Source organism: Phalacrocorax carbo, chromosome 11, assembly GCF_963921805.1.
Source record: "Phalacrocorax carbo chromosome 11, bPhaCar2.1, whole genome shotgun sequence".
Classification (NCBI taxonomy): domain Eukaryota; kingdom Metazoa; phylum Chordata; class Aves; order Suliformes; family Phalacrocoracidae; genus Phalacrocorax; species Phalacrocorax carbo.
In genome coordinates this window covers 8783833-8907460 of record NC_087523.1, presented here as the reverse complement: position 1 = coordinate 8907460, position 123628 = coordinate 8783833, and the positions used below count along the sequence as shown (strand labels likewise).

General features: G+C 44.8%; 4 protein-coding genes and 1 non-coding gene across 9 annotated transcripts; 2 read left to right on the top strand and 3 right to left on the bottom strand.

Moving 5' to 3' along the window:
- The first annotated feature begins 10726 nt into the window (after nucleotides 1–10726).
- On the top strand, nucleotides 10727–17610 carry CD40LG (CD40 ligand). The gene is made up of 6 exons (XM_009511508.2): nucleotides 10727–11089; nucleotides 12863–13000; nucleotides 14216–14261; nucleotides 14565–14621; nucleotides 14917–14979; nucleotides 16972–17610. Exons 1-6 carry the CDS (start codon nucleotides 10934–10936, stop codon nucleotides 17340–17342), a joined length of 831 nt encoding a protein of 276 aa, XP_009509803.1. The 5' UTR covers nucleotides 10727–10933; the 3' UTR covers nucleotides 17343–17610.
- A 4520-nt stretch (nucleotides 17611–22130) lies between these two features.
- ARHGEF6 (Rac/Cdc42 guanine nucleotide exchange factor 6) lies at nucleotides 22131–62967 on the bottom strand. Of its 3 annotated transcripts, XM_064462931.1 has the most exons (22): nucleotides 62577–62967; nucleotides 61427–61510; nucleotides 53250–53334; nucleotides 48280–48407; nucleotides 47662–47863; nucleotides 44945–45015; nucleotides 43422–43516; nucleotides 41768–41863; nucleotides 40782–40904; nucleotides 39389–39527; nucleotides 37482–37541; nucleotides 35176–35322; nucleotides 34221–34307; nucleotides 33162–33240; nucleotides 32252–32385; nucleotides 31830–31955; nucleotides 28922–28942; nucleotides 28037–28130; nucleotides 26956–27045; nucleotides 26064–26163; nucleotides 25110–25164; nucleotides 22131–24472 (listed from the first exon to the last, which is right to left on the bottom strand). In XM_064462931.1, the coding sequence occupies exons 1-22, from the start codon at nucleotides 62739–62741 to the stop codon at nucleotides 24332–24334; spliced, it is 2322 nt and encodes a 773-aa protein (XP_064319001.1). In that variant the 5' UTR covers nucleotides 62742–62967; the 3' UTR covers nucleotides 22131–24331. The 3 variants fall into 3 exon arrangements, with proteins under 3 accessions (XP_064319001.1, XP_064319002.1, XP_064319003.1); XM_064462932.1 differs by lacking the exon at nucleotides 28922–28942 and having other exon boundaries at nucleotides 62577–62961; XM_064462933.1 differs by lacking the exons at nucleotides 61427–61510; nucleotides 62577–62967 and adding an exon at nucleotides 56438–56556.
- Nucleotides 62968–70969: 8002 nt separating this feature from the next.
- RBMX (RNA binding motif protein X-linked) lies at nucleotides 70970–81557 on the bottom strand. Of its 2 annotated transcripts, none has more exons than XM_064462937.1 (9): nucleotides 81421–81557; nucleotides 79920–80046; nucleotides 79614–79720; nucleotides 73980–74151; nucleotides 72766–72882; nucleotides 72285–72399; nucleotides 72039–72164; nucleotides 71859–71947; nucleotides 70970–71356 (listed from the first exon to the last, which is right to left on the bottom strand). In XM_064462937.1, the coding sequence occupies exons 2-9, from the start codon at nucleotides 80026–80028 to the stop codon at nucleotides 71049–71051; spliced, it is 1143 nt and encodes a 380-aa protein (XP_064319007.1). In that variant the 5' UTR covers nucleotides 80029–80046; nucleotides 81421–81557; the 3' UTR covers nucleotides 70970–71048. The 2 variants fall into 2 exon arrangements, with proteins under 2 accessions (XP_064319007.1, XP_064319006.1); XM_064462936.1 differs by having other exon boundaries at nucleotides 71859–71962; nucleotides 81421–81556.
- LOC135315438 (small nucleolar RNA SNORD61) lies at nucleotides 79791–79863 on the bottom strand. Its single transcript, XR_010374901.1, has one exon. It is a non-coding gene; the product is annotated as a small nucleolar RNA SNORD61 (small nucleolar RNA).
- A 4772-nt stretch (nucleotides 81558–86329) lies between the features above and the next one.
- On the top strand, nucleotides 86330–118806 carry LOC104050958 (transmembrane 9 superfamily member 2). Of its 2 annotated transcripts, XM_064462934.1 has the most exons (17): nucleotides 86331–86565; nucleotides 87108–87175; nucleotides 88509–88602; nucleotides 90320–90447; nucleotides 90664–90793; nucleotides 93044–93171; nucleotides 95618–95729; nucleotides 98222–98301; nucleotides 99252–99360; nucleotides 102956–103088; nucleotides 104625–104744; nucleotides 104923–104980; nucleotides 107364–107523; nucleotides 108129–108280; nucleotides 109823–109934; nucleotides 110356–110527; nucleotides 118194–118806. In XM_064462934.1, exons 1-17 carry the CDS (start codon nucleotides 86449–86451, stop codon nucleotides 118259–118261), a joined length of 1941 nt encoding a protein of 646 aa, XP_064319004.1. In that variant the 5' UTR covers nucleotides 86331–86448; the 3' UTR covers nucleotides 118262–118806. The 2 variants fall into 2 exon arrangements, with proteins under 2 accessions (XP_064319005.1, XP_064319004.1); XM_064462935.1 differs by lacking the exons at nucleotides 98222–98301; nucleotides 99252–99360 and having other exon boundaries at nucleotides 86330–86565.
- The last annotated feature ends 4822 nt before the right edge of the window (nucleotides 118807–123628 follow it).

Below are 123628 nucleotides of genomic sequence, written 5' to 3'. Positions count from 1 at the left end.
GTAGTGACTCGGCTCAGTTCTTTGAGAATTAGGGTGAATTCACCCGTCAGGGAGCCAGGAAGGGCAGTGATGCTCCTCAGGAACCGCATTGCAGAGCGGGAAGTGAATGGGGCTGCGGGAGGGCTGGGACCTGGTGATGGGTTGACCTTGGCTGGCTGCCAGACACCCACCCAGCCGCTCTCTCACACCCCCTCCTCAACAAGACAAGGGGAGAAGATAAGATGAAAAAGCTCATGGGCTGATGTAAGGACAGGCAGATCAGATCACTCACCAGTTACCACCACAGGCAAAACAGGCTCAACTTGGGAAAAAAAGGGATCTGCTAATCCTGCAGCCTCACCTTGAGACAGAACCCACTCTGAAATAATATTGCTGTGAAGATTAGAGCTGACTTAGTGATTTTTCTCCGTATCCACTGAATATATTTGGCTGTTTCCATCTCTGGATCTTTACTCTTCACACCAACAGTGATGATTCATTTTACCAGTGATGAAATTGAGACCAGTTGACTTATCTAAGGTATCACAAGCAACTAGTCACAGGCAGCAAGAAAAAGCCAGTGCCCTGCCTTCCAGATCTTTCCACCTATATGCCCAGGTGGTGAAGACTAACAGGATCCACATCCCGGCCAGTTCCTGGCCTGCCGCAGGGTGTAGGGAAGCTGATGCTAGGGAACCGGCTAGGATGTGCTCTGGGTTTGTTTTCGTTTCCCTTAAACCACTTAGCCCTGGTTCCAGTACGGTTCCGCCAACTTACTGTCACCAGGCTGACAACACTCAATACTTACGTGGGTAGATTTTCTTGTGGCTCAGCAAAATGGTGATAATTTCTTGACAGCTGCACATTCTTCTTCCCCTCCCTGAAAATTGGGGGAAAAAGGTCCTTTTTCTGTCCTTATGGTTAGTGCCCAAATGGCACTTTCCACACCCAAGTGGTGTTTTCCTTGAACAGGGTGTCTGGGGTTTTTCTTTCACTGTGTTTTGCAGCAAGCGGCCATTTCAGCATGCAAACCGCTCTGATTACATCATGTCTGTGTGGTAGTTCCCTCCAGGTGTGCAGGGCTTTTTTAGGCCAAAGGTTTTCCTCTTTAAAAGAAATGCTGCTTTTATGCTGAAAGGGAATTACAACTTCTGGGTTTTGGTGACTCGTTTTGGTAAGAGAGAAGCGTATCCCCCACCCTGGGCTTATGACGAGCTGCTCTGGAAAGAAGAAGGTGTATCTTGAGCAGAATCTGGGTATCCCCCCGGCCAGCTTCCATCAGCTGACATGGTGGAGATGTGGGGATGTGCTGCCTGGGACACTCGCTGAGCCCAGGCTCAGCAGGAGAGCTGAAATCCCATGGCTCTGCAATTTGATGTCAGGATCTATCCCCTGAACCCATGACCTAACCTAACAGCTAACACGTGAGGCACATAGCTCTGGGTCTGATTTATTATGCATGAGATATGTTTGGAGGAGCCTTTTGCAGATGAAGCTTGTTTCTTTGGTGTGACTTGATCGTGGGGGAGCTGCAAGTGGATAATCATCTTCATTTTAGTTTTTTAGCCACATCCCCTCCTAAGTCAGAGTGCTTGAACAAGCCATGTTTTTCTGTAGCTCTGCAGGAACTTTGTCCACACCTTATGGGAAACCTCTGGGAAGGCTGAAGACCAGCTGAGACACTCAGCACTCTTCCCAGGGGGTTTCCAGCCACCAGCCCATCACAGCCTGAGCATGGTGGAACAGGAGCCAGAGCAGAGCTCCCACATCACGCAGCAGCCATGTGAGAGGGGCCGGGGCTGGGGCCAGGGCCGGGGCTCCCAGCATGGCAGTCGTTCTGCGGGAGCTGCCTGGGTGTGCGCCTGGCCCCTGTGGTAAATGTGAGATGAGCTGAGGTCTCTCAGCCCTCTGCAAATAGGCTGCAGGCTGCAAGCTCCAAGAAGCATCATGTGTCTGCCAGTAAGAGTGACTTGTACCTAGAAACTGCAGCGGATTTGCTCCCAGTGTCCGTGGGATACAGGAGCCGGGGCTGCAACTTCTGCCATCATGTTCCTGGAAGGATGTGAGATGCCCTGCTTGCGTGTTGGGCCTATGATTCACCCAGGCTGGCACCACTTCTTGGAAATGCCTCTCCTCTGGCCTGAAAATGGCAGAGGGGAATGATGAAGCTGGCATATCCAATGTTGTATCACCACCAGGCGCTAAGCGTGGCCACATCTGTTGACCTCATTACTCATTTTCAAGCATGCTGCACCCTTTGCAGAAAGGATGCTTAGCATAGACAGCTCAGCAGGGTGTTTGGACACCTGCATCCCTCTGGGCAGTGACCAAAAAGAATTCAAAGCAGGCCTTCCTGCTGACAAGTGTGTCTGGCTGCGATGAAAATGGTGTGCCAGTAGGCAGGAGTGCTCGAGCTGCAGCACAGCCTTTCGCCACTGGTACCTGTGTTGAAAAGGAACCATCTCCCTTGGGAAATAAAGTATTGGTGGAACACCTCATCTACACAGCAACCGTGGTTTTAGCTTTCTCACTGATTAGAAGGAGAAACATTTTAAAGACACTCATGTTGATCCTTCTGGTAGCACCATCCCGCTCCATCTGGTGCCCCCCCCCAGTGCACTGCAGGGAGAGGCAGTTCCTGGCGTCCGTGATGCAAGCTTTATATTTGTCATCATGCTGCCACCATTTTCCTCTGCAGAAGCCCCCTGAGCTGCTGGGACTGCTGGTGTGGAGGTGAGAGTTTGGGGCTGAGGCCATGGTGCTCCCAGCAGCACGATGCACTGACCCTCCAGCCACCTCCAGCTGTAGAGGTCCTGCACACGTGGTGCACGCCAGGACTCCGCTGTGGAGGAAACCAAAAGAGAAAATTAATTCCTGCTGTGTTTAAACACTCCCACTTATCACACACAGCCACCTCTGCACTGCTTAGGCGTGAACTTAGTAACGCACAAGCTGGGGCTGGGGTGCTGGTGATATCCTTGTCCTTATGGCTGGGTGTCTTCCCTGGTCTCTGCAGCCAAAGCTCCTTTGCTTTGCAGCACTGGAAAGAGGGAGCTGCCTCAGTGGCCAGAATTTAGTCCAGGAGGTACCTTCCCACACTGGCGGGATGGTTTCCATAGCACCAGGGTTGTCTTTCTTCTATTTCCACTTCTGCATGCGTGAGTTCCTTCTAATTTTACTAGTGAGGTGATGCTGAGTTGATCTTGCTCAGGTTTCTGTGCACAGGCAGTGGTTCCTACAAAAGAGGTGCTGTCCATCCTTGCCTGGGGGTTGTCCATGACACTGTGGTGGTCGGTGAAACCAGGCAAGTGGGGTCAGAGCTCAGCCCGGACCTGGGCTTTGCACTGCTTCTGGTCATGGCATGGGGGCTGCCAGGCTGGCTGGGGGCTGTCACTTGCTCTTCCCCACCGTGGCTGCCAGCGCGTTGGCTGGTCACACACTAAGCCAGACGTGGGCTCTGTGCTGGCCCTGCTCCCATGGACTGTGGGGTAAGCGGAGGTGGCTGGACCTCGAGGAGACACATGCCAGCCACGGGGGGCTGCTTCCTCAGCTGTGCAAAGGAAAACCTGCATCTGAGGTCTGTTCAGACAGAGATATTCCTGAAACATCAGTGCTTTATGGAAGTTGGACATGCTCTCTTCTTCAGGCAGGGCTTGTCCCTGGCCTGAGCACTAAGAACATTGTTATGTTGGCAGCAGGTTTTGCAGGTTTAGTTTGCTCTCCTCTCGACAAAGCCCTTTGCTCTGCAGCCTGAGGACTAGCCTGAGCCATGCCCATATCCCCGGGGCACAGGGCAGCCGGGCTGCATGTGTGCTTGGCTGCAGGGCTCCTCTGGCATCACCTGTGGCATCACGTCCAAACATGGAGGCCCTTTGTTTTTAGCAACAACTTTCCGGGTGGCTGTGTGCGGCAGGGATGGAGGGATGGATGGGACAGGGAGGGGAGCCTGAGAAGTCAGTAGATGGCAGAGTTGTTTTAGCATCTGCTCTCTGATGTGTCTCTTGCAGGCTCACAGGGATTTTATGATGGATTTGTTATCAAAGCTCATATCAGTGGCCCAAATCTCGGGCCATTGCAGCCTGGCCTAGGACCAAGCTGGGGCTGGGGCTGCCGCAAAACAGCTGGTGGGGGGCAAGCGTTCACACCATCATGCTGCAGCAGCAGCAGGGCTGGCACTGTGCAGGGAGAGGGCTCCTCACGACGCCTACGTCGGCTCAGAGCATCACGGCTTACGGCGCTGAGAAAAAAGGGCTGTGGGTTACCATTGCAGTATCTATTGCATGCCATTGAAGGCAATGCTGCTCTGCCTTTGCATTGCTTTGCAAGAGATTCAAGATCTGTTTTGCTGCCTCCGACCATGTGTGCATCGTCTTGGTTGGGCTCTCAGACTGAGCGTTACTAGAGAGCGTGGCTGCACGTGGATTTCCACCTGAGCACAGATCCCTCCTGCCCTGAGGCGCTGCTTTCTCCATGGGGATGGTTAGTCTCAGGCAGGGGCTGAGGATTTTCTCCCCAGAGCGCTCAGGTCAGAGCAGTGCTCCTTGTCTGCCCCTCACCCCTTTGGCTGCTCACCCTTGCTGGCCGATCTATCACCAGCAGGGTCACTCTCTCTTGCTCACCTTGGGGCCGTGCATGATCCCAGGGATGCCAGTGATCCTGAGGGATAAGCACAGCCTCTCTGGGGATTCAAAGGTCAGCAGGGGGAGAGAGAAGAAATGACAGTGAAGGCTGAAAGGGGATGCAGTGAAGAGCCCCGGAGGTGATTCTCACAGTGGTGAAGAAAGCTCTGTGATGAGAGTCTTATGGAAGTTGATGTATGTAAGGTTTTGAAAAAGATGAGTAATTTGCATCAATATTGCCTTGGCAGGGGGATTGTGGTTTAATGCAGGAGAGAAAGGCAGAAGATTAAATTAGTGACTGCCAAATCAAGTCTAGCAGATTGCCCGTCTCTTGGCAATTTCCAATCAGGATCCCGATGATTTGCTGCAAGATGTGTCAGTGCCACGCAGCCCCGGTGGGATAACCAGGCACAGCTAGCCCGGGGCTCAGCCAGCGCAGGGGCTCACTGCAAACCTCCAGCTGTGGAGGGAAACGCTGTGCAGGACAGCAGCTCACCTGGGTTGTGTCTCACTCACCTCCTATGACAGAATCCACCCAAAATCCTTGGGGTCCCATCCATCCCAGTGCTGCATATGGCATCACCTCCTGAACTTGGTCAAGAGCTGTGAAACCCTCCTTAGGGCACAAAGCAAACCCTGACTTACGGCCGTGTCCCACCTGGGGACCCTCGCAGGGTGGTGGGAGCCAAGGGATGGGTGGCTGTACCATGGCAAGGCTGGGTTTGGCCCCATGGAGCCCAGCAAGTGCTTGGATCTGGCTGCAGTAGCGGCTGCTGGGTGCTCAGCCCCACAGGGTGGGGAGGAATGGCAGGATCCCCCCACTCCTCCCGAGGCTTTTGTTTTGTTCGCAAAGTCCCACACGGATTCAGAAGATGTGGTCCTGGCTGCCTTTCGGTCCCGTCTCAACGGGGTGGGCGGGGGAGGAAGGGGCGATGCAAACGTGATGCCGGGACCCTCCCCACCCACCCCATCGCACTGTGCCGTGGGAGGCAGCCGCTGGCATTGGCAGCCCCGCAGCCTCCCGCAGGTTTTGCTTTTCCCTGCTCCTACCCTCTCCTTTCACAACATGAAAGGGCAGAATCTCGCCCAGGCGTTTCACTGCGGCTTTGATGGTTGCAGGCCCCCGCACCCTGTGCCGGGGAGAGCTGCTTTCAGCACCCGGCTGAGTGCGGGGGGATGCATGGGATGCTCCCGCGCCCTTCCGCTGTGACTCAGGCAGCAGGGGCTTGTTTGGCAGGGCTGGGGCCACGGAGGTCCCAGCACCAGGCTCTATTTTTAGGAAGCCAGGATAACTAGATGCAGTCATGAGAGCAAGAAGTTTCTAGTGCGATTTGTGGTTTCACAGCTTTGGTAAGGCTCAGCACCAGCAGTTTAGAGGCTGGGTGCTCTCCGTGGCTCAGCACAGCAAGGCTGGTATTGCTGCCCAGATGTGCAGCCCAGATGTGGCACAAGAGCCACATGCCCTTCGCGGCCCTCCATCCTCTGTGGGGTCACTGGGGCTTGTTTCTCTGACTTTCCCTGCTCTCCACACAGCTCGATCCCCTTGGCAAAGGCCAGCTCAGGGTGTGTCTGGTACAGCAGGGCAGGGAGGTGAGGAGGGGTGGAGGGAAGGGGGCACAGGGGACAATGGCCCTCAGAGCAGGGTGGCTCAGTGGGACAGCAGCAACCCAGTGCCATCCCCTACAGCTTTCCCATTGCTCTTTGCTGCTCTGGAGGGTGGCAGAGAAAGGGCAGATGTTGCCTCACATCTCTGGGGAAAATGCAGTGGAGATGGCACACTACACCCTGCTCTGATCTACCTGCTGAGCAGCGGGAGCCTGGAGCAGCTCATGTTCATGTCTGCTGGAGCTTGGAACTTTTGCTGACCTCTGCATGAGTGCCTCCATAGCTGAGGGCCATGACGAATGAGGGGGCTGCAGCCTGCCATTACCGCCATAGTGGCTATAACCACCATCTTCTGCTCTTTTCTTCCACAGAGAGAGGTGACCGTAACAAGCCTCAACACCTTCGACTATCCCTGAGGCTTCTTCTTGCTGCTCCAGACTCCAAGAGCTTTCTCTCATTCATACCAAGGTGAAAAATGAACAAACCGCAATGCAACTTTTCCTTCTACAGATGCTGGTGAAGTTTTCTGTGGTGTTCTGGCTATGTCTGTTCCTTCTTCCTCTCCAGTGATGGGGTTGTCCTGGAGACACGAGAGCTCAGAGGATGCAGGAGAGGGAAAAGCCTAAAGAAGTGATAAAGCAAATATGGTGGAAAAGCTCAAATTCCCCTTCTGCCCATGGCCCTGTGCTGAAGAGACTAATTTAGGTTTCTCTCATAGGTTCCCTTCTGCATCCCTCCCACGGCATTGCAGACAAACTCCTTTTGTGACTCAGAATAAAATCTTCTTTTTGAATGTCTTGTCCTTAGTACTGCAGAGCACCCAGCTTTGGTTAATTGTCAAGAGCATGTGGGGTGAGCAGCACATTTTAAAGAACTAGTCATGAAACCACAGCGGGCACCCAAAAAAAACGAAAAAAAAAATCAATCTCTTCTTATCAGCTTTCACCTCGCTGTCTTCAGAAATGCTCCCAGCCTTTGCCAGATCACCGGGGCAGGCAACCGGATATTTTCTCGGTAAACAAAACTCTGAGTGCTGAGTGCAAGTGGAGACAATTTGCTGATCAGCGGAAATACCGCAACTAGGTCAATAGGAATGCAAGTGATGGATCACATTTTCCCATCGTCTCACCCGGAGGTTTTCTAGCTGGAGGAACTGTGCCAGTTTGGGCTCACAAGTGGGTAGTTACGGTTATGTTCAGACGGTTTGGGGGGTGAAAGTAAGCCCTGTTGGTTTCTTGGTGGTGGGCTCATCACCAGGTGAAGGTGTGACTTCACTTTCCCTGGGGTTATCCCATGCAGGCAGACTCTTCCCTCAGGTGTTGGGTCCTCTCTCTGTTGCCCATCGTCCCTCTGGACCATGCCCCTCTTTCCCCAAGGCTGTGTCCCCTCTCTGCTGTGGTGCCCCATGTTCCTACAGCAGCTAAGTGGTCAAGGATGTGCAACCATGCCACTCCCTGGCCCTGGCATGAGGCAATGTGGGTTTTGAGGGTTTTGAGTCTTCCTCCTCATCCCTAGCATCTATGTGAAGCAGCGGGGCAGCAACAGAGTGTGTCCCCAAGGACCACTGGCACAGCACAGCCTGCGGCAGCTCTGTCCTCCAGGCTGCCTGGCTCTGAACAGTAATGGTGATGGGACGGCCCAGCGGGGCCCTACCTTCCCCAGAGCTTGGTCGGCACCTCCTGGTAGAACTGGTCCTACCAGCACTGACTCCTGGCTCGAGCTGGAGCAGCTGCAGGACCTGGTGCTGTGGGGTGGAGGAGGCAGCTCCCCAGGGCTTGCCGGGGTGGTGAGGGGCTGGATTGCTGACATGGAGCAACGGTTTCCTGAAGAGGAGCTGCCAGCCTGCCCTCCCTGCTGATGAACCTCTGCCAGGTTTCCCGCTGTCATATTTTCCACCCAGTTTCTCCCGTCAGGGTGCTGGTGACTAGTAACTCTCAGTTTCCTGGTTTGCAGCACAAGTCAGCCAAGTCTCTGGTGATGTTTTGTGCTGGATACCCAAACCCGGAGCCTTTCCCCATCCTCCTCACCGAACCTGGCAGCCCCTCGGAGGCTGCCGCTGGCTCCAGCCTCCCCAGCAAGGTGCATGCAATGGGGCCAGCGATGCACTCAGTGTTTCCGGCATTACCTACAGGTTCTTCTCATTTCGGCGAAACAGTGACATGTGGCTATCCAGAAACGGCTTTGAGAAGGTTTCGTCTGCCGAGGACAGCCAGGGCTCAGGAATAGCTGTGCAAAACCTTGCTTGCTACTCTCTGCAATGCTCATTGCTGTGGTTTCACACATTATGGGCTGCCTCTCAGTCCCGACACTCAGGATTCGGGGAAAGTAGTAAGTGATGACTTCTCATGTCATTTTTCTTCTCATGTAGAGATTTCCCCCAAATGTGAGTGATAAACTCAGAGGAAACTCTGAAGAGCCTTGGAAAATGCCTGTGAGTGCCCTGGGGCTGAGGCTTTGGGGAGTGGGCACTGATCCCCGCAATGGCCTCGTAGCCCTCAGCTCTGCGGGGTGTCCCTGGGGACGCTCACCATGAAATGGTTTTTGCCTGTGACAAGCTCACAGGGGTGTGGCAGGGATGGTGTGTAGGAGCTCGGTGTCAGATGAGACCCCTGTGAGGAGACCAGGGATGGCCTTTCCAAAGATAATTACAATTTTAAGATAAAAAGGAGTAAATCCAGTGGCTTAGCAGCCCCCACAGGCTGTGTGCAAGCTTGGTCCCATGCATAGCAGGGCTGCAAGCCCAAGGTACTGAGTCCAAAGCCCTGCTGAGGCCAATGGGACCCCCTTTTGCCAGCTAATTCAGTGCACTCCCAGCATTGTTTGGGTCACCCAGCTCCTGCCAGGAGGATGCTCCTGTGGGGGCTGGGAAGCTTTCAGCAAGCTGGAGAGCAAGGCAGTCCTTGGATGGCAAGGGTGCACGGGCAGCCCTCAGGGCATGGGCATCCAGGAGCAGGGACCCCAGGGGCCACTGACTCCTCTAGAAGGTGAAAGTGTCACTGAGGGGCTGGGCCCGTTGCTGGCAGCCCCATCCCAATGCTCCCCTCATCACAAAGGGGACAGTCCTGGCACAGCAAGGGGTCACACAGCTCCAAAGTACCAGCCAGGGCCTCGGCCCCAGGCTGTCCTCTGCTCAGCCACTGAACTGCTGTCCACGAAGACCCTGGTACTGTCCCACACTTGTGATTTGGATGCTATTTTTAGGAACGCGGTGACGTGCCAAGGTCAAACACTGACTTGGTTGCAGACATGTTTGTGCTTTGTTAACAGCTTTTGCACTTGCAGCTGAGAGTGCTCTAACCACACAGGACAGGATGCGAGAGAGTGGGTAGACAGCAAAAGCAAACGCCGGAGTCCATCCTGCAGCGCTCTAAGCAGCCCCGACAAGGCGCTGTGTACCCTCCTCTCCTGGGCTGCTGGAGACCAGCACCACGATAAGCGCCCCACTGCTTTTAGCAGGATCTGACCCTTTATTTGCTGCGTGCACATCTGATAAGAGGATTGCCTTTAGCATGCTGCTTTCAAAACAACTTTACATGATGGTTTGATGACTGCCTTCAAACCAGAGCCCCAGTGCTCCTTGCAGTACGGCCTTGCAGCCCTCCTCCTCTGCACCCCAATAGAAACATAGATTTATCCTCTTTACATGGAAAAAAGGAGTTCTGTTGATTGTTGTAGGCAGTGAGGACCTCTCTGCATTTACCCTGAATTATTGTATCGGTGGTGCATGGCTGCACAAGTGTTGGATGCCTGAAGAGCTCTGAGACAGGGCAGGGAAGGCTCAGGGGCAGGACCTCTGCAGAACCTGCTGCTGCTCCAGAGGTGTGGGGACATGCACAGGTTGCCCAAAGTTGCATGGAGGCGATGCTGGAAGGTCAGCAGCTGGCAGGAGTGCTCAGCACCCCCAGCAGCCTTTCTCATGCTTAGATATATAGATATAGGTAACATGGCTAAGTGGGGACAGGGTCTGAGCATGTTTCTTCCCTTGGGTGCAGGAAGAGCACCTCATTGGGGTACTGACAAAGTTGCTTAAAACTTGACTCTCCAAGCACCAAGGCCTGAAATCCTGCTGACTCTTGAGAAGCATGAAAGCTGTGCCCATGCTGGTGTCCCAATGCCTGTAGAGATGGTCATAAGGATAATCCAGCCTACCCAGGCAGAAACTTCACCCATGGGGAGCATGAGGGAAGACCAGAAACCAGCACAACCCACCTGCCTCAGCCAAGCATCCTAGCTGCAAAATGATCCTTCCCATGAAGGAAACAGAAGGCAAAACCCCTCTCTTCTCCTTTTGGGAAAGAGCCAACTTTCTGAGTGCTTCCTAGCCCCTGGTAGCCCACACTGCAGTTCAGCAGCTCTGTCCTGGGTTTCACAGTCTTCATTTCTTTGAAGATGACTTGCCATGAAACTTTCATCCACAGCAGGAAAAAACACTGAGGCATAGTCTGGAGTGTTTTGAAGGTAAATATGAATATATGGAATAAGAGCATCTCTCTCTGTTTCTGGTAGAACAGTAGGAAAAAGCATGGAAGTGCACAGGAGAAGAAAGCCTAAGCAACCTTTTTTTGTTGTGGGAGACAATAGTGAACAAACCTACCCACTACGAAGAGATTTTTCCAGGAAGTGTAGGTTGCTGCAACCTGTATCCCTTGAGCAGCGGGTGCTCGCACAACAGTTCTCATGCTACTTGCAAGCAGCACATTTGAAGGAGCCCCAGCAAACGTGCACGGAGGATGAACGGACCCTACAGCCCTGAGACACCCCGACCCATGAGCAGCACCTCACCCAGCACGATGAAAATGTTCATGGGCTTCCTCGCTGTATTTATTGTAGCACAGACGATTGGGACTGTACTCTTCTGTTTGTATCTTCACATGAAGATGGATAAGGTAAGTGTAGAAAGTAAAGTGTCTCTGCTGGACTGCTAACATGATTTGTCTTCAGCCATGGCAAGATGTGCTCACCAAAAGGATGAACACGGTAGAAGATGATGCTGGCCACTGTATGGATGCGGGAATGGCATTTATTACACCTATGTTCTCATTTCTGCTTTTATTTGCCACTGAGATATACACCAAGGAAGAGATCTGTTACCTTCATTAACAAAACAAGAATGGATTAATCCAGAAGAGCTGTAATAGCAAATCTGTCTGCCGATGGCCAGTCTGGGGAGAGGAGAGTGTGGCTTAAAGACACAAATGGCTATTTTAGGGTCATTGGTGGTTTTCTGGTGCCGCAGCACTTGGCAGCGCTGTGATGCTAAACGCAAGGATGAGGGGTCCAGAAATGACGTTTTATTAGTGTTTGCATGTATGAATTTTACCAACATCTCACTTCAGATGATGTCTTTCTGTTCAGGGAAGAAAAGAGTGGATCTTAGTACTTTGTCTTTTTTTGAGGAGACACAGTATCAGTGATTTTGTCCCATACTTGGGACAATATTTACCAAAAAATTACAAACTATAAAGCTGGTTTTGAGGTTGCATGACTGCAGCTGCACTGCACGATGCTTAAAATCACCAATCTAAAGCTACTTTCATCCAAACCAGAAAAGAGTACCAGCTAAAGAAATGTGTCTAAAACTCAGAATGAGTCGTCCTTACCAGATACAACGATAAGATCGTCATTACTGATTTCTAAACGTGTTGTCTCAACTTAAATTGAAATTCTGATCTTCAAGGGTAGAGGGCAAACCCTGAGCTAAAGGGTCTTAAAAGTCAGGGGGATAGAGGGGGACTTTGCCGCACAGAGGCTGCAGCCTGGGGTGAAGGGGCGAGTAGAGGGTCCCCAGCAGAGTGAAATGCGCCCGCACGGGGCTGTAGCAGAGGATCAGAGGCAGCCAAAAGGCAGTCACGGGTGGCAGGAGGATTTCAGATGCCTTGAGAGCTCACAGCAGGGCTCCAAACCCAACCGTCTGCATCCCAGCACTGCCTGCGACTGAGCGCTCTGCCAGGCTGTGCGTCCTCATGTCCGACTGCACCTCTCTTTACTGTTTAGCCAAATGTAATGTTTTTACAAAAAAAAAAGGTGTAATTTCAAAAATCAGTATTTTTTTAAATATATCTATACGTTCTTTTATTAGCTTTCTGATTTTTTTTAGCCTGAATCTCTTGGCAGAATTCAGCCCTAACACACAAGTCCTTTTGGTCTCTTGGCAGCTCTTTCAGTCGATAAGCTAGCTGAAAAAATGAAATGCCACCCCGCACAGGCAGGGCAGCGCAGGGCTGAGCGAGCATCCTGGCTGCCTGCTGGGGCAGCAGCAGTGAGCCCTGAGCCACTTGCTGAGATTTCTGTGCTGCTGTCTATAAATGCAGGTGGATGGATATTTGCCACGTGCCTTTTGGAAAAGGCAGAATGGGTCATTTAACCTGATTATCATGTTGATAGAAAATGAGAAGAGGCTCCTGAGCAATCCTCCTCTCATCCAGCGTTGCCAAGCAGGGTCAGCCCCGTGGGTGCGATTCCCGGCAGATGTGGGTACAGATGCTGTGCTGGGTGGCTGTGGAAGTGGTTGGTACCCACAGTGGGTCTGCCCTGATTATCCCCATGCTGGACAGCAAACACTGAGCTCTCCAGGCTGCGATACAGCATAGCTCTGCTGCTTGTGGTCCAGCTTTCTCAGTAGCATCCCACTCACCCTTTCTTCTCTCCCGCCTTGGCAGATGGAAGAGGTGTTGAGCTTAAATGAAGATTACATCTTCCTGAGGAAAGTGCAGAAATGTCAGACAGCAGAAGGTCAGAAGTCAACATTATTGGACTGTGAAAAGATTTTAAAGGGCTTCCAGGACCTCCAGTGCAAGGTACACTGCTGTTAGGCGGATAAAGACCCTTCTGAAGGTGGAGTGGGGCTCCCAGGCACACACACAGTTTCACCCAAAGCTTTTTTTAAAACCATGGGTGCCCTTTACCTTGAGGCTGCGTAGTACACACCCTTTTTTACACTATATTCTTTCTCCACTACATTTTTCCACTATATTGACATCAGCAAAAAATCTCATCCTTTTTTTTTTCTCAGAATGGTGTTGGTCAGAGCATGCCCAGCTGCGGCATGCTGAGGGATTTGCAGCAGGAGGGACAGAGCCGCAGCCGCCCTGGGTCTGCACTTTGATCCTGGTCTAAAAAATGTTGACTTTCTGCAAGTCTGGCACCTTGCTCAGATTCTGTGCCAAGTGCCTGTGAGGACGCTCGCAGCCGCCTGCTGCTGGGAGCACCTTTACACCCACTTTGCCCAGGTGTCGATGACGGTGCAAGGCTCAGGCCGGGCAGCATGGCTCCTGCCATCTGCCGAGGAGGAAGACGATGCTGTGCAAATGCCACCCTGTGGGCTCAGGGACGGCACCTCCAGCTGGTCAGCTCCTCACATTTGGGTGCAAAAGAGCCATTCTGCACTGTGATGTCCTCCCAGAGTGCCTGAGGGCTGCCCTGCCATGGATGAGGTGCTCGCAGCCCCCTCAGCCATTGAATTCGCTGTTTAAGTGGGGCTGTGCTGGCCAGAGCAGGCAGGAGAGGGGCATTTCTTCCTCATTGTCAGTGCCCAATGGCATCAAATGCCTCAGCTAAACTTTCAGGTTTGCATCAGTACCCAAATGACAACAGAAAATTGTGTCTGCTCAGCAGTCCTGAAAACCCCATCTTGTTGGGACAGGGATGGGCCCAGCTTGCTACAACTGGGCTTTCTGACATGGTTTTAAAAGAAAAGGAGATGGGTTTTTGTTTCTTTTTTTTTTTTTTTCTCCAAATAATCTTTCCCCATCACATCATTTTAATTGCATAAAACTAAGATCATAAACCCTACAAACCCCCTTCTGCAAACAGCCAGTCAGCCCATGGCTGTATGTGATGCTGGGGAAGGTGTTGGAGAGGCTCTGTGGTTTTGGGTACCCTCTGCCAAGAGCTGTCAGGGCCAAGCAGCACCAACCTGCGTGATGCCCAGAGCATCCTTTACACAGAGGCTTTCAAAATTGTTGATTTGTACATCTTTAAAAAAAAAAAGTATGTTTTTTGTGTTCTTTCAGGATGGAGGAGCCAGTAAAGGGCAGCCCCAGTTTGAAATGCAGAGAGGTGAGTTTCCTGGTGCTGCCAGCACACACATCGCTTGCTGGGGCAGGAGGAGTAGCTTGGCTGGGGAAGGGGCTTCCTTCACCCTGCAACAGCCCGCTGGTTCCCCAGGGCATGGCATGGAGGCAGGGGACAGGGTCAGGGTTTGGAGCATCCCCATGGGGTAGGACTGTGCGTGGCATGGGGCTGGCAGATCGGGGCACTGGGCATGGTTGTCTCACCAGGGCAGGTGGCTCTGGGTGCTATGTTACCTGAAGTCCGTGAAAATTAATCCAAAATTAAACCTGTGGCTTTTTTGCATTGCAGGCCATGCACACCATGAATATCCCCATTTGATGCACAACAATGAGACATCTGTGGAAGGTAAGGGGTGGGCACATTGAGGTCCTGTTCCTGCGGTGGGCAAGGTGGCACGGTCTCCTCTGCAGGCTTTATCCATCAGAGGGTCCCCCTCAAAGGCGACTGAGTGTCGTTGCTGAGCAGAGGCCTCCTAACTCAAATCTGGGGACTTTGGAGACAGTGCCTCTGAACTGGATTTGACCCACAGAGAAATACCAAGGGTGGGAGGTGCCATGGCCTCTGCAGAGGAGCTGTGCTGCCCGGGGAGGGGGGCAGTGGGTACCAAGGCATCAGTAACACTGTCCTTTCCAAATTGCAGCAGAGAAGAGGCAGCCGATTGCAGCCCACCTGGCAGGTCAGAGGAGCAACAAGACAGTCTCAGGTAAGACAGACCCACTTGACACTGCCTTGGCCAGGGAGCCAGCAAGGCATGGCACTGTGCATCCCCCAGCGGGGCCTTGCAATCCTGCCCCGTGTCTGTGTAGGGCCAGGGACCGGGACAATACAACTCCAGGATGAGACCGTGCCCCCAGACCACAGCGAACCTCCCAGTGGGCACGTCACCACGTGTGCCTGTGCCGCATGGGGTTCACGCATCCCATGCCGGCTGTCCTCAGTAGCCTTATATATGCCTTCCTAGAAATGTACCTCAATGGCTTAATCTTTATGGTGCTTTTTATGAAGGGAAAACTATTTCCCTTTGTATCTAAGTAAACCAATCTCTCACTTCTCTTTTGGACTCAAAACACAATGCTTTTGTTCTCCTGGCCGTGTCCTGCTGGGGCGGCTGCTGCAGGAGGGCTCTGCTGGCATAGTGTATCTGCCAATCTAATGATGTTCTCACCTGTAGTGGTCCTGGCAGCCATATAGGCTGGCTGATACTTTGCATTCACAACATAGATAGCTCCAAACTGATCCTAGCAAGCTGCACTTATTCACAGCCATGGCCACATTAGGTTTGCGAAATGCCTGTGAGTCCGTTCGCATTTGTGCATCCCTCTGCACAGACCACGCTGCTCTCGCGGCTCCGTCCCCCAGCATAGCCTCAGCTAATGGATGTCCTGCAAGAGCAAGGATTACTGAAGCAAGTGAGAGCTTGCAAGGTCAATTTCAATCTAGCAAGGATTTCACAATCTGAGCATGTGTGATTTAATTCTGGAGTAACTGCCAGTAATCGGCAACTGCTCTTTCCATCTCTGACGCAGCATTTCACCCAGAGCTCAGTCTACCTGTGGAAAGCTTAGTGTTAGATAAGATCAAAGAAGCGAGAAGCTTGCTGCACTTTAAAACTCCCTGCTTAAGCATTTGTTGAGCCTATACAGCAGGGTGAAATTGCCCAGAGAGCAGCAGCTGCCTGGAGCTCAGCTCCGTGCCTCAGCAGTTGGGCACAGAGGAAACGTCCCTGTGGGATGCACAGGCAGGGACCGCAGGCTGTGTGGCTCCCCCAGCACCACACGTGCTGCCCCACTGTGGGGACTGGGACCCTGGGCTGGGACAGTCGAACGCGTTATTGCCCATGGAGCTGGGTTGCTCATCCCTAATGCTCTCGCAAGTGTCTCTGTAGGCTGGGGAAGGTGGAAGTCATAGCTGAGCTCAACCCCTATGGCCGTGGTTTGCTGGTCTCTGTATTGACTTATCTGTACCAACGCCAGCAGAAGTGTGTGCTCATGAGCTACTCCCGTGACACCGATAGTGCCCCAACAGCCATGCCAGTAGCAGGTCTATGTGAGCAGTGGTGCTGGTTGTGGGAGGCAGCACTTGCCATGTAAAACCCTTCCAGCTCTGCTCCCTGTCAAGGACCAAACCTCTGGGACAATTATTTTTGCACTTCCTTGGTGAAGTCTCACCTTGTCCAGAGGCCAAGTGGAGGAGGGACTTTGGAGGAAAGGCAGCACCTAGTTTGGAAAAACTATGTGCCCTGTGATGGGTGCCTCTGAAGATAGGAGCTGCAGTGTGTTTTGACATTGTTCTGAGGGCTCGGAGGCTGTGCCACTGAAAGCTGTGGAGATAGCAGTCCTACAGGGGCCGGCACGGGGGTGTTTGGCCTGTAGTAACAACTGTGCGCAATCCTCCACCCTAATAATTTCCACTTGGTTGGGTGAAGGAAGCAAAATGCTCCTCCGCTTGCATAATCTATTCAAGAGTGTCAACGCCAGTGACCAGAAACATGGGTTAAACGTGTCCTGGCTGCGGGGAAGGGAACCCTGCTTCTCTGGGCTAGGGATGGTGTCCTGGGGTGGTCAGGACCCACCCCCACACCCCACAGCAGACACAGGCTGTGATGCCAAATGTCTGTGGGGTGTTCCCCCAAAATCAGCCTGCCAAACTGGATGTCTCCTTCTCCCAGCTCATCTGCATTGCTTTCCTCCTACAGTGCTAGAGTGGAAGACAACGATGTATGGCCCCATGAACAACAAATTGATATCCTACCAGGAGGGGAAACTGAAGGTGAAGGAAGCAGGGCTCTACTACATCTACTCTCAAGTCAGCTTCTGCACCAAGGCAGCGACTTCGGCACCCTTCACGCTCTATATTTATTTGTATCTCCCCATGGAAGAGGACCGGCTCTTGCTGAGGGGACTAGACACACACAGCACCTCTACACCTTTCTGTGACCTCCAGTCCATCCGGGAGGGAGGCGTCTTCAAGCTCCGGGAAGGCGACATGATCTTTGTCAACGTGACAGACTCAACGCGAGTGAACTACAGCCATGGCAGCACCTACTTTGGCATCTTCAAGCTGTAGTGAGGAGGGGGCTGCCCCAAGGTGGGGCCCAACCCGACTTTGTTGAGTGAAGTGGCTTTCCCTGTTTCCCGTATTTATGTTCCTCTGCCTCTTTGGTTGTATATTTTGTTATTTATTAATGGGGGCCAAGGGGCCCTGAGAACACAAGTGGAACAAAGTTTGAAGCTGTAGTTGTTCGCACTTTGCTTTTTTCTTTCATTGCCAATGGTTTGGTACATGCTGGTGTTGTGTGTCTGGGTCCACCATGCTCTGTGTGCCTGGCAGGGTGGATGTCCCCGTTATGTCACAAGAGCTTTATTTAGCAAACTCTACCATCAACGTTTCTTTCCTAACAACGTAGGATGGCTCAGGGCACTCCAGACAAGCTAGGTTCATACATATCTCCCATACCGATCTGCTTACAAAACATAAATGGAAAAACATTAAAAGGCTTAGGAACGTCTCCTCTAAAGGGATCAATCAGCCAAGCGTTGTCCTTACGTGTTAGCTGCTGGTGATGCATCGTTGCCACCCTAACTGTCTGCTTTCTCTTGAGAACCCCCTTTTTTCCACCCATGCCTATCTATGAAACTCAACCAGCCTTCTTGCTTAGGGTGATGCTGCCTTGGCCAGGTTCACGGTCGGTGACAATTGCCCTGCATCAGAGGGAAGATCAGTGGCCATGGAGGGGCTGTGGATTTCAAGCCAGAGTGTGGGTAAGGCACCAGCGGTGCTCTGCTCTTGGTTGCCCAAATCCACTTGCCAGACTGTCCTCCTCTCACCTCTGCAGGTAGAGGACCCTCTGCCTGTGGACCGTTTCACCCCCCTGTGGATAGGGAGTTGGCCACCACCACCAAATTTGGACCTGCCTCCTCTCCTGAGACCCTTCCTACCCTAGAACGAGGACCAGGAAAGCACAGGGGTGGCAGCACCAGCTGTTTCTTCCCAGGTGCTCCAACATGCATGTGCAGAGCATCTTCTGGCTGTCCTCAGTGAGGACATGCCCACAGAGGCACTTTTCCAGGAGCATCAGGAGAGGAGAACTGTGCAGACGGGCAGGATGCCCTCTTGGGCAAAGGGTACCTGAGTGACACTGAACATTGGGGTCTCCCCAAAGCTGTTCTCCAGCTTGGCCTGCAGGGAAGGTGAGCTAAGCAACAGCAGGGCACAAGGATGTTGATACAGCATTTTTTAAAAGCATCTAAAGATGCCAAAGGTGGCAAGCTTGGAGCAATTTGTTATAGAGGTCACACTTGTTGGAGTGCAAAAGTGTGGCAATACTCCTGGAAGCCAACAGGTTTGCAAGTGGAAGAGCTTTCAGATTTGGGCAGTCCTTAGGGTTTGCTTGGCTGGAGGCTGCAGGTCTGGCCCTAACACAGTGCCCGAGTGCCATCACTGCTGGGATGGACAGGACAGTCTGCACAGCTCCTTATGGTGCTAGGTGCCTGGCATGGCCCCCTCCCAAGGTCAGTAGAGGAGAGATCACAGCCAGTGTAGTTTGGTTATAATTTAATACGTATTTGTTGGCTGTTCTCCAAAACTGCCTAACTTCATTAGGGAATGGACCACTCTTGTCTGACACCATGTATAAAAAGTATTTAACTAAAACCTTCTTATATTCATGAACAGAGAGGGACTATGGGCCAAGGGATGGCGCATGGCCATAGCTGTGTTTTGCAGGATATTTCAGTGTTCATGGTTCCCCCTTCCCAACTGTGGAGTTCTGTCCACTGTCACCCTACAACTAATATATCTTCTGAATTAAGAGATAGGGTGCTTTGTATGCTTTGCAGACTGCCTAGCCTTTTCAGCCCCAGGCTGGGATTTCCCGGGGTCCTGCCTGGGGTCAGGGGACCAAGAGGGCAGCAGGGTCCACAGTGGGAACAGCCAGTCCCAAAAGCCTCCAGGGACAGCCATCCCACCCCGTTCTTTGGGGCATGTTGGGGTGCCAGGTCTGGGCATCACCAGGGGCATTTTGGCTGGAAGAAGGAGCAGGGACACACACACCCCCACACACCCCGCCCTGGGAGGCTCCCAGCACAGCTGTGGAGCAGAGGGGTGGGGTCTAATTTATGGGGTTTTAGGACACCTGGCTGGAAGAGGTTTAGTCTTGCCTGCCCTAAGGGCATGGAGCCTGCCAGGATGTCTCTGCTCGGTGGGATGGATGCTGTGCACGGAGGGAGTCTGTGGCCACTGCACACGTGGCAGCAGGGGCTGGGTGGCCACTTCCAGCCGTGGTGTGGGTCTGACCGTATCCCTGCCACTGCCAAAATCCAGCCAGCCCCTGCAGGCTGGGCCCATGGAGGCAGTGCTGGCGTGGCTGGAGACCCCAGACTTCCATGGGGAAGTGGAAGTGCCTGGCTGTGGCGGGAGTGCGGGTGGGAGCCACGGGAGAAACAAAAGCTGATGCCAAGTAACATGGTCTGAGAAAGGGGGAAAAGCCAGCTGGGAGGGAGTGGATAGGAAGTGTAGGGGGGAGCACATGTGTGGCCACTTCTGGGTGCCCAAAACCTTGTGGAGCAGCAATGAGGGAAAAACGCGATCAGCGCATGTCCCTCACACACACAGCCCCCTGCAGCCCACCAGCTTTGGTTGCTGGAAGCACCTGCCAGAGGGTTTGGGCCAGGCCGCAATCCCCAGCCCAAACCACTGAGAGGGGACCTGCAAGCTGCAAATCCATGGAGAAATAGATTTTCATGCATGGTTGGGGGAAACAATTAAAGAGGGGAAAAGGAAACAACAAACAAACAAAAGGCATAAAACAGCTCAATAAATTCTGCAGCAAGAGCAGCAGATGCAAACTGCCACTTCCCCTGCCCGTGGTGCTGCCTTTCCCAGGGCTTTTGTTTCTTGCCTCTGTTTCTTTGCTTGCCAAAAATAGCCCGTGGGATTCAGACATGAGGTAGCGCGTGGGAGGGGAGGAGATGCAATTGCTACCATCCAGCTGTGGCCTTCTCCTGAACGGCTTTGCTCTCCTCCCTGGCCCCTGCCCAGTGCCGCGGCAAGCGCAGGTTTCCTCTCCCCGCGGAAAGTTTGAAGGTTGTCAATACATTGATTTTTCCCTTGACGTGGGGCCTCCCTGTCACTTCTTGGGCTGTGAATTTTATGGTGTCTGAACTGATTTTTTTTATCTCCTTACTGAGTAAAGAAGGGAGAAGGGGATGTCAGGATGATGAGTACATGGGGGACATCAGCAGGACTGGCACAGGGTGGGTCATGGATGAGCAGCAGCAGGAGCAAGCAGTGCCATGGTCATCTGCTGGGAAAGGTGCTTGCATGGCTCAAGACACACTGAACTCACTGGCAAATGTATATTTCTTTTAGTTTTGTATATGAAATGAGATTTTGGTTTGTTGATTTTATCAAAAAAAATGTTGTGATGCTGGTTTCAAAGCAGGGTCTCGCCAGCTTGTGCTGCTGAGCTCAGGGCTGCCAGACAGCAGGAGCATGAGAACAGCTGTCTACGTGCTGCGTGGCTGTGCACGGTGGCTGCTCGGGCGACAAGCCTGCCCTCGCACCTCTGTGCGCTACTTCGGACTTGCTTTTTATCCCTGTCCCCAGTTCAGCACTGTGTGCCTGGCTGCCAGCCTTGCCTTGGTACCCCTCGCTTGGTGCCCGCCCTTTCCTCTCCTCAGGGCAGGGACCTCATCGGCAGGTTCTCCAGCTCTTTCTAGGAGCTGCCACCACCTCTTCTAGGAAGCCAAACCCGTTGCAGGAACCCCTGCCTGGGGGCAAGGGAGACTTCTCCTTCTGGTTTGGGCTTGGGGGTACTTGTGCCATGGAGCAGTGCTGCACTGGGGCAGTTGGCAGGAGCAGCCCCCTGCAGACGGGCACCTCCAGGGCATCCCCAGCTGCGGCAGTGCTTTGGGCTGTGCAGGTTAAGCTGGGGGGTGGGTGGGTTCTGATTTTTCACACTGATGGTCATTTGGAGCCATTTGGAGGATGTGGTGCTTCCTGTGTTGGAGCTGGGTCGTGCAAGGGGGCTGTTTGGGATCTGGTGTAAGACAAGAGTCCCTGTATTTAGTGGGAGAGCAGGAAGGAGGGTCTCTGGTTAAGGCCTGGATCTGGCTTCATGGGTACCCAGGTGTAGAGATGCTCCCTCCAAAATGAGCCTGGGGAACACCTCCTCCTTGCCCTTCCACCCAGTGCAGGCTCTGGATGCAGCTCTGCAATAATTGCCCGAAACACCACTTGTGCCTGAGGCCAGTGTTTCTCTTCTGCTTGCTCTTTTTCCCTCTCTGACTGCTGTGTTTGGGGAGGTAGAGCAGGGTCTGGTCCTCATGCCCTTGAACTTCCCACTTTGGCTGTGGACTGAGAGTATGGCTTGTCTCTACCAAAGAGTTAAAAATACCAGCATGCAGGAGAGATCTTGTCCAAGTGGTAGACCAAAGGAAATCCTGTCACCACACCTAATCTCCAGAAAAAAAAAAAAAACACAAGCTAACTAAAAAAAAAAATCTCAAACAGGCAGGAAGTCACTTATCTACAGCAACCCACCAGTGCAGTGCAGAGCAGCTAGTTCTCCATGAAGCATCCTTGTGAGCAGAGTGCAAGTGGGGCTTGAGGGATGGAAATGCATCTCCTTCCCCTGGGAGCAGGTGCCATCACTGTTGCAGATCTGGGTGATGGTGGGAGCAACAGCTCAAGTGCCCAGCATCATCATTTTTACCAGTATCCCTGCCAGCATCAAGTAAATCAAAGGGTGGATGATGCAGCCATGGGCATTTTGAGCAAACCAGGGATGCCCAAAGCAAGCCCTGGCTTTGGTTTCATGGCAGAAACAAAGGAAGCAGCACTGAGAGCTAAGAAGCAATTTTTATCTTCCTTTATTTGTTGAAAATGTCAATTAAAAAACTGTTGAAAATAAAAACATGTTAGAAAAGTTGAACTTGCATAAGTAGTTACAGTAAATAAACCTACATGACAAAGACAAACTGGAAGGCAGCTGACACAACATCCATCTAAAGACAGACTCACTAGAACCTATTTACAAAGCACTGTAAACAAAGTAAATATGGAAACATTGCTGTCCAACCGGCATGGCTTCTTTTCCTTTTATTTTATTTTCTTGTCTTTTTTGGCTTCTAGCTCTTGACAAATGCTTGATCCAGCATGTCCCAGTGTGCCCTCCATCACATTACATCTTACAAACATGCATATGTACACAGCACAGGTTTCAACTAAACTGGGGGGGAGCAGGGAAATATTTTCACCCTCTCCTAGGAGCGTAAACGGCCCTCGGTTTGCTTCCTTGCACTGGCTGCACATCGTGAGCCTGGTCCCCAGCCCGCCTGTGGGCAGGCAGCACCAGACACCGCAGGGCTGCCTGGGGACAGCATCCCAGAACAGCAGTGCGAGCTGCTCAGCACGCAGCAAAGGTGGTTATCCTGGAAAATGATTAGCTGGCACAGAGGGCTTGACTGCTAACCAAACTGCTCACCTGCGTGCCTGGGCGGGGATGCAGAGAGCTGCCGTCCGGCGGGGACGCTCTGGAGATGGCAAGTGTAGCCAGAGCAAAGAAGACCTCTGTTTTGTCCTAGAAACAGCTTAGACTTAAAGAGGGGGTTTTTTTACACACCTTGTGCTGTTTTTGAGTCTAGCTCTCCCCAAACACCATTTGCTATGTGCTGGCTAAATTTTAATTGCAAGGGGGGAGTTGTAATTATTGCCTGTATTATGTCCTTCATGACCAAGGTAATGGTATGACTGTACTGAGCTGCGGTGTGTCTGCACACCCGGGGACCATGCTGCCCTGTGATATACATAAGGCTTACCATTAACAGAATGTTACTTTTATAACGCTGCTAAGGAAGGAACAAAAACATCACTTCTAAACTAGGGTATAACACCAAATGAGATGAAGATAGCCGATACATATGCATGTTGCCTGTGTGCTGTGTTCGAGGAGCTGCGCAGGGATCTGGAAGGGTGTTGCACATCCTTGCCCTAGGAGCATCCCAGCTCTTGCCAAAGCATAAATAGTTTTCCTATCCCAAGAGAAAGTTCCTTTTTCATAGCAGAAAGCCCCTTTGGGGCAACGGGGGAGAAGTGGCCGTTGGCTACGTTCCCAGCCTTTGGCAAGGAGAGATGGAGAGCCTCGTGGGCAGAAGGGAGCAGGGAACCAACACATTTGGGGGTTGTTTTTGTTGTCAAGCAGTGTTTACATTTCATACAGAGAAAAGCATGTCCTGCAAGGGGAAGCACAGCAAAACTATAAACTCATACAATAGCTGGACACTCAATGTGAAAACAAAGCAGGGGGTAGGACTTATTGGTCATGCATAAGAAAAGGGATGGGGGGCAGAACAGCAGTTACCTGTTGTGCTAATCACGAGCTGTTAGGAGGCAGTACTGTGCAACATACCTTCCCATGCACTCTGACAGGTGCTCCAGATCTGACTTCCCCAAGGAGTTCAAATGTCTTCATGTTAATTGCACATTTTAATCAGTATCAAGGCCACACGGGAACCACAGTATTGCTGGGCTCTAGTTCGCTACAGTCAACTAATGGGGAAAAAGAAAGTGAATGGGAAAAGCTTCCCCAGTTGTGATTATCTGAAAAGAGGAGCATGGTGCTTTTTGGTTTCTGCTCAATGCCACCTCAGTAATGTTTTCATTCAATAAATAGGTACCGGTGCTTTTGAAAAGAATGAAAGCATTAAAAAGTGCTTAAGCTTCCTCTAGGAAACTGCTGCCAAACCCTTTGGTGAGCGGCAATCATTAGCAGAGTTTGTATTTGCTCCCAGTAGCAGGTACGATGAGGTATTAGTTGCTGCAGATGAATTGTGAATCATGGACCGCTTGCTTACTGGTTTAGTTGTGATCGACTGTTTCTGGTTTATTTCCTTACTGAATGGAAGAAAAACTATTTTTTTTCTCTATGACTTTTTTTTTTGTAACAAAATTCCCAAACCCAACAAAATAAGGAGCAAGAAGAGGCAAAGGATCCAGTTCTGCTTCCCAAAAAACACCTGAGGTCACACACCACTGCCAGCAGCTTTTCCCCAAATTCAGGCGATCAGGGATGACTTGCGCCCCGTGTCCTCCCTGCCACACTCGTCTGTCTGCTTCAGCAGCCTTCTAACCAGCTTCTCCAAGTCCCTCCTGGATTTAAGCTCTTCCTCCAAACACTGTTTCATCCTTTTGTTCTCCTGCAAGGCGGAAAATAAAGGAATAAGGACGCAGTTAATGCCCACGCACTTCACACAATGAGGTCCTTCCATGCCCTGACTGTCGGGTGGCTTGGAGGGGATGCCATGGACATCTAACAGGTCACTACCGGCTTGTGAGGATGAATAACATGGGTTACTTGTGGTCCAATCCACTCAAGCAGAACCTTACCACCTTACAGACCTGCACAAAAGTCCCAGTGACTTTGAGCAGGCAGAACCATCCTCCTGGAAACCTAATTTTAGCCTGGGTTGGAGGACCCTGTTCTCCTGGGGTGGTCTCTCCCACCTCCAGCCTTGGGGCTGGACGGAGGGGGATGTATTTCTTCCAAGTCTAGAAGAATCGATACCCACCAGACCCCTATAAAATGAATAGTCAAGTTGAAAGAGCGGGGAAGTTTTATGTTACAACAAAGACCAAATACTCCTTCCCTCCTGCTGGTTCTGGTGCTCAAGCGGCTGCATGGCGAGCTGATTCAGGGAGCTAAACCAGAAGAAAACTAATGCTGATTTGGGGAGCTGAAGGATTGCACCGGCATCGGCAAGACTTTTCCTGGGCACCAACCGGTCAAAGACAACAACCCACTGCAGCCAGCGGAAACAAAACCACTCAAATTACCTGCTTCAGTTCTTTGACTTCATCTTTCAGTGCATAAACTGTGTCAACAAGGCTCCTGCAAAAAGAAATAAAAAAAAAAAAAAAAAAGAAATAAAGAGAGCTGGAGTGCAGCAGAAGAGCAGCAGCATAGGAGCTTTCACGAGGGAGGCACTGATGGGGAAGGTGCTTCCAGCTTCTGCTTTCCATCAGGTTGCAGCTATTGCTGCTGCCCATGAAGGGACTCTGGAAACAGAGCCCAAAATCAAAAGCTCAAAAAAAAAAATCTGAAAACTCAAGAAAAATAATGTAAAGATAGCAGAACAAGGTATCAACAAAGGCCTGTGGCTTTGGCTTCCTTGTTTACTCCACTGCGATAAATAACAATGACATTAAAACTGGAAATGCCTGAGCATCTTTTGTAAAACAGCCTTGATTCTTTGAGGTTATGCTGCAAAAAAACCCAAGCATTAAAGGAATTCCCTGTCTGGGTTAGAAAAGGAGCAGATCAGCACAGTCACCTAGATGCTGAAGCTCTGTAACAGGCTGGGAGCACGCACAGACAGCATCACCCGGCTGCCAGGCAGGCTCCCGAGGGGCAGCAGCAGCCCAGTATGTCAGTAGTTTGGAAGAAAAAAAAAAAAAAAAAAGCCATTTGTCTGGTTCTGTCCTCCCCGTCCCCATTGGCTACATCCAGATAAGCTCTGGGACTTGATAAACTGGCTCCTGGGACCAGCACACAGACTTCCAGAGGGTTACAGCCATGTCAGAGCAGCTGGGAAGGTGGCTCTGCTCTTAAAAAGGGACGAAATAGCGAAATAGCAACTGAAATAGCCCAGTGGTTCTCGCCAGGACCCGCAGCAGTCGCTGACACCAGCCCTGCTCCTCTGCAGAGATGCAGTAGGAGAGAGCGTTAGTTTTTAATGTCCTTCTGAAAAGCAACAGGGGAATCTGCAAGTGGAGAGCAGCTGTGCTTACTTTTCCTCTGTGACAGTCTGGCCGTTGCTTCGTGTTTCCTCTATGATGATTTTCTCTTCCTCAGGAAGAAGGACTTGGGGGATGGAGTCTTTACGGGAGCCTGTGCACAAGAATTACTCATCAGGAAGAAAAAGGGACACTATCTCTGATGCCCACACTGCTCTGGAGACAGCATCCCTGGTTCTCCCTGCTCCTCTGCAAGCCCGGGGCAGGCTGGGGACGCAGGGGCTGGAGCAGCCACCAGCTCTCTGCCTCGGTTAGATATGGACTTGTAAGCACCGTTACCCTGGAGCTGAAGCAGCAAGTGGAAAGTTTTCAAGAGTGCTCATTGCATCTAAAGCTACATCATGACTTATAAATGAAATAACTTGATCAGGATCAAGAGCTCTCAGAAGAAACATGGTCTCCCGTTTTTAAATGTACTATTATTTGATAGTTCGGTGATTTGACATCTCACCAGCAATGATAAATAGTTATACTTCCAGAGTTGAAGATGTTAAATAGGTTCTTATGAAGCAGCTTGTTCTTAAACACGCAGCTGATTGAGAGATAATATTCATGCTTCCTTTCGAAAGCTATATGCAACCTGAGATTACCATCAGGTTTTCAGTGCTGACAGCCACAGGCACTAACTAGGTTTGCTTAATTCCTAACAACTGCTGGTGAAATGGCTGTGTCTCATCTGCCCTCCTACCTGCTTCATTCTCTGTGTTTAGAAGAAAAACAATGGCAACTAAACCACTAGGCAGATGAAGCTCCCTTATCTTGAAGATTGAACACCACAGTTTCCTAGCATGAGTCTTGCTATATGATGCAACCATCTGTTTTTTCCCAGAGGGGTTATCAGTGTTACAGGCAGAGTAAGAACCGAATAGTCTGGTTGTGTGCCCACCTGAGCTGAGAGCTTGCTGGAAGCCTGCCCCAGTACAGTATGCCTCGATCACCTTCAGGATCTGAGCATCTTCTTCCAGCGCAGCCGTACCTGTAAAACATTGCAGGCAACAGCTATCACAAAAAGCAAAGGGCTTTGGCTTCACCTCCCCCAACTTTTGCTTCCAAGTCCCGTAAGAGAGGTGCATGTTGTTTCCTTGACTGACACTGTCTCTGGGACTTTGCCTAATTTCCCTTTTGAGGTTCTTTATATTTTCTGGCCTTTGTAACATCCTGTGGCATTGAGCACCATGATTAAATGGTATGAAAATGCACTTCCAGCTGCTCATCTCAGCAAAACTCAGGGTGTGATGTCTGACTTTGGGTGCAGGGAGCACCCAAAGGTGATGGGAAGGCAGAGCAGCCCTGCTAGGAGGGGTCTGGCACAGCTGCATCAGAGCAGGACTTGGAAACATGAAGGCTTCATTTCCAGCCCCAGCAGCTCAGTGCTGTCTTCTCGAGGGGGACAACTGACCTTCAGGCTGGACATCATAGCATCTCATTGCTGGGTGACAATGGCCTTTGACGTAAAACCCCCACGGAGCGTCCCGCGTGGACTTCAGGGAGCTGTCAGGACATCCCTCTGTGCGGGTGAACACCCACAGGGATGGGGTCTTGTTTTGTTCCCTGGTCCTGCATGGAAACTGTTCCAGGACTTGCTGGCATGGCCAGGTGAGGGCTTGTCCCAGCTCCCAGATATATTTTGTTGACCACTGATGTGGAGTCTTACGGCAGCTTTTAACTACTTCAAAGTAGTTCCCTGGCTTCATAGCCAGGACAAGACCGCCCACAACCACATGATCTTGTGCTAGCAGTCACCAGGAGGGTGGTAGCATGCCTAGTAGTGGTAACTGGGAGGGGATCTGGCAGAGGCTGAGGACCAGCGTGCTTCCAGAAGCCTCCTCTGCTCAGCAGCACATAGGCTTGCTCACAATGTGAGCATCCTGTCGCATCCTGCACCGTAAGAAAGGTTGCTCTCAAAGGCCTGTTGGAGATCACTCTGTACACAGAAACCCCCACAAAGAGAAAAATACAACGCTTACTTTTCCGAATAACAAATTCTTCATCAGATGGTTTTCTCTCAGTTTTCCTTTTCGGAAGAAACTTCTTCATCGTTTTGGGACTTTTGCTGGAATCCTATAGAGAAACAGACTCTTGTGTTTAACCAGAACCAAAGGCAGCTCGAACAGTGGAGCCGCGCAGCTGAATGCAGCTACCCATGTTACACACAACACATTAGAGAACTACAAAGCAGACAATGAGGAAGTCGGGAAAAATGATGCTTTTTGCCTTTCCCATGCGCTGGTTGTGGCCCACTGGTCCCTGGAACAGCAGTGGGAATTGCACCTGCAGGTCTGGACAAGCTCCTTTAGGGAATTCAACCCTTGGCTAAGATCCTTTAGCCAAAGAATTCAAACACACTCACAGCACTTTTAGTCTGCTTATCAGCTCTGTGGTCTTTGTTAGAAAATCCTATAATATTGTTTGTTTCCTTGACTTAATTTGATTTTTAATATAAAAGAGTTGGCAAATTACATTGTTTCCAAACAATTTGTTTGAGAGTATAAATCCCCCCCACACATACACAGAGAACAAACAAATACACACAAAGTTAGTGTTTGCTATGACTCCACAAGCAAGAAACACAAGCTTTTATCTCCTTCACAGAGCTACAAGTCTTGCTGATTTGGAGAGAATTAGTGTATTAGCAGGTTACATGCAATATGGATTCTAAGCAGGAGAAGAGGCATGCCAGGAAGTTGAAGTACCAAATCCTTCTTGAGAGTTATCTCAGAATACATTTGCCAGTTGCCACTGACTCTCACAATAAATTATCGACACAGGGTCATGCAAGCACAAGAAGCTTGAACAGGAACAAGCATTCTCTGCCACGACAAGCTAAGCCAAAGAGATGTATCTACCCTTACCTTTAAGATATAAGACATCCTCTACAATGAATATGCAAAGAAAGAGAAGATGAGTGTGAGAGACTGATGATTTTATTGATCAAGTCTATTAAATCCACAATTCTAAAACACATTTAAATGTTAGTCTTGCGATTAATGTGGCATACCCTCCATACTGGTTTTAGAGCACTATCGACATGCAAAGGAGCACGGTGTCATGCAGAACTGAAAAAATTACATGTGAAACACATGGTGAGTGGGCATTAATACACTCTAAACACATCAAAATAGAGAACATGCCTCCTTGGTTAGTAGTAGGTTTCTGTAGATGTTGGTTGTCTAAAATGGTGCTTAAAAATGCAGGACCCATAGGTGCTAGCCAACGCTGCAGCCGCCCTGCGCGCCTGGCTCAGTCCGAGCCCTGGGGAGCAGCCTGGGGTCTGGCCCCGTGCTCAACACCAGTCCTGCAGTCTTCAAGCAGCCCAGCCAGGACGATGGGATGCTCTGCCCATCCTGGTGACAATCTCCCAGGACTGCATCTTCTCGGAGGGGACCTGCCATCCTCACTGGAGACCCGACTGCATCAGGCATCAGCGCAGCAGCATCTCCCTGCTCCGCTGGCAGGACAGGGAGCTCCCTGCACACCCCATGGAGGGTCCCATCCCTGGGATGCCCAGCACAGGGAGCCACACGGCTCTCCTGCAGGTCTGGCCAGCAGAGTCCTGCATCCCAATGTTATAAACCCTTCACCTAATGCAAAGCAGGCCACTTAAACAAACAAAAAAAAAGTTGAAGAAATCATCTGTAATTCTTTTTCACTTTGCTAACCTGAATCCGGACACACCGCTTTACCCATAGCACCTGCTCTGTCATGTCAAATGATTACTGGAAACAGAACAGGGAAAATGACCCAATTTCAATGGAAATAACAAGAGTGCTGTGCGGTACGCAAGCAGGTTCTGGGGTTTCCTGAGCACAGCTAGGTATGAGGAAATGCACAAGACTGTGCCATCCCGTCCTACACTACTAGAAGCCGATTAAAGTGACACTGGATGTCTGAAAATCTCTAATCTTTTAATCAAACTCCCCCACTCCCGTCCCTGCAAATAACCTTTGCAATTTGTATTCCTTCATTGTATCTTCATTATAGGAAGGTGGCTTGCACTGAGCTGTTAGTATAGTTCACTTTGTGCCCGACTTTAATTTAAAGAATAAAAATTAAAATACAGTGAAATAAGAGATCTGTGTAGTGACTGAGCACCCCGGAGGGAGAGACGAGGCAGATGCGGATCTGCTTGCGCCAACAACTGAACTTACTTCACATTTGTCATCATATGCTCGTGTCCAGGAGTCCCTCCCCTGAGAGGGGGGCTGCCCCCCGGCGCAGGCAGGACTGACTGGGGACCAGGCTGTGCCTGCCCAGCTCTGCTCCGGCTCTGGCGGACCCATTGACCTTTGAGTTCCCGTCAACACCTGGTACAGCCCGTTCTGGTGGAAACCACATTTTTGGTCCTTTGACACCTTGCAGCTGCCATCCCGCCTGCAGCAGCATCCCACCCCTCAGGGCTCCCCGCCCGGCCGGCCTCTGCGGCAAAAACCTTGACTCCTGCTATGCACGGCAGGGGACAACTGAGAAACTGCAAAGGACCGTGGTATTAATGATATCGCTCAATCTGTGGTTTTGGCCTACCTCATAAACAAATATCACCTTGCACTTTCACACAGAAAAATCTCTCCTCCAATTCAAGCCTCGTCCTGTATTTTAATTCACCATGCAAGCAAGAAACAATTTAATCTCTGTTAGGGATTTGGACCATGCAAAGATTAAGGGTCATTTCCAGTCTGCTCTGTTGGTTTTTGAACAATTTAATTCCCGAACTGAAATGCGTTGTTTAACAATTTTTGCGAAATTAAGGTAACAAAATGCCATGAGGCTACCCAAAATCTCGACCTGGAGTAGCGGACCCACAGGCCCCCTGGCTGCTGGGCTCTCCATCCCCGAGTGCTGGGGGGCTGGGAGGGTGCAAGACCCCTCCTTGTCCCTGTCCCTGCTGGGAGCCCGGGCAGCGACACTCCCAGGGCTGCTGTACCAAGAAAGGCGTCTGACTCAGAACCGGAGTGCTCATTCAGTAAGAGGAACGTTACCCGAGTTACTGGTGAGTAATCCCACAAGTTTAACGTGAGGTAGGGAAGGAGAGCACTGCAGTTACAGTGGGGGGTGAGAATCAGAGCTGCGTTGTATTTTGGGTTTCCCCATGCCGCCTCCTACCTCTCAGGCTTGGGGTTTCTGCAGGGGAAGCAATCCCAGGGTAAGGGTGTAAAACGCTCAGGTGGGCAGCGGAGGAGGGCTGAGCCCCACGGCTGCTGCAGAGAGCCCTGCTCCAGCCACCAAAACAGAGGGTGGAAGACACAAGAAATACCAACAGGCCTTCTTCCTCTTCCTCTTGGTGCAGCATTGCTGATTGATCCTGCAGTGCTGCCCTGGCCACTGCTGAGCCGCTGCTACGGCTCCTCTCGATGCAGCACATCCCAGCAGGGAGCCCAGCTCCCACCCACAGCTCAGACCAAGGCAGGAGGAGGAGAAGGGGAGGCAGCTCCATCCACCACAGCACCGATGGGACACACAAGGCTGTGGGACACCCCGCTGTGGGACTGGTGACATCCAGCAGCTGAGGGCTCTGGCCACAGCAGCTGACAGCAAACATCGGGAACGGAGCTGAGCCTGCAAACACATGTGCTCATGCTTCACTTGTAGCACAAAGCCAGCCATGGCAACAAGCATCCGTCGCAGGACTGGGGCAAAGTAATCTCTCTCAGCACCCCCATTAACCTAAGCTTCTGTGCACTCGCTATAGGATAAGAACCCTGGACACAAGCACTAGGGACTGCTATGAAACCACGGTGCTCTGCAGGCACGTGGGATGATTACCTCTTTGTAACTCAGTGCTGCCGACGGTCTGAGCGGAGGAGCAGGACGGAGGCAGCTCAAGCTCCAGGGCTTGAGGATTTTAGGGGGTTCCAGAGGCCCACGGATCTGTCCGGCTGAACTAAATGTCTGAGAAAATAGATGAGAAGCAAATTAAGACTGTTAGCCACCAAACAATGTAGAGAAGCAGAGGGGGATGGACAAGAGTTCACTGTGAACTCGTTTGAGACATTTAGGTTGCAGCAAAAATAGGGGAGGATGCATGTAAAATGGTACAAGCACAACACGGTTACAAGCAAAACTGCAGGATGTGTCTTACAGCTGCACACATTACCTCGGTATCAAGGTGCGCTGCCAAAACAGAGAGATCAGGCAGCGCTGAGGAACCCTAGGCAGCAGAGGGGCTGGGGAGGCGAGACACATACCGAATGAGCGCTCCAGGACTGCGTTTTGGATACGGTGTTGCATGTCCCTTTGGTGAGCCTTTGCAAGTGGTCAAGCCATTCGTGCAAGTCCTGGCTGGTGCTGCAGGACACAGTGATCCGCTCCGTCATGTTCCCTGTGGCAGAGGGTTAAATGTCTTTAGCAAGAGGTAGAGATCCAGGAGGAAACACAGGGTGAGCTCAGCTCGGCACAGCAGCAAACGGCTCCTCAGCTTGCAAAGTCCAGCGGCTGCAAAAGGCCAGTGCACAGATGTGACCCCCGTTGTGCTCCAGGCACCCAGTGCCAGCCAGCATGGGAGCAGCACAGAAAAGCTAAGGGAACTGGTGAGATGAATGTGTCAGGGATTATTTAAGCTTAAAAGTAAGAACACGCAACATTTCCATGATTAACAGGACCCTGACACTAAATACCACCGGCACAAATAGCTGCCCTGCAGCCAAGTCACTGAGCATGACAACCATGTACAGCTACAAGTAATGAGATAAATTGAAGGGGAAAATCGGGAGGAACATTAGGAAAGCTACCTGATGACCAGAGCTCTTAATCTGTCAATAAATGAGGTGCTCACAGCTGCACGGGATGGACCACGGACACAGACAGGGCTTGCATGGCACAGAGCAGTGCTACTGGGGCCAGAACCAGCCCTGGCAGGAGATTTGTCCTATACCTAACACTATGGTCTCCGAAAGCAGCCCAGTGCCAGGGACAGAGCTCAAGGGCACTGGGAGAAGGTCACCTCAACCAGGAGGGAGATGCTTAGGAACTCAGACAAAGCACAGTAAAAAACTAAAAAGAGCATGGTGCAGTGGTGTGGGGAGGAGGAAGACCAGTACCTCCAGTGGCAGCTGCTGTTTGTACTGGGAGGATGTGCCGAGCAGGGACTACACTGACCTGCAATTTCAAACATGTGCTCGTTCCCTTCAGCATCTTCCAGCCTTGTCAGCGTCATTCCTGTCAAAGGCAGCTTTCCCTAGGAGAATTGAGGAGGAGTCAGTGTCTGCATCTGCTTCGCAGCAGGCTCTGTTCTGCTGGTTTCTGCTGATTCCTTTCTCTTTGGGAAACGCCATTAAAAAATAATTTGTGAAGGCTTCAGACTGCAGGAAGAGTCTCCTTTAATGTATGGATCTAGATTTCCCTGCACAACTAGATCAAACGGCCGAGAAGAGGCTCCCATGATAACCGAGTCATCCCTGGCTTATCTGCTGCCCTTTCCCTTCACTAGGTGCAAACCCTTTTTACAACCAAGTCAGGAGGACAAACTTCCCCTGGTTTTTCTGAAAGCCTGCCCCGTCCTTCTGTTTTGCGTGCTGAACTGTCTGCTCACCCTACTCCTGCTGGTGGGTAAAAACTAAAAACCTAGCCAAATCCTTCCCAAATCTTTCCTGTCTCCCTCATCACCCTTGCGTGACACATCAACAGGAGAGCATCCTTTTCCTGGAAGGTATTGATGGTTTCAGGCAACTGGAGAAAAGCCAAGCTCCCAACAGCCTGACTGCAGCCATTCAAGTGGTAAAACACAAGAAATGCAGTGCCTCACGGAGTGGAAATTTTGGACTCTTTACAGTAATGAAGTATTTTCCAGAGATGGCTCAACCCTGAGAGCTGGCTGGCTGGCTGGCCGTGTGGGGCAAAAGCCTACAGCTGGATCAGGACACCTTACACACACACACACAAAATTCTTGAGAACAGCATGTAGGGCAACATGCTGCGAGATTGGTTTTTTTTTTCTAATTTCACAGCATTCACACTTACCAAATGCTGTTAACCAGTTGGCAGGACAAAGGCACCAAGTGTCCTGGCAGGCATGGTAAAACCAAGCCCTGGTTCCCAGCCTGGGGCATTTGCATCACAACAGAGGGTTTAAGGAAGCAGAGGATTTGAATTTGATAGAGCTATCTGATTTCCTTTTTCACACCTAACGCCTTGCAACTTCAAATTAAGTATGTCTACCTGATAGATGAACCCACTCATCCGTGGGCTTGCAGACAGCATCAGCAAAACGTTTGAGAACAACAAGAAATATCGCTCCTCTTTTTCCTGCAGGGGTAAGAATTTACATTAGTCCAGTTTGCAATGCATCACAAGCACTTTCTTCCAGCAAAGCAAACTTGTGGCAGCTGGAATCACAGTCTATGAGACATCACCCCCAAACCAATTATTTTGGATTTTTTTCTTTACAGCATCGCATTTCTGCATTAGTATTTCCTGCATACATTTTCGTCTCCTCCGATCATTTCAGAGTGCCTCAGAAGACCAAGACCTTACGTCCCCCAGCATCTCACATCTCAAACAAGACGCTGGGTTTAGACTCTCCAGGGCTTTGTTTTACAGGTCTTCCTTTCCCAGGGAGAAGTTGCTACAGCAAGGAATTCAGTGCTAACAGGCACTTCCCCACATCAAACATGCAGTATGCATGGCTGTAACACCACTGGTGAAGGTCTGTGGCAAGCACTGGTGCGATGCTTTAGGACCAGTAGCACAGCAATCCTTCCAGTTATTTCCAATGTGCAGTCAGCTCTGGAGTGGGACGTTACAGCAGCCGCTGCGCACAGGACGTGACAAAAGGGTTATGCTAATGCACACTTTCAAGTCACTCTTATTTCTCAGACTAAGTCACAGGGGGGAAGGAGGGAAATTAATGTACTATACAACACTGAGATGATGCTTTTGCTCGAAAAGTGTGTCACCAAAGGCCTGAAACTACGTCCCCGGGGTGTGATGCAGTGCCTGACTGGGAAGATGTGCACATTGCCCAGCTCTTGTCCGGGTAAAATTATTTATCAGCATTATTTGTCAGCACTTCGCTGGCCTGCGGTGAGAGTAGCTGCTGCCTTGCATCGCTGATCCCATGAGCAAGGGGTTATTTGGACACAACGTCTTTAGCCAGGAGGACCACAGCACTCACCTCACTTCCCCCACACTGTACCATAACCTGGGACATGTAGATAATGTTTCCCATCGTTTTTATGTCCTCTCCTTCCCAGCGCTGGATGGATTCAGAAAGGATCTGCAGTTCAAGTTGTTTCCTCTTCCTCAGCTCTTGGCATTGCGACTGGGAATCACAGCAAGGCGCTTCGTTAGCTAAAGGGCAGGCGCAAACCCAAACCATCCCAATGAAGATGGTTTCACCTGCAACGCTCCCACAGCCATGTGGGCTCAGGGCTGGTCATGTCAAGGGATCAGGAAAGCCTGCTTTGGCTCTATTACACAAAGTTTGTTAAAAAAAAAATCCTCACCCTAGCAATTTATGAAGTAATGAATACGTTAAAATGTCAAAGAAATTGCAAACTGCACTGAGCAAACTTTTCCTTCCAAACCAGTCCTACCTCTGAGAGTACAGGGTCACATTTTCCAAACCAAGACAGCCTCAGAATTAAATGTCTCTAATTTTGCTGCTTCTTAGAGAGATTTTGCCCATTCTGCCCAAACAGCAAAAGAGTTATACTTGCTGCAACACAAAGCCCCCACAAATCAGTTGGGTGGACATTTTCTAACCAAAATTTGCAAACCCAAAAGCAGGACTTGGTACAATTCTTCAGTGGTGCAGTAAAGTAGTGCAAAAAGCAGCTTTTGAAGGTGCCGTAATTGAAAAGACTGCACTGATGCTCAGTAGCTGGGGACTGATAGAGCTCCACAGAGCAGCCAGTCCTTCAGCAAGCAGAGGACAATGCTGACTGAGCAACGACAGCCCTGCAAACCCAAGCAAAACTTGCTTTAAGTGACCCCTCTGCCAACGGGGAAAATTGCTGCAAAGCCAAACTCAGGCTCAGTTTTCTCCAGCTGCTTGGTTTTTTCCAAATCCCTGTTTCTGACAGAGATTTTCCTCCTTTCCAGCTCCGTTTCATACAAACCCTTTGACTATCCAGATCTTCAAAGAGAGAGGCTGCATTGGGTCTACTCTGAAAACACACAATTTTGAACCAGACTGGGGGGGGGGGGGGGGGCTTCCTTTGGTTTTACAACTGTCTGGTGCTTTGATGGCTCCCTGGGTGTCCAAATCCGACATTCCCAGGATGTAAATCCATATAAAATCCACAGCAATCCACTGCAGTCTGTGCAGATACGATGCGGCTCCGTGGTCCTGCCCTGCTGTTGCTCAGGAGCATCCCTGGTCCCACCACAGGACCACGCATCTGTTGCAAGGGGCATCTCTGCCTGTCTAACCTCAAATCCGCACTGAACCTTCGTGGTCATAATGTAGTTACATCAAATTGCTCAGCGCCCACGTACACATTTCAAGTAAAACTGTCCATCACTTATGAGCATTCCTGAAGATTAATGACACCTTGTAATTTAACTGAATTATTCCCCCATTATCTACTAGAATAAATGGAAAGGGAGCCGAGTTTCTAAGTAAATGTAACATGATCGCCCTTTCCTGTTTTCTATGAACTTTCTCCTCCCCATCTTTTATCTGCATTGCTAAGCACCGAAAACTTGCATCTGCTGTGCTAAGGAAGGAAGTTGGACCACATCTGGAGTGGTTATAGTGAAAGGTATTCAGTGGCTAAAAAGCGAGAGAGACTACAGCTTTTTTAATAACCGAAAAAAGCTTTGCCAGGTAAAACCTTTGTGCACGTGGATGGCTTTTCCCCCACTTTTTCATCTCATTGCAGTAGGACTTTGAGGGGTGTAGGTAACACAGCTCACAGATATAGGTTATCTCTGACTCATCCCTTCGCTGCCACTTGCTCTGTTCCCTGCCTATTGCCACGGCACCCAGTGCCACAAATCACCTGCAATATGGTCAGAGCTTCCTGCTGCCCGAGGAGGAAACCTCAACAAAACCAGGAGTCGCTCAACGGGTTCAGAGGGATTGAGTCAGGCCCCTGTATTAACCTTTCCTGGCTCATCTGAATGAGCAAGGGGTGGTCTAGTTTCAGGTGGCAAATGATTAGGCTGTGGAAGCAAAAGGAGATGAAAGAAACCCCGCTGCCACCACTACCCACACGTGGCTTTGTGCAGCGGAGCAGAAAGTTGGAGATCCTCCATTTCTGCTGCTGGGACCACGGAGTCAGCATATAACTGCTGAAACATCCAGCCAACGGGGCAGCTCTAGGCTTGAAACTTGAAATTAAGATTCTTTATAACCCATCTTTTCCATTCCAGAAGACCTGTTTTTCTAATGAGGAGACAAATGTCAGGCTTGACTCATTCTTTGTGAAATGCAGCTATGAAATGGAGTGCTCTATTTTAAGAGTTGCCACCTACCACAAGGGACTTGAAGGATGTCACGGCTTTCAAAACATCTTCGTGATCTGCATGCGCCTCCTAGTGAAGGGAGAGAAAAATCCCTCAGCCACCAGCAGCAGGAGCCACCTGCATGGCACCCACTGCCCCAGCACACCCAGGGCAGCAGAGCTCCTGGGGTGCTGAGGGGATGTGGGGGTCTGGCAGCATGGGCTGCAGGAGCAGGCCAAAATCCCCCAGGATTCTTCCTCACCACCCTGTTCCATGTGACATGGTTTAAAGCGGCTATGCAATTCATTGATACCAATTTAATGAGTGTAAAGTGTCCAGAGCAAGAGCAGATATGAGGTGCAGGGTGGATTTCTGGTATCACATTTGGGAATGTGATTCCATCGGCATGCAAGATATTCTGGCCATTGCCCCGTCAGGGGTGCAGTTTCCACGAGCATCAATGGGAACTTCATCTCCAGGTTTAAGGGAGGACATGTCTGAGCAGAGAGCTCTTGGGCCAGGGAAGGGAAAACAGGATGCTGCCCCTTATCTCTGACTGCAGCTGCCTTCTGGCACTCTACCGGAATCTTCTCCTGCACATCTAGGGCCCTATATCATAAGCTCTTCACCATCCAGACCTCATGCCCAGCAAATCCTAAGATGTCTAGGTTGTGATGGAGCTGTCCCTGCGGCTGTCAGAGGCTGCCTGGGATCACTCACCTGGGAATCTGGGATGAGGGCCGAACATATCTGCCCCATCTCCAGCTGTGCAGGGAATGCTATGGTATATATCCACAATGCATACATCTATATTGCATACATAAATACTCTTCCCACAGCATCGCAGCTTAAACCTCAACCCTGCTGATTCATGCAACAAAACCCCCACGCTCAGCTTAGAAACTAAGAGAAATAGCAGATGTGTCCCCTCGAATCCACTTCCGACCCCATACAGCATCCTGCGAAGAGCATGCTGTCTCAGTGTGGGCATGGTGGCTCCAGCCAAGCTCAGCTCAGTCCCTGCAGCTCAGCTAAGCCAGGTGAGAGTGGGACAGGTGAGGTCTGTAGTGTGTCTACGGTGCAGGTTCTTATGCCCTCTCCTATGAAGAAAAACCCCTGGCTCAAGCACAGAGGTTTTAATCCTCTGGCTGGGATGGGGATTTGAATGATTATGGCTAAGCATGCTGAGTAATTAACTGGTAATAAATACTGGAAGAGAGAAAAAGCAAACCCAGTTAAAAATAGCCTGTTACTACTGTTTTTTTGACCTCTTTGCACCACCCCTGAGGTTTGCATCCCCTCAGCAGGAGTGCACCAGCAGGCAAGTAGCAGAGATCTTTACAGTCCCCGGGGGGAGAAATGTTCTAAAGCAGATCTGCCACCCACCAAGGAAGTGTCTGTCCCCCTCGCTGCTCTCCCTGCTCGCAGGCACTTGCCTCTCTGCCCCCGTGTCTGCGCTGGCTGCCAGATCGATGTCTGCCTGTGCAGCTCTGCCTCCACCCGGGAGCACAAGCCTCCGGTGAGGGGTGGGGATGTGCCCGAGAGCTGCAGGAGCGAGCAGCCAGGGATAGGAATCTCATAAAATGATAACAACAACACTGATTTATTACCCACTGTGCAAATAAATACCAGCTGTAGCCTGACCCTGAACTCTGTTTTCACTTGTGCTAGAAATGAGCCATCTTTGAGGAAGGGCTGGGGTGAAGAGCAGGCAATGCCTTCCCACAACATCCCCCAGGCTCCACCGCTTTCCCACTTTTAATCTGAAAGGTAGATAATGTCCCGCAGAGGTGGAACACCTCCTTGGAGGGGTGATAAGTACTTTTAGAAATGTGGTGCTCGAACACCAATGGGCAGAGGTACCTCTTGCAGCCTGGGGGGCAGCTCTTGCAGCATCAAGGGGCGCAGCCTGCCCAGCAGTCCCACATCCCACCTACCTCCATGTGCCGCTCCAGCTCCTGCAGCAGTGTTACATATTTATCCAGCCTCAGGAAGGGTTTGCTGAGACTTGTGGTTAAGATGAGAATGCCTGGGTTGGCCGCACCCTGGCTCTCCATGAACTTCTCCAGCTCATCACTATAAATAGAGACAACAACAAGAAGGTGGGCTTGCCACCACTGAGGGCTGTGTTTTGCTGCCTCCAACGCACTCCTGATGGCCGGGGTTCTGCTCTGAGCTGTGCCTTTCTAAAGGCAGCCCAGCCTCCACTCCAAGCACCCCCTGCGCAAGCCTGGCAGGGCAGGCAGAGAGCTGTGAGCTTCCAGCCAAGCAAGACCCCGCTCCCCTGGGATGCAGGGGCGGGTGCTGCGTGGTGGCAGGTGCTGGTTGCGCACAGCCGCTGGGGTGCCAATGCCAATGCCAGCAGCTGGTCCCTCGGCACAGCGAGGTGGCACAGGGCCAGGCGGCTGGTGGACAGCAGGGCTGCAGATGTGCTGGAGGATGCCGCAGCAATGTGCCACGGCCCTGCTGGGAGCCATGACACCGTTGTGAGCTCATATATCGCTCTGGAAAACGACTTATGCATGTCAGCACATTTGCCAAAGCTGATTCTTTGACTGATTGAAGAAAAGGGGTCAGACTGAGGAACCACATGAATGAGTCATCTACAGGAGCCAGCGTTTTGTTAGGCTGAATTAAAGCTGGATTTCAGCAGGTAACTAAGCATATTGTGAGTTCCCATTACAGGACGGGAAGACTTAAACAGTATGGCCGGGGTCCTGGCTTTCCGATCACTGCAGGGAGGACAGCTAAACTGCATTAGGGATGACACAGTTGTAGCCTTTTGGCTTGGCATGCTCTTTAGCATGACATTATACAAATTCCAGTGTCTACTCAAGTGGGATATATTGAAGGAAGAAGCTATTAAACTGCGTAATTCTGGGTGACTTGATGACCACCCTCCGTTTGCAATGATGTGCCCCACACTGTAGTGCCCCAGGGGAATGTACGCCCATCTGCCGGTGTGTGAGTGCTTCAGCAGTGGGTCTGAGACAGCATCTGGGTCCTGTAGCAAGGAAAAATCACAGGAGATGTTACTGCAAGGGCTGAGGTTGCCTCTGTTTTACCCAAGGTAAGAAAGTCCTGGGAGAGAGAGACAGGATCTGAGACCAGTTCTGAAGACAAGCAGTATGAGTTGTCTCCATGCTGAAACTGAAAGGCTATGTTGGAGAGCCCAAAGCCCCAGCAGCTTTCCCAGCAGCAGGATCCCATGTTATCCCCTTGCGCTATTGTCAAAATACAGGACAAAAGCCATGCCAGGCCAAATATTAATAATAAAAGTAACTTTTAAAAGGAGGAATTTCAGTCTGAATCTCCTCCTTCACCACTCACCTGTGTTGCGTGAGGACATTGACTGCAGACGGGTGGTTAGCACAGTATGTCAGGTACAGGGACCTGAACTGGGGCATCAGGTTCATGAAACAGCCTCCCACGCGCTGCTGGTTCTCAGGGAGCCTATGGACACCAACACACCAGCCACGTTAAGCCTCTTGATCTGCACCCTGCAGTTATGGCATTCTCAGGTACCTGCCCAGGAACCACCCACCGCATGGGGACATTCCCAGGTCACCGCGTAACTGTGGCACCAAGCAAACTACCCACACCTGCCACTTGGGAAGGAGGAATAAGGAGGTCCTCAAGTGGGACTGGCTTTCTGTGGTGCAGACAGTGAGTATCACACCTGTTATCAGCCCAGGACAAGGTGTGACCGAGCCTGTCCTGGCCCACAGCAGAGCTGCAGCTGGGATGCCACAACCCACTGCGGCTGATGAGGATGTGCTGGAAAGCACTGGGCGCAAGGGAGGGGTGGTCTCACTGTTTGGGCAGCCCGTGAATAAGAGAAAGGAGATGGCAAGAGAAAGGGAAGCCACATCATGAATACATTTCCAATATTTTTGCCATCTCTTTTCAGCCCTTCCAAAGGAGAGGCTGGGCTAAGGCTGAAACATGTGTTCCAGCCTCCCGCGGGAAATCATTACCTCTAATAATTTGCTGTGTGCTCCCTGACAATCCCCATCTTCATGCCTGCCAGATCTCCCACCCTGCATGTGTCTGCATCTTTGGTCTAGTGACACTTTCATGTCAGGTCTAGTGACACTCTCATTCAGCAGGTGCCTTAACAGTAGAAATGTCAGAGTTTCCTCTATCTTCCCTCCTGCCAAAACACTACCTGCTGCCATTCTTCAATCCTGCTATTTTCTTCTATATTTAACAAGTCTAAGACAGCAACCAGCAGGAACATTAATGAACATGTCTTTCTATTATTTTTAGCTGCAGTTTAATAGCTTAACACCCTCAGTGCTACGGCACAAGCTTACTTCACAACTTCTTCCAAGGCTTGGTTCAGTGTTTGCTGAAATGCAGAGATTTCTTCCACGTTTCCCAGCAATGATGCAATGTCCACGGCGCTGAGCCTACAAGAGTCAAATCACCAATTAGCATCAAAGAGAGGTTGCTCTCTCAGGAGTATCCCCATGGTATCTGCAAGCAGGCCTTCCAAAAAGACCCAAGAACTTCTCTTTCCCCAAATACACCATCAGACATGGGAAACACAAAATCCACAATCTGTGAGCTACATACCACAGCCTTCTGGAGAAGATGTCTGCTGTCAAGGATTATCTTAATTGGATTATAATCACTTAATCACATTAATCTCAGATGTTTAGCTGTCTAATAGACACAGACAGATGGGATTTCAGCCAGGGGTGGGGAAGGAGGTGTGTGCACAGACACAGAGACAGCTTTGTCTTCAGGGATTCATGCTGGGTTTCCCTATGGGAGGAGCGTCCTACAAAGCAGCCCCTTGTATAGGGGTTGCTTTGTTCCTTGAGCGAGGTTGGTTTTTTCCTAGCCAAAACTAAGGTGTCTGCTTCTGTCATCCTCAGTGTCACTCTCGTACCACCCTCATTTAAGCCATTTGCTTAATGCCAAGGCTGAGAGCATGAGAGATTTTTGCAGCTGAAAATATCCCACGTGAAGATATGGGGAAGGAAGGAGAGATTTAAATACAAAGGCCTTCAGACACCACTCTCCCGTCCCTCTGGACTGGACAATGACTAAACATCTGCCCTCCGCCTGTGATGCCCTGGGGCTGCCTGGTCCTCCTGCAGCGTGCTCAGCTGGAGGGACCCTAGCCCCAAATGCAGCCGCATGGATGGGGTCGCCAAGCTGGCACCGTTTGGAAGAGACGACTGTAAAGCTGAAGCAATAAGCAGGAGGTGAAGTGAACTGCACTGGATCTTTTATGCAGGGTGAAACTATCAATAGGAATCTGCTGAGAGGCACCAGTGCGCTGCCGGTCACTGCCTGGGTAAGGACAGGACGGCATGTGCGGCCTCTGGCACCGCGCTCACCACCACGGATGGAAAACACACGGGCTTACTTCTGCAGGTAGGCCCCGACAAAGTCCCCCAGCCTCCCCAGCATTGCTCAGGCCGTAAGGGATGGCAGCATGCTCTTGCTGGGCACAGGGGTACTTAAAGCCAATGGCTGTGCAGACAGGGAGACAGCAGAGTCACTTCTTGCTCAGCAGCAGTTTGGATTTAGCGAGAGGCAATCTAACTGCAGACAGCACGTGTCACCGCGCGTGAAATGAAGAGATGACTAGGAGATGCCGCTTGGGGCTGAGAAGTCACAACGAGGCAAATTACAAGGGAAGAAGCCATGCAAGGCGTACCGCCGGGAAACATGCACGCCGGGAGAGCCACACATGAGCTTGCAGATGGGTTGTAACAGCCAGCCCTCTACTAGATGGAAATGCCCGTCTCTAACACAGCCGAATGCCTGCATGACCACTGAGGAACAGGAAAGAGCAGAAACCTGTACAATGTGGGTTTTTTTCTGGTACACAGAGAAGCTGTGAGGCTTTACAAGAAGAGCAGTAACAGTCCCTGAACATTCAAAAGCAGGAAAGTAATGAACTATGGTCAATTTTACAGGGTTCTCTCCACCTCAGATGCCCTTATATCTTACTTATCATAAGACTGGAGGGGTCTTAAGTAAGTTCCCAGAAGTGACTGTAGTTCCTTCGCATAATCTCGTTCTGTTTCCAGAATATTTTGCAACACCTAGGGTGAGAGACAGAGCACTGAGCAGATCTTAGTACTAATGACTAGTCAAAGGAACATGACATCGGCTTCCAAGTGTGGAAAAGCATGAAAGTGTATTTTAAGTCCATAAATTACATTTGTTAATACAGAACCCAGAATGCTCAGGAAAGCCCTGGGGGGTCCATTTTCAGGATTTTACTTTGCAAACTGGGGGAAGCCTGGAAAGCAGGTGTTAAGGGCTGCTCCTTCTTCTCTGGCAAAGCATGGAGACAACATCAGTTCAGACCTGAGTTTAGTATTTGACCCCTGAGAGGCTCATGCCTAACCCTGCATGCATAACTGGCTGCCAAGGTAGGCAAACAAACAATTCGTGCATGCATCCTGGGAGCACTGTTTGCACGAAGGCGGACAACAATTTAAATGTAACGGTGGCCAGACCAAGGACGGCTCCCGCGGCAGCTCAAGCCAGGGCACAGCTCACTTTCCACTTGAAGGATGTGCTGAGTTGGGTTTGGTCCTGCTAATCCATCTCAGCAGTCAATTGTCTCCGGCAGCGGGGTAGGCAAACCCACTGCCTGCACACTCCCAGTTACCACTCAAGTCTCTCAGTGTGGATGAGCTTTGGAGACAGTGAGGGTGGTTCCCAACTCTCTGGACATATTGTTTCTGCTTTGCTTTGCTTAAAAGATATTTAGACATGCTGATGAGCACATTTCACCTCCAGCACCGAGAGCCAGGGATGTTCGCATGCAGACATTTTAACTCTCTTACACCGCAGGGCTCACACTAGCCGTGATGCAGCAGGAAGGTACCTGCCCCGCTCTGCCAGACATCATCACTCCAGTAGCAAGATGGTAGAGGTGGTGATGTTTCTCCACCCCTTCTGCAGCCACAGTTCATAGCCTGGCACGCTGACCTGCTCCAAAGCCAAGCCCAGTTAACACGCCAGGCTGTGAGCTGTGGCGCTGCCCCTTCTCCAAGAGCTGCAGCTGCTGGCAGCGGCACAGGGGAGGCAGCTTGAGGTGTAACACCTCCAGCCAAGCCCAAGAAAGGGATCAGGGATCAGAGCCCTAATTTGGCTTGCTTCACACCGTGACATTATCTCCTCATCTTTATCAACAGGAGATAGCTGGCAGTCAATGGCAAGGACTGGACCAGAGACATTGTGCCTTATTGCACAACACTGATCTCAAAGCTGCCACCTCTGCTATGTTATCTCAGTCGCCTACTTTGAGTCTCTCCTCTTGACATCTTGCAGCAACTTCCATTTGTGGTTTATTGTCTCAACAGCCCTGAATCAAGGAAATGGCAACAGCAGCATTTAAATACAGAGTCACATCCCCAATTGTTACAAATTGCTTCAATGGTTTCTAAGGGAAAGAGCCAGTTCAGAGGATTAATAATATGCCACTTATTAAAATGTATGATCAGCACTTTAAAACTTACCACAGGGTAATAATTCTTTGTCAGCTGAGTGCTTTCAAGTCCTTTTAATGCTTTGGGAGAGAGTGGTTTATCTGTACAAAAAGAGAAATCAATAAATTACAGCGCACAGCTCTCGTTATTCCAGCAGGAAAAGTCACTGCCACATCATGTCCAGCAAACCTAACTTCACCCCTGTGAACACAAAACTTCAACTGCAGGATTTGTTTGCCCGCTTCAGAAAAACCAGGAGCAAACCGAACGCGTGCATGACACCGGAGGCAGCCGAGCGGGTGGCACCAGATGCACCGCGCAGCCTCTGCCAACTAACCTACAGGTTTGCTCTGAAATCCCTGGCAGCAGCCCGACGTCTGGCACTGTTTGGAGCTACACTGAGGCTTCACCTGGCCCACAAAATCTGGGTTTTAAAACTGGGTGTCTATCAGAAATGCTGGATACTGCGATTTGTTTCAGGTGATTCACAAGGCACCTGAAGCCAATACTAATCAATATGCTGAATCCTGATCCCCGCAGTCATTTGTGATGCAAAATCCCTTTCTGAAAGAAGGTAGATTTGAAGAAAAAACTCACACAAACCTGGAAGTCAAGTCTCGTCTTCTGCATTTGCTAAACCCCTGTGGATGCCTCCAGTGTGGTAACACATGTGCGCGCACGTACACACACACCTGCGAGCCTCTGCTCCATTTTGCTTTCCCTAGAGGAGCCCGTTCCCCACCAGCAGCACGGCTTTGCCAGCCCTCCCAGCACGGCAGCGGCACCGTTGCCCCTCCGGACTGGGACAGGTCGGCAGCGCAGGGCTCCACCGCCAGCCCTGGCCAGACCGCACACCCCGTACTGAAAAGGCACTGTGCTGTGTGGCGCAGCCAGTCTCTCCTTTCTCCCTGCAATCATGCACAGCAGGCAATTACTTTCATACCAATAGCAGGGGAGAAGCTTGAAATTGATAAATTTAGCCCCTGGAAACCACAGCTTGATGTATTGTCTAATTATTGCCCTTGTAGGGTTTCCTGTCACTTCCAGCCAGGAGCTCTGTGCCTCATTTAAAGGCTCGGGGGAGCTTTGCTCTGCACAGCTATTTATTTCCACCCAAGGGGCAGACTTAGGACACAGTGGAAGTACAGCCACTGCTGAAAAACAACTAACTCCATTTAGAGTGACAAGTCTCACACTTTGGAGGCGAGGAAGGCAGCTCCCACAGGATTGCAGCAAGGGCTCTCCCCGGGCTGCAGCCCTCAGGCAGCAGTGGGTTAGCTGACGGTCTCCACATCCGTCATTTGCAATACAGCCATGTGTCCTGAGCAAGCAGAGACCGCAGAAAGAACCCTCCTCCCATGTGAAATGGGTGCTGGAGAGAGGATCTGGAGGGAAAAGCTCTGCAGACAAAAAAACTGGATGTGCTCCTACATCAGGATCAGTGGGAGACTCATTCTTCGCTTCAGTGAGGTGCCATTATTTCATGCAGCTCCCATCTGATTTTTCCCATGGGACTGATGTTTGCTCTCCTTTTTCAAAAAACATTTCTCTTCTACACTCACTGACTTAATTAGTGATTCCTGGGTTGTGCCAGACAAGCCTTCAGCCTCTGCTGCAACATCCTGCTCCAGCTCAGACATCATTTCCCAGAGGGAAATAGTGGGAGATGAGATATCCTAACAATGATTTTTTCATTTGGAATTAAATAAAAACTGGCTTAATTCTGAACACTCACTCATTAATTTTATTCGTTCCTCCTTTGCTTTTTTTGCTTGCCAAGTGTGGGAGCAAGGATGTGTACAACAGGCGTTGTACCCTTTGCAGCCACTTTGGAAAGTGGTTGCAACCACTGATGTCTTACTGTGTTTAAGGCCAGGGCTGATCCTAAGCTGTAAAACCAGCACTGAGCACACAACAGATCTCTGTCTAGGGTAAGCCCTCAAGGCGCATTAAGGAATTAAAGTTGGATTTTGTAAAAAAACCAAGTTTCCTGTCACACAATGGCCTCGGAAGCACAATAGGGTGAGCTGCTTGAATGGATATGTAACGCTACAGGGCAGTTAGCCAGGGGCATGCTTCATGTCATCACCACCCCACATCTGGTTAAAATCACATCACAGAAAATGTTAAGGACGCTCAAGACAAAGCTCAATAAAGGCAGATGTCATCATATGGATCACCTCCTCCCTGTTTCTTTCTCAGTATCGCAGCAGAAGATGCATCTGGGGGAAAATGTGAAATCAGCCTTCACTATGGACAAAACCAGGGGACCATTCCCTGTGGCCAAATAATTTTTGTTTGTTTCCTCCCTGAGACCGTGAGCATCCATTCCACCACTGCCAGAAATGGCAGGGTGAAACGCAAATGCATTGCCTGAACAAGGTCTCTAACAAAAAGCTAATTCTGTGCTCAGACACCAGAACGACCTGGCAGCTCCCTAGGACAAAGAGGACCCATGCAGCCATCTCTGGCCTCATCCTCCAGCGACATCCCTGCTCCCGCACTGCTGGGGCTTGGGGAGCAATAGAAAAGCACAATGTGCTGGGAAAGAGGGCGAAGCAGCTCTCAAACAACTCATGTGAAAGACTAGGCTTTACCCTTCTGGCCTCGTTCATCACTCCATTAGCCCTGCCGCTTTAAGGACAGAAACGGTCTTTAATAAATAGCAGCAATTTCCCAAAGGCACAAGGATCTACACGGCATTATACTGCTGTCATTCAATCAGCCCTTGAAAGCAATTCGCTTACCGGTGGATTTGATTTCTCTGACGTAGTTGCTGGGGAACCAGCCTGTTTTTCCATTTAAGGTCCCTTCCCACCAGCCCCCTTCTTCAACCCGGGTGACATAAATAATGTCTCCTTTGTTAACGGAGAGTTCGTCCTCATTGGTCTGCTTAAAATTGAACCTGGCCTTTACCACCAGCTGATGACTGCCATTCTCGGTCATCTCCTAAGGAAAGAAACATGGAAAAACATCAGCAAATAGTCCAAAACAGCAGAAGCCACTAGGACAAGCTATTGTTCTGCTTTGTTTTGACAGCTGTTTTTTCAGTATTACTCTTCATAACAGCAATAATGTCTTGCTTTTGTGTAAACACTCCTGCCAGAGGACCACAAGGTCCCTCCCCAGCATTAATTTAGTTTCACAGTGCAATGGAGGGCAGATAAGAATTGCTTTCCTCATCTCACAGAGAGGAGCACCACTGTTCGGAGAAGCCATGAGACTCTCTCCAGCCAGGGCAGCAAAGCCTTGATGGGGATCGGGGCAGAACAAGCCCCTCTGGCATGCTCGACCCAGAGGTACCACTCAATACCCCTCTACCCCACAGCCATCAAACCCTTGATGAGATATTAAATAAAGGATACCACAGGCTTGGACTGCCTCCTTAACACCCTGGCTGACTGCGAAGCCGTGCCGTTGGAGTCAGCGTGAGCACCTCCAGCTGCAGAGCTAAGAGACGATAGATGTGAACATGGCCCTTTTGATGGCTGATCTGGTGAGGCAAAAACAAGATCTGAGTTTTACCCAACTGTCCACCATCCTTCCGCATCACAGCAAAGGAAAGAGTAAAGCCTGTAAAGAAAACAAGAACTGGGTACAGCAGTTGAAGGAGCATCTATCAGAGCAGAAAGCAAGTGCACTGCATCTCCAGTGTGGGTACTCCAAGCCAACACCAAGGATGGTTTTTGCTGGGCTGGGTTAACACTTCCATGATGGAAGAAGTTGAATTGCATCTCAAGGCACTCCTTGGTTATGCCAGCTCTTCAGCCATACATCTGATTGCATTATGGTTTTTAAATCCCCCTTAAAACTGTAGAAAAACAGAATAACACTCAGCCCAATGCTGCCCCACTGGGAATGTTTCTGGGATCTCAGTAAGCGCTGTTGAAGGTGTTTTCAAATTGAAGCTCGCAAGTCAGCACTCCTTGGTCACCTCCACAGCTGCAGCGTGGGCTTCCTCGCCGAGCAGGGAAGAACGCTGAACAGCTGGTCAACACAATCGCTTCTCTATTTAGATAAGTCCTTCTGGGTTCATTATACAGCTGAAAGAGGCTAGGCACAATTTCGATTACTGTTCATGGACCGCTGCCATTAGCCATGTGAGAGAGGGATTCAGACCACGCTGAGGAAGGACACGAGCGTCACCCCCAGGAGACTGGCAGCCCACAAAAAGGCTCAGACCATCCCAGCAGCTCTTGGAGCTGCCTCCTTCACATGCTCAAAGCTCCTCACTTTGCCAACTAGTCTCTGGGCTTGTTCCTGACACCACCTGACTGATGCTGGAAATAATGCTTTGCCACATTCTGTTTTTCACGATTAGTGGTTTGTGTCTATATTAATACCAAAAAACTTGCCAGAGGGTAAAAAGTTTCCTGGTCACAACTGCCCTGTGCTGAGATCAAGTCAGTGGCCTTGCCACCAAGAGCAGTCCCAGGTCCTGCAGGACCTGGCAGCGCTCAGCCCCAGAACTCTGCTTGGATGCTGCAGAGTCGTAAAAACATGGAATTCAAGCCACCCAGTAATTTCCAGTACTTCTCTACTACCGTACCTCATACCGCACTGTGGGACAACACTCAGATCACCTCATTTTCTATGTGTGCTGGTGCTCAACTAAAGCAACAGCAGGTATTATCATTTCAGTAAATGGTGAAGTACTTCTAAGATTCATCTGGTAGCTTCTTTTTAATTTAAGAACATTTCTGCAGTCTAGAGCTGTTGTTTTCCACCTGTGCTGTGGACCTAGCATGCCCATGAACCTCAAAAGGAGGACAGAGAAGAGTGGTCTGCAGGCATCACTGTGCTGGGTGTGCAAGTCCCCTGCAGAATGTCTGGAGTTCTTTGTAAACACTCTAAGAGGAGAGGGTGATCAAGGCATGAAGCGTGCGCAGGAATCAGAAAACACAAACTCTAAGGCTGCTGTTCCCCCATTCTCCTTCAGTCTGAATATCAACATGGAAAAGTCATTCCGAGGGGGAAGTTTGGTGGGAGTTACAGGAACTTAGCTGGGCTTTTATTCTCCCCAGAGGATTTTTGTTTCAATAAAAAAACACCTCATCCTTAGATTGGGCCTGGAGCAACACAAACTCTGAGCTCCTGGAGAACGGACTTGCTTTGTCTTTCTCCAACGCCTTGCACAATGGGGACCAGGTCCATGACTACAACTTCCAGGCGCCACTGCCTTACAAACCCCCAGCCATACCATACCCACGCACCGGGCCGCCCGGTCCATGCTCCAGTGATGGGCAACATTCACGTTAAATCTCGTATGCTGTGGGTGAGTCAGTTTTCTCTCTTGCCCTGCTCGTTACACAACTGCCTGACGACCGCACAGTGAATTCCCAGCTCCCCGGGCTGCAGCAACAGCAAAACCCCTCTGCACGGAAAACCCACTTTGCAAACACAGTATGTTTTTTTTTCTCTGAAACATCCCGATATTTGAGCAGGAGCTGTTTCAGCTGCTCCTGGCGACTCACGGGCCAGGAGGGATGGCCAGCTGCCAGTGTGAGATATTCTTTCCCTGATTCCTTCTAAAAAGGGAGGGCGTAAACTGCGAGTCCAGACTTCTCCGCTTATTCAAGCCATCAGCAACAGTCCCACGGAAATGACTTGGTTACTGTAGATTTTATGCTTCTCCCTGCCCCGCCCAATCTTCCAAAGCTTTTATAAATATCTGCAACAACCTAGAAACAAATGTAAAACTGACTTTGACAGTTTGGCAGGGAAGCGTATCATTTATATTGCATCATGACAGTGTCCTATTTTATGCTTGGTCCAGCACAGAACACTGCTGCCATATGTTGCTTAAACTATGGTTAAAATAGCTGGTTTTTCTGCTCACATTCCTACACTATTTTTGGCAGATGAACCCCGCCTGATCCAGCGCAGCTGGTTTTCCTCCCCTGCCCTCTCTTTCAGTTAAAAGCATCAAGCTCTGTATTGCTGTTATCTGATGGACAGCTGCTGAACTCTGAGTTTATCCTACAAACGATGCCCCTAGTTATTTGCATAACAAGGTCTGTGAAGACACAAGGATTTGGATTTCAAATGGATGCTCAGAAACACATTCCCACGGCATTCCCTCAGCTGTCACCTACTTCCCTTTGCCTCCGACAAGGGTGTCGAGGTGTAGCAGCTCTGCGGGTGTCGGGATGCACAGGCATGCGGAGCACTGGCCACAGCAGGAACGGCAGTAGCCGGTTACCAGGCTTGTCCTGATGTTCCATTCAGCCCTTGGCCTCTGGCGAGACAGACAAACCAGACCATCTGCCGTGGTGGTTTGTAGGACACAGGCCCTTGCTTCTCAGGAACTTGGCCAAGCCACCAAAAAGCAAATGTTTTAGACACGTATTTATTTTACCCTGTACTTTTCCCAAGGGTGCTCTCTGCCTGAGCAGCAAATTACATTGCAGGCATCACACTTTTTAACATTTAAACAGAGAAAGCATATGTTCAAACAGATGTTTGCCATGAAACCAAGAGGATTCCAGCTTCCCTATAGCTCCGTCAGTAACGTGTGATAGAAACTATTCCACAGCAAAGCCCCACCCTGAGCCTCACACAGTGACTGCACAGACTGAGCTGAGACATGGGTGGCTGCAAGAACCAAGCTGGGGCTGTAAATAGGGGACTGCTGTGACAACTCGATGTCCAATCAGCACACACCCCATCACACCCTTCTGGTCCAGCAACAGACAAGCACAGAGGCAGGAGAGTTTCTCACTCTTTTTGCTTTCAGAATAAGGAAGCTAGTGTCCATCATAATGACAGCGTTTGCAACGACTACTCCCAGTCTAGGTCACCTGCATTTTATATCCCCCATCATACTGAACTGCAAGAGCCTCTACATGGGGTCACCGGGTGCTGTCATTTAATGGAGCAGTAGGATGCTGTAAGGAGATGTGCTGATTCTGAATTTCCATCACTGACTTCTAGGGAGCAAGCTGGCGGCAGAGCTGAGTGCTGGCTGCAGAAAGGCGGTCTAAGAACCTGAATTTCTTCAGAGCAGCATTATACACGCATACACACACACGCATGTGTGTGTACACATATATATTGTACGTTACATATTATATGTTGCTGTTTATAATATATACATTATAATACAATATACAATAGTTTATATAAAGTATAAATATAGTATATACTTTATATATGATTTTATAAAGCCTTGCATCAGAATAGAACAAAACAGAGAAAACAGGGAGGAGAGGGTCCAGTCCCAGCAATGAGGCTGTTTCATTGAACACCCGAGCAGCTTCTGTACTAGCAGAAGAGAACGCAAAAGCAAAACTCAGCTGAAAGAGAAATGAAACAACTGAGAACACCACCACAAACCAAATCCAGGCAAAATGCAGTAAGTCAACAGAAAAAGCTTCCCATGAAAGGAAAATTGTGGGTTTGGGGTTTGAATTTTTCTCCTTTTAATCACCTAAAATGTAATCTGTGACAGGGAAACCAAACCCTCCTCCTGGCGCTGGACTTTGGTGAATGTGCAGGACTCTGTCCAAATCTGCTTGCATGATCAGGGGCCATAAACACTTTCCACCCTGCAAACTCTTTCCAGCTCAGGACAGACCTGCTCCTCAGCCCCTCAGCAAAGGTCTGCTCACCCCTCCCCAGAGCACCACGCTGCCATCATCCTCCCTGTTGAACTTCTTTCCCAGTCTATGCAGCTGAATATTAGTTTAGAGCAGCCCATAGGGAACAGCTACATATTTGGGATGGAGACAAGAGGAGCTGATTTTCTCTGCTTCAGCAGCCCGCTCCTGCACCCAGGGAGGCAGGACAAGCCATCAGCTTGATTCCCAAACCCGGGAGCCTATTCCATGGACCCAGGGAGAGGAGAGAGAGAGAAACAATACAATTGACTGAGCATCTGGCAACGATGTTTGTTTCAGTAAAGGTATTATGCAGATGGATCTGTTTTTCTCTTCAGCTTTAAAACACACACTTTAAAATCTGACATTTGCATTTTGGAAGGTACACGTTCATTTACATCAAGGCTCCTTTACAATGACCTAATTTGAGGTCCTTTAGTACTGTCAAAACCAAGCAGAGGTCCCTTAGTGTAAAGCAATAATCAAGCTCTGCAAAGTGCATACAGCAACTCTGCAATGCCACATCTAAACCCAGAGTTGGTAGAAGCATGAAAATTCAATTCCACTGTCCAGCATCAGGCATCAGTGCTGGCAGCACAATTTGCCAAGCCTCCAGAAATCACCATAAACTAGGAATTACTGAAAAAAAAAAACCAAAACAAAAACAAAAACCTCACCCCAACATACATAACGAGACAGAATTAGAAAAGACGACAGAAAAAAAACTTTTTTCTTACCTTCGGTAGCTTTATTTACAGCTGTTAATGTACTCAGGACCTTGGAGAACTGTTCTCCGGCGTACAAATCATGTGGATCAAACACCTGCAAAAGAGGAACTTGGTCAGCTGAGCCCCAAACATCTCACTCTGGCCATCTGAGCAGCCCACGTTGCTAGAGGGTGACAGTGAGGATTAAGTAGCCCTTACGCCTCTGCAGGCGTAGGATATTTATTCAGGGCTGACAAATCCCATTTCCTTTATAGCAAGTGAATTCTTGGGGCACCAGTGGCAGGCGGCATGGGAAGGGCAGGGGGACCCACCAGCATTTCGAGCGTAATGCTGGGGACAGGGAAGGAAGAAATCAGTGCTGCCTGCAGAGAAGGGACTGCTCAGAAAATCACGAAGAAGGTTATTGCTTGCCTTGAGGGAAGTAAAGATTTTGCTGCTATTTTTCTTATCGAAAGCTGAAAAGATTGAGGCTGTACATATATATGTATATATACACACACATATTAACCACAGCAGAAGAAACAAACACACGCAATTTTCTACTATTGCAATATGGTATATATAATCCATTTAAATTTTCTAACAGGAAGCCAAAACCAGTTCTTTTATGTTCAAAAATTCCAGTCTAAAGAATGTTGTGTTGCTAAGTCTCAACGGCAAAACAGATATACATAATTAGCAAGGGCTTATTTTCTGGAATAGAAATACCTGGTCCACCAGGACTGGTAGCCTGGACCTTGTACCCCCAGACCTTCAGAAATCACCACCAGCAGAAAGAGGGGCAATTTGGGTTTCCAAAACACTGCAATCCCCTCTAACGCCTGCGAAATGCCCTCAAGTTCATACAGGCTGTACCAATCGGACCATTAATGAAGCAAAGATAAGCAATACAAAAGCCCCTGTTATTGATACCACCATCTGCTAATCCCCAAATACACGTTGTCTTGCAGATGGAGACCACAGATCCACAAATCCAATGAAGAGGAAAGATGATTTTAAAGCCCTCCTGGCAGACACTATGTACTTACAAACACTTCCAATGCACTAAAGAGTGTATCCTGCTAAATAAGTACACAAGCCTTAATTACCTTTAGGGTAGTACTGCCCTTTAAAATGGCCCTTTCTTGCTTTCCACATATAGCTCCTCAAGTACACTTGGCATATTTCAAATAGGAAGAGGACTGGTCTCTTCCGCAGCCCTGGATGCTCACGGCATCTCTTCCTCTCAACAGACACATCAGTGCAGCAACAACGTCCAACACGGGCAGTACAAAGGCTGCTCTTTGTTGACTCAGCCACTCAATACCGGGAGAAAGGCTTTACCCTAAAGAAATATAATCCACGCTCAGAGGGGGAACAGCCTGCTGTCATTACAAATATTAAAACCAGTAGCTCCACAGCTTCGATCGCACCAGCCACTCTGCATGTTTTGGGGACATCCCCACCTACCTTGGGCTGTTTCCAGGTTTGCTCCTTTGGGCCACACAGACCCCATCCCCTCTGCCAACTGGTGCATGAACTAGTTTTCCTGCCTTGCAATTGCAGCCAGTGCTATCTGAGCATCGCTTCCAGCCCGAAGCAGCGACGTTAGCGTCTCCATGGAAAGGGAGACAGTAACAGAGAGCCCAGGCATGCGCTGACCCTGTCAGCAGCCGCCGGAGGATGCAATGCTACAGTAACACGCCTTCACCCTCCTGCCAAACAGAAGAGGAAAGTAAACAGCGAGACTAGGATGTTTGCGTGCATCTCTCTGGTGTGTCATTTTCTCAGTCATATCCTTTTTCTTCCGCTTCAGTAAGTCCAGAAAAACAAGTCCTGCCTTGAATGAATGGCATATTTCTTTTTTTAAAGCACCAAAGTTGTAAAATACATCCTTGATCCTTCAATGCACAGAATAATGTTGTAAGCTCAGACTCATCAGACTGACAAAGTCCAGAGGAAAATGGTGGTGGAAGGGATATGCAAAAAGTTCTAGCACAAAAGCAAGCGGCAACTTTTAGGACTTTTCTTCACAGAGAAACTGTCTGGAATAGATACTGTGGAATGATGGCTACATGGAAAACTCTTCTGGATCAGCTACTATAATGTAAGTATACCCTACAGCTTGTTCCACAATAAATTCATCATTCAGGAAGTCCTGACTTATAAGCTAAAAGTTACTTTTTCCAGCACAATCCATCCATCATTCCATTCCTAACTCAAAGAGAAGCCGCAAGGCTAGAAGAAAAATAGAGGGGAAAAAGGCTTTTTCGCCCTTAACTCATAGAGGATCTGGTGGATGTACGTAAAACCCCGCTTAAATCTATGGCTGTCATCTGAGGATGAAATGCTTTTCCGACTTTCAGACTGCAGCTCCCCTCGGTGAAACACTCCGGCTGCTCCGTCTGGCATCACACCGGGAGCGAGAAAACCTGCACTGCTGCACCCCAGCCCTCCTGCGAAAGGCAGCGAGAGGGTGAGGAGGGGCCGGTGCTCTCAGGGCAGAAACCAGAAGTGCACCCAGCTTTTCGGGAAGGACGAAGAATCAAACCCAGGTGCAGCTAGCAAGGCACCAGCACCCAAAATCCCAGTACCGGGATGGGAGACGCAGAAAAGTTAGGAGAAGCCGGGTTGCGTTTCGAGCCCGAGCTGTTTTATCCGCACAAACTATTTCCACTTCAGACAGAACCTCGGCAAAGCCCAAAGCTCGGCGCGACCGCGACCCTTCATCCAAACCCGAGGATAAGGGCTGGAGCCAGACCGCCCCCCGACCCCGGCCGCTCCCCACCGGCCGTGCCTCCGCCTCCGGCGGGAGCGGCGGCTCCGCCGGCTCCGCCAAACCCGGCGAGACGGAGACACGCAGGCGGCGGCGAAGCGCCTTTCCGACCGCAGGGCCGGCCCCCTCCGCCGCCTCCCGCTCCCCTCGGCTTCGGTGTCCGCTTCCACACCCCCCGGGCAGCCCCAAAACCAGGTTCGCTTTCTGGGCAGCACCGAGCCGCGCTCCGCCTCCGGCAGGCGCAGCGCGGACACCCGCGGGAGCTGCCCGGCGGGGCTGACACCCGCGGGAGCTGCCCGGCGACACCCCCCGAGGACCGGCCGGGAAACCCGCGGGGACCGCCGGTGACGGCCGCGCCGGGACCCCCCGGCGGCACCGCCGGAGGATGGGGAGGCCGGCGGGCCGGCCCGGTGCCGGTGGCGGCGCGGCGGTCGGTACTCACGGCGGCGGCGGGCGGGCGCGCGGGCAGCCCCGGGGCATGGCGGCGGCGGCGGGCGGTGCTGCGGGGCGGCCGCTGCGGCTCTGACCCGGAGCCGGATCGCGGCGCGGGGAAGGGAAGGGGAAGGGAAGGGGAAGTGACAGGAGGCGCCGCCGCCCCGCTCCGCCCCGCCGCGGGACGCGGGTGGTGCGGCCGCAGCTCCCTCCGCCGGCCGCGAGCGGCAAGGGGAAAGGAGACGGGAAAGGGAAGGGGAAAGGGAAGAAGTAAATCAGGAATGGAGGGGGAAGAGAGAAGGGGAGAGGATAGGAAAGGGGAAGGGATGGGGAGGGGAAAGGGAAAAAGTAAATCAGGAAAGAGGGCTAAGAGGGAAGGGGATAGGAGGGGAGAGAGAAGGGGGAAAAGTAAATCAGGAAAGAGGGGTAAGAGGAAAGGGAAGGGAAAAGATAAAAGGACGGGGAAAAGAAAGAAGGAAAGGAAAAATGAGGGGGAAGGGATAGGAAAAGAAAGGAAAATCCAGGCTATTGAAATGGTAATTACAGATTTTTTGCCCACTGAGAAGAGAAATGCTGCAGAAGGCCCTGCAGATGAGGCACAGTTCAGCTGAGGCAATGAATTCTCCGAGACAGCATGTCCTCGCCGTGTCGAGCACAGCGCCTCTGCTGTGCGTGCCCATCTGTTCGGGGAACACTCTCCTGCAGGGAGCGTGAAAATCCCCTGACACTCCAGTGCCACAGCAGGCTGCAGCACGGAGAGGGATCGAGGCAGTGGCATCCAGGCTGAAGCCCAGCTGTAAGGTCCCAACCCCATGCAGGGACAGAGGGGTGTCAGAGACACCCCACACACCTGCGAGCCAGAGGTCTCTGGGACACTGGGTCACTCTGAATTCAGACATACCCATTCCCCAGTGCTTGCACTGGTCAGTGCTGGGCTGGAGCTTTTGCTTTTGACGTTACCCAGCTAGGAAACCAGGAGGGAAGCCAAAGCAGAGCAGGCTTTGGGAGCATATGGATGAGCAGCCAAGGGGGTGATGATTTTTCATCTGCCTTCCCAAGACCTCCTTCCAAGTACAAACAGATTGGTGAAGGTTGCAAGCACCTCGAACTGCAGAAATAGATTCAGTTCTGCCCACGATGGCAATGACACGCTGCATGCTCTATGATCCTTCTGGACAGTCAGGTTTAATCCAGCTATTGATTTGTCTTGCAGATACCGTTCTTAGTTTACAAAATTGAGTCCCTTGCCAGAAGTGTTGTGGTCATATTAGCATGAAAATGGTGCTGCTGAATGAAGGTATTCTGCTTCTTCAGCAGTAAATGATGCTCAGCTATTCAGTTCCTGTTATTATATAAACAGTGGTGCCAATAGCAAAAGCAAAGACCAATAGTTCCCATTTGCACCCTCACAAACAAGCTATGCCAGGAGCTTTCTACCTGATTTTTCTCTTTCTTCATGATCTTTTCCCTGTATCTTCTAAACTAGACTCCCCCTGGCCACCAGGCCTGAGCCTCTTGCCTTCCACATTCCACCTCAACCTGCTTGCATCCGGCTTAGCAGTCGCTGCCTTAGCAGTACTCACTCACTGGACCAGATCTTGGGTCACATACGCAGCTCAGAGGTTGATGCCACAGCATAAGTGAAGCACAACTAGGTTATCTGCACTGTTCCTCAGTCCAAACCTTCACAGAATCTCCTAAGGACAGTTAAGCTCCAAAGACGTGCCCATGTCCTCTGCCCAGTCCTCTGTCTAAGCAGAGCTGGGCTGATAGACTTTCTTATGACTGGGATCAAATTCTAGCATCGAAAAGCACTTGGGAAATTTTAGACACAGTCTCCTTGTTTCACCTAATTACAGCATTCGTCTAGTTTGAAGAAAGTGTTCTTTCCCCCGCTTGCTTTCTTTTTCAGAACTAACACACCTGTAGCAGCAAATTTTTGCAGGCTTCAGTCCTGGGCTGAAGCTAAGGAAGAATTTAGTTATTTATACCCTGCAATGAGATGGACTCCTCCAGCTCACACCACCAGCCTGTAGAGCCGCTGCAACTTAACGGAGCCATCTCAAAGCCGGAAGGCCACAGTGTCCTTCTCCCTCCCTTCCACTACGTCCAAATCTTTCACTGTTCCTGTAAAATGGGAGAACGTGCTGTTTGCCTTGCTGTGTCTTTCTTCCGCTTCCCAAGATTGAGTTACCAGGACAACAAAGAAGAAGGGTAGGAGGGAAGTGCGTATATGTAGCTCTGCAGGAGTAACCTCTTCACATGCCCTCCCACTGGAGGGGACTGGCAAGCGGTATCCGTTCAGTGGAAGGAGGGACTCGGGTTTCAACCAAATGCTGTTGGAAACCCTACCTTCCACACTGATCCCCTTCCCTGCATTGCTAGCAATGCTCAGTGATGTATTCAGCTCCAAATGGCAGCTATACAAATATCTACAACAGAAACAAAAATTTAAGGCATAGTATGAGGGTAGCCCCAGCTTTGGCAAAGTACGATGAAGCCATGGGATGCTAATGTCATGTATGAAGTTTCTCACGCTTGAGATTTCCCAGGATGAGGCCTTGCGTACGAGCCAGCATCCAGAGTAGAAGTTCTGAGCTCTGAATTTCCTCAGAACATCCTCTTTTGCTCACATCTGCAACAGGAACAGAATCTCTGACCTTAACTTGCACTTGTCAGTCTCAAGACAGAAGTGGCTCATAGCCAGTCCCAGGCTACTTCTTCATATCTAACAAACAAGAGTTCTTTGTGGCACTTGGAGAAGGGCAGAATTTGACAGAACCACTGAACTTTTACCGTCAAATCCGAAGTCTGTGTAAGCAGCAAGATGGCGGTCAGGGAATTCAAACCTATTAAGCCAAGAGCTTTCCTGACATTACTCCTTTCTCAAGCTAGGTTACTGGAGCAGAACACATTTTCCATCCTATGCTCATCTTCCTGAGACATAACACCAGATCACTGGTACTTCCTTGCCAACAGATCCTGGAACCAGAAGGTTCCTTGCCTGTTCTGATGCTCCAAACGGGATTTCAGACTAGATGTGCTGCAGAGAAACCCCCTCTGAAGTGGCCCTTCCCAAGGCAAACTAAGCATCAGACATGAGGGAGGACCACCTACAGGTATGCTTCTTAGAGTCTCTTTGCCAAGAGGGTCCAGGCAGGGCAGCATTTAGAAGGAACAGATGGCAGAGGGCTTTCATGTCTCCTCCAGCTTTGCCTTCAGAGCACTCAGAAAAGCTGGTGATGTAGGAGAAGAGCCAGAGGGAAGCATAAGCACTCTGACTTGTGCCATGTCTTGCCCACCATCTCAGCTGTCCTACCTCACGCATTCCTCTGCCTGAGGCTACAGAGAGGAGCCAGGAAGAAGCAAAATTCCTGTCTTCACTTGGCATTCTAATATGACTTAATATTTTGGAAAAAAAATACGAAGATACAATTTTCATTTCACTGCAAAATTTAAACTTAAGCTTGAGAGATATGAGCTTTTTTTATTCAGCTTTTGAGGTCTCCTTTCTCAGCAACCAAGACAGGGGGAACCACATGCGCACTAGGGAAGTTCCTGAAGGGATCAGATTATTTCAAAGATTAAGGGGGTTACAAATCTGAAGGAAAAGAAGTCAGAAATCTTTTCTTAAATTAAAACCAAGGAAGAAAAAGGCACAGGGAGGATCAGAGCAACACCCAGAGCTGGACACACAATGCTGCTAGTTCCTAGTATCTGAAAGTTGTGGAGCGTGTCTGCAATATCGCAGAATGGGGTTTCAAAACTGTGACATGTTAAGGCACACGTTGAGGAGTGTTCCCTTCTCCTATCTTTTAGCTATTTAAGACTCCTATTTTTTAATATTTTCCACCACAACCAACTAGTTTTCAAATAGCAAAATAAACTCTCTGAAAAAATGGAGGAAATCACATGGTCAGTACCAGAAGACAGGCAACAACTGATGTCTGATGTGATAGGCTGTCGGTGATTCTCTAAGTATCTGCTTTTAAAACTGGGCTGCTGCAGCAGGCTCTGAGAAATGCATTGCTGGGAAACAAGAGGCCAGTGAAACAGGTCTGGAATGAGCAAATTTTCACGCAGGTTAGCTAAAAAGCTCTGAAGAGAAGAAAGGCTCTTTGTTTGTTTAGGCTTTCAAAGGAAAAGTGCAGGAGCAGAGCTACCATGGGCTGGACCTTCCTCACTGTGGTGCATGAATATTCTGGGTAATGCCCAAGGATGCTCTCCCTGCTTCTGGCAGAATTTGTCTTCAGAATATATTTTTTTCCCCCACAATTTTGAGCATATTTTAAACAAGACAGTGATGGCTCTTAGTTACAGGTTTCCTTTTTACTACAGGAATTTAAGTGTGATACAAAAGTCTTTACATTTTAAATCCCTAAGCACTTACTAAAAATTTTGATGGCAAAATTAGCTGAACTCTTTGTTATTCATTTAGACTCTGATCTTGCAAATATGAGCTATGCTTAAGCATAAGAATTAGCATATAGATAGGACCAGGAATAGCCACTGAAAAGGTGTCTTTTGTCTTCTTTAGGATTATTTGTATGTATAAGGATCAATTTCATGCTAGGTGTTTAGCAGAGTCTCACACGACAGTTGCAAGGGGGTGAAAAGTCCTGCAGTATTAAGAACATTTCACCTTCATATTAAAGCAAGGCTAAAACCTGCAATCCCTTCTCTCTAATAATGAAAAAAAAGAGTAAACTGGTCCACACTGCTTAACTCTGTTTAGACAGACCTCCTGTTATTGTTGCACATATTTCTACCTGGCCATTTAGGTTCATCTCAAAAGACGAGAAGGAATCTGTTAAGCTCACTGTCAATACACTCCATTTCCAAATTGTCCAGACAGAATATTAATGCTCTAATTTATATTATTAATACAAAAGATGAGGAATGACTGCCGATTTCACCCCCCTGGTATCTGGCTTCCTTTCAGAAGGCTGATTAAACAAGCATGTTATGACAGTAAAAGAAAGGATCCAGGTTGACTTACCTCCACTTTAAGGAGTGCACAGCCTTTCAAGAACTCTTGAATATTACTGATGCAATCAGCTTCATTTTTAGGCTCCAGGCAGTACTAAAGAAAGAAAATCCACTGAGATCATTGCACTACCTCCCGTATAGCCTCTATTCAGAAGGCCTGCATGAATATTGACATGTGCGTTTTATACTGAATTAGGGAAGCTTCTTAAGGGGGCGGATGGGGGTGGCAGGCAAGCTGTCGAAGCAGGAAGAGCGAGCCACTGGAGGAAGTGATGCACACATTGAAATGGTCGGCATCTTGTTTGAATGTCAGCATATGACAGTGCCCTAAGTGACAGTGGGAAATCGATGAGCTTTAAGAACACGCTGCCCCCAACCATCACATATAACCAAAAGATAAGGAGCTAGCAAAACTGATTTTTGCATAATAGACTCGTCTGTTTTACAGGGTGAAGAACCTGTGGTTTTGTTTTGGTTTTTTCTTTTTTAAAATTAAACAGCTTCTCCTCTGTGTTGCCATTTCCTATCTCTCATTGGACTCCTTCCCTTTTTTTCTCCTGCAGTTACTTATCACACTTTTGGACTGTCTGAATATATGCCTCCTAAAACTGTAATAGGAGGTACTTGCGTGGCTTAAATGGCTTCAGTACCAATGGACTTGCTGGCCTTGGGACAGTTCGAAATGGCCCAGGTGCAAGGCTTATTATTTATTCCTAACCTAATCTGCTTCTCCAGTGTACTTTGTGACTAACAAAGTATTTTACAGTAAGAGTTCTGAAAAAAGTGAATATATTTGCAGTTGTAATTAATTAAAATTACATAAATAGAGACAAACTGCATATCCTTCTATTCAAAACCAAGGTATTTTGATCTCTGGTAGGCCCGGTATTTCCTGCTGCTGAACGAACACACATAACACAGTCAACTGCAACCTTTGGGGTTTTTTTCTGGATGTAGAGACAAAATCAAAGAACTAAAGCTACAATCGTACTTTGCCCTCAATTAGATACAACTCGTAAGTGCAGTGTAAAACATTCATCTCTCCGATACTCCTTGCTGACCTTATTTACCAAAGGAAAACATACCTCAAAATGATCAGGGCAGTATTTTACTGAGCAGCGCTCTGTTTCAGGCTAGGAAAATACATTGTAAAGAATTACCTTTTCTGCAGATCCCGGAAGAAGTCGATTAATGAGTTTACAAAGCACGGTTCCATCTTTCAGAGAAGTTTTCAGGAACTCCTCTGGATCATCTACTATTTTCTTGGGGGAATTTAAGACTCCTAATGAAATAAGCCACGTTACAATTTGTTCTTCTGGGTTCATTGCAGAGAGTTCTGCCGCCAGCGCAGTTCTCCTGTGCAGCAGCTCGCTGGAACCCACATCCGTGATTACATCTTCCTGCTTCTGCTGCTTGCAGAGCTCAAGTATGAAAGTACTTTTTTTTTCTCAGCAGGGAAGCTCACCAAATCTGAAGAACCAGAAGTACTTTCACTCTAAGGTAAAAAACTTTTTTTAATAAAATACTTACTAGCACTGTTACTATAAAGACAGACAGTGGAAGCAGATCTTTAACTCTCATTAACATTTTCAACATTATTAAAAATAGTAGCATTTTATGTGGCTACTTTTTCCACCAAGATCTTACCTAGTGACTTCCTCCTTGTGGCAGCATCTGGTAAACTTGGTCTTAACTTGTGGCTACTGCCCAAAGAACTGTACTGCAAATAATGAGGTATTTGCAAGCCTTAAAATTGAACCTCACACTAAAAATTGGGGGGTAACGTCACACCAAATAAACATTTTTCAAGTTTATGTGGCAAATCTAGTTACCAGAGTTGCCTCCTGTAGTAGTAGTTCTCTGTTTTCAGGATCTAATTTTTGAAAATAAATTCTGATCATGAACTTTATGTAGAAAAATTTTTTTTCAACGATTTTATGAGAGAAGCACACATATAATTCAAAAATGGTTTTTTTTGAAGATGATACTCTCTCAAAACAAACATCTGGATAACTTCAAAAAGTTCATAAATTTCAGTCATCCATAGCTGAGAATGAAGCTTCCCAACTATTTTACTTGTCCCATTAAAATACCCATTTCCACCAGCCCTTCAGGATCCAGTGTATGGAGTAGCATCAGTTTTTCACCCTGCTCTGGGACAGTATTAACCACTACTATTGACCATATCGATTCAGAAAAGTCCTGTCATCTTGCCATTTTCTTCTCCTTTTTAACTGTCCTTTCACCAAACAGATGGAAGATGAAGCAATTCTGTTTATGATGCCAAAGAAGTTGGAGCATCATGGACTGAAGCAATACAACACGAACAAATTATCCTAGAGACCAGAATTTCTCAGTGACAATATTCCGAGCCGATTCCTAACCCTGCTACTTGAAGCAACTGTTTTCAAGACATCAGCACTCAGACTGCTTAGGTTAGTACTTTCAAGGGTAGGGAGGAATAGAACAGCAAAAGGGCAGGTTATATACAATACACACGGCTTTGTCTCCACTTTCCAGGCCTTATGACTGCTACTGGAACCTACCTAAGGATCATTATTAACAGCCACTAGTACAAAATCAGAGTTGCCCTTTTAGGTTAGACAGACTTTTCACCTTTACAAGGAATGGGGGTGAATTCCAGTTCTGCGTTGTGCGGAAATACTAGTAACACATAGCCGCAACCAGTGTGAACGATAAAGCTGGCTGAAGCTACATCACAAAACTCTCTGCCATCTGGTGAAGTACATCTACAACTATCCATATGTGTGCAAAGCATTTCAAATTTATGACTAATTACAAGAACTTCATAGGGCTTGGGTTTTTTTCCTCCAGTTCTCATGAGCACTACTATTTTGTAGAAGTGAGTACTTGCAGTCTCCAGTTTCATAGCTTGCTTTTTCCAAATCTGTAGTAGGCAAGACAACTGGTAATGCTCATTCATCTACTGGGGACAATGATTTGTATATGGAAGACATCCGCTTCAGTCATCTCATCAGAACATACCAGTTTCTGATGTAAAGAGCAAGAGAAGTATTTCAACACAGGGAAAATTACACACCTGCCTCATTAAACTGTTACAAACCTGAACCACCCAGAAGAGTACTTCACCCACTCCCTCCTCCCAAGCAAACTTTTTTGTGTGTATACAGGCAGGTTTAGTTTCATGACTGTTTCACACACAGCCGTCGCAGCCAAGCAGGTGTTCATGGTTGCAGCTACAACTGAACGACACTTGCCACATCTTGAACACTTACCAACTGCTTGAAAGACCGGGAGACATGCACATTCAGAAAGCCCCAAAATTTAAGGCATTTCTGATTAGCCACCTCAAGGCCAACTTTACATCTTCCAGAAAGGACCCATCTAAAGATGTTTCAGCTTGTAGACCCACTGCTACGCTAAAATTCTGTGCCAAACCCAGGGTATGAAGGTGTAGCCACCAAACAAGGAGCAGTTTCTGGTCTGGTCTTCAGAAAAAGACTTCAACTTTAATTGTTTGCTGACAGGGACAGATCAAACAAATTGTCAATCATCTGGTGCAGAGTCAACCTCCACCCCCAAGTTACAAATACACTCTTACTTGCAGCCTGATTTACACCAGTGATGACTATGTAACAGAATATTATTTAAAAAATAAAAAAGGGAGGTGGGGAGGTGGTCTATACCCAATTATCAAAGGACTCTGATGGCATATCCATCATTAACAACATGGTAACATAAGCAAGTTAAACATAGCATTCAGGGGTTCAGAAAACATTCTGGAGTGATTCCCCTCAGAGTCACTCACTTTTATGTAACTTGCTCATTTTTTCAGCACAGAGGGAAAACACCCAATACGAAGAACAATGCTGGAGTATTTTCCTGCTGCAGAATCTACTGCTGCCTTACATTTAAACTAGTGACTTTCAATGATGAAGTCTGAATCGGTAAATAAGCTAATTTACATTGGTGGTACATTCTCAAATAATATTTAGCATTTTAGGCAGGTAACAACCTTCTTTCCTATGATAGCTCATATACTGGCATTAGATTTTAGTAAGGATGATCTGTTTTACCCTAAATAGCAGTACCCAGACTATAAGCTACTGCTGAAAAGGAGTCTCCTAATATTACAGCACATTATTCTTTCTTGCAGAAGATACACTGAGAACACTTTGTAACAATAAACCTCCATTAATATGTAACACTTGTAATCTTTTCTACCATGCAAGTGTTGCTGAGTATCGTATTTTATTTTGATTAAAAAAAAAAAAAAAAAAACAACAAACACAAAAAACCCAAACCCATAATGCTTTTGTTTAACAGCAAATTTATTAGCCCTGGGAAATACTGCGATTCTACCCATTTGCTACATTGAGGCAGACTTACTCCTACAATCCGCAGTCCATAACTCAAGTTTAAAGTGATATTCTTATCCCAAATACCAAAGGCAATTTTAAATCCCTAGACAAGGTATGCATGCTTTTTCTCCTTTAGCTACTCTAAACTGTTAGTTGTTTAAATGAGATCAGTTTATGTCTACCACAGAAGTCATCAATATAAAGTTTTTTAGCCATGACTGTGTAAGTACTTCAGTCAATCTGAAGTTAATTTTCTACATGAAGTACTGGTGCTTCAGGATTCCTCTCATAGGTGGGCACATCAACATACATGAAAGATAAAAATGCATCAAAACCAAGGCAAAGTTTTAAAGAAAGCATCTTGTTGCAACAGATGCAATGCTGTCTAGAGTTTTCCAAGAAGCCAGCATGTACAAGAACACTAATTATTCTGGGCATTTATCACTAGTATCGTCTCAGCACACCAACATGTCCTTCCTCTCATCCAGAAGGCCTGGACAATTTTAAAACTGTTAATGTAAGAATACAGTAAATGTTTTCATCATTTATTGGTGAAGAAGATTTTTTAACAATTTAGTCCTCTGTATTTTAGGATTAAAACTCACTTGTATATAACTTGCTCTTTCAACATGAATGGAAAGCCCCCTATGTAAAGGGCAACCCTGGAATATTTTTCTGCTGCAGGATCTACTGATGCATGTATACCGACTAAACAAACGGCTCACTCTCGACTCTTGGAAGATGTTAGCTATGGCAGACAGCAACTGACTTCCACCAGCCAGGTTTTTTTATATCCAAGAGATTAGTAGTGCTACTTTCAAAGGCAATCCTCCAAAACAAATATGGGGTAACACCACACTCAAAAGCCAAGCTTTATCAGTTGCATTTTGTTATCCTTTGATCTTCCAAAGCATATCCACTGCTGCATTGCCTTCTTCTAGACACAACTGAAAAAAGGAAATGCAAGTTAGTACACTCTCAGAAACCAAGAGACAGACAAAAAATGCTGTATCACCTTCAAGCTGATTAGTTTTATATGCACAATGCATACATTTGATTATATTCAATTTGTCCCAACAGTATGAAAACACATCAACAGCTAACTACAATAATGAAAATGATCCGAGGACTACTTGTATTAACGCACACTTCCTGGACAATACCGTCTCCAGAACAAGTACTAAGTAACGCCTCCGGAATTCCTGTGCATATCCCCCTCCAAACTCCTGTGTACCACAAAATTCCAGTAGCTCTTGGCCATCTCAGCAGGATACTCACAAGTCCTGTAATAAGCTGGTATACACACTGGTACTAATCTGTAAGTAATGATGTGCTATGAATTCAGTAAAACTTGTCATCCAAAAAAGGTGAACAGCTTGCTGAATTAGTACAATTACATCCTTGTATTTTACAAAGTCAGTATTACCTTTCCTGCCATGCAGACAGTTAAGTTCTATTTACTGATCCCTAAACTCACACTGTCACCATGCCTCTTAAGAATTTAGAAATGTTTATACTTTGCAGAGTAGGTTGAGAAAGCATGTTTTTATCTTTAATATCTCTTTTAATTACAACATGGACCACTACCACCAGTAAAAGCAAAACAATTCTAGTGAACTGAGAAAAAAGCACTTAAATTTTTCCAAGAAGCTTTTTTGCTTGCCAAGAGTAATTAACCTTCAGCTTCCCAGCTAATACAGAGAACTGAAGCTAAAGAAAAGCTGAAAACATTCTGACAGTACCTGTATGGTGATTTGGCAAAACCTTTTAACATCACCCAGGATGCTGTATATTAAAGACAGTAGTCCATCTCTTTATTAGAGGATTCACGATCTGGTTCAGCCTCGAAGTATAAACTGAAAATTGACTCCTGCTGATTTTTTGCAGGTTGGTGGGGAAGCAAGGGAGAAGAGCTTACTTGCAGACATATTTCCCTAATCCACTTTGTGCCACACTACTGACAGAGATTTTTGAATGAAACAAGGTCAGGTTTTTTGATCTTTAAAGAGACACCTATAGTTCAAACAGTGTCCTTTCCAGTAGGGTTTGTGATCTAAATATTTCAACAGTCACGCTTACGAGGAACATGAAGATAGAGGTCAGGTAGCAGATTTTTATGAATATGTATTTATAATTTATATGTTTATGCTTCCCACTCAGAACGTAAAATACGCATGACTCTTCTGTATTTTTTACGAACTACAGCCCACTACCCTGAAAAAAACTTGTTTTTCCTTCTTTATCAAGGTAACAGTAGCAATTTATCAGGAGCTTTTACAAAATATTACTGGCATATTCTGACAAAAGCATTGCACAGATGGTTAGTTGCTGTTGCTGAGACTCTAAAAAGAATAAACTATAAAGCAACTGAGAACCTGTCCTTCAGACAAAATGGAACTTCACTGAAATTAGTGGCCATGGGTCAGATGAACAGCACTGTACCAACCACAGCTTTTTCTTTTCAAAGTTGGTTCTCAAAAGCAGTATTTGAAACTAAGAGCAAAATACGTTCCTGCATTTACAAAGTACTTTGAAAACTAATTTTAAAATTACATAAGAAGTACACACACTTCTTATATAAACACTTCCCTTGGAAAAGGGATTTGTCCCTATCTTTCACTCTATCCTAGATTTTAATAATAGATTTTACACACATTAGAAGTTATTTGCCTTTTTTTTCTAAGTAACAATTATTTAGTAGAAAAGTTTCCTGAAAAGCTGTATTAGCATCACAGCCAGTAATACGTTTTTTTTCCCCAGTGAGTTAGCAGAGAAGCAGAAGAGAGTCACTCTTCTATATGAAGTCTCAAGACAGTTGCTCCTACATCTACTTGAAAAATAATCTTAATAGGGTAGGTTTCAAAGTCCTGAACCACAGCAGACCTATAAAGTTTTAAACCATTCTGAAGATGCCTGGAAGTCTGCAATTCAGTTCAAAGACCTCTGCAGAGATTAATTACTAATAAAAGATTTTACTCAGTGTAATCATTAAAATGCACGTTCCACACATTTCACAAAACTGATTAAACATCTGTACTGACATTCATGATTCCAATTCAGATTTTTATGGTGCGGTCTCATGAAGATTCCTAGACTTAAGTACTCTCTGCATCATGATTTAAAGTGCATTTGTAATCATATTTAGTGTTCACCCATACCCAAATTGAACAGATTTCTGCACGTGAGAAGTCTCTCAATATCATTTCTAACTTGGGAGGTTTAAAAAGCTTACCTAAACCTCCTCCTCCAAAATTCAAATCCTAAGTAGAAAATATCATTTACCCTCCAAGGATGTCCACCCAAATCTATAAACACAGAACCACCAGGCATCTTCCTCCCAGCTACTACACTAGCGCAATATTTACCTTACGTATAGGTACAGGCACCACTCACTATCTGCCATCAACACAGATGAACCAGCATTACTTTGGTGGCATCTTCTAGAAGTTATCACCCTGCAATCAAGAGAAGATACAACAAATGGAGAAAAGTACATTTTATGGCCCAAGACAACCTATAGAGCTTCCCCCATTTCAAAAAAGCCACAAGCTTGGGTTTGCAGATTATTCTGTTGCAAGTTTTACTACTTCTCTTTTAAGTGGTGGAGGATTCACTGGCTTGGAATGGACTGGAATGGCTTAGTGATAGGTTGCATGGCTTATGGATTCTCATTCCTTTTCAATGGTGCACTGCCACGTTAAATCCATAAGTTGAACGACAAAATTTACTGAGGACTAAACTGTAGTACAAAGCTTTTGCGTTTGTGCCTTTTTTTTTTTTTTAGTTGGAGGTCTTCATGTCTACTATATTCAAGAGCATCTTTTGAACTTCATGGCTTTACCTGAGTCATAACAACTTGCCACAGGTTCTGCCACATGTACCAGATATCCCTGTAATGCAGTGTCAAAATAAACAGAGTCAGGCATCCAACTAAACGTCAAGTTTGGAATCGCTTGCTTCAAACTCCCAATAGTCGAGCAGATATTTGTCAATCTAAACCAATTCCTGATTTCACATGGCTTTAATTTTAATATAGCATATGCAGCCTCTTTAAGCATCTTCACTGAAAGGTACTGGGCACAAAATACCCCCTCCCAACCCTACTTGGCAACATTCTGTCTACAGTGAGCTGCATTACACCTTTAGTTTCAAAATTGGTGCCATAAATGCTTTTATCCAAGAAGAAATGTTGAATTTGGAGAACTTCTAATGTATTGAAGTATTTCTTTTCCTTTTTTTAAATCTAGACAGCACTTCCACTGCCATAACGTGCAGCTTCTCTTACTGAACTAGAGGAAGGTAACTTGGTTCAATTTTGACTTAGACTGAAAAACTAGTTTGCTTTGCTTACCATCTTTGCTGTTTCACAGGCATTTGATGCTTTAAATCAGCTGTGGAATGCTGAAAGATTCACTTGTTTTTAGGAAGCCATAAGCCTTTGAGAAGTTGGAGAGAAAGACTTCTTTGCTTATCTTATTTTCTCCTTTGGAATCAAAGATGTTCCTTTAAAAGTGAAACACTACAGAGTTGCAAAAATTTGAAACAGTATGAGTAAGCATCTTTTTGCAGCTTCTTTGATGGAATTGCTCAATTTTTTTTATATTTTTACAGTATTCTGTAGCTGACTTACATGTACATGATTTATTTGGAGGGGAGATCTTTTCAAACTCCCCATGAAACAGTAGGAAGGCAGAAAATAGTATTATCCACTTGCTTTTTCGGGTTAAGTGAATGATATCCTCTATTTTTCTTTACACAGGATCTGAAGGCATTCTGTACTGGGAACACCGGGACTTCAAATTCTAGGCAAAACTGAACCTCGTGTAGAATATCCCCACCACCCTCCAAATCACAAGCAATACTTTAAGAATGAGATGCTGAACATGTAGAACAATCCATCTCCATGTTAGATGGTTGGATGTTGTGTGGAAGATCTTAAGAACTGCTTGTTCCATTCATGAGGAAAGTCAGATGGGAAGTGTGGCATTTCAGGGAAACTTTACTTTGAAAATTACAACACTAGTACACAGCTCAAGTTTCATACATTTAACATCTGCTTTTTGAAAGAAATGTTAACAATTTTGAAATGAAATTAAACATTGGTTTAACTTTTCCTCACAAAAGCATAAAAGTCATGGAGGGGAAAACTTAACAGGCAACAATAAAAAAAGGTAAAAACAACTTTTCCTTTTAGTAGTCCTCTGGTAGTAAAGATAGAACAACTTCCACTTTGCTTTTTTTTTTTTTTTGAGAAGTAATCTGTCTTGGTCCAAAAGTTTGAGAGTGTTTTTAGTATCTGCTTCTGCCTCCACCTCTATCAGATCTGCTTCCACCACGGCCGCCACCTCTGGGTGCTCCGCGGCTTGAACTACTGTAAGAATCACGAGGAGGTGGATAGCCCCTTTCCATGGATGGGGGAAGACCCCTGTCTTGTCTTCCAACACGATCACGGCCACTTGAGTAGACATCACTTCTGCTGCTTGAGTAACTTTCTCGGCTTCCATATCCATCTCGTGTGCTGCCGTAATCGTCATATCGACTGCTTCCACCATAAGATGGCGGGGGCCCTCGTGCAGGTGGAGCACTACGTGAGTTACCTGCAGGGTCAACGGTCAGGTAATATGGCAACACCATAAGTTATATATAACAATTTCAATTTGAATTTACAGAATTGCTGTATTAAATGTTTACTGCTACTCTTTTGCATGTTTTGAGATGTTCTTAATATAATCTGCCACGTTAATGGTATTTAAAGTAGCGATTGCATATCAGGCAGTGAGTGGATTTAAAGACTCTGAAGGAATGAAGACGGTGTTTATTCAGGCAGGCTCTTTACTGGGTATTCCAGAACAGCTTGTTATTTTAGAGAAGAAACTCAGCCATATTTTCCAGAGACAGTTGCAATTCTGAACTGTAGACTTTGCTTCTTTAGCTTATAGCTCACTTAACAAGATGATCAAATGATAACCAACAACTGCACTTTCACTGTAATGGGAAAAAAAAGTGTGCCACTTCCCCCTAAAACACGAGCAACCTAGTAGAAGTCAGGTTTTATGACACCTGTACAATTACTACATGATCCTTAAAATGGATTCTTACCATAACTCTCATATGAATCTCTGTAGGAGCCTCCACTTGGATGATCTGAGTAGTCTCTGTCACGTCCACCACCGTATCCATCACGATCACTATAGGAGGAAAGACTACTAAGGCTTAGTATCAATCAGTGGGATCACAGCAAGAAAAAAATGCCAGGGAGAAAAATTCAACAGTAGGTACCTATATCCCCTAGAGGGGTATTCATCACGTGAACTGGAATGACCATAATCACGATACGCGTAGTCTCGTGGAGGTGGTGCATAGTCCCGTGTATCCCTGGAACTGGGATAATCTCTGCTTGAATAACTGCAAAGAACAAAAACTGAAATGTTAGCTATGTCATACCTCAAAAGACCAGTGATCAAAACCCTTCTCTGAACAAAAAGAAAAAAAAAAAACAGGCCAAACTAAATTAGAAAGATTTACCCATCTTTAGTGCTATAGCCATCATCTCTTGGAGACATGTAGACATCTCTTCGAGATGGCATTGGTTCTCTGCGTGGAGGACCACCGTAACTGTCTCTTCCACGTGACACAGGAGCTTAAGAGAAACAGGTGAAATTTTTAAGCTTCATTAGCCTTTAGCCACACAGAAGACTTCAAGGCAAGTATTAGCAGACTGTTTATAGCAATTCAAACATATCTCTATAGACTAGTTTATAATACTTTGCTCTTCTGCTTGTACAGTTTTAAAGCAGCAACAGAAGGAACATACTCAGCATATCACACCAAATTGTTCCAAACAGCTACAAAGTGATATTGGTATGAAGAGAACTGATAGATTAGGAAAACGATACGCTATCCCACAGCGGTTTTCAGCTAGAATCAGTAATTAGCAACATTTTCTGAAGAAAGACTAAAGCGCTACAGCTGACTACGCAAACAAAATGATTAGGAAAGTCCTTACCTCTTCCTCCCATACTACTGCTACGCACTGGTCCTGAAGGTGCAGATCTTTTAGGTGGAGGGCCTCCACTTCGTGGAGGTGGACCTCTCTTCATGGGAAGTGGCCCTCGAGAAGACCCTAGAAGGATAAGCCATCAACCTACTTGTCATTTCTGTGATATTCACCCATGTGTCCCTAAGGCCTGAACTACAATAACCTAAGCACTGTTATTACCACCGCATGATGAACAGTAAACCTCTAAAACCAGACCTCAAAGCCTTCTCTTGTGTTTTGGCCACTACTAGATGCGACTGGCAAACTGAGAGCCCACCAAGTTAACTTTTCCATAGCCTGAATTCCTGTCAAGAACTGTCTTTTATAACTTATCCAAAAGCCACAGTGTGACACAAGGGAGAAAGACAGCTAATACCTGTAACAAGTCACAGCTTAAATGCTCAAGTTACTGTTCTAAGACGACAAGAGCTACCTGGGAAGATGTACTAGAGAAGATCCTACAGAGAGTGAACAGAGGCACTACAGAGTCTGTAGAACCTACTACACAGACTCTTCAAGACAGTTGTTTTCACTATTTCCAGGGTTGTTTTTTTTCCTGCATTACAGCTTTTACTGTTCTACCTCAGGTGCTGCTTGCTTTTTAAGTGACAGTTTTGTTTTGATACTGAAAAGCCTCTGAATAAAAGCTATATCTTAATTAAAGATTATCCAGTATCAAGTAATATACTATCCTTCCACTTCAGAAAGCTTCAACTCAACACGCTACTATTTTATAACAACAAACGAGGCTCAGCTTCCTTAACTGCCAATATGATCTGGAAGGATCAGTCCTAGAATTTAATAAGTTTAGACCTCTTGCTAGTAAGGATGAAAGGCAGTTCCCTTTCCCTGGTGGAAGAGAATCGCTTTTTCAACTCGAATACCAGAAAGCTTCCTTTCTCATGTGCAGGGCAGGAGTTTTGCTTTTCTTTCATAGCCAAAAGTCAAGTGGAGTGTTAGTTGTAGAAGGGAATCTTCATATTTGAAAGCCTTTTCTTAAGGTGTACTTGCCTAATCAAAAATTTTACTAAACTGCCGAGATCATATTTCATCATTTTAATAAAGAACAAGGAGTGCACTATTCGGCTGTTTGACTTTTTTTCCAGTAGGATTATTGTCATCTTCCAATGAGATTGTCTTGTATGTTGTCCAAGTATATAATGAGAGAGGTAAATACATACCCAAGTGACTCCCTCTTGAAGGTGGTCCTCTTGCGCCACTTCCGCCTCTTCCACCTCTAAGGCCCCTGGGAGGACCTCTGCTTCGTGGAGGGGGTGGCGGCCCACGCCTACCACCACTTTCAAAGGATGGCTTGGTTGCTTGTTCCACTTTAATTGCTTTCCCATCTAATGACTAAAGAAGAAGCTGCTTTACTTACTGCTCAGTCATGTCTGTATTTCTTAAATTAAGCCCCTCTTGCTTCACTATTATAGGGCTTCCACTTTTATAAAGTTAGAGCAATTCTAGAACTGATTTCAGTCTTCAGTATTAGTGCCCATGTACTCAGCAGCATGTTGGGCCTAATTTTTAAAGTACTTCATTCTTGTAGTATTGATGGAAAAAAAAATATACAGAGCAGCATCAGAAAGGACTTTCATTGAAAACACAAGTGTCCAATGATTACGGCAGCCCCATGTCATTTATTCTGTAAATGAAACACGATTTATGAACTCCAATTTACTTTCAATTGCCACGGACTTTTGTACCAAACTAGGACTGCACCAGTAGTTACAGGATTAAGCTGAAGGTATCTTAGCTTCAGTTGGGGTTTCTGGCAATGGGGAGGCCGTTTAGTACATTTTCTTGATGTCCTGATAAAACGGTGATCACGGAAGTATTTAGAAGTAATTTCAGCCTCTACAAAGCAGACTGAGTATGATAATTCACCCCTCTTTTCTACCATTTCAAGCTGGGTTTTCCAAAGAGGTGACTGTCACAATTCACTCTATTACTTGCTTTTCCAGAGTGGAGGTGCTTTGTGGTTTGTTTGGGGGTTCTGTTGTGTGGCTCTTTTTTTTTTTTGAGGGGTGGGGGGGGTGGAAGCATTTTCTGGAATATAGACCTGCAATAACAGGAGCTCTGCAGCCAACATGAGCAAGTGGTAAGATATATTGAGTAACTCAATATAATTATCTAATTTCTGTATAATCTTTCAGACACCACACATTTGGTAATTATAGCAGAGCCAAGCTCACAAGCTCTAAAGTTAGGCTACTGTACATCTATTCTGGCAAATATGGTTTATTTGCCTTTTTTAGCAGTTAAAAATTAACTCTGCTATGACAACTAATGAATTGTACATGCAGGAAGTGTTATTTATTGCACTTTTCTGCAATGAATGAACAAGAACATGACTGCTAGTAATAGCTTACTCTGAACTGCTGATAGTTGTTTACTGAGGTACTGAATATTTTTTGTTCTCTACTGAAATCATCCACTTTAGTAGCTCATGTACTCTGCCACCATACATAGCTGTAGCTACTGTTTGAAAAAACCTATGAATATATCCACAGGTCCCACTTGATCCACTGTGAGACAAAAATACTAGCAAAACCATACTGGTCTTGGCTTTGACTTAAAGTATTTTGCTTATGGAAGGTTCCTCAAAAAGCCTTTTGGCATGACAAGCTGAAACATTCCAGGAGCGAGCATTAGCACCTCTTATCACTGGAACTTCTCAGTTTGTATCATATTATTTTGCCATCATCACTCATCTGTCTCAGTCATTCTTCTCAAAAGAGGAAGAGTGGGCTTGAAGCCTTAAGTTTTGCCATCACAACCACTGCTGTCCTCAGTTTCACAGCAGGTTCCTGACAGCTTATTTCATGTTTGGAAACCAAACACCATCCCCTTCTGCTAGCATCAATTCTGAAAACCTGGATGCTAGGTCCAGGTTCCTCTTTTATGTAGGAGGTAAAATTTTCATTATAATTTATCCTCCTATTTTCTTTTGCCTTGCACTTACGCATCTTTCTTAGGCAAAAGATAGGTTTCTTTTGAAACTGCTTTACGCAAGCAGCCCTGGAAAGCCATGCCAAAGTTCCAAAAAGACCTTTCATTAGGTCCAAGATGATTTTTCTTTTTTTTTTGTTAACCAGGAGAAGGTGATTTGTCAAAAGTTTGTCCTGTTTTAAGGCAGAGAGGACAACTTCATTTTATAGGTTCTTAGGTCAAAGAAGAAAGGTCTCACCTCATTGAACAGATAAAACTCAGACAAGCCATTTCAGAATTCAGAATTTTTTCCAATGAGCCCAAAGCACCAGCTGTCAAAGCAAACACTCATTTGCTGGTGTTTAACCCTGATTCTGAGTGTTACAGTAGCATTTTTAGTATGGTATGGGCACCATGAAGTGCAGTCACTTTGGTGCTAAAAAGCAGGAATGAGTCATTTAAGGTTAATAATAGATTGGCAATCACAAAAACTCCTATAAGTGGAATGAACAATCTATACAGCTTTGTAAGGTGAGCCAGGAAACCTTAACCAAACAGAACTAGAGAACTGTCCTGCGAACTGTTCCATGTTCCAACAGAAAATATTAAAAGAATTTGAAGTTTTGGGAGTGGGGCAGAAGTAACACATTCCAAAGAAACTGTTACAGAAACTTGCATGAAACTGCAGCCTAACACCACACAGGGCTTTCCTCTCCAATGGATTACTTTAGTGTTGATGCTGCTGTGATTCCACCACTTTTGCATGTTTCTTGATGGCACATCAAGTGGGCTTCCTTTCACCAAATATATTCAAGTACTGAAGGTCATTTCTTATTACGCTGAGCTTCTATGTAGCTTATCTCTTCACCAAAAGAACTGTAAACACTTTCTGTTGATTAGAGGAAGACAACCTTCTGTGGCACTGAGCACAGTTCAGAATGTTGTTTGTATTTGCTTCCAACCTCTTAAGACAGTCCAGCTGGCTTGGCAGGTATACACTGGAATTAAATCTTTGGCTTGTACGAGATGTTTCCTCCAAGGTCACATTCTCTCTTTAATTATCCATTTATCCTCAGGACTTAAAAGCAAAAGATCATGAGAACAGCCTACTGCAGTGCCCACTACAGACTTCGGAGTATTCACACTTGTGTCCAGGTAAGCATATACATTTCAAGACATCAGTATGTAGATTTGACTGCCATGCAGTTAAGGTTCTTTTTAAAGAGGATTAATAATTGCTATAAAGTACTTCTAACATTTCTTCAGCACTGCTCAGACATGCTAACATTGATCCAATTCTGCAGAGAAAGTAATTTAAATGAAAAATCTCCACCCCTGCTCCAAAACCATTACCTCCTGACCTCTTTCTGCAGGACTGAAATTAATCTTCAAGAAGCAAGCTCAGACTAGTCTATGCTTGTCCCATTTTGCAATGAAATATCATTAATCCCCTTTACTTCCCCCCCCCCCCCCCCCCCCCGAAATGAACAAAGCCTTAAACATCCGTTTTTCATGAATATTTGCAAAGCAAAAAATCAAATCCAAATTTACTCTTGCAGAATCTATCCAAGTCGGCCTCTTCTACTGGCTGCAACTTTGAATTCCTTTGGAATGACGGAATGAGCAACACGCTGGCAATGCAGAACTCTTCCCCCTGGCCAGACAGGTCAACTAACTCCATACAGACTGCTTGAACAATTGCCTGCACAGTGGTTCTGCCGCTTCTTAAGTGGCTGAAATTCTCATGAGCACTCCATCATTTCCAAATGGACATAAAAACTCCAAGTTCTGATTTATTACAATGACCTCTTCCCACAGCATGCCTCAAACCGCTCCTCCTCATATCTAGAATGCAACGCAGTCTTTTTGAGGTACAAGCAGTACTTATTGTCCAGAAGGCCATCTGAAGATGAGGATGAGATACTACCTCACGAACATCTTCCGTATCTTTCATATCCATGGTTGAACCAAGCTAGATCAATACACAACTGGAACTATACACAGCAGCACCTAAAGGTTTGTGTTAAAAAGGTCATTCTACACCAAATCCAGAGTGAGGATGCTCTTTTCGTACACTATTTGCTGCTCAAATTTCAAAGCAGATGAAGCCACCTTTAGTTTTTTTAGTGTTGAAGACAAACCATGAGAACACTGATCCACAAGGCAGTACTTCCTAGCATTTCTTGACGGTGACGCAGATGGTGCATTCCAGAACATGTAGACATTACCTCAGCCGCAAACATTCTGTCTTGCTTAGCTACTTTACTTCAGCATTATTTTCCTGAATGTTTCCAGTGTGACCAAACACATGCCACAACATTCAAAATTCAGAACAGTTGGTGATTATTTTGCGAGGGATTTTCACTTGAAGGCTGCACTCCACAAACACTTAACATTAGTGACTGAACTCTTTCAGCCTGACAATTAGTTGTTCATGGTTGAAGTTACCTCATGTGAGGTTCAGTGTAACGGCTACTTCAGAGGCGATCAGTGTTTAAGAACTGCAGTAGTCTTCAGAACTGTAGCAAACTACACAATGAAGACATAAATTTCATAAAAGAGCACCTTTAAGGATGTTTAGGCTGGCACAGAAAGGACATTACCTGACTTATCACGCTCTGCCCTGACAAAAACTACTAACTTGTTTGAAAAGGAAGCAAGTGTCCAAAGAAAGTAACACTAATTGTCATGAGGTTGTCCTGAAGCAGCCAGAAACTAAGTACACACAGCAGAAAGCCAGCTGTAACACAAACCAAGGAAATTCTACTATTTGTCTTCACTGCGAACGCTACAGCAAGCTCATTTTCTTATTCCTAAAGTCCCAATATTCCTTAGGCTTTACTTACTGACTGCAATGACCGATGCTTTTTTTTATGTCAATGTTTTATGCTAACACAACAAACAGCTCTCAAAATCCCCAAGTGTTAATCAGAATCAGTAGAGGCTTTTTCACCTTACATCAATGGCATTTCAGAGACACTGCTTAGAATAAGGCCAATGAAGTGTAACCTTAACGTGAGTGTTCAGATTAGGGTGAAAGACCAGAGTCTGAAATTCAAGTTAACCAAGAAGACAGCTTTCACTGCCTGAAGAGACAGCACCTCTATGAAGATAAGCAGCTGTTGAACATTAAGTTGCAAACTTGCATCTAGCTTTTCAAACACATGCCAGAACAGACACAGATCATAATAGCCTATGGTCCTTTGACAAGCCATTCTGGTATTTATCTCAGAACTTTGCTCCAAATCCCTAGGTTATTCTTTTTAAGGACATTACATATGCATCAAATTTGTGTTTCCTTTTAGAGTCACATCATTGCATTGTAGGGTGTAAACAAGCAGATTCAATTGCTGGCTAGCTGCAAAGCTATTTCATATTAACTGGCAAGACGCTCCTCGTACACGCCAAGTAGACTGATGATGCAATGCACAAACATAGGAGATTATCTGCAGATTACCAGATAGTGCATCAATGCTCCAGCACAGTAGGGAAGTCACATTAAATCCATGTTAAAGGAACCGTTAACAGTTTTCAGGAGAGCCACTTCCCTGAAGTGTAATTTAAGCAGTACTGCATTCAAATATGACGAAACAAAAACATTACAGAAGACATACAGGAACAAAGAGCTGGCTACTAAAAAGCCCTCCATCACCAATAAAAAAAAGTATGACTGACAGCCACACTTCACTTTTTACTCTCATATCCATAATCAGGAGAAAGTAATTCCAGCTAGAGACATTTTGCCAAAGTTACGACTTGTCTCCAGGATTTTCTAACCCATCTTCTTTCCAACTTTTATTACTTTTTACTTGTATTAATTTACCCTAAAGATTAATACAGCTAGTCAGTAGTAACAGCAACATGTAATTGGTTTTAATTCCTACCTTTCCATTCATATCTCTGGCAGCATCTTTTGCATCTGCTGGAGACTCAAATGTGACAAACGCAAATCCTCTGGACTTGTTGGTTTCACGATCTTTCATCAAAAGGACTGCAGAAATAAAACCGTGTTACCCTTTCCTGTAATTAGGCAGCAACACTTAACCTTTATTTAACCTTTAAAGCTCAGAACTTCTTAGAGGACATGAAAGCACCATCATTTCAGATGATCAACGCCAAAAAAGTCATCACAGCTATGCTGTTGCTTCTCATTTTTCAGTATCTTAAAATAGAAAGGTTTTTCTTTTTACCTTCCACAATGCGTCCATATTTGCCAAATACAGCCTCGAGGGCTTTTTCGTTTGTCTCTGTGTTCAGGCCCCCAATGAACAGTTTCCCAGGACGATCTGCTTCAACCATCTTGATTCTGCAAATGACCTATTAAAACCACATGGTTGTTATTAACAAAATGTCACACTGCAACAGAGACTTCCATACCACCTCATGGAATATAAATGACTTCTCGAAAGTACGAGCAAATTTGCTTGAGCAAGATGTCATTTAAGAGATATAAGGTATAAAGAACATAAAAAAAATTATGACTTTTAGACCGAAGCAATTAGAAGTAGCACTGCTTTCAGTATTTCTTCACATCATAGGCTACTTCAAATAGATTAACTTTAAAAAGTGGAACAAAGCACTGATGAACTCTCTTAAGATCAAGTAGTGTTGGTGAATATGAAAAGCCTTTCAGGGTTACTGTCTTTTTGCCTTCGATGGTAATCCTAGCACTACCTCCCTCTAAATCCTGCCATAGATGTTTCGAGAAATTTACTTCACATGTCAAAGTAATGCCAAAATATTACAGCCAGCTTAGGCCAATTTCCAAATTAAGCTCATTCTTTAGATTGAGGTGCATCGAGACTATGCCAAAGTCCTGGCCTACACAACGTGTCAGCCTGAACGGATACCAAACCATCGCTGCAGTTCTACACAGCACGGCCACAGCTAAAGAACCGAAGACAAAGCAAAACCTCAAAGTGGCTGGCAAAACGCCCGGCGCCTGTGCACAAACGCTACCCGCATGGCTCCAGCTCAATGGCGGGAAAGCTCGCAGCAGCGTGCACGGCAGGCCTGCGCAGCTCCCTCAGCGCACCGGGATAGCGGGATAAAGCAGCCCCCCGGGAAGCAGGAGGCCGGCGGGTGCCAGGTCGCCCGGAAGTCCTCTTCTTTACCTTACGAAGGCGGACAGCGGGCCGGGGAAGGGGGGGAGCGGGGGGGCGCGTCAGACCCTCCGCGGTCTCTGGGCACCTCCACAAAATGGCGGCCCCCTTTGGCAAAGGGCTCTTCTCCCTCCCGGTGCCAAACGACCGCACCGGCGCTAACCCGACTGCACAGCTCAGCCCCGTTTAGAACCATCCGCCCGGCTCCGCAGGCACGGCCGCCGCCCTCCCTTCGCCCTCCTCGGGGATGCGGAGGCCCTCACGGAGGGACCTCCAGCAGAACCCCCCGCACGTAAAATGGCGGCCACCGCGCCTCACGCGGACGGGACCCCTCTTCGCCCCGCCACAGCCGCACCGCTCCCTCCGTCCTGCCCAGGGCCCGCAGAGGCACGCGGGGAGGCAGGCCCGGCTCCGCCACACCGCGCCTGGTCCCGCAGCGGCGCGCTGGCGGAACACGGTTTCCTCACCCCCAGGCCGGGCCCTCCGCCGAGCCACCGCCGCCTTCCGCGGCCCGCTCCCGCCCCACAGGGCCCCGCTCTCCCCCTCCCCAGAACCCCCGGGCCTGCTGAGCCCGCCCGGCAACACTCACCTCCGCCCGGAGAAAACCGCAACTGCGCAATGGGAGCGAACAAAGGCGCTGCAGGCCTTTATAGCGCTGACGTCACCAGACGGCCGGGGCCCCGGATGCACGCGGCGGCGGGCCCGGCGGGGGGAGGCCGCAGCCAGGGGTCGCCGTGGGGCCTTCCCGGGGCCCGGAGCACTCCGTCCTGCCCGGATACGGGGTGTGCAGCGGCCGCGGGTGGGGTCAGGGCCGTGAGCCGCCATGAACGACCGCGGACGCGGTCGCCCCTGCTGGGAAAGGCAGGTTGCGGTGGTCAGCGCTTCCCTTCTTGTCCCCCGGCTTTTCCGCTGCCGGCGCGGCGGGCCCGCGTCCGGCTTCTGAGCGGGATGCCCCAAGGAGCAGTTGCTTCCCTAGTTTGGAAGCAAAAGCTGGAATTGGAAACTTTTTCAATTTGGAAAATTAACTTTGGGGAAGTACCTGTGTGGGAGGGTGACCCTGTTCAGCTACGAGAGCCTGAGGGCGGTTTTAGTTAATTAATACATGTGCATGTCAATACCATCTCCTTGGAGACTTACAATAAGTATAATTTGAAATAGGTTGTTGTTAACAAAGTTTTGCACTGGTTCGAATAACTCGATTTTTTAATTACATCTGAGGTTCACTTGCAGGTATTTTGCTGACTTGAACCTCATAGGTGAAAAGTTAGGAGGAAGTCTGTGTGTACAGAATTGGCTAAGTTTTTGTGATTTGAACTTACAGATTATCTAAAATCAGTCAACAAGGCCTATTTTCTTAGTCACCCAGTCTAATTACCACTCAGTCTTTCAATTAAAAAACAAAACCGGATTTTTCTGTTACCTCCTTCAAACTAAGCGATAAAAACAAGAGAAGTTGCCTAATTATGTACACCGTGGTTTTTAAACAGAGCAGGTATTTTGCAAGTCTGCCTGTCTCCATTTGTCACCTTTTACAAAAATTCTAGAAGCACGGTGAACGCGGTCACTGAAGACTGGTAGCCAGCACCTGTAACTAATTCCCGCTCCAGCTCTGAAGAAGGACCCTTAGAGCTGACTTCTACAAGATGCAAAACCTAAGGAATTGCAGGTGCCTTGAACAGTTTAGTATTCTGTATAGCTCCTGACTCGAGCAATGAGGGAACAGTGCCAAGATGTGTCACAGGTAAATTATTTAATAAACCTGGTTCCCCTACTGAAATCTCACTAGGGTTAACCAGAGGACTTAAAACAGAACCTCATATGAATCCCCCTGATCCCAGGTTTGAGTAACGGATGCCAACAGCCAGTCCCTGCTTGTTCCTGGGGATCTGCAGTGCTGAGGGATGCCCCTCAGTCTGAGGAGCTGGTCTCCAGGGGCACTCCACATTCCTGTACTGCGCCTGCATCAGCCATGGCAGATCACCAGGTGGTTTTCCCTAGGGCTTTTCAAAGGGTATCCACGCTGTATGGTAGGCAGTGGTGCCTGGGACCTCTTCTGGCTCATGCTTGTACAGATCTCATAGCAGGTTTTCACTGAGAAGTCCCTAGGGCTGACTGGGCTCCTCAGCGAACCTACTGGGAGATAAAAGTAAAAAAAACCATTACCTTTCCCATCTGCCCTCCCAACTCCCTCACACACTGTTATCTGTGCCAGCTGCATGGAGGGGAGGAGGGGATGGGTGGGGTTTAAGCTATTGGAAATGGTGGTGTAGTTTCCTAGACTGTGTTCTCTTGTCAGTGACAGGAGACACAATATTGTCCGCCGGCAGGCTACCTTATCCACTTTCTTAAAGTGTGGGATGGACATTGCTCAACTCTTCCGTAACTTCTATTCTCCCTTGTGGTATTCTACAGACCTTTGTTTCTGAGAGGTGTCGGGTCTATAGATTCTACGGGTACTGCCCAGTGCCATTACAGTCACTGAGCTGCATAATTGTTGCATCCTGATTAAAAGAACATCATACATTTATCTTCAGTTTTTCAGTCTTCAGATACTGATATTCAACTGCTCTTTGCATTAAGGAAAGCAGAAGCCAGCATTGCTTCAGACGATCTCATAGATCTGTTGAGAATACAAAAGAACGTAGCTCTCAAATGCTTCTCTAGGCTGTATTACGTACTTAAAGATGATCACCTTTCCAGCAGAGATGCTAAGAGTTTCTGGATGCTGCTATTGTGTAGGGGAAAAGGAAAAGATGACCTTCAGTAACAAAGTGGGAGGGCACTCCACATGATAACAATGCAGTTGCCAAAGAATGGCATAGCTAGATACTCATCCAGTTATCATATTAAAAAAGGTTCAAATTCTATTTTCAATTCAGAATAATTTAAACCTCAGAGCCTCCCTGGAATGGATACTGAAAACTAAAGCAAACTGTTAGTTCTGTAAGAAACATGCTAAAAATAGTCTCCATCTATGTGTGAAGTCTCTGCGTACTTCTGTGACCTACAGTAGCATATTTGCTGACTGCCTCCCAGATAACTGGAAAGATAAGGAAATGCAGACTAAAGTGTCTTTTTCCTCCGCTGATTAAAAAAGTAAAATATTTCGCTGGTAACTTCTGGCTTCGTTTTATTAACATTCTGTTAACATGTACTATACATGTAGCTAGACAGGATTAGCATGAACATAATTACATTTGAAACAGCACTTGAACATAACTGCTGTAATTGTATTAGGGCCAAATTCTTCTATCCTTTGCCCTAAAAGATACCTTCTTCAGGCTTATCATCAAAACCTTAGCTCCATCTGCATTGCAAACTGGAACAGTGTTTTTACTATATTCCACTACACAGTTTATATATGGTCTTGCTCCAAGTTCAGTGAGACAGATCTTTTTCCTAGAGGATTAGAGGATATATAATTCTTCTAAGACTTCTCCGCCTCATCCTTTTTTTTTCTTTTTTGTAAGTTTGAATTTTTGTAGAAAAATTACGGAAACCTTCAGGGAACAAACTGCAGTCTGAATGGAAACTAATCCCTCTTATGCTTATGTAAGAAGTTCAAGGCTGAAGAGCTGTGGCAGTTTCTTTTGCAAATGATTTCTCAACTTTTAATTTTCTGATAGGAAATTAAGATAGAAATAATAAGTTGTAATATTGGCCCCTACAGAATAGGAAACAGGCTTAGATGGAATAACTGGGGAAACAGAGACCAGAAAAACACCAACCTTTACTCAGAAGACAGTTGCTATCTAACTAGCATAGATATACTTGCCCTTGCATTAACACAGCTTAAAAAAAAATCCTTATGTTTTTAAAAGTAGAAGAAATGCAATTAAGCATGTTACTTACAAACTCACATACATATGAAGAAATGGATCCCTTCATGCCTGTTCACCAATAACCATAAAAATGAACCCACTAGATGGGAGAGGTAAACAACATTCCATGAGTGTAATATTTTATGGGTTATTTTGGTAGCTTTCACCTAAAATGTCACTCTCTTGAGTGAATCCTATGATGTTTAAAAATGTAGTTGAATTTACACCACAAACCTGTTCGTACAGAGGGTAGTACTTTGATCTCCCTTGTACCACACTGCATATTTTCATCAAACATATTGGCCTTTTTCCAAGTTCATCATACTCCGGGTTTAAACCAGATAAAGGGTTCAGGAGAGCTGGGGGGTGAGGGCTAATGAATATATAAATAATCTGATCACATAAGACTCATTCAGAATGAATAGAAAAGGAATGCAATTCCCTCTAGATACATAATAAAAAACTAATAACTGGAAAGATCAGTTTAATATTTTCATTACAAGCAATTTTCTGGGCAGCTGTCAGTTGATAGGTATTTATGGAAATTCAGCATTTTTCCTCCATAAAACTCAGACTAGAGTAGATGAGAGCAGCACAAAACAGTTGTTTCTGGCACTGACTTCGTCAACCATTTCTAACCTGAACTCTGTAAGATGCTTCCCCAAATCACCTATTTGGGATCTAATTGTGGCCCCTTTCAGTTTAGCAATAAAAGGTGCATCACAGGTCCCTGAGACATAGCTGGAGCTGCCTGAAATGATTACTCAAATTTTCCATGCTCAGCTGCAAAGACACAAGATAAGCAATTATCATGCACCCTTTATTCTTTCTCTTTTTACCTGGTGCTCTCCTATGATAAAGGCAACTCTCTACTGATTGACGAGTTGGGTAAAAGTGTTAGACACGGAGGTTTTGCAGGGGTAATGCAAATGTAATGTCACAGGTTGGAAACCAGAGCGGCAACAGCTTGCCTAAATGGGAAGTACAGAGAGGAAGATGGAGGTGTTTTGTACCTGGTATTGACAGCAATGCCTTTAGCATAATGTCTTAGTAGTGAGTATTTGTCTTGCCATGGTACCATGGAGCTCAGCTTGCAGCCATCACTTGCACTTAGCCTGCTTCTCAGACAGGTTTTGCAACTGCTCCTGAGCACTGCTCCTGCCATTGCCACCTGAAGGAGTGAGCCTGGAGCTTGGCATCATGTTCATGGCACTGCTGTGGCTGCATGCTAGCAAGGAGCCACAGGATATCATGAGCTGGTGCACATCCCACTGTTGTTGGCTGCAAACATCACAAGCTGCTGAACCAGACATAAAAAAATCATCAAATATAATTCTTAAAAGTCACAGGGTTGCAGACAAAGGTTGCAATACAAGACCTTGGATTTCCACTCCGATTTCTGAGCTGGTAAAATCCAGTTTAAGTCTTTCTTTGCTGTGCTGGAATGATGTTCTGGTACCAGTCGCCACAGGGGACTTGGGGAAAAAGGACTGAGGTGACCGTCGAAGGAAAGAAGGGAAATCACCTCCCCACCGAGGGGGAGGTGACAGCCCGCCCAAACGTCCCGGAGCCAAGGCCAGCCTCCCTGAGGAGAGCCGCCGTGCCTCAGGATGCCCTGACTCAAGATGGCGCCCAGCGCCTCACCCCTCACCGCGCAGGCGCGGCGGCCCCAACGTGATTGTGACGCCGCTGCTACCGGCCTCCACCCCGGCTGAGGCCGCCTCCGAAAGGCGCTGGCCGGGGGTGTTGGGGCCGCCGCCTCGGCTCATGCTGCCTTCGCATCTTTGGGCTGGAACATGGGGCTGCTGGCGGCCGGTCTCTTGCTGGTGGCGCCTCTCTGTGCAGCCTTCTACCTGCCCGGCTTGGCGCCCGTCAGCTTCTGTGAGGAGGGCGAGGAGAGCGAGGGCTGCAAGGTGAGAGCCTCCGCGGGAGGGCCCGACATGGGTGGGCAACCCCTTGCCGCGGGAACCCCGAGTGCGGGGCTTCTCCCGCTGGGGGTTTCCGTGGCGGGGAGCGGGGGGGAACTGCCAAGTATCTCCCGACCAGCTGCGTGCGGGCCCCGGGTGCTCTCCCTCGGGACAACCTTTGCTCCGGGAAGCCAACCACCCTCAGCTCCCTTTCCTTTGGTGCACCCGGTGTGGTTTTTTACGGTGCAAACTTCCCCGTTTCCCGCTGGGCTGTTCAGCGAGTGCCGGGAGGGTCCTCCGCCGGTGCTTCGTGCATCGTAGCCGCCCCCGGTGGCGGCGGCGCTGCCGAGGGCGGGCGGCTCCGGCGCGGCCCAGCGCCGCGGCGGCGGCAGGGCCTGTCAGCAGGCTGTGGTAACTCCGCCGTGGGACGGTCCCCTCCGAAACTTGTCACAGCGCTTGTCAGCTAGCGATGCGTTTCGTGTCGGCCGCACGCTTCTGTATTTTCATACCCTTTTTTCTCCCCCCCCCTCTGTCCTTCCCTGTTTCAGTCGCTAATTGAGCTCTTTGTGAACAGACTGGACTCGGTCGAATCGGTTCTGCCATACGAGTATGATGCGTGAGTACATTGCAACAGGCTTCTGGAAGCGTTTGGAAAGCCTATTTTCTGTTCTCGGGCAGTGATACAACTCCTGATACAGTGCGTTTCTCCCAAGCGGTGTTTCCGGTAGGGATGGAAGAGTAAAGCCAGCGTTCAGCGGCAGGAGTGAAATGCAAGAGGGTGGGAAGGGTGAAGGCCACACCTGTGCCTCCTGACCATCGCCTGTTATTGTTAAAGACAAGACTGCTGGGTTTCTAATGCGTGCATTTTTTTGAGCTGAGTACTAGATCTAGTGTTGACTGTTTGATATGTTAGAAAGTTCTTCCTGCTAGTCAAATCTAGGAAGACAGGAGCTTTGTGTTCCTTGTTTCTGGCAACTAAAAGAAGTTAAAAGAAGTGTCACTGTTATTTTTCCTTTTTGCACCAAAGCTCTGTATCTAATTCTTTAACTATTTTTTTTAAATTTTGATTCTTGCCTGTGAAAACGTACCTGGCTTTGCAGGTATTTATAGGCCTACTAAGCAACGATACACAACATGCTTTGCAGTCCTGCTGTTAGGCATACAGAAAAGAGAAACTTGCAGGTGTTGTAGGTCTTATCCTGTGTAGTGCAAGAGTAGCAGCAAGACCAGAGACTAGCTCAAAAAGCCCATGGTGTCTCTATTTGCATTAAACTTTATGGAAGCCAATGAATTTAGGACCACTTATTGAGGAAAAGTATTTATTCACCAAAGATAAGCTATTTTCTTTTTTTTTTTTCTGCAATCTAGACTCCTAAACCTGAGTTTAAATAACAAAGATCCAGAATGGTTGCATCCTCTCTTCCATATTCGTCTGTTTCAGACTGTATGTAGCCAGAAAGAATCGGCAAATGGCATTTGGCAGTGTGGCACATTAATATTAAAAGCAGTTCCTTCTTTGGAACATGTTTCACATGAAATAATACTTGTAAAGACTCCTTTAAGAAAGGAGTGTAGTTATTTTTCTGAAACTTTTTTGCAAGAAAAATGGACGGTCCGTAGCATAGTCTTTATTTCTTAATATGAAACATTGGTTGTTTAAATTGTCATTTGAAAAGGATGCTTGGACTAAACATCATGCATTTTGGTAAAGATACTTCAGCTGTGATATATCTTGGTTGAAATTGATATCAAAATACAAATATTTCTATATATTATATGCAAAATTTATTTGCAAAGGTACTCCAATTTTTACTAATAGTGGCTGACCTGCCAAAAGAAGCATGTAAACTCCCACATTAAGGACATAATTTAAGAAATTGTTTTATGCTCATGTTTACAGTTATATGTTAATTAAAAATTAAAGGTAATCTTTTCCACTTTTTTTCCAGGTTTGACTTCTGTCAAGATATGGAAGAGAAAAGACCATCAGAAAATCTTGGACAAGTGCTGTTTGGGGAGAGAATCGCGTCATCTCCATATAAGGTTATTTTATCCCTTGAAGTTGATCCTGTTTAAATTTGATAGCTGCCATAGATAGCTGCTGTAATCCATAGACATAGTTGAAGACTTGATGATTGTGTAACTATTTTTTTTTAATATAAGCTTTACACTGTTTACGTAATAAAAACAAAACCCTTCCCACCTTCTACCCCAAAGGCATCTTAGGGTGGCTAATTAAAGTTAGGAAGCTGAGCCAGTAATCACTCTTCTTCCCTGTTCCTCTGTAGTAGAGAAATCCAGAAGCTATATCTTCAGCAGTTCTGTAACAACTGGGTGTATAGTGTGTTAGGTGAACGGAAATAATTAGTTTTTTAAAATGTAACATTGAAGACTGTAAACTGGTGGTTCAGGAGCTGTTTCATATGCTTGGTTGTACTCTTGGGCAACTTCCAGAGTGGGAAGGGGAAGCCAAGTTGGGGCTCCCTTTCAGCTCTTCTGTGCTTGTACACGCCTAACATCTGTTGTCTAAAACCAAATTTTTCATTGTTGATGCATGTCACTTGAAATCTTCTGTAAAATAAATGTATAGAAGTATTTTGTAGATTAGGTATGTAGTATTTTTCTGTCTCATGCTCTGCGTTAGCAGTGAGCAAATGTAGCATCTCTAAAATGCTGTCTAATCAACATGGGAAAATTATTGGCAGTAAAGGAGATATGGTCAAACACTGGCTCTTAATGCTTGAAAGCTGTATACTGTTCAAGTGGAGCTTCCAGCCTGGGATTTGCTGGTGAAGCTGAAAACTGGGCTATGTTTGTGTGCGAGGGTTGCTAGATAATCCAAATCCCTGTGAGAAAAAGAGGCAGCAGAGTTTCTGAGTCTGCTGCTGCTCAGTCATTAGGGACCTACTCACATCTTTTCATAGGACCGTTAAGGAGGTGATGCCTCCTCCCTTGTGTAAATTGCTCCTAGAATTCTCCTTTTCTTTGACCCTCTCAGCTAATGTAATTTTAAATCTTATGACTGCTGGCCACAAGAAGCTTTTAAATATGTACCATGATGAGTCATTTGGGCTGGATACCCACTGAATAGATTTAAGTATTATAACAGTTACTTGTTTGAAATGGCTGCATACTGTGGTAATTAGAAAGTGCTGTTAGCACTTAGACTTTGATAATGTTAGAATTCTCAGTCATGTTTTAAGTATGTTAGGTCACTAAGAGGTAAATCCTAACTGGGTTAGAATAGAAGTTTGATATACAGCTGTGAGCATGTTTGTGTTAGGGGGTGTCTGCACCCGAAGCACAGATTCTGTGCAACTTGGTGCGTTTTTGGCAGCCTTGCCTAATAACTTAGTAGTTGTGGGGAAACGCAGCTAAAGTTAAAATGAAACATTCAAAAAAGGTGTAGTTGAAAGTCTGGTTTAGCAGATGATGAAATTACCAAAATTAAACAAACTGGTAAAAGAAAAAAGCAATACTTTTTCTACTAATTTTCAAATTTAAACTACTTCCAGATAAACCCTGAGAATATATCTGGGCTATTGAAGAGATTTTCAGCAAGGGGATTGCTGGTGCTGGATATACATAAGTCTTGACATTTAAGTTAAAGCTGTTGTACAGGAAATTCTGGCTGTAGAAGCTTTTGTAGCAAGGAAGTGAAGTATCTTAGAGTAAGCTTCACGTTAAAAAAAAAAAAAGGCTCTAAAAGAGTTTTGAAGCAAAACTGAGATTAGTTTTTTGGTGTGCTTTTTTTTAACAGTTCACTTTCAAAAAGCAAGAAACATGCAAGAAGGTTTGTACAAGATCATATGACCCAGGAAACAGTGCTGATAAAAGCAAACTGGCTTTTTTGAAGAAAGGAATGCAGTTGAACTATCAGCATCACTGGTAAGCTGTGTGCTTGAGGTTGGGGGTGTTTTTTGCTGCTTTTTACACTATCTGTGTTTTAAGTGGTTGCTTTCTTCCTTCTATGTGATAGTCGTTTTCTACTGTGCATCTTGTGGGCACTACTGAAAACAGTGTGTATTACATCAATGTTAAATGTCAATGTGAAATAAGGTGCATCCCTTTCTGAGGACGTGTTCTTTGGTGATTTCTGTCTAGGATTATTGATAACATGCCTGTAACGTGGTGCTATGATGTGGAAGATGGACAAAAATACTGTAACCCAGGATTTCCAATAGGCTGTTTTGTTACTCCAGATGGTAGAGTTAAAGACGCTTGTGTTATAAATGTAAGTGATGGAACTTTTTTTTTTGTTAGTACAGCAGATTTAATTTAATTTACAGTTTTATTTTTAAGCTTTCATTTCCTGAGAAAGAACAGGTACCCTTGTAAACATGGTTAATACTCAGAATGTGGGCATTGACAAAGCTGAATGCTGCTTCGGTATGCAATGTGTCACTGATACAATTGTCCAAAAAAACCCAGTTCATGTAGATCTCTTGACCAATATAGATAAAGCTATAAAACAACCATATTGGTGTCTAAAAGCCTTAGAAAATTGAGGTTTTGTTCTGAAATTTCATGTGTGTTCATCCTTCTACCTAGTCATTCTTTGTCCATGCCACTAAGTTGTATTTGTATGCAAGACATTTTACTGATTTCAGATAGAAGCTTTCTAGTGAAGACCTAGAAATGAGCACTGTGCTCTAGTTGCAAAAGTTACGTCTAGCACAGTTTACAAGTTAAATGTGTCAGGATTTTCCCAGATGGCTGCAAGATAACAAACACAGCTGTGACAAGGAAAGAATTACATTGACAACAATTTGAAATGTGTCAGTCATCCTGGGAGTTCCATGGTGAACTAGTACAGTTACAGATAATAGTGATACAGTTTTACCTCTCCTGGGGTGAGGGACCACACTCCTCTTTTAGTGAGGAGGGAGCTCTCTGCTATGGCTCTGCTCTGCTGCATGATTTACGTGTGCAGTGCAGTCAATTTATTTGTATTCCGCAGGTCTGATGCTTCTTGGAAGTGATTAATTTATCATGCATGTTCAGTTTACTCGGTCCACAGTCACCTTCCAACTCGGTTACTTCTCAAGCTCCCTAGGCTATTGAAAACGATCTCTGAATTGTATGACCTGTTCTAGTTATGTGTTCAACCCCATTGATTTGTATGTGAGGAGGTTTTTATGTTAAATTGATATTGGTGTATGTTGTGTTGGAAGCTATCTGGTACACAGAAAATGGTGGTAGCAAAATCAGCAACTTGGCTAAAAAGTTTTTGGTTGTTTTTGTTTGTTTTTTTTTTGAGGGGGGCCTTCATACTTAGGCAGCAATGGTTGAATTTTCTAGAGTACAAGCTCTAGAGAGCTTGTACTGTGTATCCATGAAACGCTGCGCAAATTGTGCTAGCTGTGGTGTGGATGCTTTGCCAGTGTAGCTGTCATGCTCAGCATTGATTTTAGTTTGTAGGTTCTAACTGCGATGAGGATGTTGTGTGGCATTGTTGTGGGAATGTTGTGGGACGATTGTTATGGGGGCAAATAAGAATGTAGCATCATGGATATGACTGTAATCCTTGGGCTGAGTTGGGAAATATCATCCTTTTCCAGAGGTATACCCAAATACCGCTTCTAGCAGACATAATTGTCTCTTTAAAAATGGGACCAGGAAAGGGGTGGTTGTCATGCAGTGGCCCAGCTACAGTTCATCCTCACATTTATGCAGCTGGAAATGGAGGAAAGATGGCATTATAGTATGACATAGGTATAATTCTAGTCCTCTGATGGGAATCTTGATCATGGTGAAAGAAGAGGAGTCCAGATAAATTTAATGCAAGACACCTTCATATTTTGCTGGGAGGGGGCAGGGGATGGAAGAGGTGTAATATACACAATAAATAAAAGAATTTTTTTTACTTGGAAACTCAACTAGCAGTCTGTCGTCCTGGTCCCCTAATTCAAATCAAATTTTTTTAAACAATTACAGTGTTGAGGAGAAAAGAAAATCCAAGTCAATTTAATTGACTCTGGTATCATCTGAGCTTTATATAGTTCTTCATAATTCCAAATTCTGAAAGGATAGGGCTACTGAAGCAAAATAGCTACTGAGGGTGAAAGGTAGTTTTTTGAAGCGGAACCTGTTTGTAAGCTTGGGTAGCTGGAGTGTCTACTGGGAAGACTGGGTTGGGGAAGGGGGGAGAAACAGTGAATCCAAATTACTTGTACTTTGAATGAATACATATTTGACCTCATTTTGGCAGCTTTTTGTGGTAAATAAAAAAATGGTGTCAAACATATTTAAATTTTACTAGTAACACAGATGTGATACTTTTGTGTTACATAACTCAAACCCACATAATATGCATAGAAAAATATATGAATATTTTATACTGGTATATTAAAAAATCCATGAATGTTGATGTATTTCCGTGTCTGTTTTGCTCCTCCCTTGGCCAGTAGTCTCCTTTTAAAGTTCTTGACTACTTGCGCCCTCTCCTGTTGAAGTTTCTCAATCTCTTGGTGATATTTTGTAGTCAGAGTTTAACAAGAAGAACACTTTCTACCTCTTCAACCACGTTGACATAACAATCATGTACCATAGTGGGAAGGATGAAAATTGGCCTGGTGCAAGACTGGTGATGGCGAGACTGAGACCGCAAAGGTAACTGTGCGTCAAAGGAGCAAGTTCTAGTACTAGGGAGTCCTAACAGTAGTTGCAAACTTAGAAATTATACTTGGTGTCAGTAAGTTCTGAGGAACTGGTTGTTCTTTAAACATTTTAGTATACTGGTTCACAGCTGGAACTGTATTCACAGAGTAGTTCCACGACTGCTTTTAAAATCTTCCCCAAAGTCTCTCCTGATGGAAAGACTGCTTATGTAGACGGTTATAACCAGACACAAACAATAGAAGCTTTCTCATGTTTTTCTTGATTTGCATCTTGGTTGTGCATTACTTTTTTAAAAGAAACATTTTAGTTTTTTTCTACGTGACTATGACTTGAAGACAAGTTTTCAGCTACACTGAGAAATATCCTTTAACTGAGTGTCATCTGTTATTGTTGCTGCATTGCCTCCCAGATGTGCTTTGTATGAATGTACCGTATTTGTACAGGGGTACTTTTTCCTGTGTTAGTTTGGATACTGAGGTATAGGTGAAATACCAAGTTAATATTGGTATTCAGAACAGCAGCTGATGATGACTAATTTTCTAAAAAGACTAACTTATTTTCTTAAACAGTAGCTCCTTAGTTTCTGTGTCGACCAGAGAGGAGATGCAACAATTCAGAGGTCAGAAACAGACTGAAGCGATTACTTTGGCTGCTTGTCAGTCAGTTCATACTTACCTATATTTGAAAACTGCAGTCTGTTTATAACATTTCACAGTAGGTTGCCTTTTTTTTTAGCTAAACGCTTCCCTCTCCACAGAGATTATGTATATTCTTAAGTTACACTACCACAGTTTCTCAAGTCATACAGACATGTATGGTACAATGTGGCTCAGGTATACTTTTTTTTTCTGTTACAATGGTATAGTGTGCTTTTAGTGAATTATGCTTGCTATATGAGTTTATTCCTTCCATTTACATCTGCTCTGAGATGGTGGCAAGAAGATTCTATCAACCTCCTCCATTGTCGATCAGTGCTTTATCACTTGCAACCTGAATGGTTGAAAAATGAGAATTATTTTCACCAGTAAAGCAGACCACAAGGGGGCACAGTTAGGTTACACATAACCTTACTTTTGTCCTCCTTTGACCTGTTGTTTTGCTTGGTGCTTTGCTTCAACCTTGAATGCTACTGATGGGGAGTATTTGTGGTTGGAGCACTGTAGACCTTTCATGAAAGTTTTTACTGTCTTGTGGCTTGACTTAGTAATATAATTGACATATAATAATGCGTATAAAGTAGAATTGTTTATCTAAATTGGGTAAATACAACTTGCCCAAGAGGGCATGAGAGGGAAGCTATTTTCCAGTGTTAGAGGAGGTTTACAGGAATGAATTCAAGCAAAACTTAAGGTTTCTTTGATGTTATGCTTCTATAGCTGCAGTATTTCTAAGGTACTGCAGAGACAGGTTTGCATATTTGAGCTTTAGAATGTAGGATGTTGTTTAGTCTGGCAAATGTAGAACAACTCAGAACAAGACTGACAAGGTAAATTTAGACCACTTGTATAGGAATGGAAAACGGCAAGGTTCCCACAGTAATTTCTTTTTGCATCTGTAAAAAATATAGTAATTAAAAAACAAAAAAATCCAAAACCCACTCCCAAGTCCACCAAAATAAAAGTAAGTAAACACCCTTCTCCCTGTGAGACTTGAGGGAAGGTGAGAACCTGTGGGAGATTGGTAAGAAATTCTCTTATCTTCCTTACTGATGAGCACACACTGAGGTTAAGTCCCTGACCAATAGTGTAGTCTTGTTAAAATGTGAAGGGAGGTATGATGGCAGAGAAAGGGTATTTTGTGTTAAAACTTAACCATCTTACCTGGTAAAGAGCTCCACACTTTGCAGCCTGGTTAACCAAGCAGCATTTTAGCTTAGGACTAGGACTTTATTCTGATCATAGCAGAAGTGGGTAGGGTGAAAGCACATCTCATAACCTTTCAGAGGTCTGTGGTTCTTATCTCCCACATGCTTAGCAAACAACTTTACCTATAATGTTCTCAAATGCCTAGAAGTGTGAACAGATAATAACTGAGTGTAGGATAGTGATCCAAGCTCCAAATCCCTAGGATGCTTTCTGTGGAGTTTTTAGCTTTCACCATAGTGCTTGTGAGAACCAGTGTTCAGTTCTGGTGTGGCTTTAAGGCTGTTACAGAAATTCTGAGTAATGATACCCAATTATATACATGATTTTATTTTTCTCATATTATCCCTAGCTACAAACATAAGTATTAATAAAAACATATTTTAAGATCTTCAACCTTTGTGGGTAGAAGAACAGAAAAGCAGGTTCTCAAAGAAATTGAATAGCTGGTACAAAATGAGATACACAGCACTTCCTGTTTTTGTGTTTTAAATAAAACCTTTAGAAAAGAATTAGTGAAAATTCATCCTCTAGAGCATGTGAAATTTTATTTAACTTTTTTCTCCCCCCTTTAGCTACAAACATATAGATGAGAACAACTTAAGTTGTGAGGGTCCACCCATGGAGATTCCTGGAGAATTCACCAGTAAACTGAATTTGATCTACACTTATTCTGTGACATTTGAAGTAAGTATTGAATCTGTTACATGAATATGTGAATCCCCAAAAGAATGAAATCAAAACAACTGGATAATTTGCTATTTAATAGCTGTAACTGGATTAAAGCAGTGTAAATTCCGTAAGGATGGTCTTGTGCAGCATTCTTCCCCAAACCTATTATTTCTCCATTGCTGCAGTTTGAGTGACACTTGGAATGTATTAATAAAGACTTTTTTTTTTTCTGTTTTCTACTAATCTGCCTGTTTCTACTAATAGAAAGGTAGTAGATTGAATAACTGCAAGAGTTGTCTTCCCTGAGGTGTGCCCTGTGTTTTCAGAGTTCAGTCAGGGTACTGATTGTCTCGTGTTGAAGAAGTATTTGTTATATTTGGAGATGCTTTTATGTTAAATGTTTTGTGGTTTTTTTTTTTTTTGGCATATTGTAAAGCTGTTTTTTTAGTACAGGTTTTGTCTCATTTTTGTATTGCTTTTATTTTATTCGCTACCTTTTTGTAAGTAGGTGGCTATTTATCTTTTAGAGTTAATACTCTAATGTTTACTAATACTCTCATGCTTTATTCATCCTGTTATGACTTAGCCGGGAGGAAATCAGACTTTCTTGCAACAGGGTCTTTACCCTAGCATGGAAAGCGAGCCTCCTGTGGGGGTGAGAATGATTTTGTTCAAGCTGCTTCAAACTTTGGTACCTTGATTCCAATCTGTCCCAAAAGCATGCTTGTTTTTCTGATGTAAGACACCAATCCTGGAGTATTTGGCTTGAGACCACCAGCTTATTTTGTATAGGCAGTCAAGCAGCCATCATATGGTAACAGCTTTCATTCTACCAAATTGAATTTGATTTGAACCAATGACCTTGAGGTGCAAGGCTCTGTATCCTGTTACTTTTCCCTTGAGACACCCAATCCTCCTTAGACTCTCTAATTTTGCTACATGAATGAGCCTCCTGTCTGTTAACATTTGTGTTTTAAATCTTGATGATAAATTACAATTTAGAATTGCAGTGTGAACTTTGTCTGGTTATTAATGCAATGTGTTATGCATCTGGGCTACCTACTCCCTTTTTCTCGGTGTAGAGCAGGTGAGGCTTAGCTGCTGTGGGTGCAGCCGCTTACTGCAGACGGCACTCGGCACATCTCAGTCAACAGGCTCTTCAAAACTGCTTCTTCTCCCTGTTACCCATTAGCCTCGATTTGAAATAATACCTGATATATTTTACTTTTTATTAGTAGTTTCAAAGGGGAGTATTTGTCAGTGAAAAGTATTTTTAAATAGGAGAATATTAGTTTCAGTAAGCCTGAATACATAAACCAGTGAAATGCATAACTGTTCTATGGTCTTTTCTAATACGGCTGTTGGCTTCTGATGAGAAAGCTATGGTGTCTGCTTTAATTCATTGAAATGGGCAAGGTGTAGCTCTGTGTATGTGAAAAGTATACAGAATTGTGCATGTAATGCTTAATACACAAGTGTTCAAAAATGTAAGCATGGAGCAGTTTGGTACTCAAGTAATAAACTTTAGAACCACGCTTCTGAAACTCTGTTGCAGCTAGCTGTGGACTACTGATCAACTACTGATTGAGCTGATAAAGAGCAACTTATGGCAGTTTCAGCCACCTTGTTGTGTCGGTGCCTGTTCTTTGTTGTTACATGTTCTTGATCCAGAACATGAATCGGAACTTAAAAATTCTAGGCTGGAGACATATTCTGAGAATTAACTGAACAAACTTACCAGCTGGTGAACAACTGAAGAAATTGTGCTGAACTTCGTGCCAGTCAGGAGATAGGATTTGGTAGCAGGGCAGCAGACGTATGTCCCATGAGACAAGCTGTGGAGGACAAGGCTTGGTGGTCAGAAAGAATTATTGCTTGTATAGCCCTCAGATGAAGTGTGTAGAGGAGGAGGTGAAAAGACAATTCCATTCTCTTTTAAGTTGAAAGTTGTTGAACGATTTCTTCTTTACAGGGATATCTGGAAATAAAAGTTGTCTGCCAGGAATCAGAGTGGAAAATAGTTTGTATCAGACTCCATTATGGCATGGAGTGAGGAAGCCTGTGCTAAATACTTTAAAGTTGATGAGAGAGAAGAATTCCAGGGAAAACTAGAGATATACCCATTGAGTATGTTTAACAAAGTTGAGGTTTCAAGATCAGTGTGCTGTGCTGGGAGTATCTTGTGGTGATGGTGTGATTGTTATTCAGTGTGCATTTGGGAGCTGCCGGCAGCTATGTACTGAATTGTGGAAAGATGAGGCTTAGTGAAGCCTCAGTTGAAGGTAGAAGATGCGAATAGGAGATTTTAATAAACAAGATATTCTTTGAGAGGCTCAAGAGATAAAAAGAATTAATGCAAGAGGGAGGTTTAACATCCAGGGTTGATACCAAGCTTAGATATTAATGCTGAATGGAAGGGCTATGCACATTTGATGTGCTTATTCCTTCTCAGACACTGCAACAAACCTGTACTTGTTTCTATTAATTGCTATTTAATTTCTTTATAGGAAAAGAATAATATTAAGTGGGCTTCCAGGTGGGACTACATTTTGGAGTCCATGCCACATACAAACATCCAGTGGTTTAGGTAAGATCTGCATTTATTCAGTGAATAGCCTTTCAGGAGCACAATGATTTCTTATTTGTGCTTCTACAGATCAATAATGTCTGCTGTGGTAGAAAAGTCTGTTAGTTTTCAGGCAAGAAAACTTTCTTGTTTTCATATGTGAAGTAACTTTTATCAGTCTTCCATCTCTTGGGAGCAACTGTAGTATTGTGTTTCACCAAAGGAATGCACCATTAGTGTCCAAAAGGAAAGCAGCCTCCATCGTTTTAACAACTCCATTCTGCAGAACATCTGAGACGTTGCTGCTCTGCAGTGTTCTTATTGTTACTGTCTGGGTTTCTCCAAATGCCGAGTGAGAGGTACATGTGTGTACTGCATGTTTTTTACTCAGCAGCTGCTTACAGTAAAAAGAAGGGCTTTTTTTATGAGTAAAAGATGTATATGAAAAACTCTTACTTCCTCTGTACCACGCAAATGATCTCAAGTAAGTATATAATCTAAGTTGAAATGTGAATGTTTTGCAATATAAAGTGTTTGAAAAGGCTAATCTGATTAAATACGTACCTACAAAATATTAAATGTCATGATGCACGTTTCATTGGTTGATAGATATAAAATCTACTTGACAAAGTCTGCTTTAAGAGCTGTAGCTGTTTCACTAGGAAAATTACTTCTGAGCTGTTTTAAGGAGGAAAATAAAGAAAAGCAGTATGTAACCGTCCTGAGAATTAACAATATATTATAAAATACTATTCTTTTCACTTCTGTGTCCTCAGAAATCTTAAAGGTACACAACTTAAAACTGTTTTCTCTGGGTGGGAAAATACTATAAGATCTGAATGACTTAAGTAAAGTCTGAATATCTAATGCTACTCCTCAGACTTGAGCTGTACATATGTGGCATGAATTGAAGTGTGTGGCATGAAACCTGAATAAGTAGGTTGAAAGTTTGACTTTTTCTTTATCTACAGTATAATGAATTCCCTCGTAATTGTTCTCTTCTTATCCGGCATGGTGGCTATGATCATTCTGAGGACTCTTCATAAAGATATTGCAAGATACAATCAGATTGACTCTTCTGTGAGTAAGATTTACACCTTTTACATGAGCTTGTGTTTCTGGCAATAGCAGTGTCTTTCAATTAATTTTCAATACAATCTGAAGAGATTTATAACTACCAAGAATTTGATACATGCTAATATATCTGGTATTTTTTTATAGTAGTTTGTAGTATAGCTTGTCCAGAAAGCAAGTGTGCTAGCACTTGACTTGTGAAGTTTGGAAAGTTTGTGGTCTAAATTTCATGAGAAGTATGATGCTATGCAACTTCATAAAGCAACATATTTAAAAATAAAAAACCAAACCAAAAATGAAACAAACAAAATAAAACTCTATGAGGTGATTATTGCAAAAAGGATCAAAAATCAAAACAACAGCTAATAATAGAGTGAAAATAGTGTGAGGATCAGTAGTTGTCTTGCTAAATGTTATGGGAGAGATTCTGATTAACATAGACCAACACAAATTGATGTTGCCCTTTTGTCAGTGGCTAAAGTGTGGTGGTACTTTGTCTTCATTTGGGAGATCATAATATTGCAGTTCACGGGCAACACAGCTTCTAGTTTGTAGCTGTGCAACACAACTTCTGTTTTGTAGCTGTGTTAGAAATACTTGAGGCGTGTGTGTATATGATTTTTATTTATTTTAAAATACGATTCTGGTGATCACTGTGTCAAACTGAACCTGGTTTGTCTGACTTCACGTGATGACCGAAGCTTGTTGACATCCGGTTGAACCTGTTGTGAGTTCTTTTGAAATATGTACCCCTTAAAATGGGAAAAGGGCAGGTGCCTGTAGTGGCTTATTGCCTTCGAGGAAGAGAGTATAGCTGACTGTAAATTAGAGAGATTTGACCAGTTGACTGTGAGTGAAAGGCTGAGTAAAAATTACTCTTTCTCATTGGTAAAAGTGGTATCTGCAAGCCAAAGATGAGAAATAATGTCAGATACTACAAAGGTTTGAATTTTCACTGTTGTTGCTGTCTATCTGCATAAAGAAATACTTAAAATGCACAAAAATGTTTCATATTGAAACTAAAACATCTGAAAGTACTTTTATTCTTCTTTGTGTTTTTGATATTTAATATCTTTTGTTAATGCAAATCCAGACAGTAATTAAAGTGGAAGAATTTTTCCACATCCTTTAACTGATCGTTTTTGTGAAGCTCCTGTTTGATCTCTCAATTAAATTATGTTCAGTATCTTATACTGTGTTGTCTTTTATTAGTTGGTCATTCTTAATGTGATAAAGAGCAAGACTTGTGAGCTGCTTGATTAGTTTTTATGGATAACAGCAGGGATAGGTGTCACTTTCAAAAACACACAATATTTTAATTTTCTTGCCGGTTGTAAGAGACTTAAGATCTGTTGCAGTTCAAGGAGCTGATTTAAAAAGGTGTGAAATAATTGTGCAAAAGAAAACCTGGGCTGAGGAAGCTGCAATGAAGCAAATTCATATATCACACTTAGGGAACGCTGGTGATTCTACTTGAAAAGAGGTAGATACACAAGCCAGTCATTGTGGTTTTAGCTGAATGTTGAATGCGCATACTAATACTGTCTGGCTTTTAGTGTGATGTAGATTTAGTGAGACATACATTAGTGAAGTGTTTAGAAATCATTAGATTACTTTTAGGGTCTTATGACTAAGAAAAGATTCCTGAACTCAAGAGAATTCATGTCAATATCTTTTCAACAGTGAGAGGTAAAACTCTCGTCGCCTATTCTTAAATCTCTTTGAGAGTGACTGCTTGAGCGTAGGGGACTTAAATCTCTGTTAAAATATTTTGAGAACTAGGCTAAATTAATGGGTAAGGTGAGGATTACTGCACTTTTAAAAAATGTACAGTAATTTTTAGCATATTGACCAAGATTCAAAAGTATCTTTTCTTATTTTCCTCAAATATTTTTTTGTAACTATAAAGTATAGCTTCCTACTTGGATTAGGTGTACAGTTCTAATACTCATCTTCTACTGTAAATGTTAGCAATATAAAATACAGCTGAATTCTTTAAACAAAGGTCTGGAAAATACTGACTCATAGCTAATTGGCCTGTAATGGAAGAGTTTTAATAAAAATTGAGTTTTAAGGCAAACACTCTGGCCCATAGGCTCATAAAAGGTAAATCAGGGGTCCCAATCTGCCAAGCTTAGTTTCTCTTTATTTTCCTTAAATCAAGATATTTACCATGTAGGATGTTACTATGCTAACTTACATAACTTATCATGTTTCAAAGTTTGTATTAAAACCAGAGGGTGTTCTTTGAGTGCATGCCAGATTAGGTGTTGATAAATCATCTAACACCGGCCATTCCAAATTTGTACATTTTCCTTGTTCTGTCAGGAACTAAAGTATTAAGCATTTATTTCTGCTTAGTGTTCACAATTCTGAAAACAGATCAAGATTTGCTTCAGATGGTAACTTTTAAAATTCTTTCATTCCTTATTTACTACCTGGGAAAATTCTTTCTTCTGCCTTACCTCAACAACTTTCTCATCATCATCACAATTAGTTCCAAGTTCAGACTTATAGGAAAGTGTGGTCTTCATGCTGCTTTAACCAAACAAACCTTTCTTTACTGGAAGAGCACTGACATGTTGGAATTATACCGAGATACCTGGTATTGGTTTATTCGCAGGCATAGGTGTGTGTGTCTTTAGGTTTTTTTTTTTTTTTTATCAGTGTTATCTTGTGTTCAATAGTTTTCAATTTTTGTATTAGCATATCAGACTTCTGAGGGTAACTTCTAGCCAACAAGTGCAAGCAGAAGTATCAGTATGGGAAAGGGAAAAATAATCTTTCAGAAAAAAGTAAATTACATAATCTGTCGCAAATTAAGATGCTCTATGTCCTTTTCCACTTTGGTTTGTATTCTTTCTTACCCTGTTTTTTGTGTGCTGTCATTCTAGTGCTAAGCAGTCCATTGAACTAAACTCACTACTCCTAGGTTGAATGAAACCTGTAGCTTTTAACTTTGTGAGGAAGAGAGTGGTCTTCTTGAGGGGTTGGTTATTTATGGTCGTACATGTTTAGGTTTTTTGTGAGGGGAGGTGTTTGTTTTGAGTGACTCTATGGAAAAGTTCTGTTCTTCAACAGCAGTTCCTTACAGCTGTTGGACTGAGGATCCCCACCCCCTCTGGCAGTGGGACAAAGAGCGTTGGTACTTGCCCCTAGTGATTCTGGGGAGGAGGCTTTCTTGTGGAGCGCAGGGACTGTTTCATTCTTTTCCAGTATTGTCATTGAGTCCGATGTGCTTTGTAATGGAAGAAAAAAAAAAAAGATAAATGCTTGAACTAGATTGAAATGCTATAATCCAAGTTAAATTAAATGGGATGCTTTGGTTTAGTTTTAAATTTAGAATTATGTTATATGGTTGGCTAATTATATTTTTTCTTGTTTTAAGAGATGAGGATTTTCTTGATATATCCTGCCTTTTTCTTTCACTGAACCATTAGGGGGGTATAAAATCCATGAGTGATGAATCACATGCAATTAGTCTGTCTTTGGATCTGAACTGGAATTTAATCAAACTTTAAATATGTATTTTGCATCTTGTTTGTGTTAATTCACTACTGCATTATGTATCTTTGCTAAAGACGATGTTGATTTTATATAGGAAGATGCCCAAGAGGAATTTGGCTGGAAGCTGGTTCATGGAGATGTGTTTAGACCTCCAAGGAAGGGAATGTTACTGTCTGTCTTTTTGGGCCAAGGAACGCAGATTTTCATTATGACTTTTATTACTTTATGTAAGTAACTTTGTTAAGGTGATGTGTTTGCATCTTTCTTGTGCTATTACACTACAATATCATTAAACAAATGATAGAAGCCTGCTTTTGGAAATGAACTCCTTCCTTTAGTGAAATAAAATATTAATGCTGTTTCATAATAATAATCCAGATAGCTTCAGTAATGCTGTCATTCAAAACATTGTGGTATCTGGGCTAATTCAGATTCCTCATGATTGCAGAAATGATGTTTCCTTGTTACAAGTTTCTTTTTAAAAAAACAAAACCAGTTTGTCATGGTGTAAATTATCCAAGGATCCAGTAATGCAAGTTCAAAGACATGTAATCAAAGCTTTAATGTTCTCGGAACACTTCCTATCTAATACGTTTGATGCAACAGCCTGCAGCCATGCAGAAATAAGAGCAAAAATTCATGTGAATGAAATAATCCTGACACAATATTGAGATAATATGAGAGCCTACAATAAATAGCTATGTATACATGTGATGATGTAACCTGTCACAAGTTAGTGTTTTATTATATGTTCTCTATAAAGTATATGACCATTCCTTTTCTTACCACACAGTAGAGTTGGGAACTATATTAATACTTATTACAAAAGAAGAATTTTTCAAATTGTGGTCTCCAGGGTTTTTTTCAGAGTTTTTCAGTCCTTCGTAGAGGAGCTGCTTTTTTTCTATTCATTATGTGATGCTATAAGATTAATAGAATTTTCTTGGTAGGCTTGTCTTTCAGTGTTTATCACAACTCTTTGTAACTTACTTAACTGCAATAGTTTCCTGTGCAACCAGTGTAGTATAGAAAGGATTCCACCCCACACCACCACCAATTTCTTCTTCTGTTTAAAAACAAAGCTTCCCACTAAAGATTGCTGACAAACTTCTTTTCTGAGAATATCTCTGGGCTGGCCTCTACAATTAGTTCTGAGAGCCTTTTGTGGAATTTCAAGCAAGTGACTTGTACCTTTAGAGTCTTCTGTCTTCATGCTTATTTCTACCTTAAAAAAAACATACCCCACCCCCAAAAAACCACCAAAACCAAATCCTAAAAATCCCCCCAATAGTTCCCCCTGCCCTGCCCCAACAAAGAGAAGCCCTTAGCTCTTCAAAGGTTTTGGCTTCTCCAGACTTACTGTTCTCAGGTGTCCTCTATGCCACATATTAAACTTCACTTGTTACTCAGCATGCACAAGTATTGACTGTGTCTGATTGCAGGAGGACTGTAGGATTTTGGAAGCAGACTTCTTCAAGCTGAAATTTGGTTCAGGTTCATTGTTCACCTCTGTGCATTTTATTTTTTCAGTCTTTCCCCTATGAGAAACTTTCTATTTAAAAGACAAGGTGAAAATAGTGCTTTATTATGAATGAAACAGTGAAGTTAGGGGTATGGTCATGTGATGGCAATATACAGGAGCTTACGCACACAGTCTTCATTTAAATATCTGGTAGTGAATGGGATAAACCTGTACAGTGATATGTGGTACAGGAGAATTTTGACTTGTGTCCACAAATAATGAAATCTTTTTGCCTCTTTAGTCCTAGCTTGCCTTGGTTTTCTTTCTCCTGCCAACCGTGGTGCTTTGATGACCTGTGCAGTTGTATTGTGGGTTTTACTGGGAACTCCAGCTGGTTACGTGTCTGCTAGAATGTACAAGAGTAAGTACACACATTTGTTTAATGTGACACAGCAGGTTAAATTCAGAATTCCTGGGCTTAATATAAACCTCAGACTAGAGCTGGTGTCTCAGACAACAAATCTGCTTCTTGCTGCCATACTGCAAAACATTTGGGAAAAGTTCTGTACTTGAAATTGTTTTTACTTTTTTCCCCTCAGCATTTAGAGGCGAGAAGTGGAAGACAAATGTTTTGCTTACAGCTCTGCTTTGCCCTGGGTTAGTATTGTTCCCCCTTTTTCTCTCCTTTATTTGTAAGTATAAATGAATCTGAGTTGGGAAGGAAGAGGGGAAAAAGTGAATTGTTGTTATGGTACTTGTGTGGGGGATTATTTTCTTTATTGTTCTCCAAATTGCTGCTCCCTTTGTATGTTACCTATCTGTGAATATTAAGAAGAGTGAATTCTGTGGAGCTGGAGCCTAGCGTTCTAGAACCAGCTTCTTGGCATCTTGTTTTGAAATCAGCTGTGGGGGTGGGAGGGATGATGTCACTCTTGCAAGGTAATGTCACAGCCTTTGAGCATCACTGCACCAAAACATTAGGCATAGTGATGGGGGAATTCCAATTTGGTACCACTTAACTCTGTATGTTCCAGGTAATCCTGCCGTAACAGTTAATAGGTATGGTCACTCTGTTAGGATGTGCGTGGTTTTGTGGTAGCTTTGGAGTGTCTGTAGCGCTGTTCTCGAAGTAGGGAGAGACAACCCTTTAGGCAGAATCTCCATTACCTTAGTTACAATATCAATGTTTTCTTGTAACTTTTTATTGAAAAGGACATGAGAAATTGAAGTATATATTTTTTTTAAAGTAAATAGCTAGGTACTGCTATACTAAACAGTAGAAGTTTAGGGGCTTCTGTGTGAGAATAATGCAGAGATTCTTTTAAACTGGTTATCTTTTTATATAAAGGTAGGTAGTGTCCTGTTTCAGATATGGCTGTGGCATGTATCATACCATGGCCAATACTGTTGTGCTTGGGAAGGGCGATAGCTCTCCTACCTTTCATTTTCTCATAGCTTTTAAGACCTTTCATGAGAATTAGGTCAGTGAAGAAAGGGAACGGAAACTAATTTCTTCAAGTCTTCCATATTTCTTGATTGCAACTTTGGGTAGATGAAGCTACCCTTTGATACATGTCCTTGGCAAAAGTTGAGGAAAGGTTGTAAATAATTTCTTAAGGTATCTCTCCCCAAAAAAGCCCTGAATGAATAAAACATGACTCGGTTTTGAGTGTAGTAGAATTTCATCAAATGAAATGTAATGCATTCGATAGCAACTGAGTGTAGTATTTCTGTAAGGAAATCTTATTTCTAAATAAAATGTGCTTCGGTCTCCCTGCTGTTGTTTAGATATGATCTTGAGGGAGAAGAAAATATTTATCAGTGGAAGAAATATCGTGCTGATCATTTAAACTCCCAGATAAATTAAGTTTCACAGAGGAAGTAAAATGATTGGGAATGGTAGAATAGGAACAGATGTCTTGATTATGCCATGCTAGTTCAGTGAATTTGCATAATATCATAAACAGCCTAAGGTCTCAGTAGATGGATGGGAGTTCATATTTGCAGTATTTTTTTCGAACTTTGGAGGCGGTAAGTGGGGTCTGTTATGATCGTAGGCAGATGATAAAGATTAGCAAGATTCCTAAAATGGATGTGATTTTTATTTTTGGTTCAGCAAGATGCTTCCACCAGAGGTTGCTTAGGTGTGCTTATTTAACAAGTCTATTCCCCCAAACAGTTTGGTAAGTGCAAAGCCTCTCCTAGGAAAGAAGGAGCATTTCTATTGCTCTAATCTCTACCCCTTCCTTTTTTAATTAAATACCGTGGAGGATACATGTCCGCTTTGGGGCAGTGCAAATTCTTTCTCAGAAACACTTTTTAAACAAAACACAGGCAATGGTGAACTTCACAGGGGCCCTTTCTGAGGCTGAATTTTCTGTGATGCATCTCTGAATTCATGAGTAATGGCACTTCAACCAGTCTTTCGTATTGAGTTCCCTTGCAGTACATTTTGCTTTGCTTTCAGAATGGGATGGGTTTGAAATCATCATCATGTGTCTTGGAGTCTTTTTCTAGTGTTTTCCCAGGATGTTTAGAAAATGAGGCAGATGCACTTCACTGGGGAGGGAAGAACAGGTCTGGGGACGTGTCATGACTGATACAGTCTTTATTTAAATTCTCCAAAGGTGTGAGCTATTTAACTGTGTAACTCCATGAGAATACAAAATTCTTGTTTAGGGAAGAGCCCTCTTTAATCCATCCTTCTGCTACCATGTTGCTGTGACACATGCTGCAGCAGGGTGTATGTTTGCTGTGAGTGTGATGTGTGGCTTCCTATATATGAGATTGTCCTATCACTGTGGGTTTTTTTTGGAGGGAATTTACTGATTGTAAAGGTCATAAACAAAAGGAATCAAATGACTGGGAATAATAGGAAAGGTGATTCAGATAAAAGGGGGGTTTATTTTTTTTTTTTAGCATTCTTTGTATAGATTTTACAATGGAATGTTTACAATGGATTCTTTATTTAGATAGTGGCTTTACCAGTGACGCTTACTCTTTCCTGACTATTTTAATATATTTTCTCACCTTTTTTCAGGATTGTCTTTGCTGATTTCTTCATTATGAATCTTATTCTGTGGGTGAAAGGATCCTCAGCTGCCATCCCTTTTGGCACTTTGGTTGCTATCCTAGCTATGTGGTTTGGAATTTCAGTTCCGCTAACCTTTGTTGGTGCATATTTTGGCTTCAAAGAGAAGGTAGGGCTCTCTGAATACAGTTTTGAAATATGCCTGGTCTCTGTAGTTGAGCCATTGAATCCCTAAGCATACAAGAACTGGTTGGATTGAAGCATCTATGGCCCTATGATTGTAAAATGATGTTTCACTTTGCCATGATTGTGAAACTGAGTGTATGCTTGTAATGTCACACTAAACTTTTTTCTGTTCATTCACTAGAATCAGAATTTTATAGTGCTCTTGGAGGTCTTGCTTGGCTTTTGTACTTCAGTAATACCTCTGCAGTTCCATTTCTGAAGTAGTACTTCAGAAGTACTCCAATTTGTACCTTGCTAGTTTGAGATAACGCCAGACAACTAACAAGAAGTTTGGGTTTTTTATTAGGACTGGACAGGTTTCTTGCCTTTGTGTTCTGACCTGCTTACTGGCCAATAGTTGGAATGTCTAAACCTTATGTGTTTCTTTCCTAATGTTGAATATCAAGTCTGTAGTTTTGGTTTGGTAACTTGTGATGGCTTATGCATTAAAATAAAGTTACATTTACCAACTTTTTAGATGCTAACATTAGGGGAAAGTAATCTTATTTATGATGCAACAACTTATCTTCTAATTGATTTCTTTCGAAGCCTATTGAACATCCAGTTCGTACAAACCAGATTCCTCGACAAATTCCCGAACAATCCTTTTTCACAAAGCCATTGCCTGGTATAGTAATGGGTGGTATCTTGCCCTTTGGCTGTATTTTTATTCAACTATTTTTCATTCTGAATAGCATTTGGTGAGTATAACTTTTTTCTTGTTCTAGTTATGTTGGTTTGATAATAAATGCATAGTGAGTTTGAACATCCCAAACCAGTGAATATAGGGAATCAATGAATTTTTAGAATTTTTGATGCCTTGCAGACTTTTGTGGAATTTCCAGAATCTGCATATTTATTCCTGTGCTTAGAACTTATAAAATTAGTTGTTCTAATTGGCAACTGCAAAGTGTGAAAATGGAGTTGTTGCCTTGTTTTATCTTTCACCCTCTGAACAGCACTAGCATGGTTTCATGCTGTTGTGGTTAGGTGGAGCCTAACACACTGTGGAACTATATTATGATTTATGAAACTAGTATAATCTAGCAGTTTCAGCTGTTGAGTCATAATCAGGTCAAGATCTTGGGATTCCGTGTTCTATAAAACAAAGACTCCACCCCCTGTGAAACATCCACACCACTCCTAAATCTTGTCAAAACCTGGTCAAGCAGGTGCATAGAAAATTAAATCAGTGCAATCTTCCATCACTTTCACAATGTAAATATGAAATGTTTAGCATATTGTTGTTCAATGTAAAATACTAACCTGAAAGTGCAAGGTTTTTAAGGAGTCCTCTGTTTATGCTGAAATCTCTTAGGGAACAGTTTTTTCTAAATCTATTCTTAAATGCAAATATATTAGAGGTATTACCCTTTCACATTAGTCCTCAACAGAAGTAGAAACTGTGTAATATGGCTATGCTGGAAAATATAATCAGCTGACAAACAGGTATACATACTCTGGACTTCTGTAGTCAAAATTACCAAATTCCCAAGTTGCTTCTCATTATTTATCCAATAGAAGGGAAGCATGGAGGGAATGTGCAACTAATACTCCCCCTGTCAAATCCTATACTGCAGTAATTGTCACCATCACTCAATAAAGTTGATTTGGTTACTTCCCTTATCTGAAAGCCACCAGATTAAGAGTAAACAGATGTATTTCCCTTGCATTTACTTTTGTGAGTGGTGTTGTGTTTGGTTAGCCCTTGGAGTCAGACTTGGTATGGGGATAAAGTGGGAGTGGAGGGCCACCATCTGACTGAGGTAGTGAGGAGGTGCAGAGACATGTGGAAAACTTAGCTACAGTAGGAGGAAGGAAATGGGTATTGTAACTAGGGAAGAGTACACATGATGCAAGAGTCAGGGAGGCTAAAGGTCTTCTCAACAAGGAGACGTGAAGTGATAAACGCCCCTGGTGAAAGTTGTCTATAACTGTTCTCTGTGGAAGTTTATAGATGCCAGTTTCAGGGGGAGTATAACTGAAGACTCTAAGCATTGCTCTGTAAAGCAGTGGTTTTATTACTGCTAGGTTAAACGAATGTATACTTACAAAGTACATTCAGGTAAAAAAAACTTCTTATGAATCAGCCAATAGTGGTATAGACAAAGTTATCCCAGTAGTGTGGGTTTTTTGAGTTTGGGGTTTTTTTTGTTTAGCTTAGTGTATCTGGGAATGTAACACTATAAATTAACTCAGAACTCTAATAAAAAATTAGACTTGTTTTTATTTTTTTATTTTAGGTCTCATCAGATGTATTACATGTTTGGATTCCTGTTCCTAGTTTTTATAATTCTACTAATTACGTGTTCTGAGGCTACAGTTTTGCTGTGCTACTTCCATCTGTGTGCAGAGGTAAAAAGTACAGTTCTGATGTAGATACCACTTGTAGCTGGAAGGTGTTAGAAATAGGGTTGAGGTATTTGCATACGCTGTCATGTGCTGGACACTGAATGGATTTTATTGTCAGGTCTTAACATGCCTGTCTTAGCCACTCTTCTGAAAAGTGCCTTTTGCTTGAGAATCCACTGTTTGCAGCAGATAAGCAAAAATAAACAGCCTTGATCTTAGAATAACTTCATGTCCATAGTGGAAGCAATACAGCTGACTTTGAGAAAGAAAAAAGTAGCTACATGCTATATTAGAATTTTTCTTTCTTTGAGATGAATTTTGAAGAATTAAATATATTTCATAAGACGTTATTTTTTTGCTGGGCTTATTTATATTCTGATTTCTACATGATATCTCTTACTGAATAATTTATCATTTCTTTCAGGATTATCATTGGTGGTGGCGATCATTTTTGACGAGCAGCTTTACAGCAGTTTATCTCTTTATCTACGCAGTTCATTACTTCTTCTCTAAACTCCAGATAACGGGAACTGCGAGCACCATTTTATACTTTGGTTACACAATGATCATGGTCTTGATTTTTTTCCTTTTTACAGGTAAGTACAGTGTTCAAACTAAAACAAATGCAGGGGTTTCTGTTTTTTTTTTTAAATGAGAAACATTAGGTGAAATTCAGACTATCCAAAACATCAAATGCAATTTACGACTCTTTAGGCAGTGTTACTTTTATGGTTTGTGACAGCACACATCACAGTAAGATAGTCTTTAATATTGCATATCATATTAGCAGTGAGTTTAAACCATTATATTTTCAAAATGCTGTTCATGTTCACTCTGATATCAGGGTTAACTTGAATCTGGATTTTTTTAACTGGCTCTAGAAGTTCTGTAGTTAGAGATATTGCATTCTGCAATATGGAGAATAAAAGATGTTTCCAGCTTTCACTATTAGCAAGTGAAACAGGCTGCTGCTGGGGGAAAAAACCTGAATGTTGATGATACAGGATTCTAGTACTGTTAGAGGTGGTCTTAACTGCTCATGAAGCACCACTTCTTAATAGCAGGAGTGTACCTGAACTGGAGGAACCTGTTTGAAATATGGCTCTCCATATTTTCTGCTGTTACTCATGCAGATTAAATGTCTTCTACAGAATTACTCTGATGTTCATAATCACTTGGATCAAACTATAATTTCAAGTTGATTTGATGTGAAATCCGTGCTGGATTTACCATGTGTTAGATTAAATTAGAAGCTCTTCAGAGAGCACTGGCCCTTAAAAATAGCCAGGAGCATTTTGTATTGGTGTTCATCATACTGCTGCTGTTGTATATGTGGTTTTAACACATGAAGTCAGATCTTTTATGTATTGCTGTGCATACAGTGCATCATGAAGTACTGTAGTGGTAGAACTAGAGAAAATGCTAGTTCATATATAATGCGTTGTCCCCGTACACCAAGCTTTACATTCATTCCTAAGATTTGTCATAGAGGATCTCTTTGTGGATGGCATGATGGTTTGGATTGTTACTTCTTAACATCATCTACCTGATTATTGAAACCTGCTGTAGTTACTTTGTTTTGGCTTTGAGATGCACCATTTAACTCCCTTGATGCAGTTAAAAAAAGAGTGGCTAAAATAAGTAATTAAAGTAAGTCTTAGCATCAGACTTCAAGTTTGTGAGTTCAGCAGTGAGAAGGACCTTGTTCAGCTTTATTGACTTTAACACTGATTTGAGTATGAGGCAAAAAAAAGCACTGGTCGTAATAACACTGGATAAAATTACTGTATGGGTTTAAACAAAGCAGGTACTCTGTAGAAATTATATTTAATAACAATAAGTGGGACTTGCTAGATTTTGTTATTTAGACCTGTGTCTCTTCAAAAGAAAGTAAAAAAAAGTTTTGAAGGGAAGGATGGGGAGGAAGGGAAGGATGGGGAGGATTTAAGTCTCTAATTATTAGAAGGCAAACATGAATTGGCATATTGCCAGTTAAATCCCTGCTTAAATGCTGGCAAAATGGACACGCTCCAGATGTCCTCTATTTTATTTTTATATATATAAACTGAAATAAACTGTAGTGTAAAATGTTTTAATTACTTTTAAACTAAAGCAATATGTTAATGTGTGTCTGGGTTTTAGCATAGGTTAGTTGCTATTCTGCCAATTTCAATTTCACTTACAAGATGCAAATTGGTGGAATTAAAAATATCCCTTTCATATATAAAACGATAATTGAAATTGTCATGGCAGCTGCTGAAATGGTATTAAAAGCTTCAGATGTGCTGATCCTGGAGTTCTTGATGTGGAGGCCAGTGAGGCCCCAAAAGTACAATAATAAACCGCTGTGGTTAGTTTTGCAGTGCCTTTTTTCTTTTTTTCTTTTTCTTTATTTTTTTATTAATAGAAGCATGATAATAGTGGCTATGCTCTACTTGTAGTTCATGAAGAAACCTGCTAGCTACATGGGCACTTTTAAAGTTGAAGAGGTATATAAAGTTGAATAGAATAGGTAGAAGGTATATGGAGTGTGTAATAAATCCTTGCTATGTAAAACACTATGATAAATTTCTTTAGCTTGATAACTGATTTTTTGGGGGCTGGAATGTAAGCAAAGTTAGGTGTAAAATATTCCTTAACAGCATTTGCTTTGGAAAATAAGGGTTCAGTCCTTAACAAGTTTATGGAGGTGAGGGAGTTTACTAATGTAGATTTGCACATTATACACAACAACAGCGTTATTCCTGTATGTATGTTCCCAAAATGGGACCTTCATCTGTTCCACTTAAGTTAGCACTAGGTGTTTTGGTTTTCTCTATTCTTGCATATTAGGTCTCCGCAACCATGACAGAATATAGAGGGCGGCATTGATACCTCCTATGTGGTGGTGTGTTGTGCCACTGTGGACATTACAAAAGGGATCGTAATGAATACGTAAATGGGAACTGAAGGCTTGTATGGCAACGATGACAATAATACAGTCTGTCCAGTGAAATCTAACAATTAATGTGCACACGCAAACAAGGCAATTTCATTTTAATGTACAAAGTGCAGCTAATCTTTAAAGAAATAGTGAGTGTGGTTGAAAGGGGATAGCTACATGATTACATGCATTTTATGCTCGGAGACGAAAAAATGCTGAACACTGTCAAAGCATGTTGCTTTACAGTGACCTCTATTTTTGAACATCATTTTCACTTGTGAGTTAATGCCATTTTCAAAATTGAGTTTTGATCTTCTGGGTAGATTGTGTTTAGAATCTGAGATTCTGAAGCACCCACCACTGTGCGGTGATTGAAACCAGTATGATACAGAGAGCTTTTAAGGTACATAAGAAGTATCAGCCAAGTGCAGAGTGCTTTTCTATTTGCTTTCTTACAATCTGTTCGTGCTTTGAATTCTTTTTTCTTCATTAAACAATAAAGCTAGAAGAAACTAATAAAGCAGAACAGTCTGCTTAATGTATTTTGGCATTATTCTGTGCAATAATCCTTGTTTTTAATTTTTTTTTTAAATTAGCTTTCTAATAACTTTCCTTTACCCAGTTAGATGCTAGCTTGTGATCTTCTTTATGTGTAAAAGAAAACTGCTGCTGAGTGGTGGTATATATTACAGACCAGAGTATTCAGCAGTACAGAAACTGGAGGACAAAAAGATAAAAAAACCTGAGGTGTCAGTGTCTCCCTAGTAGGTATAAGTAGATGCATTGGACGTATTTTGCTTCTTGGCTAGAGAATTAACTTGAGGCATCTTCACAACTGGGTTCTTGAATTTTAAATGGCTCCCCAAAAATTATTTTTTTAGCTGTATGTCCCTAGGATAATGAGTGATGTACAGTGGGCTGCCGTGCACTAGGGTGGCATCAGTTCCCGAGACTAGTAGGGGTTATCTAGAAAGGCAGGACACTCACTCCAGGAGAAATAAAGGTCTACCCTGCAAAAGTAAGTTCTTAAACATACATTGTTCACATGCTTTTTAATGTAATTTAGGCTGGTGAGTGTTTAGGATTGGTTAAGGTAACCATTAGCCACAAAACTTATTTTTAATATTAGATTAAAACAGATTGTATGGGCTTGTTGCAGGACTTGGTGGCAGGCATGGTATCCTTGTGCTATGTCGTTTGATAGAGATGTGCATATGAAAGCTGTAAAAACTTTACGATGAAAAGCAGTTTAGGCCAATCAGAAAATAATTTTAGAGGTCTCTTTCAGCTAGTGGGTTTTTTTTGTCTATTTGTTTGGGGGTTTGTGGGGGCATTGTTTTGGTTTTATTCGGGGAGGTTTATTAAGTACTTACTACTAGAATTTTTTCAACAGCTTTAAAAAAAACACCTTTGGGTATCTGTTTTCTGTTATGTGTTCGTTGATGGCTGTCAGCAAAGCAGTAAGCTGACGAGGTATGCTCTATGTTGATAGTGCTTCAAAACTTTCGTTTCAGTTTGAGTGTGTTTTGAAGTAAACAAATATAAGCCAGATCCTTGGCTGGTCTTATCTAAAGCTTACCTAAATAGTCTTACTGTCATAATGAGAGGCACATTTTAAGGGGTGATTCCAGTTTTGGTGCAAGATGTGCTTGGGAAAATGCTCAGGATTGAAGAGCTGAGTGTGCTTTTCAAGAAAACACATTTCAAGCATGCTACTTGACATGGCAGGGTTGTATTTTTAACTAGTGCAGCTCGTAACAGCAATTCTGGGTAGAGCAACAGTTGTAGGAAACTGATCTTGCCCTTATCTGTATTTTAAGATTGGCCTTAGTTAAAAGGGGAATATGAGAACCTGTTATACTAGTCAGCGCTGACCTAAAGATCCAGTATGTTGATGCTTTTTTGTATAAAGTGCTAAAATTTGGAACAAGTGGCAAATTTGTGAAATGGGCTAAAATGTAGAGAAAACATTCTGGCTAGAATTTTCAAACAAGCCAAACTAGTTCAGAGTTATTCTTCCCCAATCATTATGCATTTGCAGATCCCTTTCTGATTGTGGTATTTACTCCTGTATAGAAAGTTGGAAGCTTTTTTGTCTGAATTACCTTTTGTGAACCTTGTAGTGGTTCATGGAATCACAAGCACCCCTGGGTCTGAGGCGGAAAAAACCACTGAATTTCAATGGAACCAGGCACTGTACTGTTCAAGTTCTTAAAAAAAAAAAAAAAAGTTACGCTTTTTGCTGTAGTACCATAAGCAATCCTGTAGGTAAAGCAGCTGTATAACTTAAAGAAACATTATTTATAAACCGCTTTAACTTACATTCATTTCTATCTATTAATACTGATGTTGTAATATTAACACAACTCTGTGCTCACCTGACCTTTTTGGAAGTTCCTAGACTGTTTGGCCCATGTTACTTTTTTTTTTTAAAAAAAGTACTAAAAATGCGTGGTGGTTTTGCTCAGTTCTCACTTCTAAATCTGCAGTTGGATTTTTTGAGGTCGATTTTCAACGTAGTTGTGATTCTGCCAGCACCTTTAAACCATTCTGATCTTTGAGCGTCAAGTGTACTGTTTAGGAGAGGTACTTTTGGGGTCCTTAGTTTGATGCTCTTTTTGAAGTTTCTGGTCCACAGAGCTATCCACACCTGGAATTTGTAGGATACATTTGTTCATGGGAGGGAAGAAAAAACTATAATACTGGTAAGCCCTAATTATCAATGTGGAGGTAACAACAAAAGGAAACCCCCACTGACCAGGGGGTACTGGCTACATAAGGCTGCATCTTGGTGATGAGTCTAGCCTTTCTCTCCTGAGCTTCTAAGTTCATGATTCAAATCTGGCATCTGACAAACGTTACTGCTTACTGCTTGTGTTAGGAAACATAGTCCTACTCTAGTTCCACTACATCGGCAAAATTTCTGATAAAGTTTAAAAAAGGAGCAGGGGTACTTGTCATTGATTTGCTAAACAGACTGTTTTTTAGGAGGGAAGTTGAAAATCAATGTTACTGAAACCTGTGAAAATCTGTTTATAGATGAAATGCTTGTTCACAGTATGAAGTCTTCAGATTCTGCTATGAATGAGGCCATGTTTTATAGAAAGCTGGTGTATCGGAAAGATTCAGAGTGACAAGGATTGGAGGAAAATACTGTGGATTTAGAGTGCGTTCCCATATTAAGTTACGGATGCTCAGAAAACTCTGTGGAAAATCTCATTCTTCTGTTAAAGTTACACATTTTTGTTATGATATTGCAATTTTTGTTCTAGAACAGCAGAAAAATTTCTAAGATATCTAAGATATCTCATATGTTAAACATTTGGAAGAAACATTTCTTTCAAAGCCATAAAAGGCTGAAAGTGGACTATATTATAAAACAGGAGAGCAGATGCTGAGAACCATTATTAGGAAAAAATCATGACAGTAAGGCTTAGAGTAACAGTGCTGATATTGGAGTATTGGACACAGTAGGAAGGAGTGAGAATTGACCATAAACTGCAAAGACTTAGCGATGTCAAGCCTACAAAGGAATTAAATTCCTTCTGTGGTTGGTGTCTGATCTCCTATCAACGGCAGTAAATCTGCCGTCTCCTACTGTTTCAGAGGATGATAACTGCAAACTTGGAGGGAAAGGGTAATCTGTGGCATATAATAGCAGGCTGTCAAAAAGCCTTTAACTGCAAGCACAAAGAATACAAGAATTGGCATATAGATAATAAGCATCCAAAGACAGGTTCCTCACTTATCAAATGCGGAGATGTGGTCTGAAAGACAGAGATGTAATGAATGTAGAAAAGACAAGCACTTAATAAAGAACCTCCTAGTTAGTAAACCAGTCACAATGAAAAAGTGAAAAAAAAAGTTGGAGCTGATAATAAGTATTGGCTGTACAAACAGAAAAGGATGAATGTAAAACAGGAGGAGCTGAGTGCATGACCATGCAAGTGCCTATAGTGTAGCTGGTAAGGGCTGCCACAGGGCTGGCATGTATCTTGTCTTTGAAAGTGAATTCAGCTGAAACAGACCTTCCCTGTTTTTAGCTGGTAAGGCTTGACATCTGTGTGGCAGTTTACCCCTAGGTAAAAGCATGAGGAACACTGCCTTGCTTCCCTTAGAGGCTTAAGACTTAATTGTACGGTGCTCAATGTCTCCTTGCATACTAAGTTCTTAAAGTAATTTTAAAATAAATGTGATAGGCAATGTCTTTGCAGTTGCCCCACAATAGTGATTGTGGGGTGCAAATTACAGGCTTGCTCTTCAGCTTAAAAATAGAAAATTGGTATAGGCTAATCTCATTCAGTGTCATCTCCTCTTTCCATCATCTGATTCTGCACTGTGCTAACTTGAGCCACGCACTTGACAGGTGGCCCAAAGTCCCTCCAGAAGGTAGTTGTGGGGTTTTTTCTCCTGCTGTTGTTGGATGACTAATGAACTGGATTGGTAGGAAATCAAGGAAGGCTGTATCAAACCAAACCACAGGCCTGCTACCCAAGCACCCTAGCAGCAGTACTCCCAGGAAGGGGTATAGAACAGGGCAAGCATGTACTGGTACTTTCTCCTAGCCTCCCATCAGCTGTGGCTCAAGGGCCTTTTTAGCAGTTGAAATGGTATCTCTGTTAGCCTTTCTATATCCAGATAGATATATCTATTTAGCCTTAAAACCAAAGCCTTTGGATTTATTTGTTCGTGAATTTGTTCTGTTGTCCAAACTAGTGTATGTTTTAATTAGCTGTAGTAACCTGTGACAAGAAAATCTGCAGCTTGAACACATGTTACACAAAATTATGTGTTTTGGTTTGCATCACTGCTACTTTCATTTGATGCTTGCATCCCACTGCTATAGCACTTGGAGCATTGCTTTAGCAAAAGGAAGTAGCAGGATATCCAGAGTAAGAAGCTCCCTGTTCTTGAGTATAAGTAGAGCACAATAAACAGAAAACCGGGCCAGGTGACTTTTTCCAGGGCCTTTTTTTGTGTCATCATTCACAGATGGCTGTGAACTATTGTAGACCTAAAAGACCCAGGTAGGTGTTGACTTTGTGTGTGTATAAAAGTCAGTTTCTTAAATGGTGCTGTGTGCCTCTAGTGGCGATGGTAGCATCACCTTCAGTGGTTTAAATGTACGTCAAGCAGCCTGGTCCTAAAAGTCATCTTTGATCTAAATCAATAACTTAGCCTAGGGACGAATGTGTGTTGTTAAATTTAACAAGTGCTGTTATTCTGGATAGTTAGCTGGATTACAAGGTTATATTCTGTCCTGCTGGGAAGTACTTGTTAGATTTTTATCTCTGAGCAAACTGGAAGATAAACTAACCATTTTCACTTTCTCATTTTAGGGACTATTGGATTTTTTGCCTGCTTCTGGTTTGTAAGTAAGATTTACAGTGTTGTGAAAGTGGACTGAAAAGCTTCAAAGTGTTTTTTGAACATATCTCCCTTGCTGTTTGATAATTTTTACCATGTATTAAAAAACATCCTGTGTAATTATTCTCATTTGTAAAAGCTGAAGAGCAAACTGCAGCAGAAAATAGAGATTTTTTTAATGGAAGGAAATGGCACCACTGGAAAAATGTTTACATCAGTATACTCCTTGAATATGTTGATTCTGAAAATTCTAAAAATTATATAAAGAATTTGATTTATGATAACTAAAAATTGTGTGAACTAGTTTATTTGAAAAATGAGTGCATCATACAGTCCTCCAGCTGAAATTCCTTGTGGGTTTTTTTTGTTACTTTTGGTTACCATTTATATACCATGAAAGCATAGGACTGTCAAGTAAATCTATGTAAAATGTGAATTTTTTAACTTAACTATGATTGTACATATTATCTTGCACCTTCTTTACAACTAGATATCTTCTTACAAATGTACATGCATTTAGTGTAATGTAGACTTTATTAAAAATACCGACACTGGTTTTTGTTCAAATAAAACTGCACAACTCCAGCCAACTTGTTTCCTTTCTTGTTAATGAGGCCTTCGCTACTTGGATGCAGATCACATTAGTTTGACCAGTTGATAGCTCTCAATTTTTATATTGTTCGTAAGCAGTTTGGCTGAGACTTTGGCTGCAAATTGTCTATGCGAGCGGAAGGACCGGCAGGTTCCTTGAATCCGTGGGTGTGGGATGGACAGGGGCTTCTGAAGCTGCTGCTGCCATTACCTGTGTCTCATCTGTGTGCTTACTCTAACTTTACCCAAAATATTTTTTGCTGGGCAAACCATTACTTTCTGTCAACGTTGGGGATGAATAAGGGGATGTTCACTCAGATTAATGGGTAAAATACTCAAAGCTTATTAACTGGCATAAGGAAACATCCATCACAGGAAGCTGCTTTTCAATGTCTAAGCCTGCAATCTAACAAGACCCAGAATGACTCCATAACTTTTGACAGTCATAAAACTACCAGGTAATTGTAGTTAATATTTAATATCCTTTCCAAAAGGTAATCTTTGGTATGAGGATTTCAAGTCTCACCTCTATGTGCAGTTTTTCCTTCCAGGTTACTGAAGTGTGAGACAGATCACCTGGCTATACTGGGATGGGTACTAGGCTACATCTTTTGAACAGTGCCTGTGGCATTAAAAAAAAGAGGCTTTAGACAACTATATAAAAAGAGCCAAGCATTAGTGTACCAGGAGGAGCTGGCTACAATAAAGGTTGTTTCAAGTGAGATTCAGGTATGCTCTTGTGGCAACTTGGTGTCCCAAATGTTTTCCCTTCCTTCTGCCAAAATCTCCATTTCCTTTCTGTTCCCTCCCAGAGGTGGAAAACTACAGAGCTGCTATTGGAGAAATTGGCTTGCGGTTACCTGCTGGTTCAAGAGCAGCATTCACTCTCATAAAGATTCCATGCTCATACTGGAATTGGTGCTGCTTTGCTTAAAAAGGTCCTTCCTATTAAATCATATACTTAAAGTTTGGGCGGGGAGGTTACTGGAGGCTTAAAAACCCAAACAAACGAATTGTTGGCTGAAGCTGCTTTTGAATTTTACATGTTCAAAGGGAAATTAATTCATGAGAGAATTTGGAGCTACAATTGGCATAAAATCCCAGCAGGAAAATTTTCCAGATTAATAAATACGCATTTCACGAGAGGCAAAGTTAAATGAGTTGTAAAATTGTATTTACAGTGCTTTCTCTGATTTTTACCGTGACTACTCGTGAGCTAAAAAGTAGAAGCTGGATTAAGCAAGTGTCTGAAGCTTGCCTGTACTTTACATCCAAAGCCATAAAAGTAATATCAGTCATTCTCATGCAATTATCATCAGAGAACTTGGTTTGTTTTTTGTAATAGGCCCCGCTCGTGCAAGCCTGGCATAATTCACAATTCAGCAGGCTTTGTGGTGGAGACAAAATGTGCGGCGCAGTAGAGTGTATCTAAAACAATCAGAAAAAGGCTTTGAGATTTGGTCTCATTTCTTCAAAATAGATGGATGCTGTCATGGCAAAGGCAATTACTCTGCTTTAATGATCTGTCATGGGCTGTGCATTTCAGTATAATTAAAGTGAATGTTAAGGATGCTCTTTATTAACATGCTACAGGGAGGGGCTGGGGCGGGCAGTATCCTGACTGATATCTGAGTGGTGTCATGTTTTAAAATAGTTTGTCCATTGTTGTTTTCCCATCTGTGAACACCTGTGAGATCTGCTGCTGCTGCACTCCCCCTGCCTAAGAGACAACCACCTGTCTCATCTCTTCAGGTACCCTACCTCTAAATATTTTTTTCTGGCCCCAGATCTGAGATTTGTGCTGTTTGCAGAGAATCTGGACATAAGCCCTCAGAATTTTCTGCCATCTTCTTTTGACCCAGGAAAAGCTGAAAGCTGTCTTTGAGCTTTGCACTTCAGAGAAAGCCACCAGGCTGTAAGTTACATGCTCAAAACAATTTGTATTTATTAATTTAAAGGTGGTGTAAGCCTTAGCCAGAAAGCGGTAGACAAACTTGTTGGTTTTAATTTTTCTGGGCACAGAATGGGTTGTAATAATGTTGTTTTGCAGTGACTCTTGGTGCTCATAGGGAGTTTTTAAACTATGGGTGACGATCTTGTCCACTCTGTGTTGAGTCAGTCATGCGTTTTGAAGATGAAGCAGTCAGTATGGGGCATGGATGGTTTAAGTATTTAGATTACCAGTAACTGGTGTGTGATATCTGACCCATTTTATATTAATTCATGAATAATAGCTGTCGTGGCAATAGCCAGTATTCATGTATTTCCATTAGAACAATGGGCTTAGTAAAACATTCCCTATTTTGTTGCAGATACTCCAGCTTTCCTGCCCTATTTAAAAAAGAAAAAAATCAGGATGTTTAGCTTTTCTGAAGTGCGTGTATAGACATCTACATTGCATTTTTGTGATGCTCCTAGTAATGGACTCACAGCAGGCGAAGTAAAGCATTTCCCATGTAAGACTCTTCTTGTAATAACCACCCAAATCCAGCAGGCTTTGTAGAATGTCATGTTTGTCAAGTTTTACTTAAAATATGACAAGTTACAACAGAACCTCAAAGGAAGGAGGGATTTTAGTGCTGATGTTTTACATTTCATTCCACTTGCTTGAACAGTACTGAATAGATACAGGCACATCTTCATTCCTGAATGTAAATGCCAGAACAAGGCCATGCTGATGTACAGCGAGGGTGGGAGTCAAGTGCGGTATGAATGTGGGGTTCGTGCCCATACCTATGTGAGCCTCCCTGAGGGCTACGAGTGGTGCTGACGTGGGGGAGCTGGGAACATGGGGCGTATTCATGAGGAGTTGTGATGGAAAGATGTTAGATGAACAGCAATAAGCTTGTCTTCAGTGGCTTGATACCAAGTTGTGCTTTTGTGTTTGATAACACAGTCCAAGTTCACATTTAAAATTCATCTCAGAATTAAGTCTGCTGTGCTGATAGCTTGAATGTTTACAGAGAACTGTTGCAAATGACTGGGGGAGAAGAAATATAAACCAAACTTTGCCTGCAATTAAGTTCTAGTGTAGCCATGGGATCTCTTCTGGAACCTGTGGGCAGAATCTTTAACAGCAATCACCACATGAAGATCCAGCCATGAGAATCATGCATAAAAGAAGGAATAGGTGTTTTGCATTGTAAGGGTTGGGGACAAGGCCTATGGCTGCTGAAGTGGCTGGAGAAAGGTTAGGTCATGCTGGTCAAAAACTGTAAGGAAAGGATGGTTCTTAGACCTGTGATTTCCTGATGGAGAACTGTCCCCTGTAGCCTTACACAGAAACACAGTTTGGAAGGGACCTCAGGGATCATATAGTCCAACCTTTCTAGGAAGAGCGCGGTCTAGACAAGATGGCCCAGCACCCTGTCCAGATGACTCTTGAAAGTGTCCAATGTGGCCAAGTCAGCACTTCCCTGGGGAGATTATTCCAATGGTGACTGTCCTCACTGTGAAAAATTTCCCTCTCATGTCCAATCGGAATCTCCCCAAGAGCAACTTGGGTCCATTCCCCCTTGTCCTCTCCATGGGACTTCGTGTAAAAAGGGAGTCTCCATCTTCTTTGTAGCTACCCCTTAAGTACTGGTACGTGGTGATGAGTTCTCCTCTGAGCCTCCTTTTCTCAAGGCTGAACAAACCCAGCTCTCCCAGCCTATCCTCATACGGCAGCTTCCCAGTCCTCTGATCATCTTGGTGGCCCTTCTCTGGACCTCTTCCAGCCTGCCCACATCCTTTTTGTACAGTTCTGGTCCCTGCTATACACAGTGCTCCAGGTGTGGCCTGACAAGCGCTGAGTAGAGCGGGATAATGACTACTTTATCTCTGCTGGCGATGCCCTTTTTGATGCAACCCAGCATCCTGTTGGCCTTCTTGGCCGCAGCAGCCACTGTTTGCTCATGTTGAGCTTTCTGTCCACCAGGACCCCCAGGTCCCTTTCCACAGAGCTGCTCTCCAGCCAGGTGGATCCCAGTCTGTGCTGCATTCCTGGATTATGTTTTCCCAGGTGCATGACCTTTCACTTGTCCTTGTTGAACTTCATAAGGTTCTTGTTGGCCCACTCTTCCAGCCTATCCAGAGCTTCCTGCAGAGCAGCTCTCCCTTCTGGAGTGGCTACTTCCCCCCTCAGTTTGGTGTCATCTGCAAACTTCATCAGGCTACTCTTGATCCCATTGTCTAGATCACTTATAAAGATGTTGAGTAACATTGGGTCCAATACTGATCCCTGGGGGACCCCACTAGTGACAGGTTGCCGCTTTGAAAAGAGCTATTTACCACCACCCTTTGGGTGCAGCCTGTCAGCCAGTTCCCCGCCCACTGCACAGAGCACTTGTCTAGGCCATAACGCATTAATTCTACAGATTAATAACGCATTAATTCTACCAGACGTGCAGATGTCTAGTTTCATTCCCATGAGCTCTGTCACCAAAGCTGATGGAAATACAGCAGTATTTCAGCTAGTTCAGCACAGGTGTCACTGTTTCTCTGACCACTGTTAGATTACTTTGCATTTTTACTTGCAATCAGGAACAAAATTGCTGCATTTCTATAGAACAGCTGCTGGTGTTTCCAGGCTAATACTAGAAAGATGCTGCTGCTGTGCTCTTCACCTGCAACTATGACTTGTGTAATTCAACTAAACTTAGATCTGAGTGTTAAAAAGAGTGTTTGCTGAACTCATGTCATGGAGCAGAGTTATTTCAATGTTCTTACTTTTATTAAATATGAACTATGTGCACTAACCATTTGTTACTTTTAGAAAAGACTACTGCCTTTTCTACAACTGTACTGTTTTCAGACTGATAACGGGCATTAAATA

Bases quoted from the DNA above. Each gene is read 5' to 3' on its own strand.
- RBMX (XM_064462936.1), bottom strand. From the start codon at position 80,028: ATGGTTGAAGCAGATCGTCCTGGGAAACTGTTCATTGGGGGCCTGAAC. The intron at 72,400-72,765 runs GTAAGGACTTTC...GTTTCTCTTAAG, and splicing joins CAGTAGTATGGGAGGAAGAG to CTCCTGTGTCACGTGGAAGA. The intron at 72,165-72,284 runs GTAAATCTTTCT...TGTTCTTTGCAG, and splicing joins GGCTATAGCACTAAAGATGG to TTATTCAAGCAGAGATTATC.
- CD40LG (XM_009511508.2), top strand. From the start codon at position 10,934: ATGAACGGACCCTACAGCCCTGAGACACCCCGACCCATGAGCAGCACC. The intron at 11,090-12,862 runs GTAAGTGTAGAA...CCGCCTTGGCAG, and splicing joins TTCACATGAAGATGGATAAG to ATGGAAGAGGTGTTGAGCTT. The intron at 14,262-14,564 runs GTGAGTTTCCTG...TTTGCATTGCAG, and splicing joins CCAGTTTGAAATGCAGAGAG to GCCATGCACACCATGAATAT.
- LOC104050958 (XM_064462934.1), top strand. From the start codon at position 86,449: ATGGGGCTGCTGGCGGCCGGTCTCTTGCTGGTGGCGCCTCTCTGTGCA. The intron at 88,603-90,319 runs GTTATTTTATCC...TTTTTTTAACAG, and splicing joins TCGCGTCATCTCCATATAAG to TTCACTTTCAAAAAGCAAGA. The intron at 107,524-108,128 runs GTAGGGCTCTCT...TTTCTTTCGAAG, and splicing joins ATTTTGGCTTCAAAGAGAAG to CCTATTGAACATCCAGTTCG.
- ARHGEF6 (XM_064462931.1), bottom strand. From the start codon at position 62,741: ATGAACCCAGAAGAACAAATTGTAACGTGGCTTATTTCATTAGGAGTC. The intron at 28,943-31,829 runs GTAATCATCCCA...TATTCATTGTAG, and splicing joins CAGCACTGAGTTACAAAGAG to AGGATGTCTTATATCTTAAA. The intron at 27,046-28,036 runs GTAAGCGTTGTA...AATGTTTTACAG, and splicing joins AGAATTTGTTATTCGGAAAA to GTACGGCTGCGCTGGAAGAA.